This window comes from Brachyhypopomus gauderio, chromosome 3, assembly GCF_052324685.1.
Source record: "Brachyhypopomus gauderio isolate BG-103 chromosome 3, BGAUD_0.2, whole genome shotgun sequence".
NCBI lineage: Eukaryota > Metazoa > Chordata > Actinopteri > Gymnotiformes > Hypopomidae > Brachyhypopomus > Brachyhypopomus gauderio.
The window spans coordinates 27,583,540-27,690,366 of NC_135213.1; the positions used below are offsets into that span (position 1 = coordinate 27,583,540).

At 42.3% G+C, this 106,827-nt stretch overlaps 1 protein-coding gene and 1 long non-coding RNA gene across 4 annotated transcripts; one reads left to right on the top strand and one right to left on the bottom strand.

The window, feature by feature from the left end:
* Positions 1 to 2,003: 2,003 nt before the first annotated feature.
* On the bottom strand, positions 2,004 to 101,804 carry adamts3 (ADAM metallopeptidase with thrombospondin type 1 motif, 3). 3 transcript variants are annotated; one of them, XM_077000856.1, is made up of 24 exons: positions 101,654 to 101,804; positions 101,420 to 101,554; positions 100,883 to 100,904; positions 99,036 to 99,433; positions 88,318 to 88,477; positions 78,189 to 78,376; positions 74,026 to 74,109; positions 72,977 to 73,133; positions 68,453 to 68,558; positions 67,245 to 67,388; positions 60,015 to 60,147; positions 57,870 to 57,983; positions 57,589 to 57,734; positions 57,170 to 57,345; positions 56,736 to 56,869; positions 56,101 to 56,224; positions 49,604 to 49,687; positions 48,961 to 49,041; positions 48,104 to 48,267; positions 41,377 to 41,533; positions 41,045 to 41,177; positions 14,558 to 14,765; positions 13,536 to 13,653; positions 2,004 to 4,370 (listed from the first exon to the last, which is right to left on the bottom strand). In XM_077000856.1, the coding sequence occupies exons 2-24, from the start codon at positions 101,483 to 101,485 to the stop codon at positions 3,886 to 3,888; spliced, it is 3,582 nt and encodes a 1,193-aa protein (XP_076856971.1). In that variant the 5' UTR covers positions 101,486 to 101,554; positions 101,654 to 101,804; the 3' UTR covers positions 2,004 to 3,885. The 3 variants fall into 3 exon arrangements, with proteins under 3 accessions (XP_076856971.1, XP_076856970.1, XP_076856972.1); XM_077000855.1 differs by having other exon boundaries at positions 101,420 to 101,804; XM_077000857.1 differs by lacking the exon at positions 49,604 to 49,687 and having other exon boundaries at positions 101,420 to 101,804.
* A 126-nt stretch (positions 101,805 to 101,930) lies between these two features.
* Positions 101,931 to 104,899, top strand: LOC143509801 (uncharacterized). The gene is made up of 3 exons (XR_013129782.1): positions 101,931 to 102,067; positions 103,884 to 103,968; positions 104,494 to 104,899. It is a non-coding gene; the product is annotated as an uncharacterized LOC143509801 (long non-coding RNA).
* Positions 104,900 to 106,827: the final 1,928 nt, after the last annotated feature.

A 106,827-nucleotide genomic window follows, 5' to 3' on the forward strand; every position in this document is an offset into this window, starting at 1 on the left:
TTGTAGATCCATATTTACTCACATACCATGCTGCTGTTTCTAATACTGTGTTTCTATTTGTGACATTTGCGTTTATTTTGGTAATGATCAAGTGGTGGCAGTGTGTAGTGATAACATGTGGGCTTAGTGTCATGGTATGGAGGCCCCCTGCCGCCTGCCTCTGTCTACAGTGGCATTATTGCATGTTGTCTTGTTGTTGTTGCATTGTCTTCGTCCTTCAGGTGGACGGGGCCAATTAGGATACCCGGCACTTGAGGGTTGTTTGTCTGTCTATATATGTCTTGTCTTTGTACCTGTTGACTGCGGGCTATTATATCCTTAATTTGAATTAGTTCACAGATTTTGAGTTTGTGCACTTTACCCATTAAATCCTCCCTTTTCCCGAGACTGGCGTGATTGCTTCCATTTTTATTTGCACTCCTCGCCCGTCAGTTAGTGTGTGAGGGTAGTGTGTGGTGGTATGTATTCGGGTAGGTTTTTGAAAGTATACGTTTCTTTTGGTTCCATACTGTAAATATAATGATGAAATGTAAACTACAAAGTCATTGTTTTATACCCGTAACATTTCCTTGCTAATTTAAGACCATATTAAACTGACTTGCCAATTTACTGGACCTGCCACCAAAAAATATACAGTATGTAAATTGTTGAAGTGGCATTTGTGATCTAGAACTAATCATCCATCATCAGCACCTAACCTCACTCCAACTCTTGTGGCTGAATGCAATCAAGCTTCACAGCAGTGGTCCAACAATTAGAGTAAAAGTCTACCCAATAGAGGAAGTTATTGCAGCAAAAGGGGAACAGACAATGGATACTAAATTGTGAGAATTAATCAAATTTAAACTACTGACAATAGTCTATGGTACTGTGGGTTGTCATGAGTTAAATGTAAGAGGAATATGATTCTCAAAATAAAAAACACACAAAAGTTATATATAATTATATAACTTATAATAATGCTGTAATGCTCTGGGCGGTGGGCGATGAGGAGGCGGATGCAAGTGCTGTGAAGAGCGAAGAAACATTTAATTGGTCTGGGGTCATAACAGGTAGGCAATCAAAGATAGAACAAAAACTAACAAAGAAACACGACCAAACTTAATCTAAACAGGAAGCACAACTGAATCAGAGACAAAACGAAAACCAGGGCAGACAATGTAAAACAGACTCAATTAACACAACTGTCACTGCCAGCTGCCAGCACTCCTGGATGCAGTCTCCATGGTTACAGCGCCACTGAATGCCATCTTCATACCTACTCAAGTGCCCAGGAGAGGCCTGCTCGAGCATCAGAAGATCAGGAGAGGCCTGCACCCAATCATGCGTCACGGAGGGGGTCAACCCTAGGTCCTGAGACCCAGGGAGGGTCTACTCTCATACCTGCACCTGCTCCTGTGACCCAGAGGAGGTCTTCTGCTCCTGTGACCCAGAAGGGGTCTCCTGTTCCCATGACCCCAAGAGGGTCATCTCCAATTCCTGTGGCCTGCCAGAGGCCTGTTCCGAATGTCCGTGGTAGGCCTTCCCTGAGACCACTCAGCCGGCTAAGGAGACTGCCAGGTCAGTGCCTAAGGTCGTGGACCTTTTGGTTCATCACCCATATGAATCTCCTTTCATAATTGTAACCCTGTGCAGGTTCCCTTGACCTTGGGCTGTGTCTCTATTTAAATATTAGTATTTACCTGGATAAATATTACTCATCTTCACACATTCTGCCTCACCACGAGATTCATTTATTTTATTTATTTTATATTTGTTACCTTACTGTAAGGCACTGAAAGTTAATCAAACTCCCAGTAAGCAACATGTTAAATATCACAGAGAGTAATGCAATATTACAATGATATCTACATTCTTACTTTCAGCAGAGACCACCCACCCTCCCTGACCTTGGCTTTAACCCAACATTCTTCCACTTACTTCCCTTCCCAGCTCCACAGAATTAATTAATTGCAAAGTTCAGCAGTATAAAATGAAATGATTCGAGTTGAAGAGCACTCTGGTGACAGTCAAGTGTGTCATATGTTCTTTATTGCTATGTGCTCCCCATTACAACAAACAGCATCAGTAGTGTACACTTCAATTACACCTAATAAAATACATACAAATAAACAGATAAGCGACTGCAAGCTTTTAGAAACTGACATGGCTAGTTGGAGCATTAGTTGATACTTAAATGCAAGTAGCACTAGGGATAGATACATCTTGTCTCATATACAGTGGATCTGTCTGAGGCTCAGGGATTGTCAATGGGAAAAGAAATCTACACATACTGAAGTACTAGCATCCTCTTGGGACTTTGCGTAACATTAGCAGCAAAGTTGTCATAGTCAGCAACATCATCAAAAACAGAACAATGGAATTGTTTCAATGAAGTTTGCTAAAAAAAAAAAAAATCAATTTTCTTAATCCGTGTGGATTACTTCATCTTTTCAAATACTCAATATTACTAATTAACTGAAAGAACAGATTCGTTGGGAATTTCTTAAAGGACTCTACAGAAACAGCTGTAATTGACAGCTTTGTTGGGTTCTATGTGCTACTCAAACAGCGGTGCTCACCAGCTTTCTCAAGACAAACTCAAAAATCTGATCTTGTTTACAGTGTCTAAAAGGTTATGCAATACTATTTCTAACTTCTAGCTAGATGTGGAAATTCAGTGAAACTTCAAGCATAAATCTGCAAATTTGGTTTGTAAATAAGGAATACTGGACATAACGGTCTATGAACTCCAACATAATAAATACCCTAAAGTTCTCAATCCTATATACAACAGCTATACAGCAGCACACAGGTGAGCATGTGTGAGATTCTGTGTTGATACTCCACTGGCACATACATTGGGGCTATTGCAGTCAGATGCATTGTGGTTGAGACATAACCCTTGTTTATATATAAAAAAATATCTTTCCACTAACATTTTGCAGGTAAAAGCACAGCACCGTTTTCAATATGCTCCATAAAATGGTGTTAATTCCTGCTCAATGCCTTCAAAATATAACCTATACCTTTTGAGGTCAATGTGCATGTAACAGACTCTTACATTGTGGCCCAACTGGTTCTTGACATGTAAATATCTCTAGGCATTTAGCTCTCTTACAGGTGAAATATGCTTTCAGCTACAGAAGAGAGTACAGTACAGGATATCAGGAAGAGGGAGTCTTGGCATGAGATATCAAGGGGCAGCTTTGGCATTAATCATCGATGCACTTACAGAGACAAACACTTATGATTAAAGAAACCCCTTGATGGACACAGGTGTTTAAAATACTGAAAAAGTGATGACTGCATTCTAAGGTTTTTACACTAACTAGGGTGTTTTGACAGAGAAAACCGAGACTAGTGACATGTTCAGGTACTGCTCTCACTGTATGTATTTATAAAATGCAATTACATCTTACATAAAAAATTTGCACCATGTTTTAGTAAAAAATAATACTGACTTTTACACATACAGTATTTACAAGAACATTCATAAATATCTGCTCGTTTAACAAAATGTTTGCAGCCAGTAACAGAAGCTGGATTTTCTGGAAATTCTGTATAACTAATGAGAACCACTTGTGTTTTTAGGCTTACGCTAATGTGCAAAACCCCCATAGATCAAGCTGTTCAAAAAGCTTTCAAACATGTCTTTGGTGCATTCTGCAGAAACAGCGCTGTGTAGATTCCAGTATGATGCCTGTCCTGTGGGAAGGACCTAGAAACCAGAAAGTGAACCAGCACTTTAATCTCTTAATCTCTCACTCTTTTAAATCTCTCACATAGATGATTTGAAGTAACATAAGGGATAAACTTTGAACACTAGAAATCAGAGTCCAGGGAGGAAAAAAACAAATAATAAAAAAAAAACAAGAGAAACAAAATGAGGTTTAAAGTTTGCCTTCATCTTTCCACCTTGGATTTCCCCTCATGCCACCTGCTGTCTTGGGAATTATCTGAATGCCATGAAGTAGTGTTGATGGGGCTACCATTCCACTGCCCAAGGCTAGCCAGGACAGGTAGGTTCCTGGTGCTGAGCTTGGGGGCCTGGGCAGGGTGTTTCGGGGGCTTCGTGCTGCTGCTCAGCCTGTGGGGCATGGCAGTAGAGGCCTGCTTAGTGGAACGGCTGGGCAGATTGGGCCCGCGCGGACCCTGAGGGGGCAGCTTGAGGGTGGCATTGGCAGAGGCCGAGAGGGTCTCCAGAAGCTGTGAGGCAGAGCCGAAGCGTACTTCCTCTTCTGCGTCGATGCCCTCAGGCAGGACAGGAGACAGGGTGCTCCTCTTAGCGCATGATTCGCAGCAGAGTTTGCTGTAGCCCGGGATGGAACAGTAACGAGAGAGGACTTCCATCTGACAGAAAATGGACTTGTCTCCTCCACAAGGTTCATCTGAAACAGAAATTCGTCTTAATTACAATAGGCAATATTTATATTTGGTTTATTTGGATACATGGATAGTTAAGTTAGGATGCTGTTTTCTAGTTTCATCATCAATACATAAGATGTTTTTGCCTCAATCCCAATAAAGTCACTGCTACTTTTTCTGTCCAATTTTGAAGACATTGTAACAATGTATCAATACTTAATCAATATTTATTTCACTTTGTCACATTTTTAAATATCCAGCAGGTTAGTAGATAAAGCCAGTTGAAGGCGGTTGTAGCATAATGCAATTTTCCTCAGAGGTATCATGACATGCTAGGTGATTCAAAATGTCATGATTGAAGATTATTTCAGCAATTTTATAATGTAATTTAATCATGAACTTTGGAGTAATCGTGGCATGAATTTATATATCAAAATATTGTAAATCATTATGAATATTAATTGGTAATAATACTTTAATTATATGCTTTGATTGGTATGTTTAATGAGTGATCATAAAGCATGCACTGATGTATTTTTTGTCCAATTTATACTAAGTAAGAGTATAAACCCAATCAGAAATGTTACTCTATTGAAGCTCTTGATTAGTGATGATACTACAAACTTCATTCATCTTGCATCCTTCCATTGCTGTCGTCATTCAGGGTATCTGCACATTTTTTAATCTCAAATTCAATAACTTTTAAGACCTTTTTAATACCTCTCACAAGAAAAAATAATACTATTACTGGGGATGCAGGTGTGTTCCACATCGTTGACGGGGGGGGGGGGGGGGGGGGGGGGTAGCGTATACTGGAGCGGTTATTTTCTGCATAGTCCTAGCGCTAGATTCTGCAAAGTTCACATCGCGCCATCTACCATGCGGAGTATACGGCCATTGCGGAAATGATAATATACATATCGTCGGTAAAATAAAACAGAACAACTGAGCAACACACACTTATAATAATTGAATGCCTCCCCTCATAAAATTCCAGACATTTTAAGACATTTTTAGGCCTTTAATATGGAAAACTACATTTAAGACATTTTAAGACTTTTTAAGGACCCGCGGGTACCTTGTCATTTGACCTTGCCATCAACCCATCCACTGCAACTCATAGAGCAGGCAACATTCTGGACCTGGTCTTTACACGAGCCACCGGAACATTGGACATCACAGTCACCCCACTCCACCTGTGAGACCATCACCTTCTATCCTCCCCCCCCTGCCATCTCCACTCACACTTCCCCTGTACATCCTCCCTTCCTCATCAGAATTGTCTGTCTTCTCTCTCACTGGACACAATTACTGATACTTTCCTCTCTACACTCTCTTCATCCATCAATCTTCTGTGTCCTCCCTCCCCCTGGCTTAAGAGATCTGTTCCATCCACCCCCTGGCTAACTCAAGTGCTTCGCAGCCACAGGAGAGATCTAAGAACTGCAGAGAGGAGGTGGAAGAGAAGTCACCTAGATTCAGACCTCCGCTCATATCAATCTCTCCTTTCAAAGTTCTCACTGGAAGTCACATCAGCAAAATCAGCCTACTACAGAAAGAAATTTTAATCATCTGTATCCAACCCACGCAAGCTATTCAGTATTTTTTTCCTTCTCTCCTTAACCCTCCCTCACCCCCTCCTCCATCCTCTCACTCCTGAAGATTTTGTCATCTTCTTTGAAGAGAAGATTGCAGCAGTCTGTCAGTCCTTCTCCCCAGCTCCCAACTTTCCTACTACTATCTCTAACTCAACACTCAACTCCTTGGCTTCTTTCTCCCCTCTCTCCTTAGACAAGATACATCCACTTCTGACTTCTAGCAATCCTACTACATGCCCACTGGATCCAATTCCTTCCCCCCTTTTCCAGAATATGTCAAGAGAACTCCTTCCGTTCATCTCAGCAATCATCAACAACTCCTTAGTTTCGGGTCATGTGCCTACCGTGTTCAAGATGGCAAGGGTGGTACCAATCCTGAAAAAAGCAACACTTGACACCTCTGACATGAACAACTACAGACCGTTATCACTTCTTTCTTTTCCATCAAAAACTCTACAGTCTTACGAGCTATCATCAGTTTTAATTCTTCTAGATCTTTCTGCAGCCTTTGACACGGTCAACCACAACATCCTCCTCTCTGTTCTTTCTAGCCTTGGTGTGACTGGCTCTGCTTGGAAATGGTTTCAGTCATATCTTGAAGACTGTTCATATAAGGTAACATGGAGAGGATCTACATCCAATCCATGTAAACTTTCCACTGGTGTCCCCCAAGGCTCGGTCCTAGGCCCTCTTCTCTTCTCTTTATATACTCATTCCCTTGGTAACATTATTTTGTCTCATGGTTTTTCTTATCATTGCTATGCTGATGACACCCAGCTAATTCTTTCCTTCCCTCATTCTGACATCCAGGTTTCTAGGCGTATCTCGGCATGCTTGGCAGATATTGCTTCATGGATGACTCCTCACCACTTGAAGCTCAACCCTAGCAAAACTGAGCTTCTGTACATTCCAGGAACCCCAAACCCACACAACAACCTCACAGTTTCCTTTGAGAACACCTTGTTAACACCATCAGAAGTCTGGGTGTAACGTTGGACAATGAGTTGTCCTTCTCAACACGTTTCAAAACTGACCAGATCCTGCAGATTTCTCCTCTGCAACATACGGAGAATATGACGCTTTCTTTCACAGGAAGCTACTCAAGTGCTTGTGCAGTCTCTAGTAATCTCTAAGCTGGACTACTGCAATTCCTTACTTGCAGGTCTTCCTCTATGGGTTATCAGACCTCTACAACTAATTTAGAATGCTCTCTTACAAGTTCTCACATGTAACTCTTCTGCTACGCTCTCTTCACTGGCTTCCAGTAGCGGCACGCATCAGATATAAAACCTTGATACTTGCTTACAAAGCTAAAAATGGACTGGCCCTTCCCTACATGATGTCCATGGTCAAATGCCGATCCGTACAGCAAACACTCAGAACCTCAAGCTTGGCTCGACTCAAAACTCCATGCTTAATGTCTCATGGAAGACAAAACTCCAGACTATTCTCCGTCCTGGCTCCAAGATGGTGGAACGATCTTCCATTAGCTGCTAGGACTGCAGAGCCTATTGCTATCTTCAATCGTAGACTGAAGACCCACTTGTTTGTTGAGTTCTTACCAGAGCACTAACTCAGCTAATACCACTTGCCGTTGTTCTGTCTATTGTATGTCTGTCTATGGTTATTTGTGCTTCTTGGTAAATGTCTAACTTGCAAAACACTAGGTAATGACATTGACTCCTGTAGTTTAGCAGTAGTCTGACTCAATGGTATCTTGAATTCTGGCCTATCCGTACTATTTCCTAGGAGGAATTCTGTGATCGGATGCGAAGCACTTTGTAAGTCGCTCTGGATAAGAGCGTCTGCTAAATTCCGTAAATGTAAATGTAAATGATAAGGCTTCTTCTATCACTTCTTTCTTTTCCATCAAAAACTCTACAGTCTTACGAGCTATCATCAGTTTTAATTCTTCTAGATCAGGGGTAATCAATTAAATCTTTCCGCGGTCCATTTTTGGCAGATAGCTCAGACCTTAGGTCCGGGTCCGCGGTGGCGAACGAAAGTTGTTGAGCGGGGGCAAACGTAACACTCAAATGGGTGGTGAACGTAACACTAGTCTAAAAATAAATTCTCCGGTTTAAAATATAGTCTCCCGTTAAAAAATTTTTGGCATTTGGGTCCGTATCCAGTTAATCAGGAATGTGATTGGGTCCGGACAGGACGGCGTTCGGGTCCGGATCCGGACCGCGGTCTGCCATTTGGTGATACCTGTTCTAGATCTTTCTGCAGCCTTTGACACGGTCAACCACAACATCCTCCTCTCTGTTCTTTCTAGCCTTGGTGTGACTGGCTCTGCTTGGAAATGGTTTCAGTCATATCTTGAAGACCGTTCATATAAGGTAACATGGAGAGGATCTACATCCAATCCATGTAAACTTTCCACTGGTGTCCCCCAAGGCTCGGTCCTAGGCCCTCTTCTCTTCTCTTTATATACTCATTCCCTTGGTAACATTATTTTGTCTCATGGTTTTTCTTATCATTGCTATGCTGATGACACCCAGCTAATTCTTTCCTTCCCTCATTCTGACATCCAGGTTTCTAGGCGTATCTCGGCATGCTTGGCAGATATTGCTTCATGGATGACTCCTCACCACTTGAAGCTCAACCCTAGCAAAACTGAGCTTCTGTACATTCCAGGAACCCCAAACCCACACAACAACCTCACAGTTTCCTTTGAGAACACCTTGTTAACACCATCAGAAGTCTGGGTGTAACGTTGGACAATGAGTTGTCCTTCTCAACACGTTTCAAAACTGACCAGATCCTGCAGATTTCTCCTCTGCAACATACGGAGAATATGACGCTTTCTTTCACAGGAAGCTACTCAAGTGCTTGTGCAGTCTCTAGTAACTCTAAGCTGGACTACTGCAATTCCTTACTTGCAGGTCTTCCTCTATGGGTTATCAGACCTCTACAACTAATTTAGAATGCTCTCTTACAAGTTCTCACATGTAACTCTTCTGCTACGCTCTCTTCACTGGCTTCCAGTAGCGGCACGCATCAGATATAAAACCTTGATACTTGCTTACAAAGCTAAAAATGGACTGGCCCTTCCCTACATGATGTCCATGGTCAAATGCCGATCCGTACAGCAAACACTCAGAACCTCAAGCTTGGCTCGACTCAAAACTCCATGCTTAATGTCTCATGGAAGACAAAACTCCAGACTATTCTCCGTCCTGGCTCCAAGATGGTGGAACGATCTTCCATTAGCTGCTAGGACTGCAGAGCCTATTGCTATCTTCAATCGTAGACTGAAGACCCACTTGTTTGTTGAGTTCTTACCAGAGCACTAACTCAGCTAATACCACTTGCCGTTGTTCTGTCTATTGTATGTCTGTCTGTGGTTATTTGTGCTTCTTGGTAAATGTCTAACTTGCAAAACACTAGGTAATGACATTGACTCCTGTAGTTTAGCAGTAGTCTGACTCAATGGTATCTTGAATTCTGGCCTATCCGTACTATTTCCTAGGAGGAATTCTGTGATCGGATGCAAAGCACTTTGTAAGTCGCTCTGGATAAGAGCGTCTGCTAAATTCTGTAAATGTAAATGATAAGGCTGTAGAAGACGTCAAACAGAACATGTTAAAATAAAACAGACACTTGTGAAAAAATAGACCACAACAAAACATGGCTAGCTAAAGACAGTACAAAAAGGAGGTATGCAAAAATTGTTTATAAATTACTTTGGGTCATCTGTCAAAACAAAGCAATAAAGCCCTGTGAATTTAACCCTCCCAGTGGATAAATGCTAGTCCACAGGGAGACTTCAGCAGTAGGGCTGAGAAGTAGACAGCTACACAGTGTGTTACAGTGGTGACTGACTTATGTTTCAGTTATGTATAAAGATTGTATAGTTAAGTACAGAAGTAGAGAAAATAGAGTTCAGTGGCCAAGAGTGTTATTCCATGTAGAGACAATATATAGTTTCATAGCTTTCACAGCTAAATTGTATTAACTCTACCACATTGTATTAACTCTACCACATCTTTTGGAAATATGTCCATAGAACCTGGCCATATTTCTGGAAAAATGGGTGGGTGGCCTCTACTGTGTGGTGCCTGGGTTAAGTTTCATGTGGCTCAAATCCTCGACAGGAGAGTCAAAAGGAGCACTGTGTGCCTGTCTACCAGCAGCTGTCATTGTTTCTAACTTTGAACTGAGAAATCATCACTCACAGAGCTCGAAGGACGAACAACTGCAGAATGAGTCAGTCACTTTCAGGCCCATTGACAGTCTTGCTGGGGCCCAGGACAAGAAAGTTTCATGTGCCCCCCCCCCCCCCCCCCCCCCCCGCTTACATCATTTGAATTTCCTCTGTAGCAGACAATTCTTGTGTTAGGTCATATAGTATATAATATAGCCACACATCAAAACTGTTTCTGACAGCTGACTGGTGTATACTTGATGTGTTGCGAGCGGCGCGAGGGTTCGCGCGGCAAAAATGATGTAATCGCAGTGGCACCGCCTGTGCGCGAGGACCTCAACGCGCTGTCGATTCGTGACGTCATGCACCTCTCGACTTTTGTAACTTCGCGCGCCGCGCCTCAGCGCAATGAACAAAGTCATGTTTGCAGGGTTCATACACCGATATAAGGTGGAATTAAAGCACTTGTACGTCACTTTCAAAGTCCATTTAAATATTTCCCAGAACGTTAAACTTATACTCGAAATGATTCGAAATAATTTGCTTTTTATAAATATATATTTTAGCTACTGAGCTTATTTTGAGTACAGAATTTTATATTAATGAAAGATTTCAAGATTATTTAAAATTATAGACTTTAAATAAAAAATAAATTGCTGTGGTCTGGCTGCCGGTGGACGTGCTGATGCCGGGGTTCACCTGGGGAGTAACACTGCAGTCGGAGCCTACAATACCAGCATGCATCACTGCTCCGACACGGAATGAAAGCCTGGCGTTCATCAACAGACATTTACAGTGACAATATCAAAACCCAGAACTTTCAATACTACCTTTTACCTAGTCTGATTGTGTGATTTGTGTGTGACTTGTGTATTTGTGTGTTAACGGGCCGCCCAATGGAGGATGGGTTCCCTTTTGAGTCTTGGTTCTCCCGAGGTTTCTTCCTATTCCCTACCATCTAGGGAGTTTTTCCTCGCCACTGTCGCCTTTTGCTTGCTTATTAGGGTTCTGGACCCATATTATTGTTAACCTTGTAAATCCTGTAAAGCTGCTTTGCGACAACTTGAGTTGTTAAAAGCGCTATACAAATAAACTTTGATTGATTGATTGATTGTGCTCTATGATGGGCCCCCCTGGCCCTGGGGCCCGGGACAACAGACCCGGTTGTCCCACCTTGTCGACGGCGCTGGTCACTTTTCTGCAGCCCACATTATAATCAGACAGATCGGCTCCCCAAACAGGTAGAAAGGTTGATGTCACTAAAGATGCTATAAAATATGGCATTTTTTCTGAGAAAATACCCTATGAGCATATCCTCAAGGTCACCTTGTACTGCAGTTAAACTCTCATGAGTACTATGAGGTATCTATTCCAAAGGTTTGCTCAGGAGATTGTATATTTCCTTAAAAAACAAGTATATCTGCTTTCAATGAAGAACCAAAAGGGTGGGAAGGAGGTTTCTAAAGATCTCAAACCCCTGATCAGTAGTCTAGAATCAGCTGGTATCTTCACAGATGAGCTGCTTAGAGGACTGCGCTCTATGAATACTACTTTAAATCCCACAGGAAGCTCTTTTGGTGTAGGCAGACTAAGCATCTGTGGCTTTGGATGTTGAGGGGGTGTTCTGATTATAAAACCTATAGGAATAGAGCTTAGGAGAAAGGGGCAGGGTGGGGTGTTAGCTTCTGTTTTCTTCTATAGCTACTGCTTGGTGGAAGAATTGTACAGTGTGCAATGATGAAAATTATTCACTGAGCATTTATACTGTTCTTTATTGTTGTATTTAGTCATTATTTACTAAAAGCAATACACCTTTATAAGCCTTGCATTATGCTATGACCATGGTTATGGTTGTTTAACAAACTAAATCACAGTGGCAGTGGCTTATTGCTTAACCTAGTTTTTGTGTTGTGCCTACATCCTTTTTCTCCATTTACTGTTATATCAACATGTTAATAAAGTCAGAATGAGGAGCACTGGATGTGTCCACATGTTAATAAAGTCAGAATGAGGAGCACTGGATGTGTCCACATGTTAATAAAGGCAGAATGATGAGCACTGGATGTGTCCACACATTAATGAAGTCAGAATGATGAGCATTGGATGTGTCAAGTTTGTTGTTTTGGCCACACACGATTAATCCAAGGTTCTTGATCATTACAAATACAGTGTATTTATTTTTACATCTAGACACATTTACTCTGATCTAGTTAATGTACACTGGCCAGGAAATCATGAGCTCTGCAGCATTTGATTACCTAGTGAATGAAGAGCTGAAACAGAACAAAAAGCTGGACTGAGCCAGGATTCAACAAGGACCGGATTGATAACCTGTGTCCTAAATTACAGGAGAAACTATGATTCATCTGCTACCATCCACAATGTCTGCTTAGACTTGTCTTTTACAGATAAAGAGTAGCTGTTAAGCTCTTGAGGGACTTCTTTTTGTTTGAAAGGAGAAATGGTGTTTGAGAGTGTTACCCCAGTGCGGTCGGGGTATTCTCCTCGCACTCGGCCTCTGAGACTGGCTTCAGTGCAACATGGATAAATCAAACAAGAAGCAGAGGTCTGTGCACCAGCAGTCCAGATCGCTCTTTTGTGAAGTGGACCAGGGTTGCTAGGGGATTTTTTTTCTCAGAACAGTCAAAGTACTCACAATCAACAAAATCCTGGACATGTTTAAAATATGAAGTCTGACAGGCAATAGCATTTGTGAACGCTGGTAAATTTGCAGTTTCTCAGCTTCTTACAATGACCATAACTGAGCAAATCTGCTTTTAAGGGTCCTGAAACATCTTGCCGTGTGTGCGGAACAGTTAAAGCCTCTCCTCAGGATTGCGTCCCCTAACCCTAACCCTAACCCTTGCATTCACTTTCTCTAACCTGAGGAACATCAAAGCAGTAAAAGTCACATCAATCATTTCACTTAGGAAATGTATCCAGCTATGAAGATTATGAGAACGCAGCATGTGAGGAGAGAAGAGCTGTGAAAATTGACCAGATTACACAAGAAAGCAAAAAATAACCCCACAATGCTCAGACATTACACATTAAATCAACCTAGCTTCACTGACCATTTTCTGCAAGACAATTTTCTGTAATAGATACATAATTTTTTCCACTTTCTAAACTTTCACTTTTTGTTTTTGTAACTTTTGCCAATGTTTTTGGTTTTCTTAATTTGTGTATTTGAGTCTATCTGCAGAAAGGTTTACATCCAGGTTTAGAATAAAAATGTAAGAATTAAACGACTTGAGTCAGTGTGGTGTATATTTCTCTGTGCCTTTATCAGTGGACTGGGAATTGTTTGCTTGCTCAATAGCACTGCAAAAACACTGTTTACTCATTTTCAGAGTCTTGCATTGACGTGCTTCCTCCACCCGAGGGATGTCTTTGAGCTGGACTCCAGGCACTCATAGAGGCGTGCCAAGGTGGCTCACCGTGGCAGGGTCCTGGTCGGCAGGGCCTCTGGGAATCTGGCTTCTCTCCGCCACATTGATCTTCGATGCGGCACGTGACCAGCCTTCTGACCACCCCCTCACCACAGGTCACCGAGCACTGGGTCAGAGAAGGAACAGCATGGACAGACAGGGGTTGGGTGGAGGGTTGGGGTGGTGGATGAAGAAGGAAAGAAAGGACATTGAGCTGGGATCACAAACACTGGGCAGTCTGACCGCTAACACCAGTCTCACCATCAGAAATGTACGTACTGGAGCTGAAGTCATTGTCATTACAGTTGGTAATACGTAAATCAGTGGCTGACTGGTTTTGTTGAACTGTTTCTGCTACAGCAATCAGGGTGTTTTTCTTTTGTCAAATTCCCATGAATCCCTTTAGCTTGTGTTCCCAATCAGTGAAATAAAGCAAGCCTCGCTGAGCTGTACCGGAATTTCTTTCTCTGGGTACTCATTAAGGCTGTACACTGTTTAACCTGTATAAATGAGAACTGAATTTTAGTGCAGCTAAGGATGTTTTTTTTATCTTAAGGTAAACCAATGACTTGGTATATTAACAGAAGCTCAAACTCTAGTCAATTAAAGCTACTATTAAAAAAGAATGATCTCCAATATGTTCCTCTATTACAAGTTACAGATTAAATCACAGCTGTCTGAAATGGTTATGACTAGTTGGAAAGTACATGCAACTGACATCTGGGGTTCATATTGTATTTATATTCAATATGAGGAAGAAGACCATCCACACAGAGTGAATTACGCGTGACACATTTGATCACTAAATGGAATATAAACCATTTTTGTGCAATTTTCACTCCAGACAACTGCATTAAATTAGGATGAATGTATGGCTATCAGTGCCTCATTGAAATGTCTTTTTACACATCACACATTTCACATCCATGCTTTTCTACTGAAGCATACACATATTATTTATATACTATATTACTTTCCTCTGTCCAAACACAATGTAACCAATTATTCAAACTAAAAGCACAAGGGCCCACCTCAGACCAGGCTCCTGTCCTCCAGGGAGCAGGGCAGGGAGCTCGATTGCAGGGCCGCCTGGTCTCAGGCTTCTCCCCGCTGCAGTACTTGCTGTGGATGGAGCGGTTGGTGCCCTCGTGCAGGAACTGGACGCAGCGCACAGTGCGCATCTGGTATCCCAGACCACCGCAGGTCTTAGTGCAGTGCTCCCAGTCCTCAGATATCCACCTTGTGGGAAAAGCATTGGATTGGGTTATTTCTTGGCACATGTCCAGGTCCTGCTCACATCATTCAATTTTAGGAGCAATTTGTTAAGGCATCTTCAAGTGTGACAGTGGATATATTCACACTATTGGCTAAAAAGCAGCATCAAGGTTTTTAGCCTGTTGGAAAGAGGAACACACTGAAGTATTCGAGACCAACAAACTGTTGATAGAGAAGGGTGAGACATGCCTGCATGTGCATGCCTGCACCTATATTTCCTGTACAAAAGCTTTTTTTGGATTCAGATATCTGTTATTTGAGGGAACATTCGAGGGTTCTACATAGGCTTTTCCACAGTGACAAGTGGTGTTTACAGTTAACTTGAAAGAAGAACTTTTTACCTGTCAGAGGATGTGTAAAATATTTGATGTTTATAGTATGTCACACAGCTGCATTGCTATGTTTAAACAGGAGTCATGAGAGATTTTGTGCGCCACTACTGAAGATGGACATGAGGAATTTTTGCCAAGTCCCTTTGTTTAGATTCAGCCTGCAGAATATGCTGTAGTTTGCTGATTTAAAACAGTATACCGGTAATTGCATGTATATAAAGTGTATGTAGTATATAATCTTTTTTGTCCATTGGAAACATTGGGTCAAAACACAGGAGACACTGGGATTTGTATTTATTTCGAAAAGATACATTGTTTTATTCTAATATATTCGGCTTAATGTTGAAAGTCCTGAATATTGGATCAGACTGAACTACTGACCTTATAGTTCTTTGTTTAATGTTTAGGATGGCTGCCTGAGGCATGAAGAATTGCATTATGCTGTGTAATTTGTTGACCTCCTTCACATTTATTAGAGCATCTAAGGGCGTACTCACACTAGGCTCTGTGATCCGGGCCCAGGCACGGTTCCCTGCCGAAGCACGGTTCGTTTGGCTAGTGTGATCACTCCAACCGTGCTCGGGCCCCCTTGAAGAGGTGGGCCAGGGCACGATTCATGTGGACTCGGGCCCGCTTGGTGCCTCGTCTGATTGGTTAATTTCGCTGGAACTCAAACATGACGTCAGTGATGCGACGCTCACGTTACACAGTCATGGCGGCAAAGCGATTAGCAGACAATCGTTGTGTTAAATTATCGATAAATCTGTGATTGCACCGTGTTTCTGCACTCCCAAAACGACTCCAAAAATACAATAAAAAGAGAATCGTGAACTCCATAGTGTTGTGCGAGCGCGCTTTTATTCCAAATAAAGTCACGTTGTGATGACGTAAGCGTGCTCGGGCGCGGTTGATGAAGCCAGTGTGAGTGCAGGCCAGAGGGGGAGTGGGGAGGGGGAGTAATCGGGCCCCAGCACGGAACGAGCAAATCGTGCCTAGTGTGAGTACGCCCTAAGTGGGTAATATTTATGTACATATGCAAAATAAATGTAAAAAGGATACAGTCAAAGAAAATTATATATAGTCAGATATAGGCCTTGCTTTGTTGGATAATGCATTCATCTGGTTCTGTGAAACAGCACATAACAGATAAACAGACTTATTTTACATGCTGATCAGGGATGTACAGGAAATGATGATTGCTCTGTTGTTTTGTCTTGTCTTGAACTGATCATGGAGCTGTCTTTCCATCCTCTTATGACATGGGTGGTGTAATCGGCTGAGAATATGCCACACCCTCCTGTTTGGATTGCACTTCACCCAACACTTTTGCCTAGCACTGGGAAATACATCTGCCTGTAATGGAGTGGAGCTTGACAGAAGGCAGTGCACTTTGTGGCATGAAAACAGGGCCAATGGTTTCACAGGAGCACAAATGAGTGATAGTGATATTGTTGGGATTTCACACATCGGCAACGCCACATGCGTGAGGATGCATGAATGGTATCTTTTATGAGACTCAGAATTCCTGAAATGTGAGAGATGTGATTGTGAACCATGTTGATCTAGCAACACAAATCTGCCAATCTAATGTAATCTGTCTGTGTATCACCCTTATCTGCAACTTCTTCTATATGTTGCAGTTACAGCAGGCCAAGGCTTTTTAGTGGAAAATTTAGTGGAATATTTGGAAGCGTTTTTAGACAAATCAGCATACAATCAGCATATCTGTTATCACAAATATGTAAAAGATCCCGTGTGGACACTCACTGTGTTTCATGGCTATGTAGGACTGCGTAGGACTTGAAAACAATTTACGAGGAAAAACATAGGATTAGTCATCCTTCTGCAGCAGAAAAAATATAATCAACATCCAACACCATCAAAAAACTAGGACAAACTATATTAAGCATTGAGACAACTATTGTGGAAAATGAAATATCACAATATATTAAAAAAATATCCGAGCCCAGCAAAAATAATAATTTGTATAATAATTAGTCATGATATGACCAGCTGAGGAAGACTACTGCAAACATAACTTGAAGAGCAGAACGCGTGAAGTTACAAAAATTGAGAAGTGCGCGACCTCGTGACGCGACAGTGGAGCCACCGCAATTGAGTCATTTTTCCACCCGGACCCTCGCATCTGTCGCGACGCGTCAAATATAAGCTAGCTTTATGGGTGGTGCAGCAGATTGCTTGTTACCACCAGCCACGACAACTTTTGCTTGACATCATTTGCAGTAAGTTTGGTCCACGTCCAACCTTTAAAACCCTATGTACTTCCTGACAACAGACACGCCTCCTTTCTAAGGCACAAGTTCCTTTGGGGCATCAGCTTTTACTTCAATGTTTGGTAGAATTTTTGGTTCAGAACGACCCTTGTTTTCAGCAAGCTAGTTTTGCGCTCTGTTGCATGTGTGCTTAGCGGCGCACCAATAAAAAGCATCCCTTGAGAAACAATTAACGAACGTGCTGCGTTCTGGACACGTTTAAGCTAGTTAAAGCGGTGTGGCCGGTATATGAAAAATTCTTATCATAACAAAAATAAACACCGGTTTTCAGTGTGAACCGGTATACCACCCAGCTCTAATACATTATATATATATATATATATATATATATATATATATATATATATATATATATATATATATATATATATATATATATATAGATAGATAGATAGATAGATAGACAGATAAAATGCCAGCTGACCAAGTGGGCTGTTTACACTTTATTAGGTAAACCTGTCCAACTGCTCATTAATGCAAATGTCGAATCAGACAATCACATGGCAGCAACTCAGTGAATTTAGGCATGTAGACATGGCCAAGACTGCTGCAATTCAAACTGAGCATTAGAATGGGGAAGAAAGGTGATTTAAGTGAGGTTGAATGTGGCATGGTTGTTGGTGCCAGATGGGCTGGTCTGAATATTTCAGAAACTGCTGATCTAATGGGATTTTCACACACAACCATCTCTAGGGTCTACAGAGAATAGTCCAAAAAGAGAAAATATCCAGTGAGCAGCAGATCTGTGGGCGTAAATGTCTTGTAGATACCAGAGGCCAGAGAAGAACTGGTTCAAGCTGATAGAATGGCAACAGTAACTCAAATAACCTGTCGTTGCAACCAAGGCACTGCAGTGGAGCATCTCTGAATGCCCAATATGTCAAACCTTGAGGCAGATGAGCCTCAAGCAGCAGAAGCAGCAGAAGACCACACCAGGTGCCACTGAGCCCCACCTGATCTCTCAGCATATCGAACCTCAAGACTGTTTCCTGTGACGACACTCCTGTTTCCTGTTTCACCGGCGCACGGCAGCACGCTCGCACGCAAACGTGGATTCACGTATCACATTAGCATAGCTTAGCTATAGCCTAATACACTTACATTAAACACTACAATTCTAAATCAGTATAATACTTGTTTCTGTTTTCTCCCCATTTCTTTCTTTCTCCCCTGTTTTTCATGGCTACCGCTGAGGAACGGGCTCTCATCAAGCTCGGCTCAGAGCTGGACAAGTTGGGTCGGCAGATCCAGCGTCTTCTGGAGAAGCAAGCGGAGCTCTCCCAGGAGAAGACCAGGCTCGAGGCTGCCCGCGACGCTGCCTACTCGGCCGTCTCCACTCCCTCGTCACGGCGGCTCAGCGCGACCGCCATCTTGACCCGGGCACCAGGCTGGGAGCGCCAGCGAGGCCGCGGAAGGCAGCCGGCGTCGTCACCCCTACCTCAGCCGGACTTCTCCTCTGAGAACCCTTTCGAGGTGCTCAGCTCCAGGTCCTCCACCTCGCCCTCACCCCTGCGTCCGACACCACCCTCACCAGCGCCGGCACCGAAGAAGAATGAGGGTGGTATCCTTGTTATCGGCGACTCGATAACACGACACGTAAAGATTAGCCTGCCAGGCGCTAAAAGAACCCCCACTGTGTCCTGTTTTCCAGGCGCTCGTGTCCTGGACGTGGCCAGGCGGCTTCCCTCGGCGCTGAAGCAGCGAGATGACTTCGGCACTGTTGTCCTTCACGTGGGGGCTGTCGACACCTTCGCCCGGCGCAGCGAGATCCTGAAGGAGCACTACCGCTCGCTTCTGGACACCGCATGGAAGAAGACATCGGCCAGGCTTGTTGTCTCCGGTCCGCTTCCAACGTTCCGGCGAGGGTGCAAGTTATTTAGCCGTCTTTTCTGTCTGCAGAGCTGGCTCCGGGACACCTATAGCAGCGCCGGCGTGGACTACGTCGACAACTGGGAGAGTTTCCGAGAGCGTCCATCACTCTACCGCCGAGATGGACTTCACCCCAGGCGCCTAGGCTTAGCAGTCCTCTCCAGGAACATCGAGGACGTGCTATGCCGGGCCTGACCAGCCACAATAAACCACGCAAATCAGCTAAGTAGAACTTACTTCCCTAACTACCAAATAGGGCTGGTATTGATTCAAATTCCAAGAATTGATCCGATTCCGATTCTGAAGATTAATAATCGATTTTTTCGATTTAATTGATTCGATCCGATTCAATCCAATTCGGGGTTTAGTGTTATTAAAAATGTATTTGAGCTGTTTCCTGACTGTGTACAGAAGCAACATGTTAAAACTAGAATTATATCGATATTAATCAGCAAATAGTTACTGGTAGTTGGTAGTTACTGATGGCTGGAAGACTGGTGAAAAGGGTAATCATAAATCTACCTTCAAGAAAGGTAATCCAGGACAATAAACAGAGGACATTTTTGAGGTGTCTATATCTGCAACAGTGGACTCCTACTGGGACACTAACCAGTGCATTATTATTATGATTGAAATAATTAAGAATTTACCTAAAAGCTGTAGCTACCAAATACATTTTTATTTTAAAAGTGCTCACACTTAATAAACTGAAAGTATAAAATGTAAACGTGTATTTTTCTTTAAAGTGCGAATATAAGAACAGAACTGTCACGTTACGGTCCCCGACTCCTCCCTTTTGGGTGTGTATTTATGTCGTCTGCGTCTACTCGTCTGTGTATCTCCGTGGGTGCAGGTGCGTCTTGTGATAATTCGTCTCACCTGTGGCTCATCTTGTCATCACTTGGGGTTTATGTGGTTTGTCTACTTAATGTGCGTTTGCGCAGTGTCCTGTGCTCGTCTTGTTTGAGTCCTACATGTTCTATGTAAACGTGTTTTATGTGTGCTGTCTGTGCTTCGGTAAATGTAATAAACATAATGATTTGGAAAGTGCAAAGGATTCTGTCTCGTCCGTCGCCTTGCGCCCAACGTTACAAGAACATTTTAAACTTTTTTTAAACAGTAAAAACACTGGGTAAACTGTCCTTCTGTTTTTAGATTTCCGATTTGACTATCGTCGTTACCGGCACTGTCCGACGCCATGTTGTTTTACAGTTAGTTAGACCAAGCACGCCTGCGTGAATTCAGTGACGAGGCGGGGGTAAAGGTTCACTGGGGGAAATGTAAAAAATTATTTTAATTAAAAAAAATCGATCTTTGGATGTACGAATCGATTATCAGATCATCAAATGGGAATCGATTCTGAATCGGAAAATCGATTTTTTCAACACAGGCCTACTACCAAACCATTGAGACTGTGTCTGTTAGCCGTGGCAGGTATAAGAATAACAGAGCGATATGTTTTAAAAATCTAATTAAAATTAAATTAAATAATCAACATGAAGTGAGCAGCAATATTAAGCTAAGGCTAGGACTTCTAAACATAAGATCGCTTACATCAAAAGCGGTGATAGTAAACGAAATAATCTCAGATAACAGACTAAATGCACTCTGTTTAACAGAGACATGGGCTAGAGTAGACGAATATGTAAGTTTTAATGAAGCAGCTCCTCCTGGATACAGTTATGTTCATCAGCCCCGTATCACAGGGCGTGAAGGTGGAGTAGCCACAATATATGACACAGATATAGGTTTTACTGTAAAACCAACCACCTCTATTAACTCATTCGAGGCTTTGATAGGTGAAATAGGCAATAATCTTATAGGCAATAAAACAAAGCTTAAATTAGTGACCATTAGGCCTGTGTTGAAAAAATGTATTTTCCGATTCAGAATCGATTCGCATATGATGATCTGATAATCGATTCGCACGTCCAAAGATCGATTTTGTAGTGAACTTTTACCCCCGCCTATATATATATATATGTGTATGTGTGTGTGTGTGTGTGTGTGTGTGTATACTGTATATGAATCTATGCATGGCATGTAGTGTATATGACTGCGTTTATTGTCATATGGACAATATTAAACATTAATTCCAGCAATAATATGATTACAAAGCCACATAGTGGCTTTTAAATAGTCCATCATAAGACCACCAAACAAGTTGTTTTACACAAAGTGCATCCTAAAGAACAACCTACAACTCTAACGTGGGTATTTCTTCCTCTTACCTATTTGTGGTGGTTAGTTTTAATCTAAGAATTTCAATAGCTTTAAAAAACAATGCGTAGTGCTCTGGAACCTTTGAGACCGCCACTTGCGTCCGTGTTAACCGTGTTAAGGTCATTTTGTACATGGTGCATTAGACGTTGCAGAGGTGACAGCAGTACATTTAAAATAACATGTTATCTACAATTTAAACTGCTGTATGTTTTCGTAGTCCGGCCCGGATTTTCTGGGACAAGTTGTTTTTTTTCTGATCTCCGCTGCATACCGTCAGCCCGCATCAGCTGGCCCAGTACGCGGCCGCGGTCCAACTCGTTCATGTGTTTACAGGTTCAGTCCACGGCGGCGCTGAGCAGGTTAGTGTGACTGGAGCGGGGGAGGTAATAACACCGTTAAACAGCAGCGTGACTACGGGCCGGGACCGCAGTGCACGCAGTGGCTCCTCCACGGGCTGAGTAGGTTAGTGGGCCCACCGGCCCACTAACCCATCGGCCCACCGGGGAAATCCCCGGTAGCAATGTATGCCAGTCCGCCCCTGGATGTGGTGGAACAGGAGATTAACATCATGGATGTGCAGCCGACAAATCTGCAGCAACTGCGTGATGCTATCATGTGAATATGGACCAGACTCTCTGAGGAATGTTTCCAGTACCTTGTTGAATCTATGCCATGAAAAATTAAGGCAGTTATGAAGGCAAAAGGGGGTCCAATCCGCTACTAGCAAGGCAAATCTAATAAAGTGGCCGTTGAGTGTATATGACAAAGGTTATACATGTGAATGTAACCTCACCAAATCAATCCAATATTCATGGTCTGGTGGTTAGGAAACTGGTTTTGTGACCGGAGGGTCATGGGTTTGATTCCCAGGCCTGAGGCCATGACTGTGGTGCCCTTGAGCAAGGCACTTAACCCCAACTGCTCCCCGGGTGCTGGGCTAGGGCTGCCCACTGCTCTGGGCATGTGTGCACCACTGCCCACTAGTAATCACTAATGTGTGTGTGTGTGTTCTGACTGCACAGATGGGTAAATGTGGAGAACAAATTTCGATTTTGCTCAAGCTTGCTAGATTTTCTCATTAGTGCAATCCAGGTAAAATTAGTGGAATCAACACAATCCAGGAAGCCTGAGCTAAATCCTGGTGAGGACTTTTACTTTCTGAACCTGGAATTGACACCTCTGAGTCCAAGCCCCCAGTGAGCAAGCCAAAGGCGACAGTGGCAATGATAAACTCCCTAGAGCATGAGGAAGAAACCTTGAGAGGAACCAAGATTCAAAGGGGGGACCCACTCTCTTTTGGTCAGCAATGAACAGCACAATAACAATAAAAACTGTTATAGCTAAGCAATTGTTAGGAAAACTATGGCACGCTATGCTCAGTGGTCAGTGGATTGGAGGATCCATACAGATGTCACTTCAAGGCCTTTGGCTGAACTGCAAACAACTGTAAACAGCAATAAAAATCCCAGTATTTCTCTCTGTGACCTACTCAGTCCAAATATAATGTATTTAACCTTTATACACACACACACACTACCGTTCAAAAGTTTGGAGTCACTTAGAAATGTTCTTATTTTTGAAAGAAAAGCAATTTTCAATTTAGCTAACATTAAATGCATCAAAAATACACTCTATACATTATTAATGTGGTAAATGACTATTCTAGCTATAAACGTCTGGTTTTTAATGCAATATCTACATAGATGTATGGAGACCAATTTCCAACAACCATCACTCCAGTGTTCTAATGGTACATTGTGTTTGCTAACTGTGTAATGAGGCTATTGGATATTTAGAAAACCCTTGAAAACCCTTGTGTAAGTAGGTTAGCACAGCTGAAAACAGTTTTGCTGATTAGATAAGCTATAATACTGACCTTCCTTTAAGCTAGTTGAGAATCTGGAGCATTACAATTGTTGGTTTGATTAAACTCACAAAATGGCCAGAAAAAGACAACTATAGACAACTGAATAAGGAAGGCTATCACTGCATTTTGCAACACCATGCCATACCCTGTGGACAGCACTTGATTGGAGCCAATTTCATCCTGCAACAGGACAATGACCCCAAGCACACCTCCAAATTATGCACAAACTATTTAGAGAAGAACAGGCAGCTGGTGTTTTATCAGTAATGGAGTGGCCAGTGCAGTCACCAGATCTCAACCCCATTGAGCTGTTGTGGGAGCAGCTTGACTGTATGGTACGAAAAAAGTGCCCATCAACCCAATCAAACTTGTGGGAGCGGCTTCAGGAAGCATGGGGTTTCTCCAGATTACCTCAGCAAATTAACAGCTAGAATGCCAAAGGTCTGCAATGCTGTAATTGCTGCTAAGGGAGCATTCTTTGACGAAAGCAAAGTTTAAAGTAGAAAATTATAAAAAAAAAAAAAAAACATTATTTCTACCGTGTCTGGACTATATTTCTATTCATTTTGCAACTCATTTGATAAATAAAAGTATGATATTTCAGGGAAAACACAAAATGGTCTAGGTGACCCCAAACTTTTGAACGGTAGTGTGTATATATATATATATATATATATTAGTGGTGGGCCGTTAACGGCGTTCTTTAACACTAGGACTACCACCATTTTAATTCCAAACTTTTCTACCTGGCCTCCACCAGGGGGCAGTTCTGGGGACATTTGCATCCCATTAGGCCACCCTTTGTTATGCACATGCAGCCATTATAGGTAGACGGGGAGTGGGTGGAGGAGGGAGAGTGATGGTGTGAACCATCAGTTCATTGTTCTGCTGGATGTGTTCACTGACTCAGATAGAGAAGAAAAAACTCTGGCCTCCCCTTGGGGAGAATGAGGGAGACTGTCTTTGTGTTTGGATGAATATGGATGTCCAATGTAGCAGCAGTTTGTGAAGCATTGCAGTGGTCATTTGAGCTGTGTTTTTTCTGCCCTTCCCTTTTTATAATATAAATAATCTTTATTTCTATAGCACCTTTCATACATACATGCATGTGCTAAAAACTACTGAAAATAAGGTTTGTGGGTGTATGTGTGTGAGGGTGTGTGTGTGTGTGTGTGTGTGTGTGTGTATATGTGTTTGGGTGAATATGGATGCCCAATATAGCAGCAGTTGCTGAACCATTGCAGTGGTCATTTGAGCTGTGTTTTTTTTCTGCCCTTCCCTTTTTATAATAAATAATAATAATAATCTTTATTTCTATAGCACCTTTCATACATTCATGCAACTCAAAGTGCTAAAAACTACTGAAAATAAGGTTTAAAAATTACTTTTCTCTCCCCCTCATTTCTATCCTGTCCTGTATGGTCCACCTGTATGGCCCCCATTCTTTGTTATGCACATGCAGCCACTTGGTAATGGGTCATAGGGTAATGGGTAACACCACAGCCCAGCTGAACGCCATCCCATGAACGGAGAACCAACTGCTTTTTCCAGAAGGAAAGTGACTAGTCGCTTGCAAAGTTTCCTCTGTTTCATCTCTTTGGAGATACTTCAGACCATACAGGAGTGGACTGTCCAGCATGCATGCCAGACACAGCAAGAGCAAGAAAACTGGTTCATGGCCATCCCTGAACTAATGGCGTTCATTGCAATCCTCATCCTGCGAGGGATTGTCCGCCTTCCAGCGGTGCATGACGCATGGTCTGCAAAACTGGGAGTGCCCTCCATCATGAAGATAATGTCGCGAAACCGCTTTCAGGACATCATGCGGCACCTACGCTTTGACGACAAGGACACACGCCATGAACGAGCTGCAACTGACCGGTTTGCTGCAATTTCTAATATTTGGAAATCTTTCGTTGGCAACTGCATCACTTCGTACCACCCAGGAAGGCATATCACCATAGATGAGCAACTTTTCCCATCCAAGACCCGTTGCTGTTTTCTTCAGTATATAGCCACAAAACCAGACAAGTTTGGGATAAAGTCCTGGGTGGCATGTGACCTGAAAACCAAGTACGTATCCAACATCATCCCATACCTTGGTAAAGAGTCCAGTCATCCCACAGGGGAAAGACTGTCAGAAAATGTGGTGATGAAGCTCATGGAACCATTTATGGACAAAGGAAGAACTGTTACCACAGACAATTTTTTCACCTCACTGTCACTAGCAAAACGATTGCTGGGCCGGAAGACCACCCTCCTTGACACAGTAAACAGGATTCGTTGTGAGCTTCCAGACTCTGCCAAAAAGACTTTGGTCCGTGAGGAATTCAGCACACAGGTGTTTTCAACCTCTGGTGCCACACTGACCGTTTACGCACCCAAACGTAGAAAGACTGTCTGCATCCTCAGTACCATGCACAGTACGGTGGAGACTGGGAACACACAAAAAAAAAGCCAAACACAATCACTGACTACAACTCCCTAAAATGTGGTGTGGATATAATGGACCAGATGGTACGAAAGTACACTGTGCGTTGCGGAACACGGCATTGGCCAGTCGCTGTGTTTTATAATATGATTGACATTGCAGCACTGAATGCCTATGTGCTTTTTCAAGCATGCACTGGGGTAAAGGAGAGACGGTCTGAGTTTTTGGTCAATCTTACAGAAAAGCTTGCACAGGCTCATGTGTCAGCCAAGGAGGTGGCCAAGGAAAAGGCTCAGCAGCAGCAACCACCCACACCTGACACAGGGAAAAGGGCATGGTGCCAGGTCAAGTGTTGTTGCAAAAGTAACCGTGCCACTAATCGTTGTGTGTCTTGTGATAGGTTCACATGTGGCAAGTGCAGAAAGGAGATGATGTGGCAGTGCCAGGTGTGTGCAGAATATTCATAGGTGTATTTATATATACACCTATATATACACCTATATACCAATAAAGCTAACTTGAATATAAATTTCTGGCAATGTTGACTTTTTTTGGGGGTGGGGGATGGCTTGATTATCTTATCGGGCGATATAAAAATTATCGCCGTTAATCTATTCTTAAAGTTGGGTTGGGAACTGGGTCAAAATGGGTAAGCAAACTATGATGACTTTCAACTTGATAGTTTAGCTCGGCTGTATTCCTAACCAAATTGCACAGTAGGGGCGAGAACGACTTTTCAAACCTGTGAATTACAAATCGTACGTGTGTTTACATGGATTCAGCCACGAAGTCGCCAGGTTTGCTTCATGGAAAATTCATTTTTAGGAACGTAAAGTCGTTTTCTGCATGGTCCTAGTGCTAGATTCGTGGCTATTTAAATATTTCTTTTTAACCGTTAAAAATATCAGGACCAAAACCGGCTTTTGAAAAAGTCCCCTCCAAATTACGTCCGTGAGGTTAAATGTACTAAATGTTGGCTTACATATCAAATATCATGTTTAGCTGAATAAACATGTTATCAACCCCTTTTAATGTACAGTATGTAGGCTTCAAGTATCAAAGTAGAACAGCTTCCTCAAGCAGTCACTGATGCATTTTGGAAACAGGAGATGAGCCCCTGGTCTAATGCACCCTCTGTATTAAGAAACCCTATCTCAAAAACTGACTTTTAGTCATTACTTGGGTAGCACGCATATTATGAGCTATTTTAATATAGATTAATCTAGATTAATTTCAAGATTTCAGTGAGATTAATCTAGATTAAAAAAATTAATCTATGCCCACCCCTAATATTATATATATATATATATATATATATATATATATATATATATATATATATATATATATATATATATATTAGGGCTGAACGATTAATTGCATTTGCGATAATCTCGCGATATTTTAAAACGCGATTTTCTAATCGCACAGGCTGCGATTTAAACTGGTCACGTGACTTGGGAGCGAGCCGAGCTGAGGACGAACGGAGCAAACCCGAGCAGGAGGCAGGGAGGTGGAGAAGTGAAGTTAACACAGCGCACTTTAACTTGTTGCACAATGGCTTCAGGCTTGACAGAAGCTGACACAACTGAAAATCTAATACCAAAGAGGGGCAGCACATCAGTTGTGTGAAATTACTTTGGCTTTTAAAAAGATGCTGCTCCGTCAGGTACTGTGTAAAACGTGCCTTGGTACTGTTGCTACGACGCGAGGTAACACTACAAACCTTCTTCAGCATTTAAAAAAACACCACAAAGCCTCGTATGATATTTGTAAGGCTAAAATGCCAACGACCAGTGCTGCATCTTCAAATACGCAAAGGTGTTTCTCTGCGCTTATACAGCCTTAGTATGCGGTGAGCAGCGAAATACCGTAAAATCACGCATATAGGCGCAATAAGATTTAAAGCGCGGATGAATCGCAAAAGCGCGGATAGCTTGACCGGTTCAGCAGACAGGGTTCACTGACCGAACCATTTGAAAGTGTAACTCCTTATGGATATAATTGGAAGCGGCACGCTGAAATAACTCGGGCAGTAACGGAGTTCATAGTGAAAGACATGATGCCCGTTAATATAGTGAACAAGCCCGGCTTCATGGCTTTGTTAAACACACTGGATATGCGCTACCAAATGTCCTCACGCACATATTTTAGCCAAGTTGCTATACCTGCAGGGTTGCCAACTCTCACACATTGAGCGTCTTAGACTAAAAAGTTACTAGTTTTACACCCCCCCCAACAACAAATTACGTTCGCCACCCACTCCAGGTTCAAGTCTCACTCCAAGCGATCTTGAAAAGTTGGCAACCCTATATCTGAGCTGTATAAAAAATGCCGAAACAGTGTTTCCTGAAAACAGTGGGAAAAAATCGCGATTTTAAATCGCAATCGCAATTTATAGATAAAAAATTGCAATTAGATTATTTTCCAAAATCGTTCAGCCCTAATATATATATATAAAGGTAATTGGCTGCCGCTTCTCGCCGGTGTGTGTGTGTGATTGGTTGTCTGTGACTTGTACCTGTGTTAAAAATTGTAAAGTGCCTTGGGTATTCTGAAAGGCGCTATATAAATCGAACATTCATTCATTCATTCATTCATTCATTCATTCATATATTATATAATGTATTTGAACATTATATGAATGATATTTTTAACCTTTCCTGACCAAGACAGCTCATGCACATCCATTTCCAGCACCTGGCTGTCCCAGTCCAGTAGGCACCCAGCCAGTGGGACATGCTCATATCCTCATATACACCTCAATCACATGGTCAACTCTTGTTTTCTCACTGAGTTATGCACACCTGTCCCTCGCTATCCTGCCATTGTCCACAGGAACTCTAGTGCTTGGTGTTTGCTGTTTGTAAGAGACTTTGTTATGGTTTTTATGTTTTTATGTTAATTCATTTTATTTTGTTCATATGCCAGAGTTCATATAAATGGCTTTTTATCAAACCTCATTTATGCTTCGCTCTCTCTGCAAGATGTCACAATGACATTTGATCCATGATTTACATAAAAGGGTTCCACTCTGAATTGCTTGGGGACAAGCCCTCAAGCTATTAAAATAATAAGTCTAGCTACTAATCATGCCATTACTGAGTGGAAATATTATGCAATTTATTTTTTGTCTGAGCAGTGAGATCCTGCCCCTTCCCGCTCTGGTTATAATTACTTCAGTGTATAGTGAGATGAGATTAAATAAGGGGTCCTCCAGTTCAGTGAGGACATTATAAGGCCAAAGAGAATAAGATTAAAAGTTTCTGTCATGGCACAAATGCCTCCTCTGTCAGCGGAGGCAGTGTTTGTGTTGTCCTGTTGTTGTGTGTACGCCCCTCAGGTGGACAGTACTCATTAGTGAGTTCACCACCTGAGAGTCGATTGTCTGTCTTTATATGTTGTGTCCTTGTATCAGCTTGTTGCTGGTTATTGTTTGTTATTATTTTACCATGACGGTTTTATGTTGGAGCACCATTTGTGTTATAAAATCCTCGTCTTGTTTTTGAGACACACATATTTGCCTTTTTTCCTACACGTGTTCCAGTATGACAGTTTCAGGTCCTCATAAAAGACCAACATATTAACTTCCATTTGTTTAAATGAAAATCACATATCAGTATCAATCATTGTTAAAACAAAAAATAATACAAAAACTATTAACATTCTTACAATTTCCAAGACATCTAGTGGAATGGGACAACTGCACACACTGCAAAGTATTTCTAAGACCACAGGCAAAATGATACTATTCATTTTGCTTACTTAACCCAATATTATAAACAAAGGTTGGTCATATTTCATATGATATATCTTATTACAGATCATTTATTTAGTACATATGCTCATGTATTATTTTGCATACATTTTGAGTGACAAAGCACTGTATGTATGTAAGACAGAAGGTTTGCTCTTTCTGCTGTACTGGAACACAACGGCTTAAAAAATGAAGGGTGTTCATCAACACAGAATGATCTTAATCAACCCTCCTTCTCAAGGACACTTTAGACTCCCTTAGTCTCCTTTAGGACTGATGGTCTTGGTCAATAGTTCAGAAAACAGTGATACCACATTAAAGTTTCTTTTGCCTTTAGGCTGATGTATTTAGACACTACAGACAAATTACATTTATTTTCCCTAAAATGTCTGTAGGCATGATTAGTGTATCTGACATGCAAAAGCCTAAAAAAATGTCACAAGGTGCAGCACCACAAACTCCAACACCCAGAATTCCCAGCTACAGCTGCGTAGATCCTCCTCTCTTAATTATTGAGACACCTGCTCCCCATTTACCCCCTTTCATACACTGAATACAAACATTCAGTCATTGTGAAGTATTGCCCACACTTAGTTTGTAGCATATCAAGCATTATTTCTCCTGTCTTGTTGTTTATGGTACATGGTTTGTGTACATGATTTGTCCCTTTAGTATTGCTGCCTGTGTTTGTCTGGTTTGACTTTGGCTTTGGATTTCAACTCTGTACTTTTGCTGCCAGCACACTATATAACTATTGGACCAATTACCGATCTGTATCTTGCCCCTTTAAGTAAAACATTTACTTACTGTACGCTGTGAGTCTGCTAGTATCTGCGTGTTTTGTTATGCTCCCAACAACACAAACAGTCCTTTTAGTCTGACATTTCCTTAACAAACAGTAATGGGTCATGTGACTAGAATTGGTGACATCCATCCAAAATATCACTATGAAACCCACTCCAAAATCCTCCAAAACTTCATTCTCAGCCCTTAAACAAGTCCATATCCTCTAATCTTGGAGCCATTCACTGTATATGTGATTTGATTTAGCCATATGTTTTGGGGAGTTAGAAGAACTCTTTGTAGAGTTAATTCTCAGAGAACACATAATTTAGAAATATGGAACATGAAGCAGTGTGTTAATTGGTTCTGACTATTAAAGACTGCTTGACAGAGATTACTGGGCAAACAGGATCTGGAGACCAAGCTAAGGATTCATTTTCTGTATATTTGTTTTGGTTTATATGCTTTGAATTTGTTTAGCTACATGGAAAGGTACATGTAGGTACCTTCCATAAAGGTATTTTCGTACATGGAAAGGTATCAAACAAAAGTGTTGGCACCCAGCCAGGAATTCACTCACACCAGAGATGTGCACTTGAGTGAGTGACTTGAAGTCGTACTTAATGTCATCTCAGATAGATTCATCCAAATCAACTCCACTCTGACTCTTTATTATTTTTTACTCTGACTCTTTATTAAATTACTCTTTACATTATCTTGTGAACAATAAGAGTCAGTCCATTATCCAGGAGCTGTGCGCGAATTATAGAAAAATACTTTCTTCTGGAAATCGGCAAGAAGCATTAAATGTAAACAAACAAGGTTGCCATGGCATCAGCTACATGGTAGTGTTTGGCTATAGGGAGTTTAAAATCCGTGGACATAACTGAAGGATGGCAATGTGGGAAACAAGTTAAAGACACTGGAATGACCAAATTAAGCTTCATAAGGCTGTAACGCAGTGACTTACTGAAACAGTAACCACTGCGTGATGACACAGAGATTAAGAGGACCCAAGTGCTGGCTCGCACTATGAACAACCACAATGAATGCTTAAGTGCGTGTGAGGCAGGCTAACACAGGGAAACAAGGAAAAACTCAAACTTAAATGGCTCAGAATAACTACAACGTGTATGAACAGAAATATTCAATAAAGTTGGGGAAAAAATAAAAGAGAGAACAGAAAGAACGCGGAAGACTCAACACTCAAAAAGCTTGCAGGGGAATGCTGCAATAAACAAAAAAACCTTCCCAAACGAACAGGAAGAAAATAGCAGGGGAAAAACTTGAGAAAGGCCAGGGAGCGGCGCAGGAGGTAAGTACTTGAATAACAGCAGGAGACAAAACAATAAACATAAGACAAATGGTTATGAAACACCAACGACTACAATCGGGAACTGACAATCAGGCTGAGCAACGTGAGGCATAGAGACCAAAATGATTCAGCAGTGATCTGTTACGATTCCCTTCCTTAAGAAGCAATGATATCAGGTGTGACAGATCACTGCTGATTGCAGAGACCCTGCTTAGAACTGGCTCATGAACTCCCCCTTGTGGTGGTCCGGGGAGCCGCATCCAAGCCATCCCTGACAAAGGCACCTGAAAACACACCCAGATAGGTTGGTTGAGTTTACATTAGCCACTTATGCCATCATTAAAGCTAGCTCCAATTAGTGTACATCATCAACATTTTAAGTTATACAATATATAAATAAATTGAAATTTATTACAAACGTAATTTGTTACCGGGGCGGTGTATGTGTGTCGATCGTTGACGGGGGGGGGGGGGGGGGGGGGGCGGGTGTCAAACCCTAGACGTCAGATTGGCTACCATGTATGTCAATCAATATACAACCATCCGTGCAGATGGACGATAGCCTGTCATTCATCCACTACTTTTTAATGTCATGCGATCTACCCACATTCCTTCACGATCGACCGACACTTCCTTTGCGATCGACCAGTCTTTTGGACTTTTGAACATCTCTGACTCAGACCAACACCAGTTTCACTGCCACATCTCTGCTCTCACCCACCATTTATTATCACCTGTGCCTGTTCCCAATCACCTCCGCTATTTAGACCCCACAGGAGCCGTTCTCCAGCACTATGTGTTTAGCCTGATTCAGTCTGAAACCCAGCTCACTTCCTCGTCTACAGAACGGCCTACATGGTTCTGTGCTGCTTGTTTTTTTATTATACATTATCTCTCTCCTGCCTCCATCACTCTCGTCTCACTCCTGTGCTTTTCACTTCAGAAAGTGATTCTTTGAATTAACAGCATAATGTCTAATGCCTGGGATGCCTAGAGCTGCCAACAGAATAACAAATAGCTGAGATGTGTTCATATGCTCATACGGTATGTTCTTCTGTAGCTCCCATATCATGATTTGATCAAATTACTGAAGCTATGCATATTATCATATTATTATCTGTCTTTTTATTGTCTGTCTTTCTTTAGAAAAATGCAGCATTGCTTTTTTACGTCTTTGCTAGTGTCACGTTGAGGACCCCGGCCCCTCCCTTTTGGGCGTGTGTTTACGTTGTCCACATGCATCGTCTGCGTCAGTGGAACTCCGTGGTTGTGGTTGTGTCTTGTGATAATCCGTCTCACCTGTGGCCCGTCTCGTAATCACGTGGGGATTATGTGGTTCGTCTATTTAATGTGCGCTCGTGCAGTGTCCTGTGCTCGTCGTTGTGTAAGTCTGCACGTTGTGTGTGCGTGTCTGTGTTGCCCGTGCGCTTATTGCACAATCTTTGTTAAAAATAAAAGTGACCGTGAGAAATACCAGCGGACTCGTGTCTCGTCCGTCAGCCGCCTCCCGCGTCACAGAACGACGAGCTGACAAGAGACACCAAGAAGATGCCAGGCTACACGACTCGGCCGAAAAAGAGTCAGCGCCCCAGTAAGCGGCATCACCGCGCTTCTTCCCCTCCACCGCGCCGAGACGCCGTCCCTACACCGGAGCAGCTGGAGTCGGACCGGGTGTGCGTGTTTATGATGTGCGCGGTTCGGGCGACCGAAGATCCCGTGGTAAAGGAGCAGCTCTACCAGGGGGTGGTGCGGATGTGGAAGAGGCGAAACCCCTCTCCTTCCCGCGCCCTCTCGCCTCTGAGGGTGGGCGCCTGCATGATCGGCGTGTGTTTACGTTGTCCACGTGCATCGTCTGCATCAGTGGAACTCCGTGGTTGTGGTTGTGTCTTGTGATAATCCGTCTCACCTGTGGCCCGTCTCGTAATCACGTGGGGATTATGTGGTTCGTCTATTTAATGTGCGCTCGCGCAGTGTCCTGTGCTCGTCGTTGTCTAAGTCTGCATGTTGTGTGTGCGTGTCTGTGTTGCCCATGCGCTTATTGCGCAATCTTTGTTAAAAATAAAAGTGACCGTGAGAAATACCAGCGGACTCGTGTCTCGTCCGTCAAGCGCCTCCCGCGTCACAGCTAGGCTATTCAAAATATCACCATAATCATAACTGCAACAACCACAGACACAAATAGTTCTACAGATCAAGCAGTTTCACAGGTAAAACCTCGTTTTATATAATAAATATTGATTTTTCCAAATTATGATGCCATATTTTAACTTTTATTAAGATGCTCAAATTTGCTCCTGCAAAGTGTTTACTGTTAACTGGAATATTTTAATAATTAACACTTGATAATAATTCAATTACTATGGTCCTCAACTTTTATTATCACAGCTATTAGTGTTTTGACTAAGAAAAACTTAAAATAAATATTTGCTTAAAACATGCATTCTAACTACATGACCGTTCATGTGTTCTGTCTATTGGAGTCTAACAGATCAAGTGTTTTTTAGTCATAGCTGTGAGCATGCAGAAAATGACCAAAACTACGCTGTACGCTCCCCCAATTTAGAAGCAAGCTACCATCAGACAGCATGCTTGCAGGTATGAAGACAGCCAGTGACTTCCGGATGAAGACCCTTAGGTCTTTCTTACTATACAGAGGGCAAAGCATTTGAGAATCCAGGTACATGGTATTGGGTCATAAATTTTCTTGTAGTCAATCCAAGCAGTGCTGAGAGTCTGCTCGTGGAGTCCTGCCAGTACATGCTACATTAAGCCTTTGGTGTTGTTTCCCATCTCATTCTGAGCAGTGCTATGTGCTTAGATATCTGCTCATTCAGCTTGATGGCTGGCATTCCTCACAGCAGCTTCAATGAGGTGGACAGCCAGGTTACTGGTCTGTGTTTGGCCCTTATTGGGGTCCTTCATGACGAGTTCTGTCCTGCCTTGTTAGCCAGGCTGGATGGGTGTCTCTTTTCAGCCCAAGGTTCATTTATCATGGTAGTCAGCCATACAGAGCTGTTCTTTTCTTTAGCCAGTAAGCAGGGAGGTTAGGGAAGAGGTCAGGGTCGGGAATTGCCTGCTTCTTCATGCTGTGACCTGCTCTTGAACAACTGCTGTTGTAATGCTGACTGATGTAGCTGGGCTGAACGGAGATGGAGTCAGTTACAGGGAGTGTGACATTAGGCTACCATTCGATGTATTGTTTTAGTAATGGAATAATGACCATGTATATTTATTTCTCAGTGTCTTTAGTAAGTAATTTATACACAACATTAAAAAACATAAAGACTTCTGCAGGCAAAAGTCAATGTGACATTCCTTAGCAATAAGCAGATTTGGAACTCTTTGGGGGAGACTGTCCTGAACCCTTTTAGAGAGACTGCCCTAAACTCTTTTGGGGAGACTGTCCTGACATTTATTCACACCAGGATTATTTCAGGACTTACCAGAGTGTTTTCTTGCTCATTTGTAAGGGGATGTTACACTAAATACTTGCCACATCAGTCTTTAGAAACAGCTTTTTCAGATACTGAAATACTGAAAACAAATCTACTGTATTTTCTGGTTGTATTCTACTAAAGAGCACGATAAGAAATTATATATAGTCATCACCATTGCTAAAACAACCAATCTAATCCTGTATATCTGTACTACATTTATGTTGAAACATACCTACAAATGGGGATTTATTATAAGTGTAGACCATCTGTGCAATTTCTTCACCAGCTCCTCATTATGGACGCAGCTGTCTGAACCTCTGAAGTCATAGCGAAAGCCCCTGGCATCCCTCCCAGTATACAGTGGCACACAGAAATACAGAACATGTGTATTAGCAGGTCATTAAAAGCTCTCTCATGCTGTGGAGCTTAACCTCTGACTGATGTACTGCCTTGTGGTAGTAGTATTAGACTGAATGGTAATGGTAGTGCTTTTACCCTTTGGTAGTTGTTAGGGTAGGCCCACCCCAGTGTTTGAGGGAGATGCCCACATAAACACCCATATCTCACTCACTCCTTCCTCCTTTCCAATCACCAACATATTAGCACTCATTGAATTATAATCTGCACCTGTCACCTATTTAACCCCACAGGTCCAGCCATCCAGTGCTGTGCATTCTTCGCCTCCTGCGGGACTGTCCACAATGACTTGTCTGTAACGTTCCGGTAAGGTTGGCTGGACTCTATAGCAGTTTATTAGCAAACTGACAAATACTACAGAAAATACGCTGACGTAATACAAAGACAAACCAAACATTAACCAACTAAATCAACTAACACTAAAGGCAAACACTAAGAGGAGACATAAAGACTAGCATAGAAGACATGGAACAGCAGGAATACAAACAGCATACAAACTAGTGGGGCAGAGAACAAGGGTGGGGCATGAAGACAGACACAACCAGGAATTTCCAAATAAAGACACACAAAAGAATACCAACAATGGAGAACAAAAAGACAGAATTACAGGAGGGGTGAAGCTAACCCTGACAAAGTGGTAGTGTTTTTTTTTTAAGAAATGAACATGTATATTTTTATACTGTGGTCCTAAACTGTGGTTGTATTAGCATGCTCAATTAATCTGTATCATAATAATAAGAAAGATTATACTAATAAGGAGAAGATGAATAGCACAGAGTTCCTAAGATGTTAAACTGTATCTGTTTCATTTTATTCTGTTTTAGGTGGAAAGACTGCTGGTGTCAGATGTCATTGCCCTGTTTAGATCTTAGATTCCCAAGCCAGAATGACTAATAGGAACCAAGAACAACTCATAGAAACTGACTGTTTCCATGTGGAAATAAAAAAAAAACATGAGAGTTCATCTGTGGAGTTGATGATGTGCTATTACTGCAACTTGTGTTCAGGTCAATAAAGGGTCAGTAAAGGTTGACAAAGGATAGAGAAGCATTCCACAAACAGCTGTTTTCATGAACATTAAGATTTCCTCCTCAGGGAATGGCACTCAAGGGTGTTAGACACTGGGCAAAAGTGGATGAATTAACATATTTTGAGGTGAAATCAATTGCTAATTTAGCTAAATGTCACCAACAGACTTTGTTTTCAACTTTGTTTGCAATTATGAGCTGATTGATATTTGGTTAAAAGTAAATTTCAACCAAACATCAGTGTATCACCCAAGTTGTAATCTATTATCCATGAAGAAATGAGGTCAATAGCTGTAGAGCTTCTAAATCACATCTGAAACGACTTATTCGAGTTTTTTTCTAAATCAAAACATATTACATGTTTCATTCACAACTGCCCTGCTGGGCCTTCAGAGGGAGTACCACCTTACCCATCAGCACCCTAACCCTACTGTTCCCATACTTCAGGACCATGGACAGCGCCTGGCCCAGCTCCAGCACCGCTGGCATGGACAGCGCCATGATAAACAAACAGAAGGCAAAGCGTAGCCCAGCATGGCTTCAGGATAATTATGAGGCACAGCTGCAGCAAATGAAGGCTGCAGTAACAACATGGACACAGCATAACTACAGTAGTGTCCTGTCACAGTACATGCTCGGTTCAATGCTTTGTACAATACACAGATGATGGTGCCGTGTAATTGAAGCACATGAAGCCCCTAATGATGAAAAATCAAATCTGCAGGAAGTTTCACTATGACGTCAACCAGGGGAAACACTGCAGTTGCTATGCATATTCCATGGTTCCTGTATGTATTAGATGAAATCCAAACAGTGAAAACCTCCTCACGTTTATCAAATTTTTAAATAATTACCCTGAGAATCCTAAGCCTCCTGCACACACTTAGATAAAAATGTCATTAAAGTGAAAATTGCTTCTAAATTTCCTGCCTGCCTGTCAGAAGAAAAGGCCAGCACAAGACCTATCCTATGCATATATCATTTACAAGTACAACTTCTCTCAAGGCCCTGAGTTGAATGTAAAGTACTCTGTAATCATGTAGCCTGCTGGCCCCTCCCATCTTCAAATAACATTACATCGCCAGGTTTCAGAACTGAGCCTTTTTTACTTACAATCAAAACGTGTCCATGTAGTGGTATATCATATTGTCCATGTAGTGGTATATCAGATTTTTCATGTAGTGGTATATCAGAGTGTCCAATAAATTACTATATAGCATTTTATTGATCCCAAAGGAAATTTCAGCATCACAGTAGCATACGTACTGCACAAGAACAGACATAAAATTGACAGGGGGGCATACAGATGTACCTCTGAGGTATAGAATCCCAAGAGCAAGATGTATCTATATGCATGTATGAAGTTTATACATTTACATAAACAGAATCAGCAAATATTACACTTATACAAGTATGAGGTAACACATGTAATTCTCTAGCACATTGCTGGATCAGTCTGCCACTGAATGTGCTACTCTGTTTTTCCACAAATGATGGAGGTGGTATTATCTATAATGGATTATAAGGTGAACGTATGGAGTCCATTGTTCTGCCACAACCTTCAGAGTGTTCAGCTTAACTACTACAACACAGCTAGCCTTTCTTATCAGGTTCTTCTATGGATACTGTTGCCAGTATAGGATATGATGCTTGCAACAGCAGACTGGTAAAATGTCCATAGGAGTTTTGCGCATACCTCAACGGACCTTAGATCACCATTGGAATTAGATCTCCAATGGCATTAGAAGTCCTAACGAACATCTCAATGAACCAAGCAGTAATCCTACAGTACATCAAGGCTACAACCACCATACTGAAGTCTCTACTGTAAAACATCAATGACTGTTTACCCATAGTACCCATAGGTCTGCGCGGGACTGCTTTTTAAATCCCACTCCCACCTGCATGTTTTAGTCCCGCTCCCGCTCGCACCGGCCAAAAAAATCGCTTGTTTTAATCCCGCACCTGCCCGCCACATACACGTTTCTGTCGCCCCCGCCCGCAATCCTAATATGAATTGAATTAATGAAATTTAGTACTTGAAATTTTCTTATGTATTTATTAAAACAACAATATATTGATGGATCGCGCTGTCCCATTTCTTACCACAGTCCAAACACATGTCAGGTGTACACCAACACTTTCTGACATCTTTCACAACAAGCAAATGGTAGACGATTTCCATCTCCATTAATTACAATGGAATATGACCTCCATACATCAGACTTTCCTGTAGTTGGCTTAATTGTGGTGTATTCACCTGTTTTAACTGAATTTTCCACAGCTAAAACTGGTTGACCGTCTACACAGTCTCTGCCATTTCGGTATCAAAATGACAAAATGACGCACACTTCATGTTCACGTGATCAGTTGCTTAGCCAATATTTTGAATTAGTTTATTGCTTACTTACTGAATGATTAGTTGTTTTCGTCCTGTTCCTTATGCATGGAAATCATTGCGTTGTTAATATTATAATTTTCTAGACTATTTATTAATTTGCGGGATTTTTCTACATGTATATATGGTCCCGCTTCCTCATCACCTGGACTAATTAAACTCCCGCTCCCGCCAATAACAATTAAATTCTGTCCCGCGCCGCAAGATATTCTGACGGGACCCGCGGGATTACCGCGGAAGTGCAGACCTCTAACCCATAGCACAACAAGATTGTGGTGTCCCTCCACACCATGGTAAGTTCATGTACCACCCCAATGGTTCCAGAGAGGGCACAATCCTACACACTCTTAATCTGCCACTAACCCACCTCCACCAGAAGAATACACATCAGAATCCTATTCATAGACTTCAATTCAGTGTTCAACACAATCATACCCCAAGAGCGGATCTGCTGGACCTGCTAAGGTTCATCATATTTCTCTGCAGATGGATCCTGGACATCCTCACAGGACGCCCATGGTCAATTTGGGTCAGCAGCGAGCATCCATTCTTCTACTCCTTGATCTTACTGCTGCCTTTGACACTGTTAATCATACAACTCTCCTCTCACGGCTTGGTGATTTAGGTCTCTCTGGTACAGTCATCTCCTGGTTCACTTCCTATTTATCAAACAGATGTCAATTCGTTCGACTGGGTAACTGCAAATCAGACCTATCCCCTCTTTCTCACGGTGTCCCCCAGGGCTCTGTACTTGGTCCACTGCTATTTACCATCTATATTCTGCCTCTTGGTAACTTGATACGCCAATATGGGTTAAACTTTCACTTCTACGCTGATGACACCCAGCTTTATATTAGTTTTAAACCATCTGGCCCCTTCCCACCTCCATCCATTACCAAGTGTATCAGAGAACTCAACCTATGGTTGCGCTCCAACTTCCTCCAATTAAATGCTCATAAAACCGAGTATCTTGTCATCGGTACTAAATCTGTGGTCCAGTCCCTTGCCAATACATCCCTCTCTGTTGATGATACTCAAATTGACTCATCACCTACAGCCCGTAACCTCGGAGTCTTGTTTGATCCATTTCTGTCGTTTGAACCACATATACGCTCACTTAGTAAATCTGCCTTTTTACAACTTCGCAATATCTCCCGCCTCTGCCCACATCTTTCTCCAAAATCTGCTGAGATCCTGGTACATGCACTCATTACCTCAAAGTTAGATTACTGTAACTCTCTCCTCTATGGGCTTCCCTCTAAATCCCTTCAACCCCTTCAGTCTGTTCAGAATGCTGCTGCTCGTGTTTTATCTCAAACCAGAAAATACGAGCATATAACACCAGTATTAGAACGTCTCCACTGGCTCCCTGTACACCTGCGTATCCAGTATAAACTCCTAGTGCTTACATTTAAAACACTCGCTGGTGCGGCACCCTTATATCTGGCCAACCTCCTCCACCATTATGTCCCATCACGTAGACTGCGTTCCTCTGACACCGGTCTCCTTGTTGTTCCTAGGTATAAGTTAAGCACTATGGGGGGTCGATCATTCAGTGTGGCTGCCCCAACACTTTGGAACTCTCTCCCGCCATCACTCCGTCTCTCTTCATCTCTCAATTCATTCAAAACACAGCTAAAAACTCACCTGTTTTCTCAATATTTTCACCTAAACTCTTCATCCTAGCCCGGCTTCAATTTATTTAATCTGTTGTATTGGTGTTGCCTGTTTTGTATTTTTTTTTTTTTTTTTTTTTTTTTGTATTGTTTGTTAGTTTGCGTATTTTGGTTTTTGCATCTGGAAAGCGTCCTTGAGCATCTTGAAAGGCGCTATACAAATGGAACTTATTATTATTATTATTATTATCTCCAACAGCTCCCCAAGGGCTGTGTACTCTGCCCACTACTGTGTTACAGTTCCCATTCTAATCACACCATCAACAAACACTACAGCGACTGACCTCACATGATGAGAGTGATGAAAAAGAACCAACATCAGAGCACAAAAAGCTCAATTTTAGATTGAACCGACTTAGATTGACTGTGCTAAAATGAAAGTATTTTCCAGATATAAAAGGTGGGCCATTACTCACTGTGGTTGTGTGCAGTCCTGTAGGTTGCACATCCTGCGGATTGGTTTGGGCTTCTTGTTGATATCACAGTAGCTCCTTTGCACCATCTTGCTGTCTCCTTTCTTTCGGCATCCATACTTGGTATACTGGAATCCTGATGCCAGAGAAGAAAGAAAAAAATTAAAAAGAGGCCACTGTATCCAGTCAGGACTGGTGTCAAATAACACAATCACATGTTTTTTGGAGTGTAAATTGCGATTCGCCCTGTAGGCCTTTTCCCAAGTGGAACGAAGTTCAAAGGGAATCTGTTGAAAACCAGCAGGTTGAACAAATGTGTGTTTAAATGATGTTACCTCCAGCACAGGGGCGTGAACACTGGGACCAGCTCTTCAGAGCCCACTCATATGTGTCTTCCTGAATCACATTGTTGTTGTTTATGGGGACCAGGTCTTCATGTATGATGTATTTGTACATCAATGTGGATCTTGTCTCATTGTCCTTTGGTATAATCTTGCATTAAAAAAAACAAAAAATATATCAGGTCGTAGATGGCGGTATTTCTTATGCTTATATTTTAGTATTCACAAATATTTATGAAAGTTACTGTAGATTTGTCATATTGTCTTAAGAAGTGTGACATTTCTAAAAGGGACAATGACAGAACATACAGTATCAAGTGCAACTGTAATTATTCAAATTTCACACACTGCAAATGAACATTTTCTTGTATTCAGATTGTCATGTATAGCCCCGCCCCCACCTCTTAATCATGATTTTTGTTGTATTCGCTCATGTGTCAATGTTTTCATTTCAGTTGTTCCCTCCTGTTCCTTTTAAACCCATCTTTTGTAATTATGTTTACTTCCTCCTGGTATGTCTTCTCATTATCTCTAATGTTTACATACCCTGTGTTTAGTTTAGTTTGTTGCTGGTTATTGTGGTTATCAGGTCCAGTTTAGATTTACACTTCTACTCTGTCAAGTTTGTTCTTTGATTGCTCCGTATCCTGCTTTAGTTCTGTTTTCTACCTTCGATGGTTTTGTATCTTTTTTGCAATATTACTAGTTTGGTTTGTTTTCTTGTATGTCATCATTGTTTAACCCTAGTGTACATCTTGGTTTATGCTCCAGACTGTCCTTATGATATGTCAGCTGATGACTCTGACATTGGGTTTGTCCATAATAAATCTTGCTCTACTTAGAGTATGTGTCTGTCCGCTAACACGTAAAGCATCACAGAATAACCAGCCTAACCAGGATGCAACGAGGCACCGAGACTCTGGTATTTTCTGAGTATTCTCACTGGGGCTTCAGTCAGTATGCTTCACAACAGTGACAGCAAATTGGGTACAAGAGCCTCCCAGTCTGTCCCAAAGGTCTGTGTAGGACCTCCAGATACCAACCAATCCACTTTGGAGTCAGCAATGAACACTGCTCACCCTGGTGGTTTTCACTTGTCTTGTCTAGCATGAACTCTATGCCTATGCCCCCATTCCACGATATGTGATAGTTTGAGTTACTGTTCCTAAGCCTGTTGCGTTCGTGCCTGTTTTAGGTCCTGAGTAATTTTGCCCGGGCATGTCTAACTGGGAGGAGACCCCAGGGAAGACCCAGGACATGCTGGCGAGATTATATCTCTCGGCTGTCCTGGAAGTGCCTCGGTATCCCCCCAGAAGAGCTAGAAGAGGTGGCTGGGGAGAGGAAAACCTGGGCTTCTTTGCTTAGGCTACTGCCCCCGCAACCCGGACCCGGATAAGCTGATGCAATTGGATGGACAGATGGATGGATGGATGGACTGTTTAGTATACAGAGGAAAATCTTTAGTGAATCTGCTAAAATTGTTTAAAAAGTAATGAACAGGTAATTTATGCAAGATTTTAGCTAATTGCAGTATTCATGGATAATGGCAAACCAAGAATCCCCAGTTGCAGAGTAATGAAAAATCACAAAATAAAAGCACATGACATATGCCATATAAATTCCATAACACTTTGTGTGCAGAAACAGTACATGAAGATACATTCACAATTAGCTATGGATGAACAGTCACTGAATATCTTCAACAGCTCTTTTGACTGATCAACAGTCCTCCTATTTGATCTAGGCTGAAGCCCTGGGCTACAGTTCTGCACTTGTGAAGTAGGCCTAATTCTGGGGCAGAAATACAAAATGGGCCAGCATCATGTGGAACTGGTATTACAGCCTGTGAGATTATACAAATCCAGCCTCTTGCATTTTACTTCCAAGCCTGGTAATTACCAGCCAATGCAAAGCCAGATCTAATGAGACGTACAAAATGTGCACTGCCTCCAGAACATGGTGGCAAATAATATTCAAAAATACCAAAGACCACACATTATGCATCAGTATCCATGGTTACCAATATAAATAAAGCAATGGAGTTTGGCCATAAATGATTGATTTATTTGCCCTTACCCCCATTAAGAGATCAATTGTTTAAAGGCTAACTGTGATCTAAAGTATAGGCCCAGCACTTAAAATGTTCCTTAAAAAGTTATTTTAAAACCACTGAAGGATTTGTTGATTACAGTGGTTAGATCTTCAGCAGAAATCCTGCCATATGTGAAAAAAAACTGCTGCAAGTTTAAGCCTGCTTTGCTTTGCTCTGACACATGCTCACTGAGTTACTCCCTCTCCAACCATGGCCTGACTCATCCCCGTCTCATTTAACAGATAATCTCACATTGAGCTTCATTCTTCGCCCACGGTGAATCAGCGAGGCATGAGTAGATGTTCTCTCTCCGACGACCTTCCTCTCTCGTCAATGAGCACGTCTGTCAAAGAGCACCACATGCACTCTCACTAGTGCACTCTCCAGCCAAGAGCTGGTGTCGGGCATCACTACCACTTTCCTAGCAACTCCCAATGCAATAGGTGATGGCCTCCGCCCACCATCCCCTCACTGTGTGGGGCAACATGGCAATAACATGGAATAACTATCAAAGAAATTCTGACTCCTGCAGTGACATGTAACTGAACAGAGAAGTACACCATTTTAGACAAGAAATTGTAACTATATGTAACAGTAAAAACATATTGCACTACCAACTGTGTGTGTGTGTGCTTGTGTGTCAAGATGGTAGTGGCATCACTTTCACAGTAATTTCAACATGATCACCATAACTGTTTGGTACACCACTACTGAAATTTTCTTTTCAAATACTGGAAAATACAGCAATTGAATCTCCATCAAATGAAATAACCTTCTTAGACTCTAACAGATTGAACGTTTTGTGTAGGATGTAATTAAACCAGCCCGTGCTGCAAGTGGGACCCAAGAGCATTGAAAGTCTCAAAAGAAATATGCTTGTCCATTTTTGGCAACTGAATGCATTTTTTAATTAACTTCTTGTTTTAAATTGCAAATGGACATGTATTGCAGAATTACAGTCAAGAGTGTAGAGGTCATTGATGGTGCGGTCAAGGATCCTTGAGTATTTATAGAGGCCACAACAGACCTTAATTGAACATCTTGCAAGCTCATCAAGACATATTTTGCTGGAGATACAAAGAGTCTGAGCTACTGTTCTTGCAAGAAACTACAGGGAAAGCTAGCCTTATTATCAGGTGCTGATCACCCAATATCACATACAGTCTATCAGTAAAGTGGTTCTTATTTTCTATGAAGTCTTAGGATGTTCTAAATATAAGCTTGCAATGTGTTACCCATATATCCATGTTCCATACAGTTTATTTCAGAACTGCTCTCAAGATCTGGAGTCACTTTCACATATTCTTTATGACAGTATGTCTTTGAAAGGACTGTATACCACTAGATATGACTGGCTTCTGGCCTTGACAGCAACACATATGCCAAGTAAATCCGTGAAAATCTTCAAACACACCTGAGTGCTTAATACTGCCACTGAAGACTTCTCAGGAGTTGTAAATATACAAGATAGTATTTCTCCTTTCCTTATTTTGAAATATCACATGCCTATGACTTATTCTTAGAAGAGTCACTTCACACATAATTAAATGCCAACCACTAATTACTGCCATTGAAAATCTGAGACTTAAATGCCAGCTTATTGTCTTAGTGTCTGGCAGTCTTGGACATGTGCAGTGTGTGGCCTTCACTTTGGAGGGCTTCACAAGGCAAAGGCCAAATATTTGGCAAAAACACTGTTCCATCTCACCACAGGAAGCATGCAAATTTGAAAAAAAGACACTGGTTCCTCTTTCCTTGATCTATAGCAGGGGTCATTAAGTCACGACCGACGTTTATACAATACAAATGTTATAACATTTATAAAATTTAAATGGTTAACAATTGTGTTTACTATAGCAACAAGAATAGTTCGTATGTAGGGCCCCAAACAAAAAAAATATTCAAGAAGCCAGTGGCTCCTAAAAGGAAAAAAATCAGGCGCCAATAACTTTTTCTAAGTACCATAATAATATACAAACAATTAACATTGCAACACACATCAGATCATCTGTTATTTAGGATTAAATGTCACCATCTACAAATTATCTTAACACGGATGAAAGTGGCAGTCCTAAACAACTTTTGAATGGGTATTTCTACCTCTTACCTCTTTGTGGTGGTCAGTTTTTGTTTAAACCTTTCAAAAGCTTTCCATCATAAGACCAATAAACAAGGTCTATTAAACAAAGTGCATGCTGAACAACAACCTACAACTCAGATATGGATATTTCTGCCTTGCACCAATTTGTGGTGGTCAAATATTTCAATAGCTTTTTTATAAGGTCCATGATAAGAGCATAAACAAGTTATATTACATTAAGTGCATCCTAATCAACAACTTTGTTTTATGGTAGAAATACCCATTCAAGAGTTGTAAGTTGTTATTTAGGGTGCACTTTGTGTAAAACTACTTGTTTTGTGGACTTATAATGGATTGTTTAAAAGCTATTGAAATGATTACTCAAAAACTCACAAATTGGTGCAAGGTATAAATACCCATCTCTGAGTTGTACGGTGTTGCTTAGGATGCACTTAATTTAATACAACTTCTTTGGTGGTCTTATGATGGACCGTTTAAAAACTATTGAAATAACATTTAAAATATGATTATTCCTGATGTAAACAAAGTTGTAGATGTTTGTCTTAGTTACCAGAAATAAGAAGTTGCATATTTTGGCACTTTTGCTAATACTGACTTAAAGATATTGAAGTAATAATTCAGAACATCTGAACGTGAAACTAACTTTACCGCAGTTTCCCTGTATGCATATGAGTGACTTTTGATCCCATTAAAATTAACTTTAAACTATGTACAGTTGTAAAGAAGTGTGAACTCATAGGGTATGACAAAGATGTAGATTATGTGAAAAATCTGATATTTTTTGCTTAACCATTTTCAACAAGCTAACGCTTAGTGCTAAGTTTCAGCTCAGCTTTGCTGCTTCGAGTCACGCTGGTGATCAGATTCCTGCATTTGTTGATGAGCAGAGACATCCATGTGAGTGGGAGCTACAGCCTATTGTTTAACTTTTAAAATGCAAACTCAAAAGAAAATGTTGGATATGTTTTCCAATTACAAATCATCCTCATCAATAAAAAATTATGCTGTTGTATCACCTGTTGCCGCTAAAATAATGAATTGCGACCAGCAAATTATCATAGAGTGTTGTGCACATTTAAACCTGGGTATGATTCCTTCTCTTCCAGTTACATTGTGTCTAAGATCACAATAACTTTGTTACTAAGTAACCAGTAATGTGAACAAAACCAGTAACAACTAGTAACAAAACTAAAAAACTAAACTCTAAACTGTCATTACATTATATACATCTATAACAATAATAAATTACATATCATAGGTTCATTGGTTCTGTATCTCACATATCCAGTTCATTAACATTGATTTCATGAGATGTGATGAAGTGGCTAGCTCCCATTTTTGGGTGAGGAGAAGACAGGATGGAAAAGCCTTCTGCACCAGCAGCTGTGTGGGGAATAAGGTGTGAACCCAACCAAGAAAATCACAGGTGATAACACTTGTTGCCTAGCAACACTTCTTTGACAGAAGGGTAACTTCAAACAATGTGTTTTTCTCTTACCCATACGAGAAAAACCAGACCAAAAAAGATCTGCAGCCCAAAATATGTACATACTTCTGCTTTAGCTCTAGCTACAGGTCAGTAACCCACATATCAAGTTGGCCAGTACTGTGCCAGTATTGATTCCCTTGGAGGACAGCAAAACGCATGTCTGGCCAGACCTTTCCAGAATTCCATTAACCACCACAGCAGCCCATGAAAGAAACTGACCTGGGTTAAAAAGTCAAATCAGTTCACCTTTGTCATGTCACAGCACCTCCCTTACGTGTTTCCCCACCTGAACCCACCTGGTCCAGCGCCAATACGTGCTTGTGTTTGTGTTGTGCTAACTCCCTTGTGTGTAGCCACACACCTCTTGTTAACCTCTTAGCCTGTTATGTATTGCACCTGTCCTTTATTACCCTGTTCAACAGTGCATGTATTAAATGTATGTTTGCTGTGTTCTTTGTGGGTTGTTGTTCTGACTCTGTTCTGCAGTTGTACCCCTTACACTCACTTGTGTGCTTACAGCTGTCCTGTTGCCTTTGTGTTCATGCAGGTCACATTCGTTATTATAATTACTTGTTTGTCATCATTCATGTTTCACGGTTGTTTTGAATTAACTTTGTTCTGTGTATTGGATAACAGTGAACGCTCTCCAGCATCACATCAATGTTGGGTTCTGAATATACTAACCTATCTCCTACATAATCTCCTACATAAGGTCTTGTTAGGTCAGACTACTTGGTCGTTCTTACGATTACTCAGCTAATATACCATGAATTTACCAACTGGCTGGCTTCATGCAGTGCATGTATTGTAGTGAAAGCAAAGACACTGAAATGTGTTCCTGCTACATTACTTTCACTCGTTTCCTCTGCACGTTTCTCCCTCATTTCTCATTTGTTGCATTTGCAGTCTGCAAGCATTTTCAGATGCTTTTCCATGAATACAAAGAACATTTTAAAACATGTGGTCATGCATATTAATAGTCCTTGCAGAGTAATAATGATGCACTTATTAATTTATTTAGATAAATAAATAATCTTACCAGGACAATGACTGTGTCATGTAGTGGCCCGTCCGTGTGAAGGGTCTCAACCTCGTCTTCGATTATGTAGTCCCACTCCACCCCGAGGTCGATGAAGCTGCGTGTCTTCACATCCTCCCCCTTGCCATTGAGGATGTAATGTCCTGTGGCCTGGTTCTTCACCGCTGGAAGCAGTGATCAATTACAGACATTACAACGGTAGGGTCAAAAGATACAATTCACATAATCCAGTTCAGGGTTACATGGGTCTAGAAAATTTTATGACCCAAAAACTAGGTGAAAACCTTAAACCAGAGGTGATGGAACTATTATCAAATATTAAATCACTTGAAATGTATGCATAAAGTCGTATTTAATTAAAACAGTTTAGGATTAATTAAATCACTCTTTAATTAGTGAAGAACTGGCTTAAAATAAAGGTGACATTCACTTGTGGATATTGAAAGCTACTAATTACAAACCACATGTGTTTCAAATACTCTAAGCCATGAAACTAGGAACAGGCTCAATAGCACATTTGTCACTGCCTAGTTACCTCTGGGGTCTTTTTAATTTGTTTTACAATTGAAAAATTAGTCCATGATTGAGATTGTAGCTCATATGTGGGGAAAGCCAGAGTGCTATACATATGTACTTTGAAAAAAAAAACTCTTTTAGAGGCACTCAATGGCAGAGAATTATCATTTTGAATGTAATGAAATCTCTTTTCACGTCACATCACATCACAAAATTAATGTTTTCTCCACATAAACGAAATGATTGCATCAACACACTGAGAAAAGATGAAAGGAAACAGTGTCAGGAATCAGATACATGTAACAGTGAGTCCTGAGAGCGGAGGGGATAGCATCACTTACCAAGACAGTGAGGCGATGCCTCATGTTCTTGGATGATCACATGTCTAGCCCCGGGGGGGATGAAGAACATCTTTAGGTAACCTTTGCACCAGAGCCAAAATGGCAACGAAGGCAAAGTGTAAAGGGGGGGAAAGATAGCAGAAGCAATTAGTGAGCAAAAATAATGTCTCATTTTCCTTTGCAGAGGTGGACATCCTTTTGTTAGGAGGAGTACTATTTTGCTGCTAGGCTCCAGGAAGGCTAATGAGTTCAAAGAGTCGCGCTACTGCAGTTGTCCGTCAAGCTAGGTCGCGCAAAGCCTGTGAGAAAGAGTTACTTGAGAATGTGGCTGAAGGTTCTCCATTCAGACTTCATGAAATACATTCATCTCTTCATAAATGTCTCATAAATGCCTCACTGGCACAGGTTCCAAGAGCACAAGGGCTATGTGACACTGAAGTGGTTCTAAGCAGTCCCAAGGACTTCAGGACTACCAAACTGTTGATTCTTGAAATGCTGTTGGGCAGCACTATACAGCTGACAAATGTATGATGGAGGATGGATGGAAGAACCATTTGCCAAAGTGCTAAAGACACTACAGCTGCCCCTGAAGGTCTGTCCTGCTACAGATGTCCACGCCTCTGCAAAGTACTGCACCACTCACCAAGAACATTTCTAGAGTCCTCAGATTCATTCAGAAACACATGTCGTGCTCCCTTGGGCAGCAAGAAGGCTCCTCTCGTTTTCCCTTTAGGACAAAAAGAAGCTGTTACACTATCTTTCATAATGCAGGTCTTTGCCATTGGCTTGCGAGGTCACGCTACGTTTGGTGGGGCCTAAGGGGTTCATGGGAAAAGGGTTTTATGGTAAACTGGGACGCTGGTGCTTTCATTCCGTCACTGCACGTGATCACTCAAGTTTGTTGTCGGTGTAGTGGATGGATGCCAATGTCTCAGGATGCTCCCAAGTCTGTGTTACCTTCTGGTTCTGCCCTTTTAGCTAGGCTGTAATAATTTAATGCCGGAGTTGCATACATAGAGTTACAGAGAGAACACATAAATACACACAAAGATTAGAATTATTTATCATTCCCATCACTTGTTTATGTATCTCTCAAATTAATGTTGTCATGGTAACCTGCGTCGGCCAGAGGAGAATGAGTGTGTGCGCCCCCCCCCAAAAAGAGTCTTGGTTCCTCTCAAGGTTTCTTCCTCATGCTCTTAGGGAGTTTTTCTTTGCCACTCCGGCCTTTGGCTTGCTCACTTGGGGCTTGGACTCGGACACTTGTAAAGCTGCTTTGTGACAACTGTTGTCAAAAGCGCTATAGAAATACATTTTGATTGATTGTGTCTAGCTAATCTCAATGGGGAGATGGGATAACAAACTTTTAGGGCAAGGGAGGAAAAATAGGAGAAGGAGTGAGCTGAAATGGCAACGGTGGAGCCTGTGCGTGCAAATACCGATTGATAAAAGGTCAACACTGTGTGGTATGTTAAAGATTTTGCACACCAGAATAATCTTTCTCAGTTGGTGGTTGGGGTCTCAGATCAATTCTAAAGAATCAAAAATATCCTTCAGCCTTTTAACCTATTTGATTTTAACTTATTGTCTGCAGAGGAGTAAGTACACTATCGTACTACTGCATAAATTCTAATTCCACGCTAAACCATATCAACCTCTGGGCTCAATGGTAAAACAGCATTACATTTGGAAAAAGAGAAAGATTAGACCACGCAAAACACTTGCAGATTTTGTTTTTCAACAAAGGGATTTCTGTTTGGCACTTCTTGCTTAAATGTTTTTCTGTAAAAAATGAGTAATTGACTAACACAATCTTAGAGAAAGGTAACTTAATTCAAGCCAACTTTACTATGGTGAATTCTACAATAACATATCATTTAGGATGCCTGTTATGACATGTTATTGACTTGACATTATCTACAAATGAGCAGTCATGCTTTGTAATGACCTCATATATAAGGTAAAACATTTTGACGTGCTGTTTTGTGGTAATAATGAGAGCATAATGAATGTCAGCATGCAAATTGGAAGTTTTATATTGAAAGGAAATGTATAACTTATAAGATGCAAATACTTTATAAAAGTTTTACACTAACAAGACACTATTTCACATGCTCAGTGCCAAGGTAATTATACCATTATGAAACGGACACAAGTCTAAAACTCACATTAAGTCAGGAAATGTGCCAAAAAGAAAATAGCCTTCGATTTTTGATGCATTGTGTTTTTAATCGAGTCACACAACAGATGTATCATAGACCACAGGGCAACATACACACACACGCACACACACACACACACACACACACACACACACACACACACACCCACACACACACACACACACACACACACACACACACACACAAATCAATTTCCATCGGCACAACAGCACTGTCATCTCTGCAGGACTTATCGAGCACATTTCCAATAGTGTGCATGGGAGCTGTAATCATTATTTTGGCTCATATGTCACAGAGTTCAGGGATAATTATCAAATAACAGTGGCACAGTCATAGAGTCCAGGGGCTTGAGCAAAGGCACAGTAGATTTGGGCATGTTTCCCAAAACTAAAGAGTCTTACTTGGATTAATATATATTATAATATTTATTGAAGATAAAAAAATGAACATTAGAAATAATAGAATTACTAATGCCTGAAAAAATCTGTTACATATGGAGGTCCCCTGCCAACCACCCCCATCAGTAGTGGCAGTATTTCATGTTGTCCTGTTGTGACGTTGTATTTGGTCCCTCAGGTGGGCATGGCCTATAAGGGCACCTGACACCTAAGGTTCGTTTGTTTGTCTATATATGGATTGTCTTTGTACCAGTTGACTGCTAGTTATTGTATCCTTAATTTGGAATTATATCACAGGTTTTGCTTTGGTGCAATTTATTTAATAGATTCTCTATTTTCCCTGACATGATCGCTTTCTTTTGCACTCCCTCGTCCATCACAATTAGAATTAAACTAAATGGAGTTTTATATCTGTGACAGAGGCTCTTACAAGTTTTAACCCTCTGGCGCCGAGAGTAATACCCTCTGGTGTTATTTTTCCAGTATGTCTTGAAAGGAGAGCACATTTGACTCCAGGCCACAGGTTTCTTCTTCAAGAACCAGATCTCCTTACTGACAATTTGTCAAGCATTGGTGTGGGTACATGTACAGCGACATGACAGAAATTCACAAGGTAAATAATATTTATTTTTATTCTTGGTCAATTCCATGAAATTAACTTTGTGCCTTGTTGCCATGATCCCCTGTGCTGGAAACTGTCAGTTTCTCCCTTCACATCTGTGTCTCTGTGCACATGACACTGAAAACCAAAAACCATGTGATGCTACAAGTTTGTTTGTTTGTTCCTATGTTGCCATGTACTTGTGTTTTGGTGTCTGTCTCTGCTTCAGGCTTGTGTAATTTGGCCCCTCCCACTTATAATTTTCACGTCCTTCGTGTATGTTTGCTTAGTGTTCATTGTATAACTTCTTAAGCTTGTTTTGTTTCCTCACGAGTTGTTTCTGTTTTTCTAAGACCTCTATGGCTTTTGGTTTCATTTTTTAAAATGAAGAACTCACATAAAAACTCACTTCTGTCACGTAGGGCAACGCCCCCTCTCGCAGCTGTCACTCTGGGTTCCCTCATGTCTGTGTTCCCTGCCTGTTTGTCCCGCCCTGCTCGTTTATTTTGATGATTCCTCGTTTGTTACCACGCCCCTGTGTCATTGTCATCACCTGTCCCTAGTTTAGTTCTGTGTATAATAGTCCCTCCCATGTCTGTATTGGTCTTTTTGTTCCTACCTGTTCTTCGTGAGTACTGCCGTTTGTAGTTTGCGCTTTTGTGTTACCTGTATTGCGTGTATCTTGCCTGTCCTCCCTGAGTTAGTCTGCTTTGTTGTTTCCCTTGTCCGTATCTATGCCCGTGTATATTTCTTGTATGGACTGCCTTCCCGATATGACCTGCGCCCGGTATCACGACTCTGCTTTTGGTATTTCCTTGAATAAATCTCGCTCTCCTCAGCGTTTGTGTCCGCCTCCCTGTTCTGCCCCACGCGGAACGTTACAACTTCATAACTGCATCCTACTCTCCTTGAATTGATGGGAGGTAAGGATTTAAAAAAACAAAAAATATTGCTTTCATATGTATTCACCACCTTCAGACTAGTATGTGTTAAGAGCTGCCTTTTGATGCAATAAATTCTGCATTGGGAAACTTTTGAAAAGTCATTACTTTGCACTTTCACCTATTCCTCCAGGCAGATTTGCACCAGCTTATTGAGGTCTGTTACATGATGTTTGCAGACTGCAATTTTCAAAAAGAGTATCAGATTCTCAATTTTACTGAGGTCACCAGTTTAACTTCAGTGTAGAACATTCACGTTTTGGTTGTTTAACCACTCCTGTGTGACTTTGGCTTTCTCTGCAGTTTAGTTTTTTTTAGCAAGCCTGAAGCAGGTTATCTGCCTGTATTTTGTACCATCCATCTGTCCAATTTAAAAAAAGATGTCCAGTCCCTGCTGAGGTAAGCACACAGACATTTAGTTTGTGACTCACAGCATTCTTAATTTTGGTCAACACCCCCCATTTCTGTCTCATTATACCACAACATCTTACCCCATGTTTTAGCTGGGCACACTGAAGCTGCCAAATCTACATGGGTTTGGATGAGGTACTTCTTTAGCAATCGCTCCTTTTAGCCAGACAGATGAGATGCATAACTCTTCATATAGTTGACTGGTGCATCTTCACTCCATTCTCAGTCACTGCACTCTGTATGTCCTTCAAAATGATGTAGCTTCCCTCACTAGTCCCTTCCTGCTCCGCTACTGAGGTTTGCCGGACGGCCGTATCCAGGAAGTGCATGATTGCCATGATGCTAGTTCCATTGTGATTCAACAGTGCTTACCGCGATATCCACTTGGATCTTATATTATAGTTTTTCCCTATATTCTCCATGTATATAAATGACTTAAGAATGCATTTTGTTCTTCAATATCATAGCTTTCCTTCCTATCCTATAGAAGCTGTGTGCCAGCCTGGGTGTCCTCCAGCATATACTGTAGAGATGTGCCAAAAAAATTCATATATCAAAAATCGATTCTCATTTACTACGATTCAGAAACGATTTTAAATGTCCCAAAATCGATTCTAAGTCGTGGTGAAGTCTCGCGTTACGTAATTACAAAATTATGCGAGACTTTACGCAGCAGATTCTGGGACACACTCATGTGCAGAAAAGTTTCAAAACAAATGGAGGAAAGAGATATTCAACCTGTCCCGTCTTCATTTAAGGCAAAAATATGGGTTCATTTTGGTTTTTACTGAATGCCAGGGAAGACCGAACTTGACACAAGGGTGGACCCAAGTGCCGGCTCACAAGAGCAAGACGTTTGATACTTGTCAAATGTATTAGCGAGAGAGAAACACACACAGCGACCCAGAACAAACAAACAAAACAACGTGGAAGACTCAACGCGCAAAAGAATAGAAACAGAAACCGTGGGGGCACGAAGTAAATAGAAAATACAATGCGTGGAAAATAACACTCAACCACAGAGAGACGGGAGAAAGAAGCAAAATAACAACAGTAACTAAAAAACAGCGCGGATAAATGCAACGCGAAAACGAAACCAAGGACGCCAGCAGAAGTAACTGGCAAAAAACACCGCAACAAAATAAAACCCTTCCCAGAAATAAAGGCAAAACGGATAGGAAGAAATACAGGATTGGGAAAACTTGAGATGAGTCAGGAAGCGAGGCAGGAGATACATACTCGAATAAGTAAAGAGAAAGCATAACAGAGAGAGGTGGCGAGACACCATTAAACGAGAAGCAACCACAGAGAAAGCAGGGACCTGGCTGTGTACGGTTACGCCGGTTTAGTCTGGGACTGACTCTGGTGCCCCTAGCAACGGCTGGGGGAGCTTGCAAAATGACGCTAAAGAATTTTGGTAACACAACAAAAAGCATTTTATTTTACCAAAGCACATTATTTTTGTTAATTAAAAGTGAGACACTTTATTTTCTGTATTTGTCATTCTGTCTTGCAAAGCAGACTGTAGTAGATCATGCAGATTTTATAGACTGAAGCAGAAATTTTTATAAATCAAATCGTTTTTTGAATCGAAAAATCATTTTGAACCGAAAATCGATTTTGAATTGAATCATGGCCCTCAAAATCAGAATTGAATCGAATCATGAGATAGTAAACAATTCCCACCCCTAATATACTGCACAACCTTCTGGATGGCACGATGGCAGGGGGCAGTTTTTTTTAAATAAAATATGATATAGCGCAGAATATCAATGTGTCATTTGTGTTTGAGATGAATCTGATTACTTTTAATTCTTGGATATTAAACAGTTGAGTATTTTTCCAAAGCATTGTTGCATTGCTGACTCGGCATGCCTTTATGGATATGTGAATAATTTTCACATGAGTTGGCAGTTAAGCTTTATTCAAACTACCAAAGAGCTATAGCACATTACTATAATTACAATGGCGGATGGGTTCCCTTTTGAGTCTTGGTTCTCCCGAGGTTTCTTCCTATTCCCCACCATCATAGGGAGATTTTCCTCGCCACTGTCCCCTTTGGCTTGCTCATTTGGGTTCTGGACCCATAGTATTGTTAACCTTGTACATCCTGTAAAGCACTTTGTGACAACATGTGTTGTGAAAAGCGCTATACAAATAAACTTTGATTTGATTTGATTATAATCACACCTATAAAAATTACATATGTGCATACATATTTCTAGTTCTATATCGTCCCAAATAAACTTTTTCATCAGAGGTTAATCAAGATTACTCCCACTCTTTCAAAATGACTCAAATTAAGATATAACTATGCAAGAAGCAACTGTAATTCCACACATATAATAAATATTTAACATTGTAATTTAATAAAAAGTCAGATGCAATATTGCTTTTAAGATTCCATCTGGTTAATGCCAAAAAATGGCACATAAAAGCTATTGCATATGCCTGGTCATTTCTATGAGAAACAGAACTCACTTGTTTTGACCCCAAAACAAGGATGCAGTATTGGTATACTGCTTTAAAAAATGACAGGACTGTTGTGCCGACAACAGAGTATTCCTATTGGTGGTCCTGCAGAAAGAGAAGTGCTTGGGTCATACCTGCTTTCTTGGGGGTTCGGGTGAAGGTTCCTTTCACAGTTCTGCAGTGGGAGTTATCACCCCCGCACACACCACACTTGTCTTCTACTTTGTTGGAGCCAATTTCTCTGTCACAGCCCACTTTCTGGAAGAGACATTCTGATTAACTGGGACTAGGAATGATACACTGGGACACTCCTGAATCTAGCTTTGACTCTGTAAAGATCTTTCCAGTTTGACTCTGCTGGAAAGAAGGCATGCACAATCCTAGTTAAGACAACACACATACACACACACACACACACACACACATACACAAACACACACACAAACACACACACACACACACAATTGCACTGTTGTTTTTAGCAGTGAACATCTTGGCGTCAAACATTTGCATTTCCTGAATACTTTCCCAAAACTCTTAATAAGTCATACTCCCTGTCTTGTGAAATAAAACTAATCTAAACCCTCCACCACCTGCAGCAAACGCAGTCCATTACTCAGACAACACTATCACTTCTCAGCAGGACTCAGATGTAGAGTCAGCATTTTTCAGCATTATCAACAGTGCTGCTATCCTTCTACACAAACTGCTGCCAGGAAAGGTGTCACCAGTTAGGTGAAGAGCTTTAAGAAGCCTGTCAGCAGCTTACCACACACTCCCCACGGACACATATGCTGTAGGGGTCCTTGTAGGAGCACCTTGTGCCATCGTGCACCAGCTGTTTCATGTACGCCACGTCACCCGTCTCCTTCGACTGGCAGTACAGGTGACACCTTTTGCTGGCTGAAAAAGTAGGTGTTTAGGTCAGAGCGAGCATAATGCATGTTGCGTGTGTGTGTGTATGCCACCATATGGGGCTGACCTGTATGTGTGTATGTGTTTATGCATTTCTTTTCCAAATATAATCTTTGCTGCAAAATCATCTCCCTTATTTACTGTACGCAGGTGCAAGTTAAGTGTCAGGACAGATTACACTGTAACTAAGATCCCCACTTAACTAAGCTGTAATGAGTTCCAGAGGCTATAAGGAAATCTGCCCTCTGTGTCACTTGTGAATTTAACCAATACCAAATCTGCGCTCACCATCTGGGTGCTCATATGGAAGCCAGTGATGCTTTGTGCTTTGGTGCTCAAAGTGTGAGTTGCGGAGCTGACACTGCTGAGCCCTGAAGTCCTCAAAGTGTTTGGGGCAGTCATCCATGTTGCACAGCTGGAAATCATAGTTAACCCCTTGGCAGTCCTGACCACCGTTAGCTGGACTGAATTGCAGAGCATGTCAAAGGAAAAATTCAGCAAATTCAATTTATTAGACTATCAAATAATTGCTTAGTTTTTATAAATTACAAATTTGTTCTTGCAAAACAAAAAAAAAGCTTAAAAATCATGTTAATTTTTTTATTTTTTTCAACAGGTCACTGGGCTAATTTCCCCTAGCATACCCAAAGCACAGCAGAGCCTAGACTTCCCCTCTCTGCCATACAGTTTCTTGCTGGCAAACCTACGCTGGGTTGTTGCACTGACGCGTGCGGAAGCGAATGCCTGTCCCGCAGGAGCGTGAGCATGGGCCGTACTTGGTCCACGCACCCCAGGCTCCATCCTGTTTCACCTGGATGCCATTCTTCCACATGCAGTGACCTTTGTAACACCACTGTAGAAAGGAAGGAGAGCAGCACGGCTGAGCCAGGTGTAGGAAGCCGGATGGTAGGGGTGGGATAACATTCATATCACAATGTTTTCCACTATGAAGACAACACTGATGTGATATCATGATAGTGAGCTTCACCTTCCCAGGTGCACACTCGGTGCCATCCAGTGGGGGACCCTTCTTGGTCTTGCAGAAGTAGGGGTTGTCTGGGTGACTACACCATAGCTGCTTGCAAGGATCAAATGTGCGGAACTGGAGAGACAGAAAAAAAATGATTTTTTTTGAGAAAATGAAAGAGAAAATGCGTCCGTTCGCAGAGGTTCGCGTAAAGTGTGCGGAGTCGCGTGCTACGGTCACTCGCGAAAGTATAACTAGCTTTATAGGGGAGACGCGGGAAAGGCGGAAAAGATCCTTCAAAATGAAAGAGTTCCCGGATCCTGTTCCGGCAGGATCCAGCTGAAATTAAGCTCTGGCTATAAGCTATAAGACTATAAAGCTATAAGCTATAAAGCTACAAGATACAAAGCTATAAGACATAAAGCTATAAGGCTATAAAGCTATTAGGCTATAAAGCTATAAAGCTATAAGCTATAAAGCTTTAAGATATAAAGCTGTAAAGCTTATTTATTTTCCCTTATTTCATTTGGTCCCAAGAGGCCTCTTTTCTTCCTAAGAGACCAACTGTTTGATCAATGCAGATTTTTAATTGATTGTGCCATTCAGTTTGAACTGTGTTTCTCAGCACCATTGAGCCCAAACTCTGCCCTGAGGAACAGATTTCTCCAGCTCATTACCCCAGACAAACTATGAAGATGACTACAGCCCTGACATCTTTCTGCAGACTGAATGTATGCAGATATGCTCTGAGGGCCATGAAGACACAAGGCCCATTGAATGGGATTTGCTACACACACAATGTAAAAGGTGGGAGGAGTAATTACCATGAACAAGCAGGAGAAACCCAGGAGAAATAAGGAAGATGAGACACACTATGAGTCACTGGCGAAGTACCGCTTGCTTTCATATAGGTAAACAGACATGGTCAAGAGTTTAAAGAATGTTGCAATTCTAGATTAAAACTAAAAAATTAAATCTCATTTCTGTGTTTAAGTGTGTTAGGGTAGCAGAATTCACAGCAGGCTCATCATATTTACTGGTGTTTACAGGTGTTTACTTGTGTTTCTGTATTTTGTGACAGAATGCCAAGCATCTTGCCATAATCTGGCAGGCCAGATAGCAGATGTGACAGTGGGTAGGAGCATGTGGAGCGGGTGGGTATGTTACAGGTGTGATGACGTTCTGTTGCAAGGCAGGCTGCTTTGGGATCGAACGTAATGTTATCTGATCATATTGAGATTATATGATGTTTAAATAAGACAGTGACAATTGAAAGCTTCAGTATTTTCCACTGGACAAGACTGCAGATCTGTTTTACCTTGTTTAACTTGAAGGGAGATGATACATCCAGACAAATAACACATTATGAAACCATTATGCAAGTTTATTTCTGTTATAGTAAAGTGTACCTACATGTCAAAGTTGGGGGTTTTGTATACTGCTAAGTTGTCTATAGGAGGCACAATATAGCCTCAGCATCTGGTGTGACAGCATCTTGTGTTTCTGACATATATTCAGTTTCTGGCATGCAATTAACATTCTTAATTACTTAGTATTGAATCATTTGTTATCATTTAGACCTCAGTCACCTCAATCAGAGATGACTGAAGTCTACAGTACATCATTGTGCATAAATTTGCCTTCTCATAATATTAGAAAAAGTCTATAGATTGTTGCCTTAGTCAATTTATTATAGAGGTAATTATAACCTCTATTCCAAAAGTTAACCCAAGCTAAAGGACTGTGATGACATAATATTCATTGTATTTAAACCATGCATAAGAATTTAAATGTTTATTAAATATTAATTAAATCAATCTGTCTCTTTCCTTCTCTCTCTCTCTTATTTCTGATTCTCATGTGAATTTAGAGGCCTCTTGTCAAGGACAAGAAATACAATGTCAAAGAGAGCTGATTTAGAAAATACCAAAAATCATGAAAAATGTAATGTTACATAGACTGTACAGATACATTATGTACTGTGAAAACAGATGGCATTTGATACCTCTCCATCTAGAATACTCAACTGGCTTTCTAGAGCTAGTTCTCACACTCAGATATAACTGACTTAAGAATGGCTATGATTTTGATGCCATGGTTAATAAATTGATAAATAGTGCTTTGCAAATACGCAAGCAGACAAAAAGTGTCTGGAGCTGCACTTACTGATGTGCAGATTTTGTATCCCACTCCAAAATCGAAGCGACACTGCTCATCCATAGAGTAGTTGATACCAGGAAGTTCAGGGAGCTGAGGCCAGTCGTGCTTGAAAGGGTCGTCCAGTAGACAGTCATATGAACTAGGAACAACACACAAGAAGAACTCTGGAGAGAAGTACTATAACTGCACGAACAATGATGTTAGACTGCTACACTGTGTATTCTATTGTACATACACTGTTGTACATATGTTTTTTGATATACACGGAAAGGCATGCAGACTCAAAAACATGAAGAAGACCATAATACACAGGCTGAAGACACAATCCCGAACTGTAAAAAAAAAATGACCTGAAAGATCTAAAGCAGTAGTTACAGACCTTATAGATCTGTGCAACTGACCTACCCCCAATTGATTAGTGAGTACATAAAGACAGAAAATGTCATACGGTCATGTAAAACCAGTAACTACATGATGGCGGCTTAACCGAGCTATAAAGAGCCAAGCTTTGAAGTGCTCACAGCTACTGCTGGATCTATTTCTTGATCTGAGGCAAGGGCCCTTCAGGTCAGGCTTAATGTCCTGTTCTATTCTTCATGTATAAAAGACTTTATTATTGAAGGTTGCAGAGGACTAATGGCCCTTATAAAAAGCCTGATAATCAAATGGATGGATAATTTCCATTACTGGAGCATATACAGCAGGGGTCACAAGGAGAAACTGGAAAGAACATGAAGGTATTGATCAAAATGCTTTGTACCATTGTGTGATACATGTATGATATTTAGAGAGAGGGGAGAGAGAAAACGATTTAGAGAGATGGGAGAGAGAGAGATTTAGAGAAAGGGGAAAGAGACTGCTCCTTATTTACTTATACTGCTCCTTTTCCACTACTACCTTTTTAATTTTTTTTTTTTCGTATCCATAACATGAGATGAGGGAGAGGTAGGAAGCTGAATCAAAAGTAGAAAAAAAGAAAGCAAAAAAAAAGAAAACCTATTTATTAGCTTTTGCGAAACAAACACACTAGTTCACGACAAAGATTAGCAACGAGTGTAACATTTTAAATATGATCGGTGAGACAAATGACACAGATGATTTCACGCACACACACGCACGCACAGGCCCGTTGACAGTCTTGCTGGGGCCCGGGACAAGAAAGTTTCATGTGCCCCCCCGCTTACGTCATTGGAATTTCCTCTGTAGCAGACAATCCTTGTTAGGTCTTATAGTATATAATATAGCCACACATCAAAGCTGTTTCTGACAGCTGACTGGTTTATACTTGACGCGGCGCGAGCGGCGCCGCGCGGCGAAATTACATGAATGACATGAAAATGAGGGCCTCACGCGCTGTCGATTCGCGAGGTCGTGCACCTCTCGAATTTTGTAACTTCGCGCACGCCGCGCTTCAGCGCAATGAACAGTCATGTTTGCAGGGTTAATACACCTTTATAAGGTTGAATTCAAGCACTTGTACGTCACTTTCAAGGTCCATTTCAATATTTCACGACACATTAAACTTAAATAAGTTAAATATTTATACATATACTCGAAATGATTCGCTTTTTTAACCACATTATTTAATGGTTGTTCATTTTCAAAACGCTCAATCTTAACGTCTTCACGTTCTCTCATGTTTCGTCCTGGAATTACAAGAGGCTCGTATTTGTTAACGTAATACAAGTAGGGTTGCCACCTGTCCCGGTTTTACGTCGCTGTTTTAATGTCCCGGTTTTCACTAGGTTAGTTTAAACGACTGTTTAGAATGTTTCTGCACACTTTAAATCCGTCTTTTTTTCTCGCTGTGTCCATTTTACACCCCCGGTAACATTTTACGTTTGTGTATGACAGTGTGTCCTTGTTTTTTGTCAGACCTAGGTGGCAACCCTAAATACAAGAGAACTGTTCAGTCAGATAGATATTTGTTGTGAAACGAAGTAGTTACAGTTTCAAGTATTTTCAAGTACTTTAGCCTACTTTAGCACTTTTCAAACCTGGAACACAATGCAACATTAAAATTCGTCAGGTAAATATTTTTCCTTTCTTTTCTGCGCTCCAGATTTCTGTTTACTTTAACTATCCACCACTGTATTTCCCGCTGTTGGGCGGGTACCAGCTGGCTACGGTCGGTGCTGGATCAAACCATTTTTCAGTGGGAGGCGGGGGTGTATGCACTTAATGGAAAATATGCAGATAGGTTAAAAACATATATTTTTAGCCATTGAGCTCATTTTGAGTACAGAATTTTATATTAATTAAAGATTTTAAGATTATTTAAAATTGTAGACTTTAAATAAAAAATAAATTGCTGGGTGCTTTGATGGGCCCCCCTGGCCATGGGGCCCGGGACAACAGACCCGGTTGTCCCCCCCTATCGACGGGGCTGCGCACGCACACACACACACACACACACACACACACACACACACACACACACACACACACACACACACATACACACACACACACACACACACACACACACACACACACTCACACACACACACACACACACACACACACACACATGGAAACAACCATCTATGAATGAACATAGACATGTAGACACACCCGGAGGGAGGGGTCAGGGTCTATGCTGTGACATTATCATTTAAAAGAAATTCTGTTATCTCAATATCCATGGACAAAAGCTTACTAATGCTTAACAATATAATAACCTCCATTATATAAATAAAAACTGTATTGATTTATTTTATTTTATTAAATATTTTTTATTTTATTTATTTTCATTTTTTATATTTTTATAGAATCGTTATAGAATAGAATCATATATATATATATATATATATATATATATATATATATATATATATATATATATATATATATATATATATATATAAAACACAGCCCATTTGTATTTATTAAGATTGTAATGTGGGTTTCTGAAGCCCACACATGCCTATGGTGAATCATGTGTAGTAGCCTTGGTAATGGGTTTGTCCTGGGTAAGAAAACCTATCTCATATAATCTGCAGTGGATTCAGAATGAGATTTTAATAACCCCTGCACATCTTTTTCCTCAGTCGTAAGCCTATTTAGTCTGTTTAGATACTTTACCTGATATTAAAGTTGGTAATGATGACAAACATACCTAATATTGTAATTAGAGGATCAATAATAATTACACTACATGCCAGTTTCTCAAAAGCTTGCATTGATTTCTTTGGCGAGCAAGAAAAAACACAATCACTGAACTCTGACCTAATGACTCAGTTATGCAAGCGCACGAGGACTGGAAATTCAACCAACAATTAATGGATGCTTCTGAATTTCGTAGAAGTGCATAGAACTTTGGTATTGTATTTGAGTTGAGTTGTATGTTTAACTTGCAACCCATCATCATTTTTCCAGTAAAGAATTAACATCCATTGTACAGCAATATATTCAATTACTCAAATATCTGTGTACTAGGGATCTCCTAGGACTACCTGGTGAATCATTTCAAGCCGGGGGGGAAAATGAAGGTAATTTGCAAGGACTTATATAAGTTCCAGCTAAATCTATTGTATAATGTATGCTACTGTATACCAGGCTTCAGAATATGGGCTTTCATACACAAATGACTACATTAAATGCAATTGTATGAAGTTATTCCAGTCAACAAAACATGCAAATCTACCATTCATTTACCAGATTTAGCAAACCTCAGTGCCATCTAAGTTTCCCTTCCCTCAACTACTGAGGGGAAGTATACCTATATAGAATGTCGAGCTCATGTTCCAACAGCAACAAAATAGTGAGAGCTGCAACATATTTTAAACAAAATGCATTAAATAAATGAGAGGATAGGATCCTGTACCGTTTGTTTGCTGAAGCAGATTTGTATAGCACATTCATGGCATTAGCTGCAAAAGGTTATGAGATGAAATAGGATTTCCAGAAATGCAAAAACTCAGATATGATGGGTACTCCTAATATGACTTTTGACGCACAGGCTTTGAGATAGTCAATGTAGACACCTTAACGAGCTTGTCTTATTGTCTATTCCTTCGCTTATGAATAACCTCGTAGGAGGCAGGAGTCGGCCTCGCTAAATGAGGTTATGCGTCTCGCTATAACATACGTCCGCCTTCTACGTGAGCGAGACGCCCGCGTAGGTCACCCGTCCAACATCCTGAAGCTTCCACTCTGGCTTTAGCACAGTGTTACGTCCCTCCACCTCATCCGTGAAGGGGATTAGTGAAAAAAGGCATTCAGTACAGCTATGGGACATTACGAGTACGAGTGTTGTATGGCCTCGCCACGGCACCATCGGTCTTTCGGGCGTTCATAAATGAGGTCTTAATGTAATACCTGGGAAAATCAGTCATCACTTATATTGATGACATTTTGATTTATTCCGCTTCCCTAGATCAACTTGTTCGTGACGTGCGTGCAGTCCCTAGCACTCTCTTGCACAATCACTTGTATCGCAAGCTGGAGAAGTGCGAGTTCCACATCACTGAGGTGAGCTTCCTGGGCTACATCAGGCAGAGCTCTGTACGCAGGCAATGCAGCAAGGTGGAGGCAGTGATCTCCAACTCCAACGGTTCCTGGGGTTCGCCAATTTCTATCGGTGATTCATCCGATGACTCAGCACCCTCCCTAAGCCTCTCACAAACCTGCTCCGAGGAGGAGCCAGATGCCTCAGATGGGCAGAGGAAGTGAGAGCTTTCCAGACACTGAAAATACACGTTTTCATCAGCACCAGTACTGCAGCAGCCGAACCCCAATCACCCTTTTATAGTTGAGGTAGATGCCTCCGACGTAGGAGTTGGAGCGGTTCTGTCGCAAAGAGCCCGTAAATGGGGTGGGCTTCAACCCATAGCATATTACTCAAAGAAACTCACACCCACTGAGCGCAATTATGGGGTAGGAGACAGAGAGCTGCTGGCCATCAAGCTCATGCTAGAGGAGTGGAGACACTGGCTTGAAGGAGTGGGGAACCCCTTTGTGGTGGGGTTCACCTACCTCAAAACCACCAAGAGGCTTAACTCGAGACAGGCTCAGTGGTCTTTCTTGTTCTCCCTTCATCTACATCCTCACTGTCTGGAGAATCAGCTGTACGTACCACCAGCCCCAGCGAACTGAGCTGATCAGCTAGGCACACCTCGCTGGGCACGGGGCATCCTGCATGGGGCAGACTGCTCAGCTCCTAGGAGCCCATTACTGGTGGCCAGCAATGCACCGTCATGCATGCCTCATGCTCTGAATGCTCTGTGCATGCAGCAAAATACCGTGCACTCCACCCACAAGTAAGCTGCTCTCTAATTCATCTCGAGAGTATGGTGGGAGTTCCTAATTAAGTTGAACGTGACAGTTAGTCTAACATCTGGCTACCACCCACAGGATAACGGACAAGCTGAGAGAGTCAACTGAGAGTGAATACGCCCACAACTCCCTCAGCCACGAGGGGACTAGGCTAACCCCCTTTGAGTGCATGCTTTTAGTTTTATGCACTGCCATTCAACCGACCGAAGAAAGCCGACCAACGACATGGAGATATGTCTCATCACCCTTGCTATGTTGTACCTGTTCTCTGTTTTTGCTGAATAGTGATTATTGTGTATCTGCTTGTACTGACTGATGCCTTAGCCTTTTTTGTAACGTGTGCTGTATACCTTTATTTGCGTGACTATGGACATTAAAGATAACACAGCCCTGATAACACCTCCTGCTGCTTCTTGTCACATACTAATCAGTTGTTCAATTGCTCCTTTGTTCTAAGCTGGACTTGTTTAAAGACTGCTGCTGTCAATTGTTAAATATCTAGCTTAGGCGTCACTGAGGACAGCGCTCAGTGATCACCACTCACTACAGACTTTGGTTCCTTTAACATTCTTATTTTCCTTAATCTTTAGCTTGGCTTTTGATATAGACTGCCATAAAATCCCTATTTTCCATATTTTTGCTGTTAGTATTACTGGCACAGTTTTCCTGGTTTCCCTCATATCTCACTGACAGACAATATTTCATTTCTCTCCAGAAACACCAATCCCCAATTTCTCTCATTCCTCTAGGTTTCCCTCAGGGCCCTCTTCTCTCCATAATTTACAATCTTCCTTTAGGATTTGCTATCTATGGTGGCCCAGAGTGTCAAACCACAAATGCATTTACTAAGCAAACAAAAGAACAAGCACAAAACACAAGAAGAAAACTAATATATTCAGCCAAAACTGACAAAGAAATGAATTATTTTAAACAAACTGCTGACTTTGTGGAAACAATCAAGAGCTTACAGATCTGCAGCATTAAGCAACGTCATATTGACATTAAGCCCTATCGGAAGAGCATCACCCGACGATGTTTGTTCCCAGCACAAAGCCCACACACCGACGCATACCCCTGCCCCATGTGATACAGGTGAAATGTCTACTGCATGCTTTTGTAGCCTCTTATCTCCACTGAAGGTCTCTCTTCTCTGGACCTGTTAGCTGACTGTACAGATGTCAGTAGTAAGTACATATCCAACATCCACCTCTGAGATTATTGTAAATGTAAGAATAAAAACAGAAAAGTATTTGATCTGGTGTGTTGCTTTCCAAGACATCCCTGTTAATCACACAGTGTTTGTCTGTCTGTTTGTTGTTATGTGGTGTTGCCTCAGCAAAGGCTCAAGTAAAAAAGTGAAAATGTTGTTCAATACAGTCAAAATGTTTTGCTCATCCTGATGGGAGACCAAAAAAACAGAGCTCCAGACACAACATGAACAGTGATTACGAGCAACTGATTACTTTTGTGGAAAGAAGCAGTGATTTGCATGTGAGCTCAATAATGAGGATTTAGTAAGATTAAAGATGTGACTATTATTTTGCTAGGCTCAAAATTCCATTTATCTTATTTACTTGCCTGTCATCACATTTGCACATGGTAACAGCGAGGTAACATGGTAACAGCAAGGTAACATGGTAATAATAAGGTAACATAGTAACAGCAAGCATTCATCAGCACCATTACACAGTTTCTTAGTGTTGTCCCAGTAGCCCAGCCTGGTGACTCCATCACTACTGAAGAGTAAACCAATTAGCAACTTCTCCTGGGCGTGCAGAGTTTAATGAGAGCAAAAAAAATCAGCCTAGTGTGCCTAATTGAAATGTTTACTCATTTTCATTCAACTCAGTAATTAAATACATTTCAATTAAACGTTGATAGTTACATGCCTCCCATTTCAGGATCTCCCAGATTGCAAGGCAGGAAAGCAGAGAAGAAGGGGGACAGGTGTTGACTCACTGAATGTATCTCTTCAGTTCTTGCCCACTGCACATGGACCAGTGATAGCGGTGGAATGCTGCCTGCACCAGAGGGGCCATGACGCTCCCCATGGCCGTCTCATCGCCACAGCGGTTGCCCTGCCCGTCATGTTCCATCCCCAGTCTATAGACGAGAGAGGGATTTGGTGAAACTATACTGTATATATTTATACTTAACATAAGTATATGCATGACAATAATTGACAACGTAGAGATATTAAAAGAGTACTCAGAGAATAATTCAGAAAGAAGACGGTTCTGAAAATGAATTCATAAGAATTTGCTAAAATTTATTTATTTAAGTTTTGAGCAGCGCACAAACTGGTTGACTGAAAAATCTATTCTATCCGTATGGAAGTGAAAATAATATTGAGTTGTCTTCGGTTTCATGATGTATGAAAGACACGCACACTGTAGCCGGTCTGTTTCTGTATCACTTTGAATCAGTAATAGAACAAACGACAGATACAACTTCTTATCTCTGAAACAAAAGCAGCAAAGGCCCAAAATGAAATCACCTGGATGGCTATTTGTTCCTCTCTATGGTTGGCGGTCAAAAAAAAGAGCCTGTTTTTTTCTCTGGTGAGAAATAAATACATGTTCTTTTTCTTTTTATCAAATACCACCAAGAAATAAGCACATAAGTAGATGTCTGGTGAAATGAATCATATAATGATGAATTAATTGGGCTCTTTCCATTCGGTCCTGTCTCTAAAACTAACAGGTGCCCTTGATCTCAAATGAAATAAATAGAAACATAAATACACCCCGTGATGATAACTGTAGGAAAGGAATACATGTGAAAATGCATACATCAGGTTTAAGATCATGCCCTTGGTATGACTAAAAGCTTATGGTTAAACACTCTGGTGAAACAGTTTCATTCTTTTCACTATGATGTTCTAGTTCATTCATTCAGACACTCAGAACAGAATCATCTTGTGCTCATGGGATCCGTTCAACAAGAATATTTGACATTTATCATTCATGAGACTACGAGAAAGGATATCCGTCCGTTGGAAAAAGAAATAACCAGGTCAGAATCGCAGCAAAGCATTATTTGAGTCTTCAAAGACCCTTCTCTTCTCTGAATGTGTAATACACATCAGATCCAGAAGTGCATGTAAACAAGGTTAAGCAGGTTCCCACAGCAAGTGCTCACATACTGAGGTCTGGGTTGAAACCTACACGTGTCCGGTCTCATGGGCCACTACGAAGGCGGAGGAGAAGCCGTCTTCATGGTTCAGGGTGCAGCTGCGCACCGGGTGGCACATCCCTGTTACTGGGGCATATCCTGGGGGCAGAAAGAGGAGAGGAGAAGGAGATGGGGGGTGTTACACAAGCTCATGCATTAGGGAGTAACTCAGGGCCACGATTTACACCTTCATGGGACTCGATAACACAGCTTAGCAAATATCAACTCAGACTGGGGAGAATGGTTATATAAAGACTGAAGTCTTATGTTGGTCTTTTTAAGGTACTTTTCCTTGTACACTGTGTTTGCTCTTTCCTGACTCTGCCCCTATTGTTAGTGCTCATACTGAGTTGTCTCACCTGCCTCTCCTTTTAAGTCACCCCTTACACCTCATCCTCATTTGTTTATGCATTGTTTATGCATGCACAGAGTGCCAGTCAAACATTTGGACACATCTGACTGTCACGGAACAGCTCCGGACCCTTCTCTGTGGGCGTGCCGCTACATTGTCTGCGTGTCGTTATGTCCATGTTTGTACTTCCGTGGGCGTGGGTCGTCTGTGAGCGTGTTCGTTTGTTACACCTGTGCCTTGTCTCGAGGTCACATGGGTCCGTGTAATTCACCTATTTAATGTGCGTTCGCGCAGTGTCTTGTGCTCGTCTTTGTCTAAAGTTCACGCCTGTGTAAGCCTCCGCATTTGCGTGCTTGCACCGTATGTGCTGGGCTTTGCGTTTTTGTCATTAATAAATGTTCTGTGTGCAACACAAGACGCTCATCGTGTTTCCTCCTTGCTCCTACACGCCAGCGTCACAGAAAGACGAGCCGAATAAGAAGAAGTATGCCAGGATACGCTACCCGTGCCCCAAAGGGGAGGAGGAAGAGCCGACGGCACCACGGCTCTTCCCCGGTTTGGTGTCACGAATCCCCCGTCACCGAGCAGACTATGCAGCAGGACCCCATGTGTGCGTACCTGCTGTGCGCGGCTCGAGAGACTGAGGATGAAGAGATGGCAGAGAGTATCCGCCAATCCGCGCTACGCATATGGGAGGAGAAGCACCCTCCCGTGCCCCTAGGGCTGCCACCCAGGGCGATGGGCAGCAGCGGACCGGAGGATAGGGGAACACCGCTCCTGGACTTCCCGGAGGAGGAGTCCAGTGAGCCGTTTATGGTGGGGGTAGGCGCCTTTGCCCTCACTCCCCCCGAGCATGAGTTCGGGAGTGAGGACTCCGGAGAGGAGGAGAGTGAGGGTGAAGCCAGCTGCCTTTCCCCCACGTCAGCGACTCCCCTGACGTCGGACGAGGAGAGGGAGACCAGCCCCACGCCATCGGTCTGTTCCGATGCCAACGAGCACCCCGAGAAGGCGGAGGGTAACGTCAGTCCTCCCCCATCTGTATACTCCGACTCAACAGTGTATTACGGAGAGGAGGAGGATGTTAGTCCCCCTCCGTCCCTGCACTCCGAGACAACGGTGTGCTACGGGGAGGGAGGGAGCGACAGCCCACCTCCGTCCATTGGTTCATCGTCCTTGGTGAGCGAGGACGAGAGCGAGGGGATGGACAGCGCCTCGGGGTGTTCGGGGAAAACCGTCCACCCAGAGAAGAAGGTTCCTCAGTCCCCATCAGCGGCGAGCCGCATGGATTGCTCCTGCTGCCCGACCCCGGAGGTACCCATGTCGCTGGGTCGAAGCGTCGCCGACAGCGAGGAGGAGATGGAGACGTCGAGGGGCGAGGTGAGGGCATCCCCAGGAGCGCAGGGGGTTCCGGGTGTAACCAGCGGTCCGAGGTGGTGTCACGCGCCCTTGGAGCCGCCGCGGAAACCCGCCCCCGCGCGGCGCAAAGCCAGGACTCCGGTCGCGCCCAGAGGGAGGACTAAAGCTCCTCGGGGGAAGCCACCAAGAGCAGGACCAGCGGGAGCCCCGAGCGGCGCAACGCGCGTGCGGAGTCGGAACCCGAGAACCGGAGGGACCCCGTCGCCGGTACTGCCTGCGGCGTCTGCACCTCCTGGAGGGACTCCGCCGCCTGTTCCGCCTGCCGCGCCCGCCCAGCCTGCTTTCCCTGGAGGGATAGCGCCACCGTTTGCGCTTTGGCAGGCAGCCGGAGCGATGCCATGGCTGCCTGTCCCTATATGTTTGTCTATTCCCCTCTGTCTCCCTAATTTCCTTTCCCCGTTCGTGCCTCTAGTGTTTCATGTTCCAGTGTGCTTGTTTGTGACTGTGCCATTGTTTAATGTTTTCTCCCCTGTCTTCCCAGGGAGGGTGTGCTAGAGCTGTTGGCTGCGGTTCTCGCCGTCAGGGGTGACGGCTCTCGGAGGCTCGTGATCCCGGTGGCTCCGGACCTGCCCGTCAGTGTTGGTTCGGGGCTTTCCAGCTGCGTGGGACGCTCCGGGAGTAGCGAGCCCCTGGCGGAGGGTTCTGTCACGGAACAGCTCCGGACCCTTCTCTGTGGGCGTGCCGCTACATTGTCTGCGTGTCGTTATGTCCATGTTTGTACTTCCGTGGGCGTGGGTCGTCTGTGAGCGTGTTCGTTTGTTACACCTGTGCCTTGTCTCGAGGTCACATGGGTCCGTGTAATTCACCTATTTAATGTGCGTTCGCGCAGTGTCTTGTGCTCGTCTTTGTCTAAAGTTCACGCCTGTGTAAGCCTCCGCATTTGCGTGCTTGCACCGTATGTGCTGGGCTTTGCGTTTTTGTCATTAATAAATGTTCTGTGTGCAACACAAGACGCTCATCGTGTTTCCTCCTTGCTCCTACACGCCAGCGTCACACTGACAAAATGTTTTTAATAGTAATAAAAGTATTTTAATGTAGATTATGCTTGAGTTTGTTTCTGAGACAAATATAATTTTGGAATGAATTCATTTGAATTCATTTTCAAAACACAAACACCCAATTTTAGACGCACCCTCAGCAAGACGTTTTCTTTCAGAACTTTAGTTCCTCACCCTACAAGTGCTCCGCATATGCGAAAGTATCATACGAGGCCGTCTTGTGAAACTGGTTGAGAAATGCAAATGCAAAGCTGTCACCAAAGTATAGGAGAGTTACTTAGAAGGTTCTTTTATTTAAATTTCCCTTTTTATAAAATCTGCTCCTTCTGACTCCGGTTAACACAGCTCTGAACAGCTTTCTGCTTAAACCAGAAGATGAAAACAAGCAGTAGATCACTGTTTGCATGGCGCAAACACCCCAGCATTACGTCTATGTGTAAACAAAACACTGTCTACATTTTCATCTGACCTGGTTTCAAATGAAGGTGGCAGACAGCCTTGTCTACCTGTTATTTTGTCAGTGGGACACTGAGACCCTTAAATTGATCTGTCTGTAGTTTAGAGACTCAAATATCTCTAAGGTGTCTGAAGGGATGGACTACAGTTCTGAAAGAACAAGAATACTCTGAATTACACACTCAGGAGGTCCACAGTTTTGTTTTCTGAATAACTCTCCATTCTTTTTTCAAACAAAAAGGCCTTATCAAAATCCTATTGTAGGGCCATTTGACATTTACAAAATCTGTTTGTGAAAAGTAATGAGACTTTTTGGGCATTGGCAACCTGAGCATTGGTTAAATTGGCTTGTCACTGCTGACATTGGAGATAAATATCAGCATCTTAGGCCCTTGTTGATTCAGTGATGAGTACATTGTGAGTCATGTCACACTGTAAACATTTCGTGCTTGTCAGATTCCACATTCAATGTACCGAAAATGAAACAAGGATTGGTCCAGTAATAAAGAGGGTCTGCTTTAAAGTCCTATTAGGGACAGTGGTGCATATCAGTAGTCATTCCCAAACACTGAACATTTGAGTAGACATTTCGCAGACATTTGCTGGAAAAAGTAGTATTATTTTGTTGTACATATTTAGAAATGAATTAGAAATTGATTAAATTAAATAGAAATTAAACTAAATAGAAATGAACTGAGCTCAAATGTCAGTTTGGAGAGTGGGTCTGAGAATGGCAGACATGACGACAGAGGCTTGAGGCCAGCGGTAATGGTGTCAGCAACTCCTGCTGAAATCAAAGCTGTTCCTAAAATGACTTCTGCAGTGGTGTTCTACAAAATCAAAGAGTGTGAAGAGAGCACACTGAGGAGCCAGCCCTGCTGAGAGAGCTCTGTGCATTAGTCAGAGCTCGAGACATGTGGCTGCCCCCCCCCCCCCCCCACCCCCAATCTTTCCGATCTTATTCAAGTCAGTCTGCCAATGTTGCCTCACTATGCATGTGTATGCCATGCAGTGACGTCTGCGCTCTTTGCAGCGTATTGTACAGCCTGTCCTCTATGAACCCAGCAAACCCTGCAGGGCTCTGGGGTGGATAGGAGATCGGGGACACACACACACACACACACACACACACACACACACACACACACAAGATACCGTGCTTCTCTGTGTGGGCAGAAGTTGCTTAGGGTCATGAAGAAAGAGGAGGTGTGTTTGGATAATCAATGGCCAGGTGATAGGGGCATGGGGTCTGGGGCGTATCGGTACGACTCTGGCCAGGAGAGGAGAGCCCTTACCCTGCATGCCTGTGGGCCCAAAGCCCTGGCGGGTGAGGAAGATGGCGTGGTCGTGGTGCTCAGAATGCTCCGGGTCCTCTTTCTGCTGCACGAAGGCCCAGCGGCACACATTCTCCAGGCTGCGAGATGGGTTGCCACGCTCGATGAGGCTAATGGACTGTGGGTATGGGGGGGAATAAGGGAACACACCAAGACATCAGATTTCTATTAGCAAAGTATCGCACCTCACAGCATTGAGTGCTTTTAGATTGCTGAGTCTTTTTTTACAGTATTTTGTGATGGCTTTGCAAATGCGTAAAGCATCAGGTATGATTCAGCAATTAATTAGACGTTTACTCCAGTCTGGGTCCTACAGTGCCGAGTGTTTGGATGTTGGTGCAGTGTAGCTCCATGTGGGCCTAATACAGACCTAATACATCAAGACCTTGGCTTTGGCTACTGTAGAGATGGAAGGTGTGTGTTGACAGCTGTGTAGTTGTATGTTATAATGTGTGTATACAGGGTTGTAACGGCATTGTGGATGTGTATGTTGTAATGTGTGTATGTAGGGTTGTAGTGGTGTTGTGGTTGTGTATGTTGTATTGTGTGCATGTAGGGCTGTAATGGTGTTGTGGGTGTGTATGTTGTATTGTATGTATGTAAGGACTGTAGTGGTGTTGTGGGTGTGTATGTTGTATTGTGTGTATGTAGGGCTGTAATGGTGTTGTGGTTGTGTATGTTGTATTGTGTGCAGGGTTACAATGGTGTTGTGGTTGTGTATTTTGTATTGTGTGTATATAGGGCCGTAGTGGTGTTGTGGGTGTGTTTGTTGTTTATGGGAGTAAGCAGGGTTGTAATGGTGTTGTGGTAGTGTATGTTGAAATACACAGTCTCTGCCTGTGACTCACCATGACTGGAGATACAGTGTGTGTGTGTGTGTGTGTGTGTGTGTGTGTGTGTGTGTGTGTGTGTGTGTGTGTGTGTGTGTATGCATATATATGCATAACATAAGAACCATTAATCAGTATGTGTGATCATTAACACAGATGGTTGTCTTTAGTGTGTTGTACCTTTGCGTAGCCAAGCATGATCATCCGTACCAACACTACGTTGATGTGCGCACCCAGTGACTCATCATGGTAGATCTCGTTCACCTGCAACACATTACAAAATGACATGAATTATCGCAGCCAAAAAGAACATATTGAACAGCCTGCTATGTGGAGCAGAGTCTATGAAGACTGACTTCAGACGTGGCCAAAAAGCTTTGAATGAATGGTGACGGTGAGTCATCTCTTCTCCTCTCATAACAGCCTATGAGAGGCATTCTGCAGAAGAAAGACCCCTGTTTCCACAACACTACCTACATCAGTACATCACCATCTGGGCCTTCACAGCTACCTGGATGCTCTTCACATTTTGAGGGTTCTCCCTGTTTTTGCAACCACTAATCCAGCTCATGAGGGATTCACTCAACACATTTACCCAAGGTAACCAGGGGCAACATGCACAAAATCCAATTACAGCACAGGAAACAAAGAACAAGGAAGAAAATGAAAAACAAAGCAATCAAATTAAATAATCACATTAAGGAATCACATTAAAGAATTACATTAAGGGACCACATTAAATAATCTACTGTTACAATTCATGCTGGGGTTAATGTTGGGCTTTGTATGATTGCATTATTGACCTGCTAGACCAGACCTACACTATTTGACATTTCTATTGATTCAAGTTAAAGTTCAAGTGAAGAGATATGCCCTACATAAGAGATCTGCCATATATGAGATCTGCCATATACAATATGAGATCTGCCATATATAAGTAATATGCCATATATAAGGGGAGGACGCTACTGGATGCCTCTGTTCTTTTCTGCTCTTTTGTAGTTATGCAATCAATCCATTAGAGGGTGACTGTGGCAGCAAGGGACCAAAAAATACAAGTTACCCAGAGGTCACATACATAGGTTCTGAGTTGGTATGAGTAACAAGAATAATCTGAATCTGCTTGCTGCAGTTATAACAGTAATTACACATCTGCATGACACATCTGCTTCCGTTATGGAGCCAATGTCACTGCTCCCAATTTGCAAAGATGACGGTAACCGTTTGACTGCCCTGCGGGCTCCTAATAAGAAATTATGCATTCAAATGCTTTGAAGAAACCGTTCACCTGAAAAATGTAGACCTGCTAGGAACAAATGAAAGCTAATAAAAGTTATAACCATGAAATAATGAAGGATGGTGGATTAAACAGAATAGAGACTGTTGCCAGTGTTACGTCCCGAACTGTCGGATCCACCTGCTGATCCTCCTGACCTGGACTTGGCTACCACCTTACGCTGGCTCCGCCCCTGCCTTTTGTTTTAGATTAGTCCTATTATTTTCTAGAGGAGGGGGTTTCATTTGTTATTTTGGGCGCTATCACTCCTGACAATTGCCGGTGTATTTGTGTCAGTAAATATAAGAGAAGTTGGTCCTGTAGATGTCTATAAAGGGAGGAGTGGAGGGGGACTGGAGTGCCAACTGGGAGTCCTGGGTGTCCAACTGGGTGGGGCACATCATAAAGTGCTAAGGGTAGCTGGTGGAGTCCAGGGTGTGACTAACAGATTATTTTTCACATATACTTTGAACCTGTGCACATTTGTCTTGAACTGAACAGCAGTTCTGCACTGAAACTAAATGTCTATATCCAAAATCACTTTGGCAGAAGCACCTTGGAAACATACAGGGGACTAAACCTTGTAATAACTCTCCTTTACGCTCCCCGCCCAACCCCCCACCCCACCGCCAGGTGAAACAAAAATGTGGATATTCTGAAAGGGGTGAATATCCACTCAAGTATCTCCATATCTACACAGCTCTGTTAATGCTCTGTAACATATGATCACATATGTTAGCTATTACATTTCTATGACATTAATGTATACATTTATTTTTACATATGAAAGGAGCATAACGTTACATTTGCAAGGTCAAGTGGATATTCATTGATTACCTTTACACAATGTAAGTTTAATGTTACAGCCCAGGAGTAATGAAGCCCTTGGGCCCAGTGAACAGGCTGAAGGGCCGTGCAGGTCTGAGTCTGTTGATTGCTCCACCACTACAGCGCAGATGATCCCTAACAGCGTGGCGTTCATCCTCATACGCGTCAGAGATCACTGACATATCATCAAACTTTGGACAGAGCTGCACAGTACTGCAGATAACAAAATGGCATTTTCATTTGCTACTAGACCTGCATGGTAATCAATATTGGGCAATCAATATTTAGTCACAGGGTCTAGTCAATATTTAGTCAACATCCAGCAATCATTTTCATTTGTTAAGTGCAAGCAAATCTAAACATTGATACTGATGCACATTCAGCTTGAACTGAACTAAATGTCTACATGCAAAGTCATGTGGAAAAGCTGGAAGTAGATTTGCTAGTGACTGATTGGTCTGATAGATGTACACAGGCGAATGACTACATTGTTCACTGGCATATGAGCACAGATTGTCTTGACTCTGCATCAGCTCTGCAGAGGAGGACCACTCTCACGATTCAGTGCCCCCCCCCCCCCCCCCCCCCCCCCCAACCTGCCTTCACTACACTCCTGCCCAAAAAATCATGCAGCAGTTCTGTTTGATTCATGAAAAAAAATCAGATACTGGGGCAGGAAAAAACATGAAAGGGGTTAGGGGGCTTACGGAGGCAAACTTGTGGATGTAACCGTGGACGTTAGCGTAGATGTTGTCATGGATGTTGTCGTGAATGTTAGTGTGGATGTTGTCGTGGATGTTAGTGTGGTTATTGTCGTGGATGATAGTGTGGATGATAGTGTGGATGTTAGCGTGGATGTCGTCGTGGATGTTAGTGTGGATGTTAGTGTGGATGTTGTCGTGGGTGTTAGTGTGGATGTTAGTGTGGATGTTGTCGTGGGTGTTAGTGTGGATGGTAGTGTGGATGTTGTCGTGGATGATAGTGTGGATGATAGTGTGGATGTTAGCGTGGATGTCGTCGTGGATGTTAGTGTGGATGTTAGCGTGGATGTCGTCGTGGATGTTAGTGTGGATGTTGTCGTGGGTGTTAGTGTGGATGGTAGTGTGGATGTTGTTGTGGATGTTAGTGTGGATGTTGTCGTGGGTGTTAGTGTGGATGTTAGTGTGGATGTTGTCGTGGATGTTAGTGTGGATGTTGTCGTGGATGTTAGTGTGGTTGTTGTCGTGGATGATAGTATGGATGTTAGTGTGGATGTTGTCGTGGATGTTAGTGTGGATGTTAGTGTGGATGTTAGTGTGGATGTTGTCGTGGATGTTAGTGTGGTTGTTGTCGTGGATGATAGTGTGGATGTTAGTGTGGATGTTGTCGTGGATGTTAGTGTGGTTGTTGTCGTGGATGATAGTGTGGATGTTAGTGTGGATGTTGTCGTGGATGTTAGTGTGGATGTTAGTGTGGATGTTGTCGTGGATGTTAGTGTGGATGTTAGTGTGGATGTTGTCGTGGATGTTAGTGTGGATGTTGTCGTGGATGTTAGTGTGGATGTTAGTGTGGATGTTAGCGTGGATGTTGTCGTGGATGTTAGCGTGGATGTTGTCGTGGATGTTAGTGTGGATGTTAGTGTGGATGTTAGCGTGGATGTTGCCATGGATGTAAGCATGGATGATCCTGTGCTCCACTGATCAGAACGAGCACATTGTTGTGTGCCACGTGCTACTCGCAACAATGATGAAATCATTCCATCTCACTCCAGTTCACCTTTGTTTTGTTTCACGGTTGTCTCAGTGTTCAAGCCTATACAGCACTGCACTCTTGTTACCCTCTTATGAATGGATGTGTGTGTGTGTGTGTGTGTGTGTGTGTGTGTGTGTGTGTGTGGGGGGGGGGGGGGGGGGGGGGGGGGGATTAGGCTGTGCTTCATTAGCAGAGAATCTATTATACACTGCAGTGTGGAACTATGGAGGGACATGTGCACAGAGAGCAGTAACAGACAAGCCAATTCAAGACAATCAGCGATATATGAACTAGGACAATGCCATGACAGACAGAGGAAGAAGAGATGACTTTGCCCCACCTTCCGCACATAGGCATATAGGCATACCAATGTGTGCCTGCCACGCTTTAGGGCTCACTAAGGAATTAACAGGAAGAGTAGTGCATGCTTGTGTCTGTGTGTGTTTTTGTGTGTGTTCTTGTTTGGGGTATTAACCTGCAAGCCCTTCAGGGCTGTTGAAGTACTCACAATGTTCATGAGGGTAAGAAGGTAGTTCTGTACGTGCTCCTTTCCATGGAAGCGCACGACGGAATCGTCAACGCCAAGAAGCACCTCAATGTTATAATCGTCATCTCCTGCATGCCGCCGCGTCCGTGAGGTGCGGTTGACCTGCTCGACGATGCGGTCCAGCACACCGGGCACACTGCCTTCAAACTCTGGAGGACAAATAGACACATGTTCAGTCTTTAGCTTTCTGGTTCAGAAGCCTACATCAGGGGAAAGTGATGGGTAAAGTGAAACTGTGTGGGGGCTGATCATTATATGAAATTATATGGCCATTATATGAAAAGACGGGTTTTTTTTTTCGGGGGGTGGGGGGTGGAGTATCTTCATAAACACAGACACTAAGGCAAATATTCCACGCCTCAGGGTTGGCTCTGGCATACAGTGTGTGGACTGTGAGACACATTCCTCTGCTTCTGCGTCCCATCGTGACACGCACATTTTTGCTTTGCCCAGTTCCCAGAAGGGCAAACATCGTTTCTGTGGTTCCACTTCAAAAAGCACAGGGCTTCCCCTCAGACAGTGCGTGTGCATGCATGACAGCGTGTGTGTGTGCGTGAGAGTGTGTGTTTGCACATGAGACTGTGTGCGTGCGCAAGAGTGTGTGTGTGCATGTCTCCCTGGCTAGGCAGACTGACCAACACTGGCTCTACATTCCTACAGGCTCTTCGCCATCAGGCTCTTCTCCACCAAGCCCTTATCCACCAGTCTCTTCTCCACCAGGTTCTTCAAAACCAGGCTCTTCTCCACCTGGCTCTTCTCCACTGGGCTCTTCTCCACCTGGCTCTTCTTCACTGGGCTCTTCTCCACTGGGATCTTCTCCACCAGGCTGTTCTCCAAAGGGGGGCAGGCCACAGCATAGATGGCACAGACATCCTGATTCCAGCCAGCCACCACCTCTGCTTTAAAATACGACCACCAGTGGGCTACCAGAACCAGATGACGAGTGGGCAGTGGAAATATACTGTACCCTCCAGGGAAATTGGGCTGCACAGGGACTGACAACTCCACTGAACAGAATGGAGCCGTTCATGAAAGCGCTGTGAGACACATACATTCTCCAAAGTTGTGCTGTGTGTTTGCTCACTGCTGACCAGTTAATCTTCTATTTTTTCATCACTTGGGGCCATTAATCCAAGCTAAATCCTTCTCTCCGTGACATTACACAGATTGTAATTTGGAGACAGGGGACTTACATGAATATTTAGAAATCCTGCCATCAGACTAGGGAGAAAAGCACAAGAAAAAAGCAAAACACTACTTTGCCAGCAGTCGGTTTTTTGCTGACGTTAAATAGATAACACCTTTCAAACACCGCAGGGGGTCACTTCATTTTTCAAGCCTTCTACCTCATTGCAGGGTGACTTTTAATTTTGCTCCCAGCAGCAGTCAGCCTTGGCCTCACAAAGACACCATTATGTTTGATCTGCATTACGTTCCCAGCGATACCCTGCTGAGGGAAGAAAGCGGCGCCACTCCTTATGCTAACTTCCTATTTTCTCCCACATTCATTCATGCAACGACTAAAGAGGCCACATAAATGTGGCCGCCCAGACTGCAGGAGCCATATTGTATGTCATGACACTGATCATTTGATTATAAGCAAAATAAAATGCACACTAAAAAAGTCAGGGAGGGCAGTTATTTATAACAGGCATCTGGCAGATATAAGCCAATTAATTTAAAGGGAGGGTCGGGATTTGGGAAGGATGCGTGACTGGTTTTAATTTTGTTCACCCCGTTTTATTTACCTTTGGAAAGCGGGGTCTATTGGCCCCCCACACATAAAAGCTCATATGAACAGCCCACTCTTTGAAGGCTGGAAGGTGGGTGTTTTTCACCGCTTACTAGAGTCAACGATAAACATGGAACAGCATGCTAATAAGTAAGAGCGCAGCAGTGGGGGCCAAATGTTGCCATGGGAGGCAGTTTCCGTGGAGTCCTTTCCACGTGGCACTGGGTAATAACGGCAGAAGCAGTTCTCCAAAGTGTCGGGAGCTGTTGGAACATTTTATTAGCATGTGAGTGAACTCTTGTAAACACAAGGAGCTGAGCTAGCAAGCTGTAAGCTCCACAGGCTGTAACCTTCACAGGCTGGAGGTTACAGGAAGCACCAAGGGGGGACTTCCTCCTCATTCAAGGTGCTAATATTTTCATATGTGCCTTTTGCTTTGGCCTTCTACATTTTTTCTACGTTTTTGTTTGAAAACTTTGGTCCACTTTTGACCTGCAGAAGGTAGAATGTACAAATTTCATATATGACCTTTGCAAGTATGGGTCTCAAAACCAAATAAATGTCTCTGGTATTTCAGCATTCGATATTCTGCTTCAAGCTCTGTGGAGCTTCCCAATCATGTGTCAGTCCATAGTGCTCTAAAAAAACATGTGATAGGTATTTTTAAATCCAATTACACGGTACTTCTTCCCATGCTACATAGTTCTACTAAATCGATGCTAAACTCTTTGCCTCAGCCCATGGCATAGCCCAACCCAGTGAGACTACACTGGTGGAGGCTGTTCTGTTCTGTTCAATATGTTTTTGAAACACACTGAATGCAAACACAATGTGGAGGGCTGTCATGTCTCAATAAAACAATTATTTCTACAGAAATAGAATGCAAGTTCTGAAATAGAATTGATGGTGAGGTTTCTTTCTTCTATTGTTTGGGTTTTTGTTAGTAACACTATTTATTAGCATTATTTTTGTTTGGTTGTTATCTGTAGCACTCTTTATTGGCATTATTTATGTTTGGTTGCAACGGTAATTTACTGCACCTCAATTTGTATATATACCAACTAAATAAGCAGCAGCCCTCAAAAGCATTTGCAAATGATTGTGCACCCTTGTGTGTGTCTGTAATAAGCGTGAGCAAAATGTTTGTGATGTAACTATATTGTAAGCTTCTTGAAAGCTGACAAAACACTTGAATCCTTCTTCCAAACATCAGTGGCATGACCGATAAATGATCAAGCCGCTGTCACATCACACACACATTCCTCCCGCTCTGTAGACTCCCTAGCACCATCTAGGGGCAGTAGGGAACTGGTCTTGTGACCCGAGGGTCATGGGTTTGATTCCGAGACCAGAGGCCATGACTGAGGTGCCCTTGAGCAAGGCACCTAACCCCAACTGCTCCCCGGGCGCCGGGCTAGGGCTGCCCACCGCTCTGGGCACGTGTGATCCACAGCCCCCTAGTAATCACTAGTGTGTGTGTGTGTGTTCTAACTGCACAGATGGGTTAAAAGCGGAGGACAAATTTCGATTACGGTGTAAAAATCACAATTGACAAAATACGGCACATTTACATTTTTTAGTGGTGCATCTCATCATCCACGTTCCCAATCACCTAACTAACCAGCACCTCTCTCCCATTAGCAACACTCCCCAGTCCTCTAAATACACATACCTGTCTCTGTCGCAATGCAAAGTATTGTTGACTATGTCCCTTAACAAGCGTTATACCAAGCGCCACCCTGATAAAACCAACACCCCTACCCCTACACCCACCGCCGCCCTGATAAAGCCAACACCTCAACCCCAACACCCACCACCGGCCAGATAAAACCAACACCTCACCCTCCAACATCCACCACCACTCTGATAAAACCAACGCCCCAACTCCTACACCCACCACCGCCCTTGATAAAACCAACAATCCACCCCCGCTGCCCTGATAAAGGTTAAGTAGCTTCAGCTTTGGTTCTCATAAGCACCCAGCCAAACCCACCAAATACCAAATATGAAAAATATGAAAGTGCTAAAATTAATGTAGAAAGCATAAGCTTGCCCTGAGCAAACACTTTCACATCACTGCTGAGGTAGAGATTATCTCATATCTTGACAACAATATGGTTGTGAAAGGAAGAATGTGCAGCTAGCGTAAGCCATGTCCACCCATGACTCCCCCCACAGCAAGGCTCACTGGGAAGGGCACATAAACGAGCCTTTACGAAGTGCAGCAGCAAACACAAGCCGTGCCCCAGGGTGGGTGCTGAGGAGCAGGCATGGTCTTCTTTACATGCCTACAATGTCATAAAACCAAACATTGCAAATTTACACTAGTTTTTAATACTCTAACATTGGGATAGCCAACCTGCTAGAAATAAAATAAATACAAAGCACAATTTTGTAGACAGAGTACCAAGTTGCCAATAAAAACTGCAAAGAAATTTTTTTACATTAACTATTAAAAGCCTTCTGTAAGCCTTCATGAATTACATGTTTTATTAAATGATGATTGCAAGTACCAGATCCAGGTTCAAGACCATTTTACACCCCTTAGCCCAATCTTGCCATTTAATTCAGCTAATGAACAATCCGTGTAATAAAATCTTCAGGGTGGCAATGACATCACGCTCTGGACCAAGAATTCTAGAAATGCCTTTATTTTCTGCCACACATGTCTGATGCTGGCAGCCCTTACACAGACAGTGAAGAAGAAGGGTATTGTGGAATGGTAATAAAGCACTTCCTGTTTTAGTGCCAGATGGCATGGTTTTGGAGTAATTCAATGGAACGGGTACTAGCAGCTTCAGTGACCACCACTGATGCACTCGAATGATGTAGAATACTCTCAAGGTTGCCTGTTTTGTAAGCTAGTACTGGGGGGAGAAATATAACAAGGTTTCATGGAAAGAATTTATCCGGCAGGTCCTAAACTGTTATGCCCTATTTTTGTAGGGACATGTGGAAAAAAACTCTCCATGATTCAAGACCGATGGTCTGTGCATGGTGAAGAGGAAAAGCGCAATCTCTCCTTAGATAATTCAAGTACATCATGTGTTGCACAAATTTTTCCTTTGTTTACAGCTGAAGCAAAAGCCCTGTGTACAGCAGGGTTGGAGCAGAGCATCCACACGCCACATTCAGTGGAATCCCTCTCTGCTATTGCGACAGCAAGCGTGCACTTGGCCAAGGAACCTCTGACTAGTGCTTCCAATTTTAAATCAAAGATATCTGCGTCAACTCAGGCATCTTCACTATGACAGGCCCACAGGATTTTTCGTGCATATCATCATCGCCAAAACAGCTGTTTATTTAACTCGCCTTAGCGGCATACTCTGATACACTGTGATGAGCTGTAGATAACCATAAAGCATGCCCTCCAGGTGAAGAAAGCTGACAGTCCAAGGACAAACTCACACCTTGATAGGTTAACAGAATGAAAACACACACACACACACACACACACACACACACACACACACACACACACACACACACACACATACACATACAGGGATCAGTGTTAGCTTAGGGTGTTAAAATGGCCAACACTGCAATCAGAGGCCTTGCAATCTCTACCACACTCTTGAGCAGAGAGCCTAACTCACACATCTCACAAGGCAGTGGAAGCTCAGAGGTGAAAAGTGAAAAGTCCCCTTTGCCTGACATATTAAGTGCTGCAGTAGACTTAGTACAGTCTGCTAACATTTAGGTGTAGCGAAGAGGCCTTTCTGAAAAAACAAACAACAGCAATGGCAAAAACAACAACAAATAAACAAGATAGTAGAAGCTGAATCACTATGGGACACACCCAGCAGGTGATGAGTCAGGTGACCTGGGAGGGGGGGCTACTGTAGCCAGTGCTGCAGCCTGTTCTTTCACACCTCAGAAGAACCAACATGAAGAAAGACATTCAAGGCAGTTTCCATAGTCATTTCTGAACTACTACTCTTACAGGTTCTGAATGCTGATGAGGAAAGTGTTTTGTGACGTCCTTTAATTTTTTCATTATTAAAGGCAGATTGAATGGGTTCTATTTAATACATCAAAGTGTTTTTTCTATATTTTGTTTGGGAGAATCTCTGGGAAAACACCAAAGCAGAGGCCGATTCAGACTTTATTACACTCATAAAACTCAACCGTCCTTTTTTCTTAAGCTCAGCCATGAACAGACTTGGGAACGAAACAAAAACTGCTTCCCATCTTTTTGTTTACGCTACATAAAGCTCTCAATGCCTTTTACCCTTATTGCTCACATGAGCTACTGTGATTTATTCATCTCCATGTGTCAGTGACTGGTTCCAATATGTTAATAAGGGGAATGTCGCCAACCATCTTTATTTAGTAAAACAAATCCCTCCAAAGGCCTTTATTCCTAATGTGGGAAAATGTTTATGTTCTCTGACAACACACTGTAGGAGCAGGAAACTTTCACCCTGTCCGTGGGGTGATGTCATCATTCACAATCAAGGCCCTCCCCCTTACAATGGGTCACTTTTAAAGTGTGTGTCTTTATGTGGTCCCCTAATGCACCACAAAAGCTGATTGTCCCCAGTTGTAAAGTTGTCACTAAGTGGATTCCAGGACCATAGCATTCCAGAGGAGAATCTCCTGATTGATGACCTCTGGGCAGACCCCTGTACACCTGCAGTGTGCCGGAACCTGTCCTGACCAGTGGAGACAATACAGTGGCTACTAGAGACAATATAGTGGCTAACACTGAACAAAAGACGGTGTTGTGTGTTAACATGGCAACGTTAGATCTTGTTAATTTTTAGCCACCTTAGCAGTGTTTGGTTAAGCTATTTATTATGATTCAGTGGTAATCAGTGGTAACTGGTTGAACTGACCTTTTAAGGCAAGGCTAAAATGATCCAACATCAGCGTATACAGAAAACATGATCAACACTCAGGGCTGCGTAAGTGCAGTGCATATTTTACTATCTAACATGCATTCAATGGGTAAATCTAAGTTTAAAAACATAACCAAAGAGATATAAGCAGATGCGGTGCATAACACTGACGTATGACGTAAAGTTTATTACACTGACGTATGACGTATGATGTAATTAAACTGATAATCAGTTTAATGTCCAGTAGCAGTAGCTTTTAGTTGATACTCCCAGTTCATTTTATCTCTCTGGGACAGTAGTTCATTTTTATTCCCAGGCATTTTTTACACCTGCCCAAAGGACTATGTGTTCAAGTGACTGTTTTCATTTGTCTTCAATATTCCCGATTCTTATTCACTAAATTCCTTCAAGCTCAGCAGGCCTAACACAGTGTTCTTCTTTCCCTTTTGTGGTTGGGAGCAAAACTGCTCAACCACTATAGCTGTGCATGTTCCTAACCAGACAGGATCCTTCGGAGGCTGCAGGCCATTATGTGAAACTACACTGTCAAACTTTAATTCCCATCCTGCCTGAGATCTTTAACGAATATGACACTTTGAGGCTGTAATCTGTTTTGCCCTCACTGGTCGTGGCGGTGACTATTGCTGTCTCTCGGTTTGTGCACGTCCACAGAACCTGCAACAAATCACATCCGTGTGTTGTGACAAGACAAGGCACTCACCAGCCCCATTGTCAGCAATCTGCACTAACGAACATGGTGTTGATGTTTTCCACTCCCTCACTATGCCTCCGAATCTTAGGGTTTGAAGAGACGCAGCTTTTGGGGGAGTGGGGGGCTTGGGGTGGAATAAATCCATTGAGATTGCAGGGGAATTTATGACACTGGATGGCAGAATGTAACTCAGCAGCAAGTCTGTTCAAACAGGATTTGGTTCCAGTGGTCCATCTTTCATTTCAGTGCTTTGCTGTAATCTCCTGGGCAAACCTGCTCCAGTGTTGATCTGTATCTGTATACTCCTAGGTACAGGACATATTCTATACACACAGGATAGAAACCATAAGTGAGCACGCTACAAATTGGGTGGTTATAGGAAACACCTTAGACACTTAAGACAAGTGGTGTGTTTGTGCAGTACAGCTCTGAAGAGGAGTGTTAGCATGTTAGCCTGAGTCTGACCACTGTTTCTTGTCCCTTCATTTGGGTAGTGTCTGTTTAAAGAAGAGTTCAACATCACAAAGCACTCAACAGAATAGCACAGTGTGACTGAGATGATTTACACTGAGGGAGGCACGGGCTCAATTTCTTTCATTACTAAATGGTGCACAGGGTAAACAGGTATTGATTGCTTTTGAATCCTTTGCGGTTGATATCAGGTGGTGATTGTACAGACTGGCGTAAAGCACACGTTCCAGATGATATTTCTTGCCAATCGAGCGTTTCAAGTTTTCTGCCCTGATCGTTTTGAAGTATCAAACGACCCTGAAACTGAAATTTGAAGTTTTTATTCTGGCCCATCTGCTCCCTCCAAAGGCACCCTACATAAAAGACACCCCACACAAAAGACACCCTAAAAGAGACACCCTACATAAAAATCACCCCACACAAAATACACCCTAAAAGAGATACCCTTCATAAAAGACACCCTACATAAAAGACACCCTAAAAAGAGACACCCTTCATAAAAGACACCTTACATAAAAGACACCCCACACAAAAGGCACCCTACATAAAAGACACCCTACACAAAAGGCACCCTACATAAAATACACCCTACATAAAAGACACCCTACATAAAAAGCACCCTACATAAAAGACACCCTACATAAAAGGCACCCTAAATAAAAGCTACATAAAAGGCACCCTATATAAAAGGCACCCTACATTAAAGGCTCCCTAAATAAAAGACATCCTACATAAAAAGCACACTACATAAAAGATACACAAATAAAAGACGCCTTACATAAAAGGCACCCTACATAAAAGGGACCATACATAAAATCCACTCTACATAAAGAACACCCTACACAAAAGACAAAAGTTCGTGTCACTAATAATGAAAAAAAAACCTAGTGGAAGGAGCATTATGCAAATGAGATTGTGTCTTCAGATTCTCAGCATATTGTGAGCTCGTGTTCCTTGAAGGAGCCAGGGTGTTTTGGTTTGTGCTAGCAGGTAAGGCGAGGTCCTGGAAGGTGTTCAAAATAACAGAGCTGGGGAGAGCAGTGAAGGGCCAGGCAGCATATCTGAGAGCCTCTTTCACTGCTTGCAGGCATACTCTACCCACCCTATGCTGTGCCCTTGCAGACCGGCAGGCGTACCCTACTCACCCTACACTAAGCCCTTGGCAAGAGCCTTGGCAGCGCTGTGACACGCTCATTCTGCAGGGCCGTAAAAACGGGCAGGTCCTTGAAGGGAGTCAATGTTACACTGAGAATCGGATGTAATTACTGCCTAGGTTTCCTTTCATATGCAAAGCCTGTGGGTCAGCCATGACGTAAAGTATTAAACTACCACAACAATGTTATGGCTAACTGACCAGCAAGATGGGGTACTGTTTATAAATACAGCCCATGGTGTTTGATTGGCTGAATGCTGCTGGTGTGAATGCTGGCTGCTTTGTTGGGATCCAAACGACAAAAAGAGGATGAGGATCCAAAAAACTGAAAAGAGGACGATCAACCCGGACACACACAGTGATTCCAGCAAGGGTGTGTATGCCAGTCGGAGAGAGAACCTCGTGCCCAAACCTTGTGCAAGTGAAGCTGGGATTCCTAAGCAACCAGGACAGGGTGGTCAATCACTTCTCACTCCTGCATGCTTCCCACCTGCAACAATGGCATGCCCCTGCATTGCCATGACAACCAAAACAACCTGACAAGCACCCTTTATTTAGAGCTCAATGAATGAGAGGAAATCTTGAAAGTCGGCCATCGTTGCATGGAGCTTCCTGCTTTCCTAATACAGCAGCATCTGGAATAACTAAAGTGCCTCCCTGCACTCGAAACAAAGCTTTTAAAAGAAGGAGTTGATTATAGGCATCCCAAAAGACTGAATTTGTGTGAAAGCACATTTTGTGTGAAAGCCTGACTAAGAGTAATAGCACAACGTCCCAGAAGAACAGAAGTGCTTGACAGGGGTCTGAAAAAAGGATGTGGATTGATAGATCCTGCGAAGTCAGCATCTGGGGGCATCATTTATAATGACTGCACCCAGCTGTGACACCACGGAATCTAAAGAATCATCTGCAGACCTGACAGTAGCAAAAGAGAATGGTCTTGAAGTCTACACTATAAGGCAGGTCTATGAACAAATCGCAGCTTTAATCCCTCTAGTGAAAGGTGACGGGAAGTGAAGCCGATGGCCAATTTACAGTCACGGTCAAAGACCACTGAGGAATTTCATAATGAAAGGCAGTGAGACTCTAAACCAGCAAGCTCGAAGCACAGGTCTTTCCGACAAACATGTGGGAGGAGGAAGCGAATGCATGCATGTCAGTAAGGTGGAGACACGTACCGGCAGGTCGGTAGTCCAGCGGGCCGTCGGGGTGTGGGGCCTGCAGGAGCGCCGATCTTCTGTACACCACGTGCACCCGCCCGCTCTCCTCCTGCTCTGCTGCACCGCGTTCCAGGGGCTCGATGAAGTATTCATCCGAGTCGGTGCGTATTATGCCAGCCTTGGGGGGACAAAACAAGGACAGTGTTTAGTTGCTGACCGAGCGTGAGCTACACACACAGGTCTGGCCACGGAGTTTCCTCTTCTGACACTTCTAGAGAAAGTTTTTTGTTCTCTCTGTCTCTCTCTCTCTCTGTCTCTCTCTCTCAAACATTGTTTTTTAATGGTGCAAAGCACATATGTTAGCAGTTGCTGGACAAATACCTCCATTCTTGTGATCTAAACTCAGACAAAGGACATTTCTATAGATTTCTATAGATGGGAGAGGCTCATAAACATTCAGAAGACAACCCATTAATTTCCAGAAGCATTGATTACGGATGCTAAATGCCCAAGTGTTTTAGGTTTTTCTCAGTGCACTCTTAATTGCCATGTTTATTCTTCTGATTTCATTTTTTTTACAGTAGACAGCATAAATAATCTAAATCAGGATCTAAATCAGGGAGTATCTGAAAAGTTGTGTATGATTAGGACTGTCATTCATTGCCAGTAATTACATTGACACATTATATCTTGAGGATGTGTCCAGCGTGCGTTTGGATGCACATGCATCCATGTGAATGCATGTGTGTGTGTGTGTGTGTGTGTGTGTGTGTGTGTGTGTGTGTGTGTGTGTGTGTGTGTATGAAAAGCAAGCAAAACAGGAAAATTTATGTTTGAGCAGCTTTTCATCAATAAACCTTAAGTGGCTATTCATGAACAAATCCGTAACATGGTGTTACCATGTGGACAAGTAAATGAAAAAGCTTTTTGTCATCATGAAGTGCTCCCCGTTCTGCATTATAATGACACTGAAAGTGAAAGGAACTGTAAGTATGTATGTTATGTGTTTGCAGGTGTCCTTTTTGAAGATAAGTGTCTCTTTGCCGGTAAATGTAATGAAATGATTACAGGTTCTGCAAACATTCTTGTGTGTGGTGCCTGCAAACACCTGTTTGAATACACTTACAATCTTGCTTTACACCTTACAATCAAAGACCTGAATACTGATGGTGAAAGCACAAAGCAGCTTGTTTATTTAGACCTGGCTGACCTACTGAACACTGCCCTTTTCTGCATTGTACATGTATGCATTTTACTGTATGAGAGATATTATGTATCCATCAATGTGTGTATGTATGTGCATGTGTGTGTGTGTAAGCGCACTGACCTCCTTGCTCTGTTAAAATAGCTCTTTTAGCCAGTGGTCCTGGCCCCTGAATTGGCCTCATTTACACAGACCAGCCTCTCAAGACTGCTTTGGAATGTGCTAGAAGACTAGTACTCTCTCTGTCTTTCTCTCTCTCTCTCTCTCTCTCTCTCTCCCTCTCTCACTCTCTCTCTCTGTCTCTTGTTGTCTCTCTCTCTTCCTCCCTCTCTCTGTGTCTTTCTCCTTCATTCTGTCTCTCTCTCCCATTCTCTATTTTTCTCTCTCTCCCACCCTCTCTCCCTGTCCTTCTCTCTCTTTCTCTCCCTCTCTGTGTGTCTATCTCTCCGTCTCACTTCTCCCACTTTCTCTCTCTGTCTCTCTCTTCTTGTCTCTCTCTCTCTCCCTCCCTCTCTGTCTCTCTCTTCTTGTCTCTCTCTCTCTCCCTCCCTCTCTGTCTCTCTCTCCCTCTGCTCTTTCCTCATCAGAGCTTCTCAGCACCTTCTCAGTTCTATCCTGTGTGCTCTGCATGGACAGCTGTCTTCTCTCTTCCTCCCTGCTTCCCTACACCATGGCACCCTAATAATGCCATCCTCTCTGATCCAGTCCTGCATTTCTGGCCTTTTGGAGATCATGTTACTCAGATAATGTGGCACGGCTGGGATGCCTCACACCACTTTCAACACTGTTTAGACACCAGAGGACATGGCTTTTATCACCAGTGTGTGACCTTTGATAGTTCATATAAGTGTGGCAAGTCACTGAGATTCTGCGCATGTAGATGGGGTGAGAGAGACCTAAGACTCAAGATGGACAGACAGGAAAAGAGGAGAAGGGAAGAAGAGAGAGATCGACAGCAGTGAGGTGAGAATATACCTACTCCTATAACTACAAATTTAAACAAGTAGCATGCTCTGACCTTATAGCGTGACGCTGCTTTGAATCAAGCTCACATTTCTAAGGCAACACAATATGCCACAAGATCCTGAAAGGGTGGAGTAGGCATGAAAGAACCTTAGGTTCATCATGCTGAGAGAACCTTAACTCCATCATGCTGAGAGAACCTTAACTCCATCATACTGTGAGAACCTTAGCTCCATCATACTGTGAGAACCTTAGCTCCATCATACTGTGAGAACCTTAGCTCCATCATACTGTGAGAACCTTAAGTCCATCATGCAGAGAGATCTTTAACTCCATCATACTGAGAGAAACGTAAGTCCATCATGCAGAGAGAACCTTAACTCCCCTCATACTGAGAGAACCTTAACTCCATCATACTGAGAGAACCTTAACCTATCTCCAAGCCTTACCATGTGGCCACATGTCACTCCACATCCATGTTAGCTGTGTGACGGCTCCTGCAGGAGAAATCATGCCTCTCTATTCTGTGAGCTCTTTTTGTGTGGTGGGACTCAGCTGACTGTAAGCACCTGGCGGCGTTGAGGTGTGTTTGTTGGTGGGGTTTGTCTTAAACTCCATTGAGTGCAAGGCAACAGGACAAAAGAAGCAGGGTTTGTGTCCGCCCCCCAAATAGGCTCCCCCCAACATGAGCCCCCCAACCGCTGGTCATGAGCTACTGCTGAAATGTTCAAGCTTCTTTTCAGGGTTAAATTAGTTTACATAAGAATAAAAAAAAACCCTAACGTTAGTCAAAGGTTGCATTTCACCAAAAGTGGTACAAATCACATATTTTAAGCTAACAGCACATCTGACATTCCATTGCTTACTTACATTCCAATTGCTTAAAAAGATAGGTGTTTAAAACCTAGCTATGCAAAAATTAATGCTGTCAACATATAATGAACTAGTAGGAGGACAGTAACACAGGAACATTAATTATGCTCATAGTACTACCTTGAATGTGCTATTATACCCATAACTGGAATTATTTATACAACAGGATATGTCTATACAGATATATTGTCAGTCCTGTAATTTCTGAACTTATGACACATGACAATGACAAAGCAGAAATGACAGCTGGTATTCAAATCTGGACCCAAATCCAGTCCTAGATTTTGTAACCTCTTGTAGTTAAAATAGTAATGTAGTAATATTAATATTGTAATAATATTAAATCATTAACGTAAATGAATGTAACTGGTAATGTAACTGATTGGCAATTTTGGCCACTGCCAAAATGAAGGAAGGTGGATATATGCAAAGAATGTATGGCAGTGATGCACACACAGCCCAAGGCGTCAGGCACAAGTTTAAGATGGTGTCTATCATAGAAGAATAGTAGGTGCTCTTGGGAAGTTACTGGGTCTAAATGCAGAACTTATGGCCTGATTATTATTTTGTTTGTTTCTCCCTGTCCAGCAAGGCCATTTTAACCCCAGGTCTAAGGCAAACACTGGTCATCCTGGCTTTTGTATCCACTGAAGCCTTTCTTTCAAATGCATAAAAAAATATTCCAGTTCATTTTGCACCCATATAACTGGAACATTTACAAAATGTGCTAAAATCACTGGTGTAAACGCTCAATATGCAATGTGTTGTCACTTTGAGGCAGCGACAGCTTGAATGCAGGGATGGGTTCAAAGCCGTCTGGACACCACACGTGCCTGGCATACCACGTACCGGCCAAAGAGAACATACACTGCAGGAATGTCTACAGTATAGCCTGCTTTTAGCAGTGGAGCAAATGTGGAAGCCCAGCAGTCAATTCGCACAAAACGTTAACATGAAGTGCTTCCTCAGCCAATCAAAACGCAGAAATCGTTGGCAAGTAAACCTTCGGTCAGAGAGGTTACCGTGCAAGACGGTCACCCCTGCTGCCAACTCCCATGGTGTACCGACCAATAAGGTGCTAGATTTACATGGGAGACAAAGTCAGGTGGCTTGACAGAGCCTTGCCATTACCTAAATAGCAGCCCTCAGAAAGGGATCAAGAGTTCTGTGTTCCATCAGTTTAATATCCCCAGCATCAGGGCTAGCCAAGCAGACACCCATTCCCAGCCAAGACAAACATATGGGATTCAGCTGAAGGGGTCCAGTTTTCTACACTCCCCTCCAGTCTAAACTTCTTAAGGAGCCGGTATGAACGTGACTTTAAAAAAAAATTGCTGCCACCTTCCAAAAAAAAAGGAGCTTGGATTCAGCAGGAGACACAGCCACCTTTCACCCTCCGTATTTCAAGGCGTATTTGGTTTAGAAATGTGTGCAAACCTTCGTCATCATTACCTGCCATTTTCATCCCTCCCTGAAAAGGAACTTTAAGCAGAAATTTTGGAGCTATTTTTTTAAAAGATGCAAAATGTCACTTATGCTAGGAAAGCGAAAGAAGAATTGATGTTTTGAAGAAGGAAGATAAAAGTAAACAAGATGCAGTTATAAAATATTCACGTGTGTAGATAGTATAGATTTAAATAAAAAATTTAGATAGTAATGCCACCCTGTCAGGTAGTATGCTGTTTCACTTATTCAGTTACTCAAAAGTGGCACTATAATTTTGAGGAAGATTATAATATAGAATTGAAAAAAGATGTCTAAGCTCTAAAGAGTCCACAAGCACTTGCACAAGTCTCACGTGTGGACTATGTTTTGCTAAGAATTTTCATGTCTTTGTAGCAATTGAAATGTGGCACCTTGATACTTCAGAACAAGGGACTATTTGAAACCTCCCACCTCCAAAATTGTCTTCAAGCAAAACAAATTGTTGTTCTGAAAACACCTTTATAAAAACAATCCAATCAAACCTGCAAATTGAAAACACATTTCTCAAGTTTCCATTAGGGAAAGCAACATGAGAAGAAAGTTAGAAAGTCTGCTTCACTGATTTTTCTTTTTGTGTTGTCAAAAGAGAAAAAAGAGCAAACATTTGCATGGTGTTCTGAGTGGTGGCGAGCCCTTACAGGTTATCTGGAAATAAACTGAGGACTATTGGTGAATAGGCCCCAATGTCCAGGAGAGCAACAAGAGAAAGTGTGGGCTAAGACTGCTTATGATTTAAAATGCATAAACATAAAAATATATCAGAAAAAGTGCTCAGAGTGCTTACTGCGCTTTGGTTTTGACTGAAACAAACTTAAAGAAGCAACTCGCCTCCACATATCCTCAGGTACCACCCCTGTTGGACCTCAAACCATACACCAAAACAGCTCAGGGGTCAGGCCTCTGAAACAGGCCAGTCCTGAGCTGAATCAACATGCTACATCAATAACGATTTTAGTGAATACAACTTCTGTGCTTGGCCGCAATTCACCAGGCTCTGCTGCACTGAAACAGGAACCTTTTTAAATGCCCCTGAATGCACTAAATCTCTTGCTTGCCCTCTGTATGTAAACCTGTGAGCTATGCAGGGACATATCACAGGAAAGATGTGCAGAAAATGTTCAAGGAGAGCAGCAAGGCCAGAGGTGTGTCACGCACGTTTGTGAATGTGTGCCGTGCACATTTGTGAAGGTGTGTCATGCACGATTGCAAAGCTATGCAATCGAGGACCATGCTCTCTATACTATCTTTGGCTGTTTGTCACACTGGCAAATACCTTGTGCACTACAAACCATGCTGACAAGATTTCAGAAAGACCTTGAAACTCCTAAAGTGTTTTACTGTAATAATGTAAGTGTTTTACATTATTAAAGTGTTACTTCAAAGCACACATGCCTCTCAAGAAAAATTTACAGTTTGAAAATGTCAATTTAGCTAGAATTGTCTGTTTGTTGATGGACCTGAGCAAAGTGGACATAGCACATCTTGAGTGAGGTAACAGTTAACATTAAAATTAACATCAACTGTGGGCCAGCTTCCAAAAGGTCTTGATTTAGGTCAATTATTCTTGTCTGCTACAAGTGCCAGGACAGTCTCCCAAGCTCCAAACTTTACCTGATTTCAGTCTTGGATGCTGAAAGGAGTCATTGAGCTGAGCCAATATTTGGTGAAAAATATGTTTTCCCTAGATGGTTGGCTTTAGGGCTCACAGTGGTACTGCTTTATATAAAAATTATAGAGTTCACAAGGTTCGGACACTGGGAAGGTTTGCTGACTGAAAATTTTAATTCAGGGTGCAGTAAATACACTCAGCAATACACTAGCAAGAATTACATAAAGTAAATTTCACAAAGAGCACTTAATAAAGACACTATCAGAATGTATACATTCATTCATCTTCTAAACCTCTTAAACCAAATTAGGGTAATGGGGGACGGAGACTAACTCAGCAGCACAAGGCGCAGAGGGCAGGAACCAATCCTGGACAGGACACAGAACCATCACAGGGCAGACAACTGCACACAAACACACTCTTAACACACGCACACCCCAGACCAGACCAATTTAAAGACACTAATCATCCTAACACATTTGTAAACTAGAGTAACCCAAAAGGAACCTAGGTAGAAGGTGAAAACCACAGGTAGAATGTGCAAACCCCAGACAGGGGCTGGGTCACTGTCGCTATGAGGCTACAGTGTTAACCACCACACCACCATGCCAGATAATGAGATTCCCTGGCAAAGATGCATACAAGCCCTCAGTGGTAAAGTCATGGAAAATAGCAAAGCACCTTTATGATATATTACATAAACATAATTTTAAACTCAGAAATCATGCCGATTGTTGTCTAGAGGTTTTTCTGCACAGGTTTTCAGACCAGTTCTTATTTTTTGTACATGATGTATTTTGTCAGAGATTACAACTTTATCTATACCACTGTGAACATAAGATATTTAGAGAACAGTTTATTATAGTGATTAAGGTAGCCTGAGCCATTTCATTTAGAATTAGTGGTGTTTAAATCTTTCATTAGTTTCTTTCACTGTATCTGTTCTTGCGGGCTACTAGGACTCATGAGAATCTTTGAGCTCTTGCAGTGATGGCCAATGGCACTAGCCCAAGCACTGGACATTAAAAGAGCAAAAGAGTTATCCTGAAGCAGCTTACACAACATCATTGGATCTTAGTACACAACATCATTGGATCTTAGTACACAACATCATTGGATCTTAGTACAGCTCCTAGCTTTCTTTACATCTTTGTTTTGCCATGAACCATGAATCACGTGTGGGAAGCAGCATGACATAACAGGTCACAGTCAGTGACAGTGACAGTCAGTGTTCTCGGAGACACTCAGTAGCCGGCGAAGCACTGTTGCAGCACCCAAACCCAGAGATCAGGATAACGACCTCGGACGAAGCATCTAAAATGCAGTCAGAGCCTCCAAACACTCTTATTTTGACTCTGCAAACAGTTCCAAATTTAACACTGCACTCTTTGTTCGCCTCTGCAGGAATGCAAGGCATGAACCAGGCTACGGAAGTTCAAAAGGCCCCTTCACGTCAGCGTGTGGATCTCAGGACAACGCGCTGAGGACAGCACGTGTGGAGGGGGTGGGAGGGTGTGTAGGATGGGGGGTTGAGTGGGAGGAGGTGGGGGTGTGGAAGATGGGGGGCAGGGGTGAGGTGTGGAGGATGTGGGTGGAGGGCGTGAGGTGTGGAGTATTGGGGGGGTGGAGTGGGAGGAGTTGGGGGTGGGGGTGTGGAGGATGGGGGAGGTGGAGGGGGAGGGGATGTGGAGGATGGAGGGGGTGTCTGGGGCTGTGCCCGAGTGAAGCCCTGCCAGGAGTCCAGCAAAATGGCACAGATCATTAAAGAGAGGGACAGAGGCATCTCTCAGCACCCTGGATCCATAGTAAGGTAGACTACATGAAAGGCAACGACCTGCCAGTGATGGAGAGAGTCCGATTAGCCCAGACTGGCTGGCTCTACTCAAGAGCACGGCCAGGCAAAGCATGCTGTGCAGCACCTGATAACTGCACCTGACAGCATTTCTGCAAAGATGGGCCACACGTAGGTATGACCACATGTAGGTATGACCACATGTAGGTAGGTCCACGTGTAAAACGCTCCGCAGCAGTTACTGTTGTGTCTAAATGTATATTGGATTAATAGTTATCAGCAGATTTGTAGACATCAGTATAACTAGATGTGTTCATCAGGTCTGGTTACTTTTTTACTGATTTCTTTGCATCTCTGACACTGTTTCAGCTGCCTTTTTTAGATCTGGCAGTCTTGCCAAAAGAACCAGAAGTGTTGCATCATTCTGAAGAACTCTCCCACCACCACCACCACCCCCACCACCACCACCACCCCCACCACCACCACCACCACCACCTCTTTTTTTCTTTCAAAGGAATGCTCATGGGCCTGAAACATGCTTGTCTCCTGCCAGCCCTTCTGTTCCTCCTCCACATGTCCCATCCCCCAACCACCACAGGCTTCACTGACCTGAGTGGCGGCGCGCGAGGACTTCCACACTCTAATTAATACCAGCAAAGCTCACATCTAGCAAGGACGGAGAGTGCCACTTTACATAAAAGGCTGTTCGTAACAGCGCCTGTTTGATCCGCTGCTCTGGGACGTGTTGGGAGGTGTGGATAATTTGTGGATGAAGTTCGTGACGGTGGCATGACAGGCCAAAGAAAAAAAATAAAGTAGGAATGGATCGTTGGTTTGTCGGTCGAGACCTCTTAATTTATTCATAGCGGTGTAAGGCAGCAAACCATTGGACAAATGCAGCAAACCCTTGGACTGACTTTAGCCTAATAACTTCCATAAAACTACTTGTCTGACTTGGCTGCATGATGAAATGGTCCAAAGATACAGATGCCCTGAAACTTTGCTCATGTGGAATACATTATGCAAGGTCTTTTAAGAAATTTCAAAAAGAAATTCCATGAAATATTTGGCATGATGCCTTGTTGTACATTTTGTTATACTTATGAACTTGAGTCAAAAACAGAAAAGAGTCTATATTTAAATAACAAGAGTACTTTTTTAATACTGAAGAAATAAATCATCACCCACCCAGAAATGGGTTCAAATGCATCAACTGTTGTTTATCCAACTTTTAACCATTGTTTATCTCACTTGTTTATTCAACTTTCATTGTTTATTATCTCACTTGCTGTACTTTTAAACCAGATCAGTGAAGTGGGTCACTAGTCTTAATAATAAATTGCTTTGATTTATCCCCTGCGATGTTTCCTCGTATTGGAAACTTTTTTGGAAATGCTACACACTGTACTGTTACCTGAGACAGAGTTAAATTGTGTACTGCATCTATGTATAGTACTTATGAGAGGCAAGCTTGAGGTTACGGAAGTTCATCTTCTAGTAACCCCACACTCCATCTTTTCCCACCAGGTGTGACGCTTTAACAACCTTGGTAAAAAAAAAGGATCCTTACGTTTTTTATGTTTAACTAGTTACACTTTCAGGCCTTGTATTAGTGCCATTTCAGAACTTTTAAACATAAATGAGAATACACTAATTTAATTGTGTGATATCAAAATGTAAGAAACACTTGAGGATTGTCACTGACAGTTTAGCTATTGTAAACCCTGCCCTGAACCCTCACCTCTGGCTGGGCCTGCATTGAAGATGAGTGTTGCCCCCACCATGGTGGCAAAACTCCAGAGGATTCAGTGCTACAGCTCATTTACTCTGCATCCTGGAGCAATCCAAGGTTAACTCAACTTTGCCATCAGTCTGGCCATTCGCCCCAGGGGCACACATGATCTAGTGTAAGAGAGTCTCAAGCCCTAGACTGGACTACAGTCTGAAATTGTCCCATCCCCCTGAGCAAGCCTTATGAAACCTCAGAGCACTTTTTAAATCAAACACAGGGGTGGGATACCACACTCGTGGCCCTGCAAAAGCGTCTCAGACAGACCTGTTTCTCTGCTTTGATAATGTCAGCATTCATATTACAGTGCATTCATATTATAGTGCATTTTAAGTGTTCAGTTCTACCCAGCAACTTATCAAATTTATGCCACCAGCTATCACTCCTTGAGGACGGAGATGAAAAGTTTAGGTGGTCCTCCCTTCCCATTCAAGCCAAAACATCTTTAATTGTCAATGTAGTTATGCCAAACTAATTCTGTGGAGAATTAAAGTACACATCTTCTAAAGTACCTTTTTTTTACACCATCAACCTTAAATTCCAGTGGCATAGGGTAATGTTTACACTCTGTAGAACTAAGCAAGCTATACACCATGCTACAACCCAGGATGAAAATGAAAAAGGTTTACAAGGAGAGTTATATGTTGCGTAAAGAGGAAGTTGAGTCTGCCGTCTGCATATTTTGTGGGAGAGAGTGGCAGACAGGCACAAGGTTTCTTGTATTTCTTGTCTGCAACAGATTGGAGATGAATTATAAATCTCATAATTGTATCAAGGAAATCCAACCAGATCCAATGAATTCAACATGTTATAGTGAAAGCACAAAATTGTATTACATCACCAAAGGACATTACGGTTCATGGATTGACAATGCTCAGAGGGAACAGGCCAAAAGATTTGACATATTACACAGCTCACACATTGTAATCTGAATGTTATCACTGGTACATAATGTAAAACCCTGTATTATCTCAGTCTTTCATACGGGAAGCCTCCAGGAGATTGGGAAATTTAAACTCACCAGGCCATCACAGTTGTTTATGGCCACTGAGCCTCCGGGCACATCAGTGATGTCTCCAATAAATGTGCAGTCTGTTCTGAGCAGCTCCCTCCTCAAGACCCTGTCATTCTGAGTGCCATTTCCCGTGTTGACTGCCTCTTCTGACTCTCCATGCCACTCCACCATGGCTCCAGGGGCAACCAGCCTACTGTTGGGGGCAAGACGCAGGTGGAACTCCTTGCCAAATGCAGTGACATTAAAGAACAGCCTCTCGCCAGGTGTCTCCAAACTGGTGACCACATCACGCTTTACACGCTGCTTGTGGTTCGCGGAGAGTAGGTGTGACAGGAAGTGGCCCTCTGAGTCTGTGCTGATGGGCGTGATGAGGCCATACTCCTTCAGGTGGTTTTTCAAGAAGTCTGATGAGACAGGGAAAGCACATCTGTTAGTCCAGTGGTCAGTTACTCTACTAGAGATCAACCCTCCTATCTATGAGTTTAGGTTCAAAACAACAATCAGAAGCTCCAGAGAAGCATAAACCTGGTGATAAAAGGTGCTAAAAAGACACTGGTGCTAAAACAACACTGATTAGATGGAGCAGATAATACCAATAAAAGTTGAACAAAAACTTGCATATATTCAGACCTCCAGAAGCCAGGCTGGTAACCTAAGTTACCTCCTGAGCATTAGAACTTCTCTGGGTTAACTCTTTAATATACAAGAGTCTATAACACAATAGTGCCCACTCAATAATACTCAGTTTCAGAGGAAACAGTAAAAGCATTTGTGGATCCAATGTAAGGTTAATACATTTTGGACATTTGGATCGTCACCTACTACACAGACAGTAATTCAGCTGAACGTGACATGTTTATATGGCGATACTCTTTTAGCTGCTTATTTGTGGTTAACTTATTAGTGAAAGGAAGTTTAAAGCCCTCAAACTGTCTTATTTTCCAAGCAATTTTCCACCTTCACTTGACCTGCCTCGTGAAAGGATGAATGATGGTTTGCATGCAGGTAAAGCATCTGAAATAAAAAACACACAGGAGCTGGAGCCAGAGGCTGTGTGCCTTGTAATTTGCTTGCTGTACCACTGGCCAAGTGAGAAATAAAAGCAGATGTTTTTGTTTGACACATGCTGTACGTCTGACCAAATTGCATGCTTTGCTTCCCAAAGTAAGTCTAGCTTTAGGCACATTTTCAGAAGAACCCTCAACACATCGTAGCGCCCTGGTCTCAGGCATTCAGGCCAGCTGTCAAATACTATGTTAAAAGGCTTCCACAAGAACATCCCCATTCCTGTCAAATGCTGTGATTGTCTCTGAGTTATTTATTGCAAAATTGAAAGGAAGCATGAGTCACAGTTCAACTGAATAAATATCCAGCTTTTAGCTTGGTAAACTGGGCCATGCCAACTTTTAAAAAATCTTTCCTTAGAATACTTGGCCATTTTTATTCCCAGAAATATCCTTAACTGTGAATTGTGACTGTTTAGTTCTTGGCATTTGATACTGCAGGTTTGGATTTAGGTAGATCATTACACTTATTTCCTATACCTATAACAAGCAGTTCCTCTTGGCATAGTTTGGTGTATTAATCTTAGCTCTCAGTTTTTTCTTCTGTTTCCCTCTACCTGATTATTACCTGGTCTGAAAAAGACAATGTGCTGGTGTCAGATTACTGCATGAAAAAGCATTTATTTCTTTGCTTGTTTTAAGTATTCAACTGGAAATGAGTGGGAAGTGTCCAAATATGCTTAGCTTTAACCAAAATAACTACCTCGTTCTTATAACAGGCAAATATATACAGTAAATGTTTTTCTTTTTTGTCTGTCTTTTTTGGAGGTGGGTGGTGTTTTTACTTACCTTCTCTATTTATTTCACCAGCCTGGAACGAAGGGAAAAGATTTAAACGATTACAATTCAGTAAACACATAGATTAGGTCTAACTTTCAAACATATCTTACAAAACCAGCGAATCCATCGCTGTCAATGAAGCTAAAATGGGACTCTACTAAAGAGCCTGTGAAATCTGGCAGGTGTTCAACTTTCGATTTCACATTCCTAAGAAATATGCATGAAAGAATCGATTATGAAAGGCAATAATCTGGGTATTCACTCTCAATCCAAATGTGTCCTAATAACGCTGACCAGAGCACACTGAACTGTCTATACAAGACAGCAAATAAAGAATCATTCAACACACGCAGCGGCACTGGCTACAAAACCCGTGTTTTATCCTAAATTAATTAAATTATGCTACTAAACCCTGAGGGCAACTGCAATACGTTCGCCGCTACAGTGTTGCTTTTGATGTTCTTACAAAAGGGTCCATTTGACTCAGTTGTAACTTTCTCCACACAACTTTTCATGTAGAAACGACGCATCTGAAGTCTCACTTACCAAAGCGGCTGAAGTCAGACCTACTATAACTCCTACAATTAATAACCTGGGTGACAGCACAGCCATCACGAGTTAGTTCTTTCAACTTCTGCACGAAGAACAGAAATAGTCCCACTCTGTACCTGCTATTATCCCCTAAAAAAGTTATAAGCAACAGCACTTGTTCACTAATGAAATCTTTAACGTCAGTGAATCTGCAACAGCCAACTAAAAGTAAACAAAAAAGGTATTTACGTAAGTTCAAAGTTGCAGCACTTGAGTCAATGTTTTGGTTTTTTTTTTTTGTTTTCAGGGGTAAATAAAACTTAAAACATCTCTTAGCAGGGTAGTAGCCTAGCTGAGACTTGTGCTAGCGGGACAGAGCCGTGTGTGAGCTCCTGCACCCTGGCACTTGGCTCCGGCTAATAAACTACAGACCAGCCCTGCCCTGACGTCAGGAGCTGCCCCTTCCTAACACAGGCTCAGAAAAAGGAGGAGGAATAAAGGAAGAAAACACATGGTAGTACTTTTCTTGAACTGAACTGTCAAGGTTAGGCCTCGCTCTGGTAATTCATGTGTCTGTCTCGTCTTCCTCTGTGAGCTGAATATTCACCGATTTTAAAACGGTAGTATTGGTAACACATGGCTGTTACACTGAAGCTACTACAGGTTAGTAAGGGGGTAACAAGGAAATGTTGTATAGCATAAAGTACGTAACTAACGTTGTATAGCTAGATAATACCAGACGTTATTGTTACCTAATGTCTTAGTAATATAACACAATTACACAGAAAAACATAACTTAGGATAGTAGTAGCCTACAGTTTAACATTACTAGCAGTTATTTGTGATCATCGGACTCTTGAGCATTGTATGCGTATTATAGGCTATATAGTCTTAGTTTAGTTTTTATCCAAGTGATGTCCAGTATCTCAGAGGGTTAAATGACAGCAAGACCAGGTTTGTCCTGGACTAACTAATCCACATATGATACTGACATAGTTTGTTTGTTCTCGTCTCCTACATAATATACATTTTGAAGAAGACCAAAAATGTTTGCTGTTTGTGCATCTAGGTGCCAGTAATTGCGGGTGGCAAAATACTGTGTTGTAATTGCAGGGGCACTATACTGTGTTGTAATTGCATGGGCATTATACTGTGTTGTAATTGCAGGGGCACTATATTGTGTTTTAATTGCAGGGACACTACATTGTGTTTTAATTGCAGGGGCACTATACTGTGTTGTAATTGCAGGGGCACTATACTGTGTTGTAATTGCAGGGTCATTATACTGTGTTTTAATTGCAGGGGCACTATACTGTGTTTTAATTGCAGGGGCATTACACTGTGTTTTAACTGCAGGGGCACTATACTGTGCTATAATTGCAGGGGCATTACACTGTGTTTTGATTGCAGGGGAACTATACTGTGTTTTAATTGCAGGGGCACTATACTGTGTTTTAATTGCAGGGGTATTATACTGAGTTGTAACTGCAGGAGCACTATACTGTGTTTTAATTCCAGGGGCATTATATTGTGCTGTAATTGCAGGGGCATTATACTGTGTTGTAATTGCAGGGGCATTATACTGTGATTTAATTGCAGGGGAACTATACTGTGTTTTAATTCCAGGGGCACTATACTGTGTTGTAATTGCAGGGACATTATACTGTGTTTTAATTTCAGGGGCACTATACTGTGTTGTAATTGCAGGGACATTATACTGTGTTTTAATTTCAGGGGCACTATACTGTGTTGTAATTGCAGGGGCATTATACTGTGTTTTAATTCCAGGGGCACTATATTGTGCTGTAATTCCAGGGGCACTATACTGTGTTCTAATTGCAGGGACACTGTACTGTGTTGTAATTGCAGAGGCACTATACTGTTTTAACTGCAGGGGCACTATACTGTGTTTTAATTCCAGGGGCATTATATTGTGCTTTAATTCCAGGGGCACTATACTGTGTTTTCATTCCAGGGGCACTATAATGCGCTGTAATTGCAGGGGCACTATACTGTGTTTTAATTGCAGGGGAACTATACTGTGTTTTCATTCCAGGGGCACTATATTGCGCTGTTATTGCAGGGGCACTATACTGTGTTTTAATTGCAGGGGAACTATACTGTGTTTTAATTGCAGGGGTATTATACTGTGTTGTAACTGCAGGGGCACTATACAGTGTTGTAATTGCAGGGACACTATACTGTGTTGTAACTGCAGGGGAACTATACTGTGTGTTAATTGCAGGGGCACTATACTGTGTTGCTTACTGCTGGTGCCTTCAAGGTTACATTTCTCTTTGTAATCCACACTTCCTTGATAATCCCTTTGCTGCAGAGTTTATTCTGCATAACATATACCAAGCTCACCCGGGATACCACAGTTTCTACCTAAAAGTCAAAAAGTCATGAAAACTAAAAGTTTCCAGGGTTTTTGCGTATTGTCACAGAAGAGCTCTTGACCTGAGTCTTCCCGTCTCAGGAGTGGCAATAAGGAACAGAAGTCAACAACTGGCTCTCACTTTTTACTCTCAAGTTGGCCACTTCCCCAGAATGCTGAGATGTGGGTAAGAAGTTCCAGCAGTATTGTTATCATTGATTAAAATGGGTGTTTGGGGTTCCTGAGAATCAGTCACTTCTCAGGCCAGCGTGACCCTTAAGGTTTTATTGCAGGCTAAAATCAGCATCTCCTTTGTAACTGTGATTCCTTCCAACCAGCCTCCCCTTCTTAGACATTTCATAAGGGTGTTAAATGATCAAGGGAAGAATAAGCTTTGAGTTTTTTCTGGGCTGACACTAGGAGTCAACATAGTTTACACCATATTAAGAGTTGAAGGGCTTATAGTTTCCAACAATATATCTTTGTCTGCATAGCTGATGAAGGACCTCTGTCTGAAACGCCCTGTTTCTCTGGACACTTTGTGTACTTTATTACAATTCTTTTCTCTCTCTCTCTCTCTCTCTCTCTCTCTCTCTCTCTCTCTCTCTCTCTCTCTCTCTCTCTCTATATATATATATATATATATATATATATATATATATATATATATATATATATATATATATATATATATATATACACACACTTGCAGGAAGGATGCTTGAACTACTTGTATAGTCCAGCCGCGCATTACATGGTCACATTTGTCATGTGGTACGTCATGGTCAGACCACACTCAGTGGAGAGACTTTGCATCATGGCTGACCTTGCTGACATCACAAAGGGCAGCCAGTGGATGTGACACAGGCGGATAATTGTCACGCTGCTCACTCGCTCCACTTCCGCTTTTGTTTCGGGAACAAAATAAAAAAAGAAAAAGAAACAAAACAAGGACTACAATAGCTACCAAAAAGCCCACCAAGGTCACAATGTGCATGTTGCTGGTGGTGTGATCCGCCCTCACAGAGTCTGAATGGACTTGTCTGTGGATGTCACTAGGAGAGAAAAGGTACAGCTATAAAAATCTGCGGGAACCAAGCAGGAGATTTCTAAAAGGAGGAAAGTGACACAGTTTGCCATAATTTAACACAGCATTGCCATATAATAAAAAGACTTTTTGGAGAAGCTTCGCAATCCTTTGTAATTTATTCACTGTTTTTATCTGGGACCATTACACAAGCCTGAATACACATAAATGGTGCTATTTTAGAAAAAAGGTGCAAAAACAAGATGGAGAGGTTTTCTAGACAACTTCTATTACGTTGCATGGAAAAAAAGCTTTTTTTCTATGAGGCAGCAGAATGAGTTGGCTTTAATTGCAAGAGACCTGGTGACTGCCATGTGTGAAATTTTACAGAGCAGTCCATGCAGAGTCAGCAGGTACACTGTTTTCCTGACACATTTGGAACTGAACCAAAACCAAAACCCCTTATACACTGTATGTTATGAGTGCATAATACACCTTTTACTAACTCAGTGGGTGCTCTAAAAATGTTAGCAGTCAAATGGAAGCTGGGATGATGTTTTTTCCAATAGGCCAAAGAAAACAGCAATGGCCAATAAAAAGAGGAGAAAGTGACCTTCTTAAATGGGATTTTAAAATCTCGGAGCAGAGTGCTTTACTCTGACATTTTAATGAGTATAAGTCACTGTTTCAAGATTCCTTATTTTTACATAACAAATTCCATGAATGACAGTGTGCAAAGCGACAGATGATGCTTCTTAGGAACTTTAGTTCTTAGGAACCTTCTGGCTTTTGCAAGGCATATGTGTGTGGCATGTGTGTGGTTGGTGAGTGTGTGAGGCATGTGTGTGGGCAGGGTGTGGGTGGTGTGTGTGTGTGTGTGTGTGTGTGTGTGTGTGTGTGTGTGTGTGTGTGTGTGTGTGTGTGTGTGTGTGTGTGTGTGTGTGTGTGTGAGCCACATGTACACGAGAAAGTGTTGCATTAAAACGTACAATATTAATTTTCAGGAGACTGGAAGCTTCTCTAATTTTTCTTGATGCTCATTCAGTGGTGAGCATGTTTGCAACAGCATGCAAATTGGATGACTGATCCCACTCAGTAGTGCAACTTAATGAAAGAACATTTTTAACCTGTGAGAGCGATGTTGTCCGCTGCTTCCACAGACACCTGGATGATGCTGAGAGGCAAATATACAGGCCTTCATGCTTCACATATACCAGCTTCATGACCATGACCATTCTTATGTGGTCCAAATACACACGTTTACACATGGATGATGCAACTGGCTTACGGAGCAACCATAGATTTTAGTGTTATTGTTTTGCATATGTTGTGTGTGTTATTGTGTTGTGTTACATATGTAGTGTGTGTTATTTATATTGTACATGTTGTGTGTGTTATTTGTGTTGTATATGTTGTGTTTAAGTGTTTGATGATGTGATTGACTGCTGGAGCTTGTGAATACAGAACAAATTTCTGCATGAACGGACAATAAGTCTAATCTAATCTAATCTTACAGACAACTTCTTTTAAATAGGGTGTCCTGTACTCACTTATATATCTAGGCAGGTTCCAGACAGTTAACCTTTTGAAGCAGCCACTTCTAGGAGGAAAGCCCACTTTCCAGCCCAGGCAGCCATGACGGACGCCAGGAACATTTCACATAGAAAACCACCAAAGTAGCCCACCTTCACATACGATCTTAACACAGCAAGTCATGAGTCATTGTTTATGCAGGTTAGAAACAGAGCAAAGGCAGATGCAGATTCAGATTACAGAAAAACAACATTCCGCTCCAGAGGACCAAAAAATTGCTACTTTGGTTACTGACTGGAGGGATGTACAGAATGAGCTGCACCTCTTCCATTCACTTAGTGGCAAAGGTTTGTTTAGATTTACTGGTGAATTTATTGCATTGCTTACGAAATTGTATAAGCCTAAGCAAAATTGTACTAACAGAGTCAATTAATGGAGGCAAAATCATACCCACTGCAATTGAATATCACCAATGACAAATAGAGA

Excerpts from the sequence above, each read along its gene's own strand:
- adamts3 (XM_077000856.1), bottom strand. The coding sequence starts at position 101,485 with ATGGCTGTGCTGTCACCCAGGTTATTAATTGTAGGAGTTATAGTAGGT. Across the intron at positions 67,389-68,452 it reads GCCCATGAGACCGGACACGT|ACTGGGGATGGAACATGACG; the intron begins GTAGGTTTCAAC and ends TCTCGTCTATAG. Across the intron at positions 49,688-56,100 it reads CCGAACCCCCAAGAAAGCAG|GGAAAACGAGAGGAGCCTTC; the intron begins GTATGACCCAAG and ends TTTGTCCTAAAG.